This window comes from Zeus faber, assembly GCF_960531495.2.
Source record: "Zeus faber genome assembly, chromosome: 12".
NCBI classification, from domain to species: Eukaryota; Metazoa; Chordata; class Actinopteri; order Zeiformes; family Zeidae; genus Zeus; species Zeus faber.
Window position 1 is genome coordinate 4,274,038 of NC_137196.1, and position 144,179 is coordinate 4,418,216.

Genomic DNA, 144,179 nt, shown 5'->3' on the forward strand with positions numbered 1-144,179 from the left:
GTAAAGATTATTATGAATAGTATAAATTACAGAGCCAGGAATCTCTTCTCTTTTTTTATTTACATTTTTTATTAACCTGTGCTGTCAGCGTGGTAGGCATACAACACGGTGTACTTGTATGCTATTACATCTAGGACAGAGTTAATCTTCAAGTACAGTTTAACTTCTCAACCTGCAATGCGATTCTTTATTAATTCTTAAATCATCAAGAACTGCTGCAATAACTCTGTCCTGTGGACATAGGATGACAAGATTACAGTTTTGTTACAGTATACATAACCGCCACCAATCCCACCACCCAAGTGACATTTTCAGGGCCCTCCGGCACAGAGACACAGCCTTCTGTGTCTCTATGCTGGAGGGCCCTGAAAATGGGTTGTAAAAATGGGTTGTAGATGCCAGTTTATTGTAGAGAGAAGGCTAGGTGGAATTAGCCAGGAGCAGATAGAACATGTCATGACAGGCTCTTATCCTGAGTGTGTGTGAGGATAGGAGTTTTAACCTGCTGCTCATGCAGCTACCCTGACCCTCATGGTTGCTGTAGCTGCTTCCCCCCCAGTCCTCCGCGGACCCCTTGGTGCTGCTGCTGCTGCTGCCAGTCAGGAGAGGGTTGGTGCTGGGGCCCCCTGCTGGTGGCTCCAGGGCTTCTTTGGACGGCCCCTCTCTGTCCCTCCCCAGTGCCGGAGAATCCCTGTTCAAGTGCCACTGTGGCAGTTCTGCTTGCCACACGCCATCCAAGTGGCTTTTTCAGGGCCCTCCCGCACAGAGACACAGATGACGATGGGTTGTAGACATTGGTTTATTGTAGAGAGAAGGCTAGGTGGAATTAGCCAGGAGCAGATCGAACATGTCATGACAGGGCTCCTATCCTGAGTGTGTGTGTGAGGATAGGGGTTTTAACCTGTTGCTCATTAGACCAACGACCAAGCAATAGGTATGCAGGCACGCTGACCCAATCACCTGCATCCAGGTCAGGTGTGGCTGCTCAAACCATCCCATCTCCACACCACACCCCTCTTTGGAGAACTATTTTACCATGTTTGGGTGTATAAACAACTAATCACTACTCCAAGAGGGGGAGATTCACCACGGGTGAGACAATTAATCAAAGAACCAAACAACATTTACACAGAAAACATAAACATCGGATTATTTGTATTGTAACATTTGTATCGAAAAACAGCTAATCAGGTCCAGGAAAATAGGAACAGCAATCGGGCAGATAGGGCAAACTATCTGACAGTGAGAAGGCAAAGGCCAGATCCACAAAACAGAGCAGGAATCAAAAATACCAGGAGCATGGGAAACCGTGGAAAAACACTGGACTGCTTGATACATGTTACAAAGACAAACTGGCACAGAGAGAGGGTAACACAACGACTAAATACACAAGGGAGAGAAGGTAAACGAGGGACAGGTGAAACTAATCAGGGCTGGGAAGACAATCACACAGGTGGGAGACAACTAACCAGGAAGTTAAGACACTAGGGAGCAGGGCGGGACATCACAGTTTGCACATTAATTTATATCTCTTGTGGTTTTTCAGGTGAACTAGCCAAGGAAGAAAATAGGATGTAACATTTTGAATGAATCTACGGAGATATGGTTTAACGAAGAAATTGAGGGGAAAATTTGGTTATCAGGTATATGATACCAAAAAAGTGTCATTAAAAAGAATAGCTCATTCTTGGGGAAAAACAAAACCCAAAAGGTCTTTTAATTAAACTGTTGATTCACTCTTCAATTCCCTGAAGGACATTCTGGCAACGCCATGGGTCTCTGGTCTAGTCTAGTGCACTGACTGGAAACCACTGTAATAATTGTTGGAAACAGGCCCGTGCAGAGACATTAAGACGGGCAGGTGCTCAAAGTAAAATAAAAAAAAGGCCACATGTAACAAGATTTTAAAATGCCATTTCCAGCACAATCTATTGAAATTTAGCAATCCATATATATTGTCACAACCATGCCGCATGGCCCTGACAAAAGAGGGACACGGACACGACCCAAGCTTTAATGATTCTAATTTGCATTTCTATATTTCCTTTCTCTAAAGCCCTCTTTGCCAAATCACCCACCCTCTCATTCCCCCTCACCCCTACATGCGCTGATAATGGGCTTATCACAGTACCTCGAGGTGTGCCATTTACAACCTTGTACTGATTTGACGAGTCTGACCCAATCCGTACTTGAATTTTTCTTTCGAACAAAAAATCTTATCCAGTTAAAAACTCTCCCACCAACACTCATCTTGTGTAGCCCAATTAACCATCCTTCCATCCACATCGTGTTATAGGCCTTTTGTATGTCAAAACCACTGCAATAACTGACTCTTTATTTTCCCAGGCCTTATGACCGGTATTTCTTCCTTTACTAAAACCACTCTGTTAACTTGCCAGCATCCCTCTCTTCTAAAGCTCATATGATAATCTTTCTGTTATCATCCTTTCAAATATCTAAAATATATTTGATATAAGTGCTATTGGCCTGTAACAAGTGGGTTTAGACAGATCCTTGCCAGGTTTTCTTATCAGAATCAATACTGCTTCTTTCCATGCATTTGGTAATCATCCCTCCTTCCACACTCCAACCATAAAGGTACAGCAACTTCAAGAACACTCCTTCCCCTAGATGCTTGAGCAAAACATAACATATTTGATCTTCCCCTGTAGAGGTTGGTCTTGATTTGATCTTCCCCTGTAGAGGTTGGTCTTGATCTATTTATTGCTCGAACCATCTCTGCTAGTTTCTTCTTTCTTTTCTTCTGTTTCTAAATAAATAACATGTTTCTACCCTCCTGTCTAACACACATGGTTGCGGACTCATTGTTCTTTCCCTTCTCTCTCCACTGGCAAATTTTCTGAACTGTGTATCTTTGTGAATGACTTGGCCATGATCTCTGTCTTATCCCTTTTGAAGACTGCTCTTTCCTCCTCAGATGTCATAACTGGATATCCCCATTCCCTCCTCTCCCTTCCTCTTTATCATTCCCTATACCACTCTGACAGGTGCTGTTCTTCCTATTTTGTTGCAAAATAGCTTGACGTACCATTGTTCTCACAACTGCCTGTGCCTTCATATACGGAATCAAATGCTGCATGTTATTGGTTCTTTTAACTTGTCTGAATGCTCTATTCCTGTTTCTTATAGCTTGATGACATTCCTTTTTCCACTATGGTATCATTTTGTATGACGCCGCTTTGTAATTGTATCCGGTAATAAGCACAATTACAAAGCGGCGTCATACAATCTGCGGTGGGCGGTGAAGGACGCTTAACGGACGTACAGAGAGACTGTGGAGCTACAGATGGAGCAACGGGACACCAGACGCTTGTGGGAGGGGCCTCCCCAGCCAATGAACTCAACTCCTTTTATGAGCGGTTCGAGTCTGGCAACAGCACCGCTAGCTCGCCAGCTAATTGGAGTTACACCGCTGGGGATGAGCGCGCACTCTCAGTGTCCGAGCACAAGGTCAGGAGGGCTCTGATGCGGGTGAACACCAGGAAAGCTGCAGGCCCAGAGGGCATATCTGGGTGAGTACTGAAGACCTGTGCTAACCAGCTAGCCCCGGTGTTCACTACAATATTCAACATCTCCCTGGCTGAATCAGAGGTCCCGTCCTGCTTCAAGAGGTCCACTGTCGTTCATGTCCCGAAGATCGCCTCACCTGCCTGCCTGAATGACTACCGTCCGGTGGCCCTCACCTCGGTGGTCATGAAGTGTTTCGAGAGGCTGATTAAAGATTATATCTGCGCCTCCCTCCCCCGCACCTTGGACCCGTTGCAGTTTGCGTACCAGCAGAATTGATCCACGGATGACGCGGTCTCCCAGGTTCTGCACACCACGCTCACGCACCTGGATGGCCGGAAGGGGGCCTATGTGAGATTGCTGTTCATCGATTATAGTTCAGCTTTCAATACCATAGTTCCCAAAAGACTGGTTGTCAAGCTGAAGGAGCTCGGACTGAATACTCCGCTGTGTGCCTGGATCCTGGAGTTCCTCACAGCCCGGCCCCAGGTTGGTAGGGTGGGGAAGCACATGTCCAGCTCCCTCCCCCTGAACACAGGATGCCCCCAGGGCTGCGTCCTCAGCCCCCTACTGTACTCCCTGTACACACATGACTGTGTGGCCAGGTCCAGCTCCAACACCATCATCAAGTTTGGTGACAACACCGTTGTCGTGGGCCTGTTTACCGACTGCGATGAGAAGGCCTACCGCGAGGAGGTGGCTGGTCACCACCCCAACAACGTACTGTTCCAGCTGCTGCGGTCAGGCAAGCTCCTCCGCAGTCACACAGCGAGAGTTTTTTCCCGCAAGCCATAAGAACTGTAAATGCTGACCTCACCAGGCGTCCGCACTGGGCCACACACATAGGCTCCACTAACTTATTGTACTGTATGTAGCATACTGTACCGCATACTGTGTCACTGTTCTGAGTTGTTCGGTGGTACAGTATTGCTTCGCCGTACTGTTATATACTGTGCTGTATATCTCACACGCTACCTCACTTTATTCACATGCCACTTTAATGCACATATCTGTATATACATAATTAGCCTATCCCATATACATAAGTCTATCCCATATACAAAAGCCTATTCCCTTTATCTATTATATTTTATTTTATTTTATTCTATATATTTTTATTTTATTCTATAGTTTTTGACTTACTGCATTACGTTTTAGAAATCAGTTAGTTGGTCTAGTAGAAATTCTTAGGTAGCTACTTCAGTCTAGGACATATTGTGTGTAATCACCCGGCGCGTTGCATTGACATTTCACTGCATATATGTATGAAAGTATGTATATGTATGTGACGAATACATTTCTTAAATCTTGAATTTTCTATTAATCCTATTTTTACTCCTGGGTATAGATCAATCTGCTACCATAATATTTGCTGAGGTTACCTGGTTATTTAATTAATCTAGATCTCCAAAAATGTCAATCCTTGTCGTTGTTTCCTCACTCAACTCCTGGACCCACTTTAGGATTCCACCACCTAGTCTCATTTCACTCTCTCCCACCGATAATGAGACTGCGTAGTGATCACTTCCTACTGTTGTAGATGTCAAAACTTCCCAGTTACTAACTCCAGCCACTAATATAATATCTAATGCTGATCCAGTACCTGTTATTATGTTTACCCATGTTCCTCCATTATCATTCATACAGACTGTGGCAGATTCACCACCACACGCCACCCAAGTGGTGTGTTCAGGCACAGACAAAGGAAGGACACATTTGTGTCCTTCATGCAGTGGAGCCACTGCAGTGGGATGTGGTCCAAACAGAGGGTGAAAGCGTGTTCCAGGAGGTAACACTTTGTGGTGTGGTGTGTGGATGGGATGGTTTGAGCAGCCACACCTGACCTGGATCTAGGTGATTGGGTGTCAGGGTGGCTGAATACCTGTTGCTTATTGGTTGGGCTAACGAGCAGCAGGTTTAAACCCCCATCCACACACACACTCAAGAGCGGCGCCTTGTCATGACATGTTCCATCTGCTCCTGGCTCATTCCACCTAGCCTACTCTCGACAATAAACCGATGTCTACAACCCATCGTCGTCTGTGTCTCTGTGCCAGAGGGCCCTGGAAAAGCCACGTGGTTGCCGTGTGGCGGAGGGAACTGCCACACACTCCTTCTCCACTGTGATGTACCTCGACTCCCACTCTGAAGGCTTGCGGCTGAGGTACAGCACCAGCCACTTAGTCCCCTCCACCTTCTAGGACAATACCTCACCCAGCCCTCTGTCCGACATGTGGGTCTGCAGACAGAAAGGGAGAGAGAACTTAGGGTTTAACAGCACTGGCTTCCCACAGAGAGGTGACTTTACCTTCGCAAATGCCTGTTGGCACTTCTCTGTCCACTGTATTGGATTTGGAGCATCCTTTCGAGTTAGGTCGGACAAGGGGCTGGTTAGCTCTGAAATGCCGGGTACAAACCTCCTATTGTAGATGGCCAGACCCAAAACTGCTTCACCCTTCATGGTCTTGGGTCTCGGTGTGTTCGCGACCGCAGCGGTTTTATCAAGCTGGGGTCGGACCAGGCCTTCACCCAAGTGGTACCCCAGATACCTCACCCCTCTCCGTCCCACAGCACACTTCTTTGGGTTGGCGGTGAGGCCTGCCAGGGACTCAATGCCCCCTCGCACTGTGCCCACATACTGCATATGCCCCTCCCAAGTGTCGCTGTGAATGATTACGTCATCTAGGTAGGTATGCTACATGGGCACGCATTACGCGGTCCATGAGTATCTGAAAGGTGGCTGGGGAACCGAACAACCCGAACGGAAGTGTACGAAAGTGGTACAACAGGAACGGAGTGGAGAACGCCAACTTTTCCTTGGACTCCTGAGACAAGGGAATATGCCAACATGCCAGTAGCCCTTGGTTAAATCCATATTTACTTATATGCATTTTTGTACATTTTGTATATTTTAGCAATTTCTATATGCAATTTAATGGAAGTGATATTCCAAAAATGGCGACCGGCCTCCATAGCCCCCATAGCAACTTTCAAACTTCACATTCCCTATACTATCTGTCCCATTGTCCTCAAGGCTTTTTTTTTTATTGCATTATTAGACTTAAATAGTAATAAATCCAACACAGGGAATCATGTGTTCAATTCTTTAACTCTGCCAATTCTCCTCTCTTCTTTTGATTTTTTTTTTTTTTAAATCATTTTTCTTTTTACCAAAATGGAGCAAAATTCATCAAAGGTCACACATCAAATCAATCCATAAATTGAGCCTCGTGAAATTAAACTGTAAATTCTGTATCTAAAATCCTCAACTGTAAACTGTGAATTTATATAATATTTGATTCATTCATTTTCAATGTGACCGCGGAATTTAATCCGGAACGATTTCCGCAAGTACACGCGGAACCTTGTCGCCGTGGCCCATTTTCAGGCGGACGGAGTTCGGAGGAAACTCCTGATGGAGAAGTGCACCTTTTCCGCCTTGTTGTGGTAGCGGACGTAGACCAAATACCGGCTCGTGGGCGCAGTTTAACAACGGGAGCATTTGGCGGCGTATTAGCAAAACCGCCGAGACATCCCTGAGGTCGCCCCCCCCCCCCCGCCCATTTATTTGAACGCGGAGAACCGCGAAGAAGGCATATTCGACGATGGTAAGGAGGCACTAACATGCTAGCCTGGATGCTAACGCCGTCACCCGTCTGGGTGGCAGGGTCGACGACCCAACTAATCTACATAAAACACCCTTCGTGGATTTAACACCCGCGACATCACCGCCCTACCGTGTCTGGCTAGTTGCAGCTTTGCTGTGGCAGGTTGAGCTCCAGGGGAAACCACCAATTGGCACTTAAGTTACCTTTAGTAACTAAACAGGCCTCGCCTTCCGCTTTAGAATGTTTAGAATGTCGTTTCTCTTGCTATATCCTCAATACCTCTTGTTAAATGTTAAGTGATTTCAAGGAAGTCATTTCAAAACAAGAAAGCTGTCCCTCCTCCCTTCCAACATCCTCCATCTCGAGTATCTTGGTTCTGTGTTTTAATAAACTCATTAGGTGCCACTGGCGTCTTGAGCTGAAAGTAAAGGGAAGTTTATTTGTACAGCACGTTTCGTACACAATGGGAAAGGTTAAAATTTATGATTTTTAAGAATAAAGGCATAGAAAAAAATACAAAGCTCACTGATAATGTCAAAGCGTAATGTTGACTGGTATTCACATCGAATCTGATTTGACTGACAAAATTATTAGTTGGGTACAGAAGAAGAATCTTTATAGCACATGCTTGCACATATGCTTTGGATGGTGGCCGGTGAAATGAGGCCTCTGGGTTTAATCCATCCTGGCTTGTCCTTCCTCCAGGGGCACAGCCAGGAGCAGTGGGCAGTATTCGTGGACGCGCGTCCATCGCTGATCAGACAATCATGTGTGCATGTTTTTGGTGGGGGTCCTTACGGACTTTAGGTGGAGGAAACCCCATGTGAGCACAGGGAGAACATGCAAACTCCACATGCCCTGCACCACCGTGCCACACCATACAACCCTACTTTGTGGAATCTCTGAGAATCTCCTGCACATATTATATTATTTTTTTCTCACCCATGTCTCCTCTCCTCACAGTTTCTCGTGGTGCGCCGGACATCGACCTCTACCTGAACTTTACATGGTGGGTTGGGGGTTGGGGCGGGGTTGGGATTATCCCGTGAACCCCTTATCTCCTAATTTCTCCCGGCCCCATCCCCATCTCGACCCCGCCCCTCCTCCCCGATGAGGCTGTGAAGTTGGGAGACCTGTAACGGCACGGTTCTATGACATTAAATACAACAGCTGAGGCGGAGTGGCAGTCGCAATGTCATCCAACAGGAGCCAGAACCCCCACGGTCTGAAGCAGACTGGGCTGGACCAGATCTGGGATGACCTGAGGGCAGGAATACAGCAGGTCAGTGGCTCTTTAGAAGCATCGCCCGCCATCTATTACTGTCTTAGGGGCCCACTTTTGCTTCTAAAGGTGTGATAGGTTTGTTGTTGTAGCCCAGACATTGATTTTAGTTTCAGAGATTTTTCTGATGTCTGACGTGGTTAATGTTGATTAAGGTGTTTTCAATTCATTTGACATGTGTGGAATTTCACTTTTAAGTATAAGCCATACTACAAGATTGTAAAAATCGGCCCAAAATTGACTATTTTCTTGTAGTGTCCCCCTTGCTTTAGTATATTGAGAGTCGGATATTTATCTATAAAAATCCACCACCATCAAACATCAGTTTGAGTGGTCGCTATGTTTACTTTTGCGCTCCTTTTTTCCCTTCTCAAGATTCAAGATTCAAGATTTTTATTTGTCATATACATATACATACTTCCATACATATATGCAGTGAAATGTAATGCAACGCACCCGGTGATAGCACACACTATGTCCTAGGAAAAAATTAAAAAATAAAATAAAAAGTGGAAAATTCCTTTCTAATAGACCGACTAACTGACTCCTAAAACGTAATACAGTAAGTGGAATACTTATAGAATAAGATAAAAAATATATAGAATAAAATACAATAAAAATAAATTGAAATAAAATGGAATAGGTTGAAGGAATATGCCTATGTATATACAGATATGTGCATTTAAAGTGGCATGTGAATTAAAGTGGCATGTGAATGTGAATAGTGTGAGGTAGTGTTTGGGATAATACAGCACAGTATACAACAGTACGGCGCAGCAATACGGCATCACGAACAACCCTGAACAGTGATACAGTATGCGGTACAGTATGCTACATACAGTACAGTAGGTAGTGGAGCCTAGTGCATGGCTCAGTTAGGACCCCTGGTGAGGTCAGCGTTGACAGTTCTAATGGCGTGCGGGAAAAAACTCCGTCTCAGTCTCTCTGTTCTCGCTGTGTGACTGCGGAGGCGCTTGCCTGACCGCAGCAGCTGAAACAGTCCGTTGTTGGGGTGATGAGGATCCTTCATGATCCTACGGGCTCTGCTACTACACCTCCTGGTGTATACCTCCTGCAAGGGGGGAGGGTAGTTCCAGTGGTACGTTGAGCTGAACGCACCACCCTCTGCAGGGCCCGCCTGTCCTGGGCAGTACAGTTCCCAAACCAGGCAGTGATGTTGCCTGTCAGGATGCTCTCCACTGCTCCAGAGTAGAAGGACTTGAGGATCCTCACCGAGACCCGGAATTTCCTCAGCTGCCTGAGGTGGTAGAGACGCTGCCTCGCCTTTCTCACCAGAGTGTCTGTGTGAACAGTCCATGTTAAGTCCTCTGTGATGTGGACTCCCAGATATCTGAAGCTGCTCACCCTATCGACAGAAGTCCCATTAATCCACAGGGGCGCGTGCGTCCTCGATTGTGATCCACGCCTAAAGTCCACAATCAGCTCCTTGGTTTTGCTGACGTTCAGGTGTAGGCTGTTGTCCAGGGACCAGAGTGACAGGTCAGCCACCTCCTCGCGGTAGGCCTTCTCATCGCAGTCGGTGATCAGGCCCACGACCACGGTGTCGTCAGCAAACTTGATGATGGTGTTGGAGCTGGACCTGGCCACACAGTCATGTGTGTACAGGGAGTACAGTAGGGGGCTGAGGACGCAGCCCTGGGGGGATCCTATGTTCAGGGTGAGGGAGCTTGACATGTACTTCCCCACCTTGACCACCTGGGGGCGCCCTGTGAGGAACTCCAGGATCCAGGTGCACAGCGGACCATTCAATCCTAGCTCCATCAGCTTGACAGCCAGTCTGGTGGGAACTATGGTGTTGAAAGCTGAACTATAATCAATGAACAGCATTCTCACATAGGCCCCCTTCTGGCCATCCAGGTGCGTGAGCGTGGTGTGCAGTACCTGGGAGACCGCGTCATCCGTGGATCTGTTCTGCCGGTACGCGAACTGCAACGGGTCCAAGGTGCGGGGAAGGGAGGCGCAGATGTAATCCTTAATCAACCTCTCGAAACACTTCATGACCACCGAGGTGAGGGCCACCGGACGGTAGTCATTCAGGCAGGTTGGAGAGGCGATCTTCGGGACAGGAACGACGGTGGACCTCTTGAAGCAGGACGGGACCACTGATTCAGCCAGGGAGATGTTGAATATTGTGGTGAACACTGGAGCTAGCTGGTTAGCACAGGTCTTCAGTACTCGCCCAGATATGCCATCTGGGCCCGCAGCTTTCCTGGTGTTCACCCGCACCAGAACCCTCCTGACCTCGTGCACGGACACTGAGAGTGCGCGCTCATCCCCAGCGGTGTAACTCCAATTAGCCGGCGAGCTAGCGGTGCTGCTGCCAGACTCGAACCGCGCATTAAAGGAGTTCAGTTGGTTGGCCAGGGAGGCGTCCACACTCGTGGCTGGGGAGGAGCTGCTCTTGTAGTTTGTTATTGTTCGCAGCCCCTCCCACAAGCGTCTTGTGTCCCCCCGCTCCATCTGCAGCTCCACGGTGTCTCTGTACGTCCGTTTGGCGTCCCTCACCGCCCTCCGCAGATTGTACGACGCCGCCTTGTAATTGTCCATGTTACCAGTTACCAATTGTCCAATTGTCCATGTTTTGTTTATAACCGGTTGCTTTGATGTTGCTGATATGCAGCAGCAGCTGCACTGACGGCTATGCCTTAATTAGACAATCGAGTGTTGATTTGTAAAGAAAAACACTTGTTTCTCAATAAGTAACTTTTATTTGATAATAAATAAATAATAACAATTATAAATAATAAAAAAAAGAGAATATTTAAACAACACACCTAAACAGTTAAGAGCTTTATCAAAACTAGACTTTAGAATAATCAACAATAAGTTACTTATTACACTACTTTTAAGTAGTGTACTGTTGGAGAATTCTCAGTTCACACAGATGCACTTCCGAACCGTGATGCTGTACATTCTGTCCTTACTTCTACCGAAGAGGGTTTTACAGATGAGAGGTTGTCTGCCATTGGTTAGGTGTCATTCACAGGATTATGCCCCCCAATCATATCCCCCGGTGTTTCCCTCTTACAATGATTTAACAGTCAAACTCCAGTCACAGATACATTCTTACTGTGCTATAAAACAAACCACAATACTGTCAAGCCCCGTGGGGTTGTCCTTATCTCCCCACAAAGTTCAGTAAAGATGGAATGTGGTCTGGTCTTGTGACAATACAGTATTATAGTTAAAGAATAGCCTCTTCAATATGTCACCCACCACAGCAAAAGCTGCCATCTCACGCATTTCTAAAATCGCAAGGAGCAGCCAAATAAGTTGGAAAAAACCTTTCTTGAATGAAAATTACATTTTTCCAGATTCGTGTTCCTTTATGTTTTTTTTAATCTCAACATATTTTCCAAAACTGAGTTTGATTTATAAATAGTAGAAAAATGTAAAACCGTGGAGTTAAATATTCACGTTAGATTACATTGGGAAACGCAGTTCTCTTACTGAGACGCTAAACAACGCTGAACGACGCAGATCGATCCTTTAAAGCGACCGTTCAGGTGAAGATCATTCCTACATATTCCATGTGATGTGAAGTCACAATGTGAAACCATTTTAATAGAGTTCAGCCTTTAAAAATTACGTGTTTTATACACACACCGAGACAATGTTGCGGAGGGGTCATGTCACTGATGTCACAGTCACTTCCGTAAACAAGTCGAGGCTCCGGTTTCACTTGTTTGTGAAAACTCCGGTTGATTAGGAGAAGCGGGAGGAGGAAGATCTAAATCATATCGCGGACCTTAATCTGACAAGTGTGATAGATCCAAGTCATTTTAAGCAGCGCACACTGGACTTCATTTTCTGTGATGATAGTTCTCCGACAGTGACGCTGAATCTGATATTACTCCGAACTTGGAGAACATTTTAAACAGCGGATTTCAACCCGAATGTGACTATGAAACTGAATATTTCCAAGAACCACCGGAACCACCACTTTTATAAAACATGAATATTCTTACTGTTAAATAAAAGCTTTTTTCAAAACAAAATTACGTTCAACGTTCCTCTAAACACAAGAACAAAGCAGTGATTGGCCCATTCCGCAGTATGTTAAGTAGTTACAGTATGTGGCTTTGGCTACCCCATTTGCATTCTGGGAGCTAGGTGAATGAAGCTAAGTCTCGGCAAAACTTTAAAGGTGATTATCTCAGCAACACAGTTTGCAAGTTTGCCACAGTTTGGATAAATAATTCCAGCACGTGATTTGACCATAGTTGAGTAGGCTAGAGCAATAGTTTCAGTTGTAACTAATCTTCTCCATACATTAGTCCAGTTCAATTGTCCTTCAGAAGGATTATAGTGAAATACTTTTAGCCGTTTACCACTTTGCTTGATTTCAACAGAATGTGTCGTATCTCTATCAATAGGATTATATATTAGATTAGTCGTATTAGTATAGGTTGGAAAACTTGTAGCCCATGCTAAACATCTAGATTCTTCCCATGATGTTGATATACGTGACAGAGGGAATGGTGCTTGTACTGTGTGAGGCATTTTAGTACATACTGTATATCACGTGAATGATCCGCACCATACCCTTTAACTGAATGATTAAAAAACCTCCACCACATTTTTTGTTGAAATGAAAGTCCAGTGGAGTCAACATTTAACCATGGGTGGACTACGTTCGCTACAGAATGTTCATTTCTCACTTGGGGCTCTACTTCTGGATCTGGTGTGAGTGAGAGGGGTGGGGGAGTGGCTGTTTTTTAAGTCTCGCGTGGAACTGTGTTCCAGGGTTGGGTGATCAACAGGTGATGGAGATGAGAAAGATGATCACACAGACATGACCAATCTTTTCCGGTTGATGTGGCGTCATCTTTTTCAAGTACAGGTCTTTGCCACTGTAGTCGCAAATCGTGATCAATTGGATCGTGATCTCAGTTCACGTCCAATGATTCTCCGTCATTGTCGTTTATCTGGTCATCTGGAAGGTTTCGGACTTTCTTGCAATGAGATGCGTCTACCCACGTTGGTCATTCTGCCAGCTTAACTTCTGCTGGGGTAGTGAGGAGCATCTGGGACAGTCCCAGGAATCTTGCAGAGTTCCAGCTTTTCCTCCGGAAGTCGCGTATCACCACCCAGTGACCTGGTCGGAGGTCGTGTAATGTCCCTTCAAGTGGTAGAGCTGCTTTGACCTGGGACCACACAGACCTCAACACTAGGGTGCGAGACATACAATATGACACCATTTCTTGGTCCATGTTATGTAATTCATCCGTGGCTGTAACAGAGGGAGACGGACCTAATCGCATCGGCCTCCCGGTCAGCACTTCATGCGGAGACAGTCCAGTAACACTATGTGATTGTCCTAGCATTTCCATCATTACCAATGGCAGGCATGAAACCCAATCAAGTTTGGGTTCAGCCATAGTTTTTGCTAATTTATTTTTTATCGTTCCATTTGCTCTTTCTACAGCACCACCGCTTTGTGGATGGTAAGAGCAATGAAATTCAATCTGTATCCCCAGATTAGCAGAGAGTTCCTTCAACACTTGGTTGGCAAAGTGACTACTATTGTGCAAGCTTACCTTCACTGCGATCTCCCAGCATGGAATGATTTCTGTCAGTAGTGCTTTTGCCACGGCACGAGCATCATTGATTTTACACGGGAACACTTCAATCCATTTAGAAAATATGTCAATTATCACCAAACAATAGTTTTTACCACGACAGGGAGTCCGCTCGATAAAGTCCATCATGAGGTGCTTGAAGGGAGCATTCGTAGTAAGAGCTGGCGGTAGAATTTCCAAGAAACCCTGCGTTGTTCTGTGCACAAATAGCACATTTTTTACAAAAATTGTTCGCAAAAACTGTGAAGCCTGGGATTTCATAATGTTTACTTAAGTATCTATCCATCCCCCCTTTTGACACATGGTCCTTACCATGAGTCAAACAAGCAAAGTAATTAAAAAGCCGGTGGGCTAAAAATGCCTTGTTGATGACAGAGATCAGAGGAGAATGGGCAGACTGGTTCTAGACGATAGAAAGTAACTCAAATAACTACTTGTTACAACCAAGGTATGCAGAATACCATTTCTGAACGGACAACACATCGAACCTTGAAGCAGATGGGCTACAGCAGCAGAAGACCACACCGGGTGCCACTCCTGTCAGCTAAGAACAGGAAACTGGGGCTACAATTCGCACAGGCTCACCAAAAATGGACCAATAGAAGATTGGAAAAAACGTTGCCTGGTCTGATGAGTCTCTATTTCAGCTGTGACATTCAGATGGTAGGGTCAGAATTTGGTATAAACAACATGAAAGCATGTATCCTTCCTGCCTTATATCAACGGTTCAGGCTGGTGGTGGTGGTGTAATGGTGTGGGGGATATTTGTTTGGAAAACTTTAGGCCCCTGACTGCCAATTGAGCATGGTTTAAACGCCACAGCATACCTGAGTATTGTAGCTGACCATGTCCATCCCTTTAAGACCAGAGTGTACCTGTCTTGTGATGGCTACTTCCAGCAGGATAATGCACCATGTCACAAAGCTCAAATCATTTCAAACTGGTTTCTTGAACATGACAATGAGTCAACAGGTGATGGTGATTTACTCCAATGGCCTCCAGTCACCAGATCTCAATCCAATAGAGCACCTTTGGAATGTGGTGGAACGGGAGATTGGCATCATGGATGTGTAGCCGACAAATCTGCAGCAACTGCGTGATGCTATCATGTCAATATGGACCAAAATCTCTGAGGAATGTTTCCAACACCTTGTTGAATCTATGCCACGAGGAATTAAGGCAGTTCTGAAGGCAAAAGGTGGTCCAACCCGGTACTAGCAAGGTGTACCTAATAAAGTGGCTGGTGAGTGTACATACTTTCATATATACAGTACATGCAGTGAAATGTTATTGCAATGCACCCGGAGATTATGCAAAATAAGTTTGAAACTGAACACAATAGCTATCTAATTTCTAACTAACTAACTAACTAACTAACTAACTAACTAACTGAAACTAACTTATTCCGAAAACATAAAGCAGTTAGTTAATAGAACAATATAAAAAAAACAAGACTCAAAAAGGGAATACAGAGTGGGGGTACAAAATTGAAATAAAGGGAATGACTGAAGTAGCTGGAACGGTACATTGTTGGGGTGGTGAGGATCCTTCATGCTCCTGCGGGCTCTGCTACTACACCTCCTGGTGTATAAGTCCTGCAGGGAGGGGAGGGTAGTTCCAGTGGTATATTCGGCTGAAAGCACCACCCTCTGTAGGGCCCGCCTATCCTGAGCAGTACAGTTCCCAAACCGTCCTCGGTTGTAATCCTCTCCTAATGTCCACAATCAGCTCCTTATTTTTGCTGACGTTCAGGAGGAGGCTGTTGTCCTGGCACCAGAGAGACATGTCAGCCACCTCCTTGCGATAGGCCTTCTCATCGTCGTTAATGATCTGGCCCACCACAATGGTGTCGTCAGCAAACTTGATGATGGTGTTGGAGCTGGACCTTGTCACACAATCATGTGTGTACAGGGAGTACAGTAGAGGGCTGAGGACGCAGCCCTGGGGGGATACTGTGTTCAGGGGGAGGGAGTTGGACATGTGCCTCCCCACCCTAACCTCCTAGGGCCGGGCTGTGAGGATATCCAGGATCCAGGCACACATTGAAGGTATTGAAAGCTGAACTATAATCGATGAATAGCAGTCTCACATAGGCCCCCTTTCGGTCATCAAGGTGCATGAGCGTGGTGTGTAGTACCTGGGAGACCGCATCATCTGTGGATCTGTTCTGCTGGAACGTGAACTGCGGCGGGTCCAAGGTGCGGGGGAGGGAGGTGCAGATGTAATCCTTAATCAGCCTTTCATGACCACCGAGTTGAGGGCCACCGGATGGTGGTCATTCAGGCAGGCAGGAGAGGCGATCTTCGGGACAGGGATGACGGTGGACCCCTTGAAGCAGGACGGGACCACCGACTCAGCCAGGGAGGCGTTGAATATCGTAGTACCGGGGCTAGCTGATTAGCGCAGGGCTTCAGTACTCATCCAGATATGCCATCTGGGCCCGCAGCTTTCATGGTGTTCACCCGCATCAGAGCCCTCCTGACGTCATGCTCAGACAGAGCGTGCACGCTCATCCCCAGCGAGGTAACTCCAATTAGCCGGCTAGTGGTGGTGTTGCCAGCCTCAAACCGCGCATAAAAGGAGTTTAGTTTGTTGGTTAGGGAGGTGTCCACCCTCGTGGTGGAGGAGGGGCTGCTCTTGTAGTTCGTAATAGTCCTCTGCCACAAGTGTTTGGTGTCCCGCTGCTCCATCTGTAGCTCCATACGTCTGTTTGGCGTCCTTCACCGCTCCCCGCGTGTTGTATGACGCCCCTTTGTAATTGAACATATTTCCTGATACAGATGGCACAGATGGATTTATCGACCCACGGTTTCTGGTTCAGAAATATCCAAACTTTCACCGTGGTAACGATGCTGTCCACTAACTTAGCTATGAAGCTCACAGCTACTTCCGTAAACTCGCTGACATCACTCGAACTTGATTGGAACACGTCCCAGTCTACGTCAGTCAGAGCTTCCTGAAGCGCGGCCTCTGCTTGGTCCGACCACCGCTTTACTTCCCTCGTCACCACCAATTCACGGCTTGTAAACAGGCACCAGCGAAATTGTGGAGTGATCCGATTTCCCGAAAGCAGGGAGCGCGACGGTCTTGAAACCGTTCTTGTAAGGTGTGTAGCAGTGGTCCAAAGTTCTATCTCCCCTGATGGCACACGTGATGTGTTGATAGAAATTAGGCAGAACATTTTTAAGATTCGCCCAAGTGGCGTTTTCACGACCCTTCGGCACAGAGACACAGACGACGGGGGGTTGTTAACACTAGTTTATTGTAGAGAGAAGGCTTGTGGAATTAGCTTGGAGCAGATGGAACATGTCATGACAGGGCTCCTATCCTAAGTGCGTGTATGGATGGGGTTTTTAAGCCTGCCACTCGTTAGCCCAACCAACGAGCATCAGGTGTGGCTGCTCAAGCCATCCCATTCCACCACAATTATATCGGTCCGATAGTTCTGTGTCGGTGTCCTCTTCCGGTGGAATATAAACAGCTGTGATGATGTCCGTGCTGAATTCCCGGGGTAGGTAGAATGGACGGAATGAGATGGTCAGCTGTTCCAGGTTCGGCGAGCGTAAGCGGGAGAGAGTCTTGGTTTCGCAGCGCCTGTTTATCATGAGCCAGACACCTCCACCCTTGGATTTCCCCGCCTCCTCCAACCTGTCAGCACAGAACACGGAGAAAGACTTGGCTGGACGTATGGCGTGGTCCGGCACCAGCGGGTTCAGCCACGTCTCCGTCAGGCAGACGATGCAACATTTCCTTGTATCCCAGTTGAATGTAATTTTCGCTTGAAGGTCATCCATCTTGTTCTCCAGGGACTGGACATTGTTAAGGAGGATGCTTGGCAGAGGTGGACAGTAAAGGTTGCATCCTCATTCTAACCCGAATGCCGCCTCGTTTACCACGGTGCTTCCTCCGTGGGCCCACCCGTGGAACAGCGGCTCCATTGTTGTTGTTTCCTGGTTGGAAGAGTTGCCGCTTAAAATACCCACCGGCTGCTCTGGATCCGTGCATAAAAAGTCCCAAAGTTGTTCTTTTAGGGAAATTTTTATATCCACAAATGCATCCTGGTCATAGGAGATCACTGCCGATGAGTTTTTGGTGGGCATAGTGATATTAAATGGAAAAAACTAAAATGTGCATAATCGACACAGAGTGTCTGCACAGGCGACTGCAAGGGGTGGCGCCACAGTCGCGAATGTGTTCGAAAATGTGTTCGAAAAATACACGTAAGATGCTAAAAAGGCTATTGTCCTTTATGAGACATGAAACATCATTCAAACCATTGATTGTCTGCAATTTCTCTCACAGTACTTTTCACCAAATAAGCTCAGAAAAACTATAACTATTTTTGTCGGAGGTAGTAAAAGGAAAATTACTACCTGTGCTTGTGTTTTCTACATGTACTACAACGCCATCGGCTCTGTCTTAAACTCTTACATTATGCGACTGCGGCCACCATATTGGAGTAGTCGAGATCTGCTGGTGGGCGGTTGCAGTTTGCGTTGAGGGATGGCGGTTGCAGTTTGCGTTGAGGGATGCGGCACAGCGGACCAAAGCTCGCCCAACTCCAAATCAAATATTATGAAAGACTGTTCAGAGCCGGGCGAGCCTCAGTCGACTCTGTGAAGGGGCCCGCAATCCCCCAGCAGAACTACAGTTTTTTACCGGCGGATCTTGACCACCCCAATATGGCGATCATGTTGGACAATATTACCCACAAAAATACAAGGAGAAATGCTAACCTGCTTGTGATTTCGAAGTTAATTTCAACGCTCATTTTTATCAATTTTAAGTTTTCGGAATGGTGACACGCCTATTGTGTACTGTTATATATCGCAACAATATGATAATATAAGGCAGGCTTTTTTTAGTTATCACCTTATCCAACCCAGATGCTCTGCTCTTATAAAAAAAAATATATATTTTCAGAGCAGTTATTGCAGTAATACTTTTGTATGTGGTATTAGTAAGTAATAGTACCAGTAGTAGTAAGCCTTTGTGCTGTCCTGTTGTGACGACTTCTTTATTGTGACTGTTGTTTCCAATGAAAATCTCCACTAATGTGATCACTTAAGCATGATTCAATTAGTTGAATTTAAAACCTGTAATTGTTATATTTATATATCTTCATTGTTTTTGTACATATCATCATCATCTATTGTGTAGTTTTGCATCAAACTACAGTGTGGCATAATACATTACTGACACCTTCCTCTCCTATATCCCCTGTTAGGTTTACACCAGGCAAAGCATGGCCAAGTCACGTTACATGGAACTCTACACGTATCCTTTCCTATCTCAAGAGAAAGGAAGTTGCATATGTTCTAGAGATCTGAATGCAACGCCTGTTCATATTGAGGTCCATGTAGCAAACGTTTTATTTGTTGTGATGTCGTGGAGGCCAAGACGAAGGCGTGTTGTAGGATGAAGTGGAAAACTGTGTCAATGATCATCAAGATGAAAGTTCATCTGAGTCAAGGCCAAGGCCAAAACCAAAGCTTACTAAAGGATCGGTCCACTGTTTCTCACCCCAGGCCTCATCGAAATGTCAGCTGCAGCTTCTCCCTTTGCCTAAATGCAATCCAATGTTTATGCTTTCAAAAACTTGAATCTCTTTTGGAAGCTTAATTGGTCTCCTTTATGAAGCCATTGCACTATATTGCAGTACAGTGGCTTCACATTTAAATTCAATTAAAGATAAAAATTAAGATTACATTGCTTTAACCAGTCTAGTGTGCTCTTTCGAAGACGGTCAAGTCAGAATTTGCCATGATCTCCGCCTTCTTCTACTTTCTCCTCCCTCTCCTTACCTGTCCCATTAGTCCAACTCTATTCACCTGCGCACACAGCTGTGCCAGATCTGCAATCTAACCACTATATATGCCTCTCTCACCAGTCACCCATTGCCAGATTGTCTTCGATGCTTGCACCAGACTCTCCAGCGTTCTCCGGACTGATTCCCCGCCACCTACTCTGCCTTGCTCCGACCACGTATCCTGCCTGCCACTCCGCCTGTCTTCTGTCTGCACTCCTCGTTATCGAACCTGCCTGTCCCAGACGATGTATCCTGCCTGCCCCCTGCCTGTCTTCTGTACGCTCTACAAATAAAAGACATTACCAAATTTCCCTGCCTGTCTTTGTGCTGCAATTGGGTCCTAACCACACCCGTTACAGTACAATCTGGCCAACAATGGACCCAGCACACAACGCCGAGTTGCTGGCACGCCTGGGAAGGGTGGAGTCACAGCTGCAACACCAGGAGGCTGTCCGAGCCTCCACCTCAGCGGACGTTCGGCTAGCGGCAGCTAGCCAGGAGCAAGGGCTCGCCACGCTAGCTGCCCAGGTCCAGCAGCTCACCATCGCTCTCGGTCAGTTCATCCCGCCTCCTGCTTCCCGGGACCCACCTGCACCGGCCCAGCCTGGGTACTCCCTGGAGCCCCGGGTGGGGGTTCCAGAACGCTACGCCAGAGACGCAGACGGCTGTAGTCCGTTCATTACGAACTGTTCCATCCTCTTCGCTCTGCAGCCCCACACCTTCGCCTCCGAGGAAGCCAGGGTGGTGTTCACCTTAAATCACCTGACGGGCCGCGCTCTGCTGTGGGGAACGGCCGCGTGGGAATGACGCACACCAGCCTGCTCCTCCTTCCACGCCTTCGCCGCCGAGCTCCGCAAGGTGTTCGGGGTGACATCACGAGGTCCCGATGCTGCTGGTGGTCTTCTGGGTCTCAGTCAAGGGTCCCGCTCCGTGTTTGATTACGCGATCGACTTCCGCACCCAGTGTCGACTGAGCGAGTGGAACACGGCAGCCCAGATTGACACGTTCCTGATGGGATTAGCAGAGTACGTGAAGGATGAGCGAGTTTCCCACGACCTGCCCACCTCTCTCGATGGCATCATTGAGCTTGCTTCCCGTATCGACCGGCGCATCCAGGCCCGGCAGCGAGAGAGGCGTCAGAGGCAAGTGGAGCGTCGCCCAGCAACCCGTCTTCCAGGTTCCCCCGGGCCGCCAGCTCTTCCGGCCCGTCAACCCACGAGTGAGGCCTCTCCCATGCGGGTTGGCCAGTCCAGCCTCACCCCAGAGGAGAAGGAGAGACGCCGGGTGGGGAACTTTTGCCTCTACTGCGGTCTAGCTGGACACTACATTTCCGGGTGTCCGGTAAAAGGGCCGGGCTCGCCAGTGAGGGAGGAGGTCCTGGTGAGCCACACCTCCAAATCCCCCTCCAACCTGCCAGGCTCGGCTGCTCCTGCCCCAAGGCTCACATTCCCTCGCCATACTTTTTGACTCTGGTTCCGATGTTATCATCGATGATAACCTAGCACGGCAGCTGGGTGTTGGTCGAGTTCTCCTGCCTTCTCCGGTACCTGCCACTGCCCTGGATGGCCGCCTCCTGGGGACAGTCACCCATCAGACAGTGCCCATCCGCATGCTCCTGTCCAGCAACCACCACGAGACGATACAGTTCTGCATCCTGCACTCACCTCGTCACCCTCTCCTCCTGGGGTTCCCCTGGCTCCGGTGTCACAACCCACACCTCGACTGGACCACAGGGGCTATTCTGGGATGGAGTCCTGCGTGCCATCAGGTCTGCCTGAAACAAGCCGCCGCACCTCAGCCATCCACCAGATCCAGCTCCACACCCGACATGTTGGGGATCCCCGCCGAGTACCTCGACTTCAGGGAGGTCTTCAGCAAGGCCAAGGCGACATCCCTTCCCCCGCACAGGCCGTATGATATTGCCATCGACCTCCAGCCCGGCTCCACCCCCCCCAGAGGCCGCCTGTACTCCCTGTCCGCCCCGGAGAGAGAGGCCATGGACACCTATATTAACGATGCCCTGGCGGCGGGCATCATCCGTCCCTCCTCATCCCCGGCGGGGGCGGGCTTCTTCTTCGTGGAGAAGAAGGACAAGTCACTTCGCCCCTGTATTGACTATCGCGGTCTCAACGACATTACGGTCAAGAACCGCTATTCCCTGCCCCTCATCTCATCAGCCTTCGAACTCCTGGAGGGGGCCACGGTGTTCACCAAGCTCGACCTACGCAACGCCTACCATCTGGTCCGGGTTCGGAAGGGGACGAATGGAAGACGGCGTTCAACACTCCTTCCGGTCACTACGAATATCTGGTGATGCCCTTTGGTCTCACCAACGCCCCTGCCGTCTTCCAGGCTCTGGTCAATGACGTGCTCAGGGACATGCTCAACAAATTCGTCTTCGTGTACCTCGACGACATCCTGATCTTCTCCCGATCCCAAGCTGAGCACGTCCACCACATCCAGACGGTCCTGCAGCGCCTCCTGGATAACTCACTCTTTGTGAAGGCGGAGAAGTGTGAGTTTCACGTCCCGTTCGTCTCCTTCCTGGGTTACGTCGTAGGGAGGGGGACCATCCAGATGGACTCCACTAAGGTCTCCGCCGTCACCACCTGGCCAGCCCCGGACACCCGCAAACAACTCCAGCGCTTCCTCAGTTTTGCCAACTTCTATCGGAGGTTCATCCGAGGCTACAGCACGGTTGCTGCCCCCCCCCCCCCCCCCACAGCCCTAACTTCCTCTAAGGTGCCGTTTCGGTGGTCCGCCGCCGCCAACGACGCCTTCCTGGCCCTAAAGGCACGGTTCACTTCAGCCCCCATTCTGGTATTGCCTGACCCCGAACAGCAGTTCGTGGTTGAAGTGGACGCCTCCGACTTGGGAGTCGGAGCTGTTCTGTCCCAGAGAATCGCCTCCAACCAGAAGCTTCATCCCTGCGCCTTCTTCTCCAGGCGTTTAACCCCGGCCGTTTAACTACGACATCGGGAATAGGGAGCTTCTCGCCGTCAAATTGGCCCTGGAGGAGTGGCGACACTGGCTAGAGGGAACCCAGCTGCCGTTCCTGGTGTGGACTGACCACAAGAACCTGGAGTATATCCAGTCCGCCAGGAGACTGAACTCCCGTCAGGCCCGTTGGGCGCTCTTCCTAACAAGGTTCAATTTCTCCCTCTCCTATCGGCCGGGGTCACGCAATATCAAACCTGACGCCCTATCCCGGCAGTTCCAGGAGGAGGAGGAAGACGCTGCTGACCCTGACACCATTCTACTGTCCCCCGTCTAGTTGCCACACTCACCTGGGAGGAGGTGGAAGAGAAGGTCAGAGCCGCCGCCCAGGACCAACCTGGACCCAGTGCATGTCCGCCCGAGGTTCTCCAGTGAGCCCACAACTCCCGACCCACCTGCCACCCAGGGATCCAGCGGACGAAGGAGGTCGTCCAGCGTTGCTTCATTTGCCGCTGCCGCAGGTACCACCTTCCATGTGTCCAAAGTTAAGCCGGTCCGGGAGAGTGCTCTGGTCCCCTTGGCGCCTCCTCCTCCGTGCTTCATTGACGGGGGTCCTGCCTTGTCTGTCCGCCGTCTCCTACGTTCCCGCCGGCGTGGGAGAGGCCTGCAGTACCTGGTGGATTGGGAGGGTTGCGGCCCGGAGGAGAGGTCCTGGGTCCCTGCGAGGCACATTCTGGACCACACCCTCATCAGGAGGTTCCATCAGCGCCATCCTGACCAGCCCTCCAGACCGGGTCAACCCTCCCGACCGCAGACCCCACCACCTCTCTGGTCCGCGTCCTCCAGCGATGTGTCAGAGGCGGAGGATGTCGACCCTGGGGGTCCCTCCTCCGATGAGGACGTGGCCCATTTAGCGGAGGACGAGGAGATGGACGGGGTCTCCAACTACTCCGATGAGGATCACGTGGCCCATTTAGCGGAGGACGTGGAGATGGACGGGGTCTCCGACGAGTACTAGCCCTCCTCCGGACCCCCACTTCCCACCGTGCATGGACTTTTGGTGTTTTCTCTTTTTTTTTTCTCGTTCGTTTGGGACGTCAGGAGCCGTCCCTTGAGGGGGGGGGTTCTGTCATGATCTCCGCCTTCTTCTACTTTCCCCTCCCTCTCCTTACCTGTCCCATTAGCCCAACTCTATTCACCTGCGCACACAGCTGTTCCAGATCTGTAATCTAACCACTATATATGCCTCTCTCACCAGTCACCCATTGCCAGATTGTCTTCGATGCTTGCACCAGACTCTCCAGCGTTCTCCGGACTGATTCCCCGCCACCTACTCTGCCTTGCTCCGACCACGTATCCTGCCTGCCACTCCGCCTGTCTTCTGTCTGCACTTCTCGTTATCGAACCTTCCTGTCGCCGACGATGTATCCTGCCTGCCCCCTGCCTGTCTTCCGTCCGCTCTACAAATAAAAGACATTACCAAATTTCCCTGCCTGTCTTTGTGCTGCAATTGGGTCCTAACCACACCCGTTACAGAATTTATATGCTGTCAAAGTCCAAAACAAGGCAAAGTCCTCTAAAATGCGCATTTGGGACATACACGGGTGCCATATCCCAGGGTTTAATCATTGTCATATATACTTGTTTCTTTTTTTAACTTTCAGGGTTTCGATGTTTGTCAGGCGTGAATCTCTATCCCTGCATTGTTTAAATGCCTTGACCCTCATGCCCAAGACATGTCTATAACTATTGCACAAGCGTCCACCAGTCTAACCAGACACTGGGGCCAGGACTCCCACCCTCCAAGCCCTCCAAGAAGTCTCCTTCCCCCGGAGGGGCCCAGTTCGTCGGTCTGGAGCTGTACAAGAGGCTCAAGGAGTTTTTGAAGACCTACCTGATAAACCTACTTAAGGTAAGAAATACAGAGTACATTAAGACAGCGGTATATGATGCCAGATGGTTGATTTGAATTGAATGATTGATTGACTGCAGCATCTCTACATACTGTACATGCACATTTGTCGAAATCATGTGTCTGAATAATGAGACAGCGACAGGTATTTCTGATTTAACAAAACTATAAACTTCTTTATTTTGTTAGATATTTTAAAATAAATGTTAACATATAATAAACAAATTAGATGTATAACTTAACAGAAGTCTTCACAATTAACACAGCCTATAAATAACAAATGTAAACGAGCAATAAGTACACAAATTTAAAAACATTTAACTTGAACCAAAGAAAACATTTGTATTCACGCTTTTCCTGCACAAAATGAATAATTTAACAGGGTAGATCAATGAAATCACATGTGTCATACAGGCTTGGGCGTGCAAAATTTGAACCGTCCAATCGCGTCCCTCAGCAATAGATGATTCTATCGACAAGTGGGGGGGGGGGGGGGGGTGCGCTTGCTTAGAACGTAATGCGGCGTTGTCAAGCCCAGATCTACCACTTTTTTTTTTTTTTTTTTTCTCCAGTGTTTCGAATACATTGATTTATATGTGGCAGCCCGCCACAAGATCAACATTGACTGTGACATTGATTTTCAATTTTTTTTTACTATTTAAAATGGGTAAAATCTTATTTCATTTAAGAGCTGCAGGCAGCGCATTGATTCACTCAGTCCCTCCTTGCTCCCCTCTCTCTCTCAGAAAAACACACATTGACAACAGACCCGTTTATGAATAGCCTCTCCTATCCGTGCACACTCTGACTCAGCACATGATCATGCGTATGTAGCAGGATAGGGACCTATAAATAATATATATATTTTAGTTTGGCGCCACCAGATTTTTGCTAAAACCTGGAAAATGGTCGCACGGGCGGTGGTGGAGGTCCGTATATCTCAGGGGTACGTTCTAGATTCAGGAATTCTCACACGATATATCAGATAAATACACGACTACTTTTTAATCAAAAAATTAATGTTTATTTTTAATAATAGATTTTTAACAAGATATGTTAAAAAGGTAGAAAAACAAAGGTAACGTATATTTCAACCGAAACACATCTGGGAAATGATGGTTGTTATGAAAAGAGGGAGAGATTGACTGAGAGGGATTGTATGTAAATGCTATCTTAGGCCCAGCTACATATTCTAAACAGAATAATAAAATAAAGAAATTATCGCCGTCCCAAACCAACATCATTTCAATGTTTTACTGGAGTTCCGGGGCTCACCATTCATCTTGTCTTGATCACCGTATCGGCTCTGATGAGTCGTTCACCTTTGTTGCCGGATTGACTCTAGATTTCTGCAGGCTGTCTGGTCCAGAATGGCGAGGAGGGTCACGGATCTTTCCATGTGGTTGGGTCCTAGAACGGTGAAATGTGGCTCGCATGCTCTGCAGTAGTTACAGTCCTGCCAACCTGCACACATATTTTTACCAACTACGCAATTCTTAGTCAAAATATGCATGTACGAAATTCCAGCTGAGACTACGCAAATAATGTTTTATTTATATATATATATATACATTTACATTTACATTTAGTCATTTAGCAGATGCTTTTATCCAAAGCGACTTACAATTGTTCAAACACCGACAGACGCAGCCATCAGGAGCATTTAGGGGTTAAGTGTCTTGCTCAAGGACACTACAGCATGCTAGCAGGAGGAGCCTGGGATCGAACCAGCAACCTTTAGATCACTAGACCACCAGCTCTACCGCCTGAGCTGGGGGTCTATATATATATATATATATATATATATATAATTGTAATCTAATGACGGAAATCAATCAATCAATACAAAATAATAGCATACATTTATTGGGTATGTAAACGACATCCCACGTATTGGACCAGATGCTACGACCTGTGGTTCTGTTAAGCCTCCCTCTCCTCTCACTCAACATCCGCTGATACGCAGCGCACTGAGAGCAGCAGTACTTTATTATTCACCGAGGTGTAACGCTGCATTGCTAAGGTAACATGGGAGGTGGGATAGTTCTAATAAAGCACAAAAATATGACGGTATGATGTTAACATATAAATCGTGAGAGGCACTGATCGATTAGCTGTGACCGGAATTGGCCGGTTTTCAAGGCTAATCAGTGTCAGATTGATTTTTGATTCTGTGCCGGTCAAATTGACAGATACTGCGCTCATGTACTTGTACTTGTAAAAATGTTCCAATACTCAAACCCGATACCAACAGAATGTAACGTAGTTGCGTAGTTGACGCTCAAAAAAGAGCGCAAAACAATAAAAATGTCGGCTGTTCAAGTCGAGGCACTTCAAGATAAACAAAGAAGATTAGATAAATGATTTATTTATCTCCTGACAATATTCCAAAATTGTTCCAAAGTTTGACTCTTTTTGAGACTTGGTTCTTGACGAGTCACTCAGTAAAACCAGTTGTTTGATTTGATGTTGTTTGACTTTAATTTTAAGTTTGAACTGGGCATTTTTATGTTAGTTATATGTTGTGTACTACTAAAACTCAATAAGAGTTACAGGTTGCATTATACTGAAACTTGGTAACAGTCCCATATTCTATTTTATTGGAACTCCATGACAGTTTCATGTTCTATTATTGTTCCATAGCGAATAATGAACAATAATAAATAGTGTCAAAATCAGCAATCTCACTATTGTGGTAACTGAAAATTGCAGCGTTAGTCTGTATGTGCATCTGTCTTATCACGTGAGTGTGATCAGATCACAGGATGTATCCATCATCGACATACAGCAGATCGGAAATTGAAATCTGCAGGTCAGACTTAAAAAAAATCTGAAATAGGAATTGGCAAACATGCTCTAGTTGGTAAACATGTTTGGTAGCTTTACAAGATGATGCATTTCAAGGGGTATATCCTAATGAGATAAATTACTATATGTCACATAGTAATTTACTTAATATGCTTTAGGGTCATTTGGCGGCTCTTGAGATTTTTTCTTTTTTTGCATCATTTGAAAGTGGAGAAATATTTTTAAAGTTATGACTTGTTAATGACAAGGGTGTGGCAAACCGTGTTTCTGAGATAATCACCTCCAAAGTTTCACTTTCACCAGGTTCATTAATTCAGCTCCCAGAATGCAAATGGGCTGGCGGACAAACAAAGCCTCATGGCTACTTAACTGCTGAATGGGGATGGGGATGGTAGCTCAGGAGGTAGAGCTGGTGGTCTAGTGATCCAAAGGTTGCTGGTTCGATCCCAGGCTCCTCCTGCTAGCATGCTGTAGTGTCCTTGAGCAAGACACTTAACCCCTAATTGCTCCTGATGGCTGCGTCCGTCGGTGTTTGAATAATTGTAAGTCGCTTTGGATAAAAGCGTCTGCTAAATGACTAAATGTAAATGTAAATGTGAATGGGCCAATCACGAACAGCTAAACAATACAACTCATTTTGTTTTAAAAAAGCTTTTATTTAACAGTAAGAATATACATGTTTTATAAAAGTGGAATTATTTTGGAGTTTAAAAGTACAGACAACACAACAAAATGTAGAGTCTATCAATATTATGAGTCTCAGAAAATCTGAAATCTGAAAATCTGTCACCAACCTCAATGGACTTCATCACGTCATCAACTTCTTCCGTTATAACAACAGACGTATCGTCGGTCTCAACCGGTGGTTCTTGAAAATATTCTGTTTCATCGTCACATTGAGTTTGAAATCCGCTGTTTGAAATGTTCTCCCAGTCCGGAGTAACATCAGATTCAGCGTCGCTGTTGTTCTCCGCATCGCCATAGGGGAACTGACTATCATCGCGGAAAATTAAGTCCAGTACGCGCTGCTAACACTGACTTGGATCTATCGCACTGGTCAGATTAAGGTCCGAAATATGATTTAGAGCTTCCGCCACGCGCTTCGCGTAATCCATAACGATACAGAGAAGAAAGTTTTAACAGACAAGTGAGATCGAAACACCCCCGCGCTGCGCTTTAACCATCTGTTTACGGAAGTGACCTGGCTGCGTGACGCAAAGGGATTTTCTTCTTTGCAGTTTCATTAACAGTGGCTCCGTGTGTTAAGAGTAGTATGGTTTAAAGGTTGAATTCTATTAAAACGGTTTCACATTGTGACTTCATATCACGTGCGATTTCATTAAGAGGATATATTTAATTTATTCAACCTATTTTAGCATAGTAAGCAACTTTTATTATGCCCCTTAAGAAAGACTGGGTCGCAAGCCGAATGTAACATTTTGAAGCAATTAGAAGTTTTCTAGAACATTTTACTGTATATATTCCTCACCTCGCCTTTCCCCGCTTGCCACTCCACTAATATTTATTTTGCAAATCCGAACTCAAAAATACTGCTTTTGGATCAAAACATCCCACTGACTGTGTGGTACAATGTAGGCTATCAATTACTGGGGTAAACGGGGTGTTTTAAAGGTGCATTGATGGTATTGTAAACAAGGTCAGACTTGCTAGAAGCTGCTTCATTGTTGAAGTACGTAAAGGACTTATTATTGATGATTGCTTCCTTCATTGTAACATATAATGTAATGCTATTTAAAATTACTTTTAGGAGGATTTAAATGTATATTTAATACAACACAGTCAATTAATTCTATTATATAATTATAGGACCCAGAATCGCGATTGTGGCGCCTCCCCTTGCGGCTGCCTGCGCGAGCACCTTGTGTCGATTACGCACATTTTGGTATTTTTTAGTATTTATAGAGCTTATTGTGCGTAATCACCGGGTGTCATGACATTTCACAGCATATATGTATGAACGTATGTATATGTATGTGACAAATAATCTCTTGAACTTGAACTTGGAATAGGGATGAATGATCTTCACCTGGACGCTTGCTTTAAAGGAAATGATCGATCGGCAACCCCATTGGTTCACAGAACTAGCAACCTCGGGAGGGTGGCTCCTCCAACTGAAACAGCCCAACAGTATGACTCTGGGTCATTTCCCAAGACATAATTATTCTGGTTCCTTTAACATACTGTGTTTACTATCATTATTATTTTATTTTTTAAGCAGACTTATTATGCTCCTTTTCACCAAGTTTATATGGTCTCTTTGGTCCCCAAAACATTTTTTATTTATTTTTTTTATTTATTTTTGCTGCGAATACTACTCATGTTTGCGTTCAGTCCAACCTGTCTGAAAACAGGTTGTTTCAGTCGGAGGAGCCACCCTCCCGAGGCTGCTAGTTCTGTGAACCAATGGGGTTTGAGCACAAGTTCTGATGAGCGATGGACATTTGAAATTGGTCCCTGGGTGTGTCGCTGTATGCTGCCCACTGCTCCTGGCTGCCCCCTGGAGTAAGGACAATCCGGGATGGGTCAAAAGCAGAGAACCAGTTTCACCGGCCACCATTTGAAAAAAGCATGTGTGTGCTGGTCGCCGTCGCCGCATGAGTGCATGTATTATGGTGTGTGTGACAAATAAAGAATCTTCTTCTTCTGTTTCTTCTTCTTTTGTGAGCTATTGGCATTTGATCATGGCTTCCAGGTTTGGTTTTATTTACTTGGTAAACTTTCACTGATTTCACGTTATCAGTGCACCAAAATCAGTTTCTGAACAAATTTTCAGGTGAGAAATAAGCAATCCAGTTGTTGAATCTTCACTCATGTTTGATGTTTGATCTACAACAGGGGTGGGCAATTCATCTTTACAAGGGGCCACATGAGAAACCTGAGCTGTGTTGGAGGGCCGAACCAACAATCAAGGGAGAAGAAGCCATGTACATTCACTCTCAACTGTTTTAAAGTCTTGAAATAGCCTTGAAAACTCACCATGCAGTGCTTTTAACATGGATGAGTACCTTTGGAGGTGATCAGCTGATGGTGTGGCTTCCTTCAGTGTTGGCAACTGGGTGGGAATCTAGTCCTCCATTTGGCTTGAGAGAAGCTGCAACTTTCTCATGAAAGCCTTCGTTGCGCTGTACATTTCATCTACAGCAAAACCAAGGTCTGCCATCCAGTCTTCATCTGAAAGCTGTGGGATGGCATTTCCTGTCCTTACACAGAACTCATGAATCTCTCCTCTCAAGTCCCAGACACTTTTCAGGACTTTGCCTAGGCTGAGCCACCTGATAGCTGTGTGATAGCTTATTTCACGATGTTCACTCTCATTTTCCTCCAAAAGTGCAACAAACTGTCTGTAATTCAATGCTCTTGCCCTGATGAAGTTAACTATTTTAGTTACAACATCAACAACATGTGTAAAAGTTAAACAGCTATAAACTTTGTTCGTGGATGGACTAACCGTTACAGAGGAAATCGGAGACGAATACTTTAGGTTAATAAAGTATTTAATCTTTACAAGAGGATCCAAGGTTGTAGAAGAGGAGCACTTTCACTCTAACAACACAACAGAATGTTACAGAGGAAGTGCTTCATTCTCACTGGAGAGTTTAAGCTTTTTATACAGTCTTCTTGGAGTGGGAAACTGAGGAGCTACTGGGAAGGTCAGTAGATATTGCAACACCCCTGTGTAGATTCAATGATGGGGCAGTTTCGTTGAGACCGACTATCTGTTAAGGTTCCCTTCCTCTTTACGATACAGAAAGTGACTAGTTAACTTCCTTTTTACGACAGGAACTCTACTTAGCCTTGGAAGGACAAACTGAGTATACATACATCGTACAAGAGTTAACCTGAAAGGCACAGCAATAAAACGTGAACTCTTACTTACCATTTAGAAGGACAAAGAAGGTTTATTTCTGTCACTTTATCCTGCATTCTCTTCAAAAGTCCAACATTTTTCCCTGTCAGATTTGGACAACCATCCGTTGTCACACATGCCAGCTTGTCCCATTTCAGTCCCAACATGTCCAAACACCTCGGTGAACAAATCACTCCCAGTTGCTGTTCCTTTCAATGACTGCATGGCTGCCAGCTCCTCCATGATTCTAAAGTCTGTAGTTATCCCACGTAAGAAGATGAGTAGCTGCGCAGTGTCACGTACATCGCAGCTCTCATCCAAAGCCAAAATAGTCAAAGTTGACCGCTCTGTTCTTCAGCTGAAGCTCCAGATTTCCCGCGATGTCCTCAACCCTGCTCGTTACAGTGCGTCAGGAGAGGGGCACGTTCTCAAACGCTCCCTTTTTCTCTGGGCATATTTGTGCCTCAGAGTCCAACAAACACTCCTTAATAAACTCTCCATCAGAAAACAGTTTACTTTTTCAAGCGATTTTGTGGGATATGACATAACTTGTCTTGACAGCGGCATCTCTGGGTGTGCAAAGTTTAGTAAAAGGTCCTTGTTAGTTTTGCAGCTTAGCCAGCAAAGAATCCGACTACCTTGTACGCTCTTGATCAGACAAATTCTTGTATTTCTCCTCGTGTTTGGTCAAATAGTGATGATTCAAATTGTAATCCTTGAACACAGCGACCTGTGTGCCACAAACTAAGCAGACGGCTTTACCTTTGACTTCTGTAAATAAATATTTAGCAGTCCATGACTTGTTGAAAACACAGCATTCAATTATCAATTTTTCTTTTTTTGGCGTGAGCTGACATTCTGAGGGCTAGCTGGCCAGCATCACTTGTAGCTGTTCACCCACGTATGTGCGCCCTTGGGTAAAAAAATAAATAAAAAATGCACGCTTTTCAAAATAATAGCAACACGGTTGTTTTGCGTGCACAGCATATATACTTCTTCATTTATCTTCTAATTTATGATTGACCTCATGCGGGCCCGGCAGGGACAACCAAAGGGCCGGATTTGGCCCCCCGGGCCTTAAAATGCCCAGGTCTGATCTACAAGCTCTCATTTAAAAGCTTGTTGCGACTTTCACTGCGGTGTCCGGACTGGTGTAGAGCTTGGAGCAGCTTGGGCCTTTTCATTCTATTACGGAAACATCGGAAAATAAAAAATACATCTGCATCTTACTTTGAGAAACGCGGAGAAGATCGCGCCGCAGCCTAGAGTACAGTCAGTGGACACAGTGGTCTCTGCCACCAACAGAGCATTTCCCATGATTAGTGCTTAGCTTCAATGTTAGCAGATCATGGATGGAGTTACTTAAATCGGGCGCAGTTCTAATTCTACTGAAATGACTTATAATACTGCAATGACGTATATTATGGCAGCAATGCTGATTGGTTCATTTTAGGGCATCTCTTCTGAAACAGTTAGCTCACAAAAAACTGACTATTGTCGTATTTCAGTTTGTGTGTTAGTTGACCCATCAGAGACCAAAATTTATGTGCACATGCACTGAATAAGTGAATTTTGCATAATAGGTCCCGTTTAACATACTAAAAATGCTCATATACTAACTTGGAGTACTTTGTAATATGCTGATGAACACTCAAATGTCTCCCTCCCTTGTTTTCAGGATGGGGAGGACCTGATGGGCGAGGGGGTGCTGAAGTTCTACACCCGGCAGTGGGAGGATTACCGCTTCTCCAGCAAGGTCCTAAACGGGATCTGCGCCTACCTCAACCGCCACTGGGTGCGGCGGGAGTGCGATGAGGGACGCAAGGGGATCTACGAAATCTACTCAGTAGGACCTCCACTTCCGTGCTTTTTTGATCGACCATCTTGAAATATTATAATGTGTGCTATTTGTGAGCAACAATGTTGAATCCCTTTTTTCAGGTCTCTATAATACCTTTGTTTGACGCAGCATATGTTTATTCCTCAGGATTGAAAGCCAGATCTCCAATTTAGCATGCCATTTCCCACTGCAAGACATCGATTCCAGTCACCATTAGACATAATTCTGACATATAACAGATTTTTGCAACTTGTATTCTTCTTCAAACAGTAATTGGCAAAAAGAGGCATGTTACTATCCAAGCTGCCACATCCACTCACCATGAAGTTGCTGTGCCTCTTTGAGACTGAGAGACAGCAGCCAGTTTAGTCCTTGTTTGACATGGGCGTGGTATTCAGTTGCTAACCACAACCCCTTTTTCTGTTTGGAGAAAAACATCTGGGACAGTGAGAGAAATTCACTGGAGATGGACTCCATCATACAATGGACCCAAGAATAGAATTCTTTATGTCGACAAATGCCGTGAAATTAAGCAAAAAGGCTGGACCGTTCACAGTATTAAATATTTCCTTTCCGATCTCAACTCTTATTGTCCTGTCTTTTTTTGTGTGTCCTTGCAGCTGGCTCTAGTAACATGGAGGGAATGTCTTTTTAGGCCCTTAAATAAACAGGTGAGTCAGGTCCACCAGAGGCAGCAGTCCACTCAAAACAAAGTATTGATAGTGGTTCTATTTAAGCAATCTTTCTTTTTCAGTAGTATATTGCCCTGTAAGAACCGATAAACGTAATAACATTATTTTTAATAAAACCTAGTAATATAATAACTGGCTGAAAATGTAATAAAACTGCGGAGAGAATTACTGAATAACCTTTTGCGCATATTGTAATAACTGTAAATACATTACCACCAAGTAAATTATGTTTGCCTTCATGTGTAATAATTTCACAACATTATAGAATGACTAAATAAATGATGAATAAACAAGGTCATTGTTTCAAGTAGGGATGGGCATAAGTCAACTAATAAATTTGTCGACTCGGGCAGTGACTTCAACTTCTGAGAAACTATTCACGATTAAAAAGTGTAGCACACATCATGAGAAACTCTGCCCAGACTGTAATAGGTGTAGCACACAGAAGAACGTGTTTGTATGAGAGAGTGATGCCGACGAGACGGAGCGAAGTGTGCTGTTATTTAACCAAATTTGATTTAGTCTGACCACGATTCTACTACTGGGATGCTGAGTCATTTGCAGTTTTAGCCAATTTTGTTTTGTCATCTCTGGTAAGACTTGTTTCTATTTGGTCACTGTAACACTTGGCCTCTATGGAAAATTGCACATGTTGTAGTTATATTATTTTTTTTAATGGTCATTTTATTTTAGGTGCGGTTAAAGGTCAATGTTTGGGGGGGCGGGTGATGACGTCACGGCTAGACGACCAATCGACTGAAATTCTTGTTAGTTGTTGATCACTAAAACAAAGATATTGCCTATCCTTAGTTTCAAGGTAGAGTGTAATAAAACAATAAAATCCCTATTGCATTATCCACTGGTTATTATTAGTTTGCATACATTTTTTTCATTCATTACATAATCTGTACTTACAAGCTCACTTAATTTCCTTTTGGATTTACAAATGGGATTTGTGATCAATTAAGTAAATTTTTTGTTGCATCTTCAGGTCACTAACGCTGTGTTGAAGCTGATTGAAAAGGAGCGTAACGGAGAGACCATCAACACCAGACTTATCAGCGGAGTGATCCAGTCCTACGGTTTGTTAATGGGTTGGACTGTTAAGAACCTTTGCCGTGTGTTGAGGAATCGTTTCAAGATTCAAGAAGTTTATTTGTCACACACATATAAATAGTTCCATACATATATGCAGTGAAATGTCAATGCAACACACCCGGTGATTATGCACAATATGTTCTAGACTGAACACAAGAGCTACCTAATTTCTACCTGACTAACTAACTGAAACTGATTCCTAGAACGTAATGCAGTAACTAAATAGAATAATATAAAATTAAATTGAATGAAATAACTCAAGAAAGTAGTACAGAGTGGGGATACAAAATATAACTAAAGGGAATAGGCTTATGTATATGGGATAGGCTATTATGTATATACAGATATGTGCAGTAAAGTGGCATGTGAATAAAGTGATCTAGTGTGTGTGGAGACATACAGTACAGTATACAACAGTACGGCGCAGCAATACAGTAACACCGAACAGAACTGAAATACAGCACAGTGTACACTAACCCAGAACAGTGAGACAGTATGCAGTAGAGTATGCTACATACAGTACAGTGAGGCAGTGGGGCCTATGTGTGTGTCTCAGTGAGGACCCCTGGTGAGTTCAGCGTTGACAGTTCTTGTGGGTTGCGGTAAGAAACTGTCTCAGTCTCTCTGTTCTTGCTGTGTGACTGCGGAGGCGCTTGCCTGACTGCAGCAGCTGGAACAGTCCATTGTTGTGGTGGTGAGGATCCTTCATGATCCTGCGGGCTCTGCTACTACACCACCTGGTGTAAGTCCTGCAGGGAGGGGAGGTTAGTTTGAGTGGTACGTTCAGTCATAACCACCCTCTGCAGGGCCTGCCTGTCCTGAACAGTACAAGTCCCAAACCAGGCAGTGATGTTGCCTGTCAGGATGCTGCCTGAGGTGGTAAAGACGCTGCATCGCCTTTCTCACCAGAGTGTCTGTGTGTAAAGTCCATGTTAAGTCCTCAGTGATGTGGACTCCCCGGTACTTGAAGCTGCTCACCCTGTCGACAAAAGTCCCATTAAGCCAGCACCGCATGCGTCCTCAGTTTTAATCCTCTCCTAAAGTCCACAATCAACTCCTTAGTTTTGCTGACCTTCAGGCGGAGTCTGTTGACCTGGCACCAGAGTGACAGGTCAGCCACTTCCTCGCTGTATGCTTTTTTATCGCCGTCGTTGATCAGGCCCACCACGACGGTGTCGTCAGAAAACTTGATGATGGTGTTGAAGCTGTACAGGGAGTACAGTAGGGGGCTGAGGACACAGCTCTGGGGAGATCCTGTACTCAGGGTGAGGGAGCTGGACATGTGCCTCCCCATCCTAACCACCTGGGGCTGGGCTGAGAGGAAGTCCAGGATTCAGGCACACAGCAGAGTGTTCAGCCCTAGCTCACGCAGCTTGACAGCCAGTCTGGTGGAGACTATGGTATTAAAAGCTGAACTATAATCGATGAACAGCAATCTCACATAGGCCCCCTTCCGTTCATCAAGGTGTGTGAGCATGGTGTGCAGTTCCTGGGAGACATCCGTGGATCTGTTCTGCCCGTACGAAAACTGCAGCGGGGCCAAGGTGTGGGAGAGGGAGGCGCCCTCCTGACGTCATGCTCAGACAATGAGAGTGCGCGCTCATCCCCAGCGATGTAACTCCATTTAGCTGGTGAGCTAGCGGTGGTGTTGCCAGATTCAAACTGCGCATAAAAGGAGTTCAGTTTGTTGGTAAGGGAGGCGTCCACCCTCGTGGCTGGGGAGGGGCTGCTCTTGTAGTTCGTAATAGTCCGCAGCCCCTGCCACAAGCGTCTGGTGTCCCGCTGCTCCATCTGTAGCTCTATCGTGTCCTTGTACGTCTGTTTGGCGTCCTTCACCGCCCTCCGCATGTTGTACGACGCCCCTTTTGTAATTCATATTTCCAGATACAAGACCATCGTCGTAAGCGGCCGTGCGAGCATTCAGAGCGGCACAGATGGATTTATCGACCAATGATTTCTGGTTCAGATACAGTATATCCAAACTTTCACCGTGGTAACGATGCTGCCCGCTAACATAGCTATGAAGCTCACAGCTACTTCCGTAAACTCTCTGACGTCACTCAAACTTGATTGAAACATGTCTCAGTTGACGTCAGTCAGAGCTTCCTGAAGCGCGGCCTCTGATTGGTCCGACCACCGCTTTACTTCCCTCGTCACTACCAATTCACGTCTTGTAAACAGGAACCAGCGAAATCGCGGAGTGATCTGATTTCCCGAAAGCAGGGAGCGAGACGGTCTTGAAACCGTTCTTGTAAGGTGTGTAGCAGTGGTCCAAAGTTCTATCTCCCCTGGTGGCACACGTGATGTGTTGAAATTAGGCAGAACTTTTTTAAGGTTCGCCCTGTTAAAGTCCCCAGCCACCACCACAGCTGTGTCGGGATGTTCATTCTGAAGTCCACACAACACATCATATAGGTCCGATAGTGCTGTGTTGGTGGCCGCTTGCAGTGAAATATAAACGGCTGTGATGATGACCGTGCTGAATTCCCAGGGGAGGTAGAATTGACGGCATGAGATGGTCAGCTGTTCCAGGTTCGGCGAGCAGGAGCGGGAGCGAGCTCTTGGTATTGTTGGGGTTACACCAGCGGCTGTTTATCATGAGGCCGACGCCTTCACCATTGGATTTGCCCGACTCCTGCGACCTGTCGGCCCGGAACACGGAAAAGCGACTCGGCTGGACGTAATGGCGTGCTCCGGCACCAGCGGGTTCAACAATGTCTCCGGTCAGGCAGAGGACGCAACAGTTTCTGGTATCCCGCTGGAATTGTATCCTCGCTCGAAGGTCATCCATCTTATTCTCCATGGACTGGACATGAAGGAAGAAGGAATAAGGATGCAAGATGCAAGAAGGATGCCTGGCAGAGGTGGACGGTAAATTTGCGTCCTCTTTCTGACACCGAATGCCGCCTTGTCAACCATGGTGCTTCCTCCGTGGGCCCACGCCATGGAACAGTGGCTCTGTTGTTTGCTGTTGTTTGTTGAGAGAAAATCTCTGGTGTGGCCACTCTAGATTTGAGGATAAAAAGTCCCAAAGTTGTTCTTTCAGTGAAATACAGTGGTACCGTCGACTTATGACTGTAATTCGTTCTATAAGAAGTATTTAATATCCGCGAGTGCATCGTGGCCGTAGGAGATCACTGCCGATGAGTTTTTGGCGGACATGGTGATAAAAAACTGAAAGAAATACTAAAATGTCCGTAGTCGTCACGGAGTGCCCAAGCAGGTGGCCGCAAGGGGTGGCGCCATGATCGTGATCGTGATCGTGATCACGATCACAATCACATCACCACGATCGGTCGTTTCGTTTCCCCTTTTCAAGCTAGCCTGGTTCCATCAGTCTTGTAAGGTCTTTACAGTCCCTATCTCAATAGAGACGGGCCTTTTGCAGCGAGCATTTGATTTTAATTTATCCATCCATTCAACACCTTTAGCCGATCCACAATCGACATCAGTGATGATCTCTTTAACTTTATTTTTTACATTATTTGACAACTTACTATAAAGGGGACCATAATGTAAAACCCACTTTTTCAGTGCGTGTGCACATACATTGGGTCTCTCTTTGGCCAACTAACACACAAACTGTAAAATAAGACAACCCAGTCAGTTTTTTGTAAGCTGTCTGTTCCAGAAAACATGTCATAAAACGAACCCTTCAGTTTTGCTGCCCATCATCACAGTAATTTACGTCACTTCAGTAGAATTAGAATCACCCTCCATCTGAGAGTTCCTCCACCTATGCCTGGGGTGCCGCCGGCCCCGGCATCATCGACGCTAACAGCTAATCTGGGGAAGTGCTCTGCTGTTGGCTGCTGCGACCACCACAAATCTTTTAAAGAGAAAGAGGAATTCATTCCAACTGTCTGTGAAAAAACTGCAGGTGAGGGAAATGTAAGTTGTCGACATCCAGTTCGTCCCGCTAATTTTGGCCCCCTTACGGGTGCAATATGACACGTGTTGAAGTTCCAGACGTTGCCATGTTAGTTGTTTTTGTGTCAGGTTTTACAGTTTTATGTTGATTGTTTAAGTTGCTGTCTCCTCTTCTTTCAAACTTTTAAATTAGGCCTTGTAGATCTAATATGAGTGACGATTCTGCAACTGGATTGCTTACTTCTCATCTCAAATTTCTTGAGGAACAGATTTTGGTGTACTAATAAGGTGAAATTGGTGAAAGTTGACCAAATAAATAAAATGGATCCTGGAGTGAAGCTCAAACCCCATTTGCTCACAAAAAAATGTTTTCGGGACCTCAAAGGCCATATATCAACTTGGTGAAAAGGAGCATAATAGATCCTCTTTAAGAACACAAAGTATGGATATACAAATCTGTATTGATATAACATCTGAAAGATCTGGAAAAGTTACAATACAGTCACAGGGTTTGCCATCAGATGATCTAGGTAGCTGGCAGCGTCCTTGTAGTATATCAGTCGTTGTGAACACCGATCTGCATGGCAGTAATCACAAGCTTTGAAGCCTCATGCCTCTGGTCCTCCATGACAGTGATGAGTGGCAAAATAACAATGAAAATAGGAATCTTGTTTGAGAACGTGTTCTTGGTAACCAACGGGGCAAGCTGATGAATCAAGCTCTATCTGAATCCAGTCGGTAGAACAGCGAAAACCTCTTTTCCTCTGATAAAAACAGTGCACATTTTTGTTTGTGTTTTATTGCTGTTATAACATCTATTTCTGCTATAAGTAAAGCTATGGCTGCATCTGCACAATTGTCTTCAGGAGCTGCCATTGTTGTTGTTCTGAAATGTGGCTTGCTCTGTACTACGTTATCAACTAACCTCTCCTAGAACAACGACAGCCCCCATTGGTCCATCACACAGCTGGACGGGCTGAGAGGAACCACCGACGACCAACACCAGACCATGCGCTGTATGGGCATGGTCTGGTCATGGCTAATTTCATACCTCAGCTGTTTGACAAAGTGTGGAAATACTTTGTTAAGAGGCTAATGGAAGAATTTGTCCAGTAGTTTTGAGATACATTTTCCTTCTGTTGATTTCTGTATAGTGGAGCTGGGTTTGAATGAAGACGATGCCTTTTCCAAAGGCCCAACTCTGTCTGTGTACAAGGAGTATTTCGAGACTCAGTTCCTGGCTGACACGGAGCGCTTCTACACCAGAGAAAGCACAGAGTTCCTCCAACAGAACCCTGTCACCGAGTGCATGAAGAAGGTGAGTGTTTGTCTGCTAGTTCTGGAGATTTTTAGATTTCTGTAGACTGAGCTGTAAGCACTGTGTCATTTAAAAGTTGTCTGACACGAATATTAATACTAGAGGTTGGTGCCGACTCTTTAAAATACTTTGCACTGTTTCAATACCTGAAATACTTATATCTAATCTAACTAACATCATGTGCTGTTTCAAAATAAAAGCTGCCTAGCTTACAAAAAACAACACTCAATACTGTTATGCCTGACAGTTATGAAGTTTTGTTTCATTTTGGGCAATCTGCTTTCTTAAAATATGTTTGTCTGCTAAGTAGGGTATTACTATTATCAAGAAAAACGGTATTTGGAAATGCTGACTTTCATTATGAAATGAAGCACTGTTGGCTATTATACAATTCCTTAAAATAATAATTGTATGTTTTCGTATATATTTCCAAAAAATAGATTTAGTAATTGTACATAAGTAATTTAACCCCTCTTAGTAATTTATTTAATACTTTAATACTGCATCTTGGGTTTTGGTACCAGGCGGAAGGCCGCCTTCTAGAAGAACAGCGCCGTGTGCAAGTTTACCTCCACGAGTCCACTCAGGGCGAGCTGGCCAGGAAGTGTGAGCAGGTCCTCATTGAAAAGCACTTGGAGATTTTTCACACAGAGTTCCAGAATTTACTGGATGCCGACAAGAACTATGGTAAGGGTAAAGTGCAGAAAAGAGCATTAATGGGTGGCTGGGTGGGGTCATGTTGAAATGTAGTTAATGGATTAAAATTTGTTACGTAATCCACAGGATTTCCTAGAAAGACTCACACAGATTTCCATTTGATTACTTATTTACTTGCTTACCAAATTTCATGTTTATGCCAAATTTGGACCAAAGTAATTAAATTCAGACCCAATTCCATTAAGTTGCTTTTATATTGAAAAAACATATCATATAATGTAATCAATAATATTTTATGAGTACTCATATTCGCAAAAATGTTCCAATACTTAAACCCGATACCAACGTTATGTAACGTAGTTGCGTCAGACAGCAAAATAGATAAAATGTCGGCTGTTTGGAGGTACTTAGAGATAAATGACGAAGATTAGATAAATTATTTATTTATCCCCTGACAATGTTCCAAAATTGTGCAGACTGCATATCTATCACTGTCACAGTGGAGCTCTGCTACTGATGATTGACTTTTTTTTTCAACAGCTTGGTTCTTGACGAATCACTCAGTAAAATGAGCAGTTTGATTTAATTCACTTGGTTTAACGCATGGTGAGTGATGGAGGACTTCCAGTGAACGAGAGTGAGAAAAATCTGACATTTTTTTTTATCTGTTTATCTCTTTTGTAATGATTGCAATTTTTTTGTAAAAGTACCATATTAATATAATATAAATGTATATTTGCAAGAGAGTAAGACTTTAATTTGAAGTTTGAACTGGACATTTCTATGTTAGTTATATGTTGTATACTACTAAAACTCAGTGAGAGTTACAGGTTGCATTATACTGAAACTTGGTAACAGTCCCATATTCTATTGTATTGGAACTCAGTGACCGTTTCATGTTCTATTATTGTTCCGTAGTGAATAATGAACAATAATTTCTGAAAATTGCAGTTGTAGTCCGTATGGGCAGCTGTCTTATCCCGTGAGTGTGATCAGGTCACGGGATGTATTTGCCATCGATGCAGAGCAGATTGGAAATCGGAATCTGCAGGTCAGACTTAAAAAAAATCTCAAATATGAATAGGCTAAGAAAATTGCAATCAGTGCATCTCTAGTTGGTAAACATGTTCAATAAGCTTGTAGCTTGAATGTTATTCTCCCTTGTAAGTCGCTTTGGATAAAAGCGTCTGCTAAATGACTAAATGTAAATGTAAATAACTTTATGAGATGATGCATTTCAGGGGGTATATCCTAATGAGATAAATTACGATATATAGTTAGTCGTAGTAGCTTGCATACAATGTGATTAGCCTTATTACGATACGGCTACTGTGTGAATAACCGATGGAGTAATTTAGCTGCAGTAACTCAAACGCCACGGACTAATGCGGCACTCAAAACATTTTCCCAAGGTTGGCAGGTTTGAGGACGCCTTCTGTGACCGATTATAGTTTTCGGGATTTTGTATAAAGCAGCACAAGTGACAGTTTACAGAGTTTCCTTTAAATGCAGCATCAGCTCAAGTTGTCTGTCTGTGTCGCAAGTGGCTGGATGCGAATTAGTTCTGAGAGACGGAGCTTGGACTAATATAACTTTGGATGATGACTTGGCTTGGGCAGAAAGACAATTAAATTGGCGATCGACTCCATCGATTGCTAAATGACAATAACAGACAATTAATTTTTTTTTATCCGCCAGGAAAAATCTGAGCATTGAAACAGTTTACCATGTAAGTGCAGTTTACCGTGTTCTGAAACTGATCGCGGAGAGGGTGAAAAGGGGTGAAGGGAGTTCTGTCCCTCTCGTCCGCTCCGCTCAGAGCTGTTTTGAGCCCCTTTCACACATAGTTACTGGTAAATTAGTTAGCAGTAACAGGTAATCTTTCCGGCATCGCTAGAGAGTTTCGCTATTCACACATGCAGCTACATTCTGGATCATTCCCATCTTGTAACAGTCCAGCAGAAGTCACCCAGTGCGGTCCCGGTCCGAACCCCCCGTGCCGGAGAGCGACAAATGGAGCAGCAGCCCTCGCAGCTCATTCATTTGTGCACACAAAGAGGATGTGGATGTACAGACGTGGACAAATTTGTTGGTACTCTTGCAGCTCATTGAAACAATGCTTCATTCCTCCTGAAAAGTGATGAAATTAAAAGCAATTTTCTCATGTATACCTGCATGCCTTTGGTATTTCAGAGTAAAGCAAAGAAACTGTGAAATGAGATAAATTATTGCTAAAGGGATCAATTATTTTCTAAAATGGCCTGGACAAAAATGATGGGAGCCTTAACCTAATATTTTGTTGCACAATCTTTAGAGGCAATCAAGCAATTTCTGTAGCTCTCAGTGAGACTTCTGCACCTGTCGACAGATAGTTTGGCCCACTCTTCCTGAGCAAACTGCTCTAGCTGTCTCAGGTTTGAACGGTGCCTTCTCCAGACTGCATGTTTCAGCTCTTTCCATAGATGATTCAGATCAGGGCTCATAGAAGGCCACTTCAGAATAGTCCAATGTTTTGTTCTTATCCTTTTTTGGGTGCTTTTAGCTGTGTGTTTTGGGTCATGATCCTGTTGGAGGACCCATGACCTGCTACTGAGACGGCTTTCTGACACTGGGCAGTATGTTTCGCTCCAGAATGCCTTGATAGTCATGAGATTTCATTGCACCCTGCAGAGATTCAAGGCACCCCTTGCCAGACAGCAAAGCAGCCCCAAAACCTAACTGAGCCTCCTCCATGTTTCACAGTAGGTATGGTTCATTTTTTCGTCTGTGATAATAGAGCTGATGTGACTTGCCAAAAAGCTCTAGTTTTGACTCATCTGTCCAAAGGACATTCTTCCAGAAGCATTGTGGCTTGTCTATATGCATTTTAGCAAATTCCAATCAGGCTTTTTTATGTTTTTCTTTCAAAAGTGGCATCCTCCTGGGTTTTCTTCCTTGGAGCCCACTATCACTCAAAAAGTGACGGATGGTGCGATCAGACACTGATGTACCTTGACCTTGCAGTTCAGCTTGTACCTCTTTGGAAGTTGTCCTTGGCTCTTTTTCCACCATTTGCACTCTCCTTCTGTTCAATCTGGGGTTGATTTTCCTCTTGCGGCCACAGCCAGGGGAGGTTGGCTACAGTCCCATGGACCTTAAACCTTAAATATTTGCAACTGTAGTAACAGGAACATCAAGCTGCTTGGAGATGGTCTTAAAGCTTACCTTTAACATGCAACGGGGGGATTCACTTTCATTGCACCGCAGGGTTTTGTGAGACCCACCTGTCTATACGGCCAACGTCCGCAGTAGAATAGAGGTATCGGAGAAATGGAGTGGAGTTTATTTCTCCTCCAGACAGCAGTGCGCCGGTGCTCCCGGCTTCCATGCCTGTTTTCCTGTGTTTATATTTTAGATCTATTCATTTAACTTTGTTATGAAACAAAGTATGAAACAAAATGTTTACATACGATTTGGTTTGATTCAGGACTGTCCTGTTCCGTCCCATTACAAAAAAATAACTTTGTGTTCCCACTGTCCCCTTTTGCTTTCTGTTGCTATAGGACTTAATTGAGTAAAAACTAGATGTTTATGTGTAAATACTTTTACTGTAAATGAATAAATCCTGCACTTGTGTAATGGGGAAACCCCATTTTCCCCATCACATTATGTTCTCAGCGCGCGCATAGAACGTACCTGACTGTTTGGTTCACCTCTCAATGCTCAGTCATGTTTTAAACATTCTCCCAAGTATCCGGAAGATGGGGAGAATACTGCTGATTTGCCCCTCTTTATCCGGTTTAAAGAACGATATAGAAAGATAGAACATTTTACCCCAATATGAATGTTGTGCTGAACCTTTCTCTGTACATGATCCTTATCTAGATGTAGAAGACCTTGCCATTTATGAACCTATAAATCCATAAACTCCAACTCAGAAACTGCAGATTTTCTTTTTTTTTTTTTCTCTCTCGGCTGTCTTCTATTGGTTCGTAAAAACAAGTTTGAATACATACTTCTGACTAGGCTATGATTTAAAAATTCAAATCTCACTCAAGAATACAAAGTAAAAAACGGTTTAATAAATGTTAAATGAGTGTTGCACCTCGCAGCTTTCTCGACGCAGAAGACCAGGTTCAGTCTCAGTCTTGCGTCAGTGAGAGAATTTTTCAGGTCGTCCAACTCACGGACCAAATCGGGGTGTGTTGCTGCACATCGTTGTTGAAGTTGTCCCGATTATCGCTTCCTTTTATTTTTTAGACCTGGGCAGAATGTACAACCTGGTATCTCGCATCGCAGACGGCCTGGGGGAGCTCAAGAAGCTTCTGGAGACACACATCTACAACCAGGGTCTGGCTGCCATCGAGAAATGCGGCGACTCTGCCCTGAATGTGAGAAGTTCAGCTCTCGAGTTGGGGACGGGCAAGAAAACCGCCAAATAATTTACTCTGGTTTGGATTTAATTTGCTCTGGTTTCTGTTTTCGATTTTTGCGTTATAGAAAAACAAAAAAAATGCTACATTAGTTATTACAACATAAGTGCTTTGATTATGACATGTTTTGCCAGGAAGATAAAGATTTGGTGCAAGGACCCCTTGTGTGATGTACATATCCACATATACTGTATAACTGTTGGCTTGTTCTTTGTGACTTCCTTTGTTGGTTTAACTTTAAAAATTTGCCTGCTAATTAGACTATATAAATACATATAGACGGACAACTGGTAGCCAATAAAGAACAAAAAGCACAATGAGCTATAACTTTTTTAAATGAATTATGTGCGCAAACTTTGCCTAGATTAGTGCCCTAATCGAAACACGGTTGATTCAGGGACAAATTATTTTCTATGAATTTCTCTATGAATTACACTGCCTACTGATCTCTTACCTTTTTTTGTGTTTTCGCCCTTGTCCTCCTATTAGGACCCCAAGATGTACGTCCAGACCATCCTCGACGTCCACAGAAAGTACAATGCCTTAGTCATGTCGGCCTTCAACAATAACACTGGCTTTGTTGCGGCTCTGGATAAGGTTAGCCTGTGCCGCACTTCTCATTGGATGAACCTGGTTCTGAGTGGATACACTGCAGTCCAACAAGGGAAAAAAAAAATCTATTGAAAAATACCACTCAGATTATGCATTCTAGCCATTCTAAAGCTGTTTTCACACATGTACTCGGTACAATGTCTGCATAATCAGGTCTGGACATTGCCCGGATTTACCCTATCACACATGGAGCTCACAACCGGAGGTTGTCCGTGTCAGACACGTTTACACTACCTGGAAATATTCCATTTGGTTCAGGCGAGGGGCGGAGCCTGGGTAGAGCGTAGAGGAGACAGGACATGACGCAATGACGCTGCAGAGTTTTACAGCACACCCAAGGTGGTGGACGAGGCTGCGGACTTGTCGTTTTTTGCGTTGATACTCTACTTTGTATTTGAACAAAGTAATATAATCGAAAGAGCGGGAAGGAATATACTGTATAAAAGAAAGCAGAAACAAGTACGAAACTGCTATTCCCCGTGCACAAAGATCGCAAGAAGGTAAATACAGTAACTGCCGCATGATAGAGATGTCATCAACATGCCCACTCGCTTGCTGTGAATTTTACGGACAATCGCCTGCTCTGTTCACACATACCGCTCAATCAGACATTACACAGACTTTGTACTGCGGCTGGGTAAAGTCCGGGTAATGTCTGGTCCAAATTTACACATCCAGCTCCTCTGGGTAATGTCTGGATAATTTCAGGGTTGCAGTGCATGTGTGAAAGCAGTATAACATGCCTCTATAACCCTCCTGTTCTCGACAGACTGTTTGAGTGCGTGTCGCTTTTTATTTCACCTTTATTTAGCGCTCAGGGATACATTGGGGGATGAAGCCTAATTTTGAATGATTTTCGAGATCACATTAGGCAGAAAAAATAAATCAATAAAACAACACAAATTACAAAATAAAAACTATATAAAATAAAAAAAGTCAAGAAGACAACAAGAGCACAAACATCAACATTGTTTTAATTGGTTAAAATGATTAATTCCTAGTTAAATTACAATTACATTCTAAAACAATGAGATTTGTAAGCATATTTTTAATGTTACGTAATGGTATCAAGGAATCAATATTGAAAGTGCATTGTAGGTTATTCCAGTCTGAGTCTGGCGCAAAGCAGTCTTTCGAAATTCAGAATAGACCCGCCGAACATCTAATGTAAACCAATTCTAAGAGCAGGTTTGATGAGCTCCTACATTGAGGTGTAATAGTGAAGTAATGTAAACTGGTAATTTTTTAGGAGCGTTTTGTAAATGAATATACTGTATACTAGTGTTGATCTTGCAAAGAGAGAGGGCCGTCCAACTTTTCCATAGAGAGTACAATGATGGGTGCTATAGGCATCACCAGTAATAAATCTAAGAGCAGAGTGATATGTAGCTTCTAAGGGTTTAACAGTGGTAACAGCAACATGTCTATATTATATCACCATAATCCAAGACAGAAATAAATAGTCTCAACAGTTAAACTGCTAAACTGCTAAACATGGGAAAGCAGGTTCTATTGTGACAAAGAAAGCCACGTTTTGGCTGCAGATTTTCAGCCAGTTTATCAATATGAACTCTAAAAGTGAGTTTATCATCAATCCAGATGTCTTAGTATTTATAGTGTGGGACTCTTGCAATAGCTGTACCCAGTAAAGTGCTGATATGAAGTTTGTTAAACAAATATTAAATGATGGAGTTATGTCAGTGATAAAAGTAGCCCATATTTCCTTAAATTAATCAACATTGTTTTTGGATATTTCCAATAGTTAATTCATTGAGATGTATTATATTATTAAATGTAACCATTGGGATGTGGTGAGATTATCTCTGTTTTTCCATTTGAGTCATATTATTTTCAAGGCGATCAAAATGTGTTGGTGGTGTTTAAGTGGTGGGTCAACTGAGGAGAGGTCACCGAGGAGACATATAGTTTGGAGACTGGAATGCTGTGATCCAGAAGGGCCGATAGCTTCTTGGTGATGTTGGTCTAGAATTCTAGGATAGGTGGGCAGAGCCAGAAGGCATGAAAGTAGTGATCTCTGGTATTAAGGGAACAGTGGGAGCAAACGTCTCTGTCCAAAAAAACCCATTTTGAACATTTTGTGTTTCGTAATATGAGCTCTGTGCAGAATCTTATATTGTCATCTGTTTTTAATAAAAGTTTGTATATTCTGGAAAAGAGAATTCTTAAATGACCGATATGAGTGAGATGTTCAATCATTGGAGGTGGTAGGATGTTGTTCATCAATTTGATTAAAATTTTTAGAGACCGCTGTAATTGAAGGAATTGAAGGAAGCCGTGGCCACCGATATTATACCTTAAGGTTAAGGTTGGGAAGGGTATAAGCAAATTGTTTTCAAAAATGTGTTCCAGATGAGTAATTCCTTGTCTTTTCCAAGACCTGAAGATCATTGGTCTGTTTTTTACCAGAAAGTCTGGGTTGTGCCAGATTGGCATGAAATTATTTGGAGACAGAGTGGGACCGCTGAGTTTGAGGCATCTCCACCAGGCTGACAGTTGTTCCGATGAATGGGTTTTTAAAGAATTATGTTTCCTTGTTGATTCAGTAAGGAATGGGAGATCAGATAATGATAACTAATGACATTCTGTTTGTTCAGTGTTTCGCCATCCATGGCCCAATTGTTGCTATGGTTAATTTATTTTACTTTTTTTCTACTTCTTTGCTTTTTTTAACTGGGCTTGTTTGTCAATGACTGAGTTGAAGGTATTTATAAAATGATCCGGTGCCTGCTCATTTAAATTTCTAAATTTCTATGTTTTGTTTTGTTTTGTTTTGTTTTGTTTTTTTGTCTTTTTTTTCTCAGTTTTGAGCCCTTTGGTGACAATATTGAAAGTCGGTGGGTAGTCGGTGGTTGTCCTAAGAGCTTATTATCTCTCCCTGGCACCACATTGTCATTCTAAAATATCTATTGGTCTCTTTTATAGTACAGAAGTTACCATGACTTGGACTCCAGTTCCTAAATGCTACTTATTTAATTAATTCTTGTCAGTTAAACCTGCCAAAAGGTCATATGTTGCACACTTCTTTGGTTGTAAGTATTTCTGCCTAGCTTAAAAACCCCACAAACAACAAGAGATATAACTTAAATATAATTTATAGATATAATTTATCCTTACTTTGCACATCTTTTTATTTTGTTGTAGTGAATAAGTACACTATGACACAGAGTATTGGAATTTCGATACCCGGCACCAAATGTCGATCGCATTTTTAATTTTCGAGGCCAGATGCCTCGAGGATGTATTTTTCACTTGACCCCCCCCCCCCCCCCACACACACACACACACACACACACACACTCACACACACACATACACACATATCCCTAATGTCTGCGCTTCCCTGCACAGGCCTGCGGTCGCTTCATTAACAACAACACAGTAACCAAGATGGTTCAGTCATCCAGCAAGTCTCCAGAGCTGCTCGCCAGATACTGCGACTCTCTGCTCAAGAAGAGGTTGGTCAAAATCAAACTTTTCCCTCCGACTACAAATACTGAAACAATGTTTGATTAAATCTTTCTTTTCTTTTGCAAAAATCATGTTTTTGATAGACGTTACATAATGTTATTTAGTGCATGCTTTTTTCCAAAGCGACTTTCAAAGTATTAGAATATGAAATATGTTAGTTTGAAATATAAAATATAAAAGAAATATAAAATTTTAAAATATTATATCATAATATAATATTGAAGTACGAAATATAAACATTTTTGGCGAATAAAAAAAAGAATACAATCCTTATTTTATGTTTCTTGAATAGCAGTTGAAAAAATGTCTCAAAACACTGATATTATAAAGTTCCAATTTAGAATTTTTTTCTGCCGTCCCGTGATACAACATTAACTGTCACGTTGATAATATGCTTTAAAAAATAATGTTTATATGGTTGCCGTGGTTGTCCTTACTCAAACTTGGATTACGTTGCTTAAACTACCCAAATTTGCCCTAAAACTATTGAATCATTCAAATTTCTGCATAATGAAAGATGTGTTTGACTGCTATGCTTGAAACACTTTGGTTGTCCACGTTTTCGAAAGAGCAGTGTTTTCACACAACCATAAACAACAAATATCTTATCTTATGATTATCAGTATTACTATCCTTTTTTTTCCCTCCACTTAAAGCTCCAGGCATCCAAATGTACCCACATGACATACTTTGGACACTCAAAATAGCCCAAAGAAAGTGTCTTGCTGATAATAGGATGCTAATTATAATGCGAATATTACCAAGATTATAGCTGAAAACAGATTCTAACAGTGATATTGTCAAAAATTCTGATATATAAAAAAATCGCAGTATGTCATCTAGGGCTGCCCTTTGAAAGTCTTTGAGTTGAATTATTAGTTGGGGACCCGTCAGTCGACTGGGATTCTTAAAGTTGAGCAGTCGTTTTTTTTTGTTTTCTGTCGGTCAGTGCACATTTCTCTGATTGCGGAGAACCATGCATGAACCATGTTCCCCCAAATAACACAACTGAAAACAATGTGGGGAAACAGCATTTATGAATTGGCCACGACTCGTAGGGATGGGTATCGTTACTGCTTATCGAACCAGTACTTTTAACGGTACTCTCATCGGTTATTTTTTAAATTATTATTTTTTTATTTATTAATTTTTTTAAACCTGTGCTGTCAGCATGCTTGGCATACAACACTGTACGCCATTGCTAGGACAGAGGACAGAGTTAGTCTGGAAGCGGATATTCTCAACCTGCAATGCCTGCAAGCACAGCTTTTTGTTACACAGAACCGCCACCAATCCCCCTCTTTGGAGAACAATCTTACCATGTTTTGGTCTATGAACAATTAATCATCATTACAGCTCCAAGAGGGGGGAATCACCATCGGTGAGATAGCATAGAACCAAACAGCATGTACATTGAAATTGACAAAACAGTTGAATTCAGAGCTAATTAAGTCCAGCAAAATTGGCACAGCAATTCAGCATGTGACCTCTTCCTGTGATAGCTGTGGAAGTAAATGAGGGAGAAAAGGCAGAGGATGTAATCAGGAGGGTGTTTGGAGGTGTGTTCAAAGCAGGTGCTGCTGGTGTGTGTGTGCCTGTGATGAGTCCGCTTGTGTGTGTGTCATACACGGGACTTAAAATTATGATTTCAAATAAAACACAGTATTTCTATTTGCTTTGTTTGGAGAAATGGGGAACGCAGAGGCGCCTTGGAGAAAATATGCACCGGTAGTGATGTGTCGGTCGCGAATAAGTAGACTCACAAAGCCGACTTGTATTATTATTATAATTCTTTATTATTGGTGCTTTCTATCTGAAAGTACCCAAGAGTAAGTATTAGCACTTGCTCAAAAAAATGTATTGGTGCGTTCTCTAATTTTTATTAATAATAATAATAATAATATTATTATTATTATTATTACTAAGATAGTTTTAGGTCGATTTTTTTCAACGGTTTTGGATGGTTTGTGCTTGACTAATGATGGTGCTTTTGAGCACTCAGCATAAATATTGCATTTTATATTTTGCTGATGTTGGCATTAACTACTGTATGACAAAGGAAACCAGTATCCATAGTACTCTCACATCCCCACATAGAGTTCAATTCAGCAGAACTTTGTATTCGATTTCTCTTTTTTTTCTTCTTAATCTTTGTTTCCACAGCTCAAAAAACCCAGAGGAGGCAGAACTTGAAGATACGCTTAATCAAGTGGTGAGTACATTTTTTACATGGTGCAGTATTTCACTGACGCAATTAAGAGCTTAGTAGGAGGGGAGAGTATAATCTATCACAAAACCATGGAGCTACTTCCCCAACTGATTGGTTATCTTCTTAACTGCCACCACTGACTAGCTCCTTCAGCTGTTTTAGGCAAATCCTCAAAGACCTCAAATGCCAAATTCCACAACAGGAATGAGGTAGTTGATTTGTCTAGAAACCCTCTTAAACTCCACCTCTATTGGTCTGAGGTGTGCCGGCCCTTGCTTTAGCCACTATATCTGTATACAGTAAGCGTAATCTCTTCCTCTGAATAAATGTGCTTTTTTGCACTCTCTCCGAATTCAGTACCACGTAGGTACCAAGGTAGTGGGCTCAATTATCTGTGGAACCTGGAGTTTCGTGTCAATATCGCCACTTCCTGTCCTTAATCTGTTTTCCCAAGTTACAATTTTGATCCTGCCCTGTGACATTCTATGAAAAATGGGCCTTCTTGCCTAACTTTGGCCTATTTACAGTTTTCCTGTTTACTGAAGTTGTCCACCACAAAGTAGGGTTTGGTTCATGTCTTGGTGTCATGTCGCTTCAACAGTGTGCATGACACTACCTGAAGGACTGGTGAGTACAATGTCTTTTTAAAGCAAATTCTAATCGGATGCCGCATCTGCTCCATCCCTTTCGTTCAGATGGTGATGTTCAAGTACATAGAAGATAAAGACGTCTTCCAGAAGTTCTATGCTAAAATGCTCGCCAAGCGGCTAGTTCACCAGAACAGTGCTAGCGACGACGCTGAGGCTAGTATGATCTCCAAACTCAAGGTACAAACATAGGCCTCTCTCAAATAAGTTGCTTGAATATACAGTATGATATGTCTGCCAATTGCAGCCCATTAGACCGGTTTCCAGTTAGAAAGGGTGTCCTACCTTTCTATCTCTGCTCTGCCTTATGTTCGTCCCCCTTTTTGTTCCCAACAGCAAGCATGCGGCTTTGAGTACACGTCCAAACTGCAGCGCATGTTCCAGGACATTGGCGTCAGCAAAGACCTCAACGAGCAATTCAAGAAGCACCTCATCAATTCGGAACCCTTAGACCGTATGTGCTAGACTTGATCTTTTTCTTTCTTTTTTTTCCAAGAAAATCTATTTTTTTTGGATGCCAGTACCAGACCTTCCAACCTGCACACATTTTGTGTAACAGTGCAATTCTTGGTCAAAATATGCAGGTACGAAATGCCAGCTGAAACTACGCAAAAAATTATATATACATATAATTGTAATTTAATTACAGAAAACAATAAATCAATGAATACAAAACAATACCCTGCATGTTTTATGTATTCAAACTATATCCCTCGGATTGGACCAGATACTACGACCTGTGCTTCTGTAACCCCTCCCCTCCCTCTCCTCTTACTCACTCAACATCCACTGATATGCAGTGGTACTTTATTATTACATTACATTTACATTTAGTCATTTAGCAGACGCTTTTATCCAAAGCGACTTACAATTGTTCAAACACCGACGGACGCAGCCATCAGGAGCAATTAGGGGTTAAGTGTCTTGCTCAAGGACACTACAGCATGCTATCAGGAGGAGCCTGGGATCGAACCAGCGACCTTTGGAATACTAGACCACCAGCTCTACCTCCTGAGCTACCATCCCCACATTATTATCCACTGATGCTGCATTGCTGAGGTACAATGGGAAGTGGGGGAGTATTAAGCACAAAAATGTGACTATAATGTTAACATATAAAGCATTGGTAATTGAGATGCACCAATTGATCGGCCGCTTTTTTGTTTGATCGGCCAGGACCAGTGACCGGCCGATCAGTATATTGTACAGATATATTTTCATATTCTGTGCCAGTTAAATTTACACGGCCGATACTGTGCTTATGTACTTGTAAAAATGAAACGATACTCAAACCCGATACCAACGTAATGTAACGTAGTTGTGTAGTTGACACTCAAAAAAGAGTGAAAGAATGACGGCTGTTTATTGGATAAATATTCATCACCTGACAATATTCCAAAATTGTGCAGACTGTATATTTATCTCTCTCTGCAGTGGAGCAGTTGCTCTTGTTATTCATAGTGCACAAGCTCGGACCATGATGAAAAGTTTGATTCTTTTTTGAGTTAAAAGTTGCATGATACTGAAACTTGGTGGCCGTCCCATATTCTATTTTATTGGAAATCATTGACCATTCATGTTCTATTGTCGTTCCATATTGAAAAATTAACAACAATAAACATACTGTGTCAAAAATATTGTGGTAACAATAGTGAGATCACAATTTAAAATTGCAGCAGTAGTCCGTATGTGCAGCTGTCCCATCACGTGAGTGTGATCAGATGACATGATGTATTTGTCATTGATTGATAGCAGATATACCCAATGAGAGCAAATGATAAGAAAATTTGATTTCTCCAAACACGGATATTACCTCAAAATGATTGGACGACAATGCAAAAGTTATTTAATAGTCATTGTTCTATTATGAACATAGAATTGAATGAATACACCATTATGGTACTCAAAATATTTTGCCAAGGTTGGCAGGTCTGCAGTACGCTAAATTCAACTGCAAGCGGGAAGTTGAAGAGATTTGTGTTTTTCACAGTAGATTTCAGCATTCAGGTTCTGAGTTCTGGTTCCTGGCCTTTCCAGCAGTCATGTACCTTCCCTCTCCCCTCTGAGGTATGATGCTTTTTCTGGTGTTAAATTCTCAATAAAGAACAATGTTGACCTTGCTATAAATGGACACATTTCTGCATTGTTGATGTGAATTTAGAACTATTGGATTAACCTCTTTTTCAAGGGCTGTCTGGAAAGTAGAACATATTGAAAGCAGAGCTTCTGTTTATATCCGTGCTCCCCAGAACTGACCAACTCTTCACTTCTCTCTCTCTCTCTCTCTCTCTCTCTCTTTCTCCATCCAGCTGGAGCGCAGCTACCAGCGATTCACGGCGTTCTACGCGAGCCGCCACAGTGGCCGGAAGCTGACGTGGCTGTACCATCTGTCTAAAGGAGAGCTGGTGACCAACTGTTTCAAAAACAGATACACGTTGCAGGTATATCGGTCCAAACCCAACTTTATTTTCCTTTTATCTGTCCGTTTAACTGTAGTGCCATTCTCTTTGTATGGGAGGGGGATAATAGTGCGTGTAACTGATAAGTACGGTAATTTTAGGGGCCTTTTTCGACCTCTTGTGCAGACCAAACAATCAAACCATGGTTCTGCTGAAAAGACGAGGCTCCGTCCTGTTCCAAGTGAACCACGGTCTGCTTCATCATTACATGTGAGAACATACAGTAGGAACCACTTCAAGAGGGCAGCTGGACCATGACAGGGACCAGGCAGATCCATGGCTGGTCTGTGGCTGGTCCCTGGCTGAATCCAGGAGGGACCCGGCAGGGAACTCCCCGGGATCTTGCTTGTAATGATATCCCTCTCGATGAGGTAATGGACGCACCTGGGAACGCCCCCAAGCAACATTTCTGGAAAAGCAGTTGCAATGCTTTTTTTGTCCACCGGGAGGAGCAGTGACAATGTCACAATGTCGATATTGGCCTCCACAATTAATTTATCGTGGCCGGGGACTATTCTTTTCAAATTGTCCACTATCTGCGCCTGGATTCACAAAAGATATTGCGCTAATGACATGACAGCGCAAACACGCACATTAGGTTTGGCTGCTAGGTGAAATTTGTGCTTGTTTTGCATCTGATTGCAATTATCCATGTGGAAAAGTAAATAATCAGCCGAATCTGAGTCAGATGGAGCCCGTGAGCGGGAGCTGGCTGCACCGCTGCAGGCGGGGCGGGGGAGCACGCACACACACGTACTTATTTATTTATTTATTTATTTTCCCCCGTTAAATTTGGAGAAAGTAAATACATATAAAGAATAAAAACACACTGTTTTCATGAGTTTTATTTGGAGAAATTAGAAACGAGCACGTACAGCAGAGCTGAGATGTGTATTGGAGTCTCCATTTATGCGTTGATACGCACAGAAATGCAAGTGCACAGGCGGTTATTGCGCGTGTAGATTTGGAAAGATCTGAACACACCAGACGCACATTAAATGAACGACAAATGACACCCATTTTATCTTTAAGATAAAATGGGTGTTTCTGCATGCATCTTGGTGGGACGATGTGCAAAGCGTTGAGCAATAGTGTAACAAATTCTATACACCGCGTTCTAAATTATTATGCAAATTGGATTTAAGTGTCCTAAACATCTAAACTTTTGTTTTTCAATTAAACTCATGGATGGTATTGTGTCTCAGGGCTCTTTGGATCACTGAAATCAATCTCAGACACCTGTGATAATTAGTTTGTAAGGTGAGCCCAATTAAAGCAAAACTGGTTTCAACCAATATGGGAAAGAAAAAGGATCTCTCTGCTGCCGAAAAGCGTCAAATAGTGCAATGCCTTGAGGTATGAAAACATTCAATATTTCGAATGCACCATCTCATGCTGCAAAGAATACTACTGTGTCATTGGCTGCTATGGACATAAAAAGGAGAGAAACTCATGGTGTGGCCCCCATCCTCCCCTGACCTCAACCTTATTGAAAACCTTTGGAGCATCCTCAAGCAAAAGATCTATGAGGGTGGGAGGCAGTTTGCATCAAAACAGCAGCTCTGGGAGGCTATTCTGACATCCTGCAAAGAAATTCAATCAGAAACTCTCCAAAAACTCACAAGTTCAATGGATGCAAGAATTGTGAAGGTGATATCAAAGAAGGGGTCCTATATTAACATGTAACTTGGCCTGTTGGGATGTTTTTGATTGAAATAGCTTTTCATTTCAGTAAATATGACCTCCTAATGCTGCAAATTAAACATATGACCATTTTCAGTTCTTTACAACCTATGAAATGCTTTGAAACTCTGTTGTGCATTTTTTGTTTTTGAAAAAAATACAGTTATCATTGGGAGGTTTGTTCAGTAACATTCAAATTATACCCTAACGGTTGATGACTTGAAAATTATACTGACTGTCATTTGCATCGACTATATAGGAAAATCAGAGAAAAATATCATTTGCATAATAATTTGGAATGCGGTGTAAATACATTTACATAATAGGCAACATTGTTTACAATAGTAATAATAATTATAACAATCACATGATGAAATTACACATGCATTATTATTTTTATCATCATTATTATTATTATTATTATTATTATTATTATTATTATTGTACATTTCCTCACATTCCTCAGTGCTTTTGAGGTGGGTGGGAGGGAGGACAAGATGATTGTGGCTGTCAAATCTCCCTTCTTGATGAAAAAATTAATACTACACTATATTTTAAGTTTTATTCTTAGACACATTTTTCACCACAGTTAATGTCGTCCGCAGTTCTTAGCAATATTATATATATATATATGGAAAAAGCATTATAAAATGCTTAATTGCAAAATGGATGACTTGATGAACAGTAACTTCATCTCAGAATGGTGATTGTCTCTTCCCTTTTTCATAAGGGCCTATATTAAAATACAATATGTATTAAAATAATTTATAACAATAGTCAAACTATGAATAGGTTGAAAAACATTAATATGTGGTGATATGATGCAGATGTTATATTTTTACGACATTCCGCAGCATACGGACTCTCCACTACCGCAAGCCGACACTTGAAGTGAAGCGCAGCAGTGCGTGGCGCGTCCGCTTGTGCTTCTGCATCTGTGTGTACGGGCTGTTACGCCACTGCTTTACACTTGCCTGTTTTATGAATTATCGGTCTTAAATTAATATAAAACTTTTGGGACATTTTGGGGCTTCATCCTGTTTGACCTGTTATTTTTTTGTTACTGCATTATGCTGTTAATAGGCTACAAACTCAACATGTCCCAGATCCCCTTTATATTAAAACATCATGACATACTGGTTGTTCAAAGACTTTGTTTTTTCAATCAAAATGGCAAACACTAGAACCTATAAATCAACACACTTGGCCACTTTAAAAAGAAGGACAACTGCTGTTTACATCATCTACCACTAGTCACTTTAATGTATCAAGTATTGCATTGCATACCTGTTTTTTGTCTTATGTGTTAGTAATACATTGCTGTGGTTGTCCTACAACAATGTGTATCTTACCATTCAGTATGACACTGCATTGTTGTGGCCCACAAATATTTAAGATGTCCACTATCAAGTTGAATATCACTATTATTATTCTCTATATTATACTTTATCTTTCTTTTAGGTAAGTCAATTTATATTATTTATATTACACCACTTCTTTGCATTTTCTATTTTTCAAATATTGTTTTTCAATACTGTTTTATTTTTATCACTACTATGCCTGTATTTTACTTATTTTGTAAAGTTGAGTTGGCTCTGAGACTAAGAATCTCATTACTGGTAATGATGCTTGCATTGTTGTTAAGTATTTGACAATAAACTTGAAACTATAATTATGTATACCTAGTTGGAGTGCTGCCATGACAACAAAAGCTATTGAACTTTATAATTTAAAAAAATGTAACCCAAAAAGCTTATATTTTGTAATTAAAAGCTGTGCAACATGTAGATTAGATCTCAGAATCACAAGGACCTGTTCTTATTCATATGCAAAGAAAAAAAAAAAGCTGTAAAGGTAAACTCTGGTCAGGGTTCAAATATCTCAGGTCCACTGAAAATTTGCTCTGAAATGTGAACATGATTTTGTGAAGTTAGCGCCATCCCATGGTGACAAACTGCAATTGAATGAATGGGTGGGTTTACAGTTGAAAATAAACACGCCCAGTAGGGAGACATTACAAGGAGGGGGACTCCCAGGCGACTGGGAGCCGCATGGTTATCGCCTGGAAACTGACTGGGAATTGGTTGCCATCCGGCTGTCAGCCGACAGGCTTCCAGCTGGGACAGCCTTCTTTAAGTGGCTCTCACTGTAATCTGAATTAATATAGAACCTAATATAGCAAACCAAAATAAAGTGCATTGTGGGTTGAAAACATGTTGACACTTGAATCAGAATAGTCTTTATTACCAAGTAAGTTTACACAAACAAGGAATTTGTCTTGGTGTTCGGTGCTTACATGAAACATAAATGTAAAACAATAAGTAAAATATTAGTAATATGTTTAAGAATATGTAAAGTAAGTCTGTTTTGTTTTTTAATAAAGCTGTACAGTTTGTGCAGGAATGTGCAAATGTTCACGGATAAAAGTCCAGAAGTATGAGGAATGTGTGTTAATGTAACGCATTGACGTACCCATTCAGTTTAAGGCGTATTGGGGAGGGGGCCTTGTTGATGAGGTCATTTGCAGAGGGGAAGAAACTGTTGTTGTGGCGAGAGGTTTTGGCCTTGTTGGACCGCAGCCTCCACAGCCAGAGGGAAGAGTTTCAAACAGTTTGTGTCCAGGGTGGGAGGGGTCAGCCATAATTTTATCTGCACGCCTCAGGGTCCTGGAGGCATACAGGTCCTGGGGAGAAGGCAGATTGCAGCTTATGACCTCAGCAGAGCGAATGACACGCTGCAGTCTGCCCTTGTCCTTGGTGGTTGCAGCTGCTTCCAGATGGTGATGGAGGAGGTGAGAACGGACTCAATGATGGAGGTGTAGAAGTGCACCATCATCCTCTCTGGCAGGTTGAACTTCCTCAGCTGCCGCAGGAGGTACGTCCTCTGCTGGACTTTCTTGACGATGGAGCTGATTTTCAGCTCCAACTTGAGGTCCTGGGAGATGATAGTTCCCAGGAAGCGACAGGACTCCACAGAGTCGACTGGGGAGTCATACAGGGTGATGGGGGTGAGTGGGGCAGCATTCTTCCTGAAGTCCAAAACCATCTCCACTGTCTTCACAGTGTTGAGCTCCAGGTTGTTCTGGCTGCACCAAGTCACCAGATGGTCAAGCTCCCACCTGTAGGCGGACTCATCCCCATTGGCGGACTCATTGCGCTTCCATTGTTCTTATTTGGTTGGAACTCCAAATCATAATTACGAAAGCTAGGATATTCGCAATATTCTACTGTCGCTCCATTGTCCATGACAAAGTGATTTTCCCTCATTCATGTTTTCTTTTCATTTTCTGCATTACGCGTTGAAATTATCCATCCTCACTTCCCCAGTGGCATTACAAGGCTTCATGTTAAAACGGAGGTATATGGCACTACATAAGTTGATAAGGGATGCAGATTTCACACACTACTGGAGACAACAGAGTTTTTTATGAATGTAAGGCCAAGCTCTTCTACGGACACAGGGGACCCCACCCACAGAATAGACTGCGATCATGAGTTAAGATCCCAGACAATGGATATGAATGCGCAGCTATATCATTGCATAAAGACTGAAAAAGACTGTCAGCGCGCTTGATCAGCACTAACATGTGAAGTGAATAAGATTGATCATCTTGTTCCAATGGCACCTGTCAAGGGGTGAGATACAGACATGGACAACATTTTTGGTACACTTACAGCTCATTGAAACAATGCTTCATTCCTCCTGAAAAGTGATGAAATAAAAATCCATTTTCTCATGTGTACCTGCATGCCTTTGGTATGTCATAGAGTAAAGCAAAGAAACTGTGAAAAGAGATAAATGATTGATAAAGAGATCAATTTTATTCTAAAATGACCTGGATAGATTTGTTGGTAGCCCTTAGAAAAGATTATAAAAAAATTGAATTATAGTGATATTTCAAACTAACTGTTTTCTTTAATTGGTATCACACGTCTTCAATCTTATAATCAGTCATTGAACCAACCTCCCCCTTTGCTGCATCTGGCATGGGGTGCCCCGAATCTGTGCAGTGCACAATGAAATCTCATGACAACAAGGCATTCTAGAGTGAAACGTACTGCCAAGTGTCAGACAGCTCTGTCTCAGTCGCAGGTCGGCCCTCCAACAGGATAGTGACCCAACACACACAGCTAAAAGCACCCAAGAATGAATAAGAATAAATCATTGGACTATTCTAATGTGGCCTTCTATGACCCCTGATGTGAATCCCATCAAACATCTATGGAAAGAGAAATATAACTCTGAAAGACTGACTTGACTTGGGATGTACACCAGCTTCACCAATAGGGTTTGTGATGTGTGTATGAATCTTTGGAATGAACGACTCAACCGTTTCCCACGGCCTAGTTTTAAAGAATGTATTAATATCAAATTCAGTACTTGCAATTGAGAATAATGCATTCAGAATTGCAATTTTTATCTGGCACCTTAAAATGTAGATATCGAAGCACATTTTTGGTTATTTCAAGATGTATTTTCCGTGTTAATGTGGTAAATACCGGCAACTAGTAGAATAACAGCAGGTTGTATTTGACCAGACAAGGGGTTTTTTTTGTTTTGTATTTTTCAATGCTGGCCATGGTAAGAATGTGTTTTTTCACCTTTATTGTGGTGTGCTCAGGCGTCGACGTTCCAAATGGCCATCTTGCTGCAGTACAACACTGAGGACATCTACACAGTCCAACAGCTGACCGACAGCACACAGATCAAAAAAGTAAGCTGTTGCATGCACAAAGTCCAGTAGAATAGCATATTTTCTGAATTACTTTTTTAACTGGCATATAACATAACGTTACCATTTCCAGTTGAGCAATTGAATAAATATGTCCTCTCACTAAGTCAGTTATTGGAGTGTTGTTCACAATGCTAAAAATAAATGATGGATATGAATATAAGCTTCTGGTTGATCTGAGAGTGTGTGTCGACAACAGTCTAATTTCTCAAGAAATTTGGAAAATGAGGGTCATTTTTCACAGGCTTGATCCTTTTGTCTGTTTTCACCAGTTTTCAGCCAGTGTTAGTCTTGAAATTGTGTCGATATACATGCAACATTCTCCGTACAGTTGAGTTCGCCATTTGGTGCAAGAATATGACGATCAATGGAAACAAGGCCAACTCTCACAGTTTAAATGTAACTAATTGCAAAATCTGTACAACTTTCATGCATTAAAATACTGGTTGTAAATTAAGTGCCTTGAAAGGCTCAGTAGAGGAACCCGCTATGTGTTTGTCATCGCCTAAATTACTGCTTTCGAGATGCTGGATGGTGTATTCCCTTTAACAAATATAAATATGACTAGTTTACATCCGGTGTCTCCTCACTCCTCAACAGGAACATGGACCACCTAATGTGACCTCTCGCAATCGATGATTGGGACGATTGGGACAAACACAATGTGGATTTAGATCTATAGTCGGTCTGTTTAGACGTCTGTGATGACAACCTTTCTGTTCTTTGATTTAAGGAAATCTTGGTGCAAGTTCTCCAGATCCTGTTGAAGTCTAAACTTTTGGTATGTTAAGAAACAAGGAATTATTGTATATCAGGGTTCTTTGAAGTATACATAATTTATCTCTAACATTTGTGGTTTGTATGTGATCATTTCTGTGAGTTTCTGTAATTTCTTAGCACTTTTTCCACAAAAAAAGACATTTTTCTTCTATCCAGCAGCTGGCCTACTGAGGGCTTTCTATGTCTGTCTGTTCCCGTGTAATGTATTTTTCTTGCCTATTAGCTGTAAATATGGCACTTTTCCATTGCCTGTGTATGTTGTGGTCCAAGGTGCTGGAGGACGAGAACACCAACGTGGACGAGGTGGAGTTCAAATCGGACACCTCCGTTAAACTCTTACTGGGTTACAAGAAGTAAGTCCAACCCAACCTCAGGCCTTGCATTCCTTACCTCGGTATGAACTTGAAACTCCATTGACTGCCGCTCACTTTGACAACAAAGGTTTCTCAAATCTCCATTGACTTTGATGCACAACAATAACATTGCTGTTTAATTTGTTGACTTTTTGAAAATAATTTAAATGCGCAAAAGAGCTGACCAGCTTGCATCTATGTATTAAAGTGGTATTAAAGAGTATCACTTCCCTCTCAGTAAGAAACTCAGAGTGAACATAAACGTGCCGATGAAGACGGAGCAAAAACAGGAACAGGAAACCACCCACAAGAACATCGAGGAAGACAGAAAGTTGCTTATACAGGTGAAGTCAGATTGTCAACTCGTTCTGTCGCAGTTGTAGCTGGCAGCTGTTTTCTTTCGGCCGTGGAAAGAATCAAAAGAATGGATGAGAAATATACTTTTTTTCCCCCTTTTGGGACCAGGCGGCCATCGTGAGGATTATGAAGATGAGAAAGGTGTTTAAGCACCAGCAGCTTCTGGCGGAGGTCCTCAACCAGTTGTCCTGTCGGTTCAGACCCAGAGTCCCCATCATTAAGGTGTCCTTACCCACTGAACTCATGACTGAGGATCGTAAAAATATCACAGCTAAATTTATGTGTGTATAAAGTCCCATGGTAATCTAACTGGTTGTGTCCGTTTTCCGGCTGTGCTCTAGAAATGCATCGACATCCTGATTGAGAAGGAATACCTGGAGAGAGTGGATGGTGAGAAAGACACCTACAGCTACCTGGCTTAGCCCCGCCCCCTTTACACCTTACTGTGAAAAAATAAATAAATAATCAAAGACGCCTTCAAGGGCCGTCAATTCCGCAGACACATTTGGGATAGAGGAGTGGCCTTCGCTGCTGGATGAACTTGGACATCCTTTTCTTCTTTTTCTTTTCTTTAAAAAAAACAAAAAACACAAACTCGGCCTTGGGACCCGACCTCCACATGGACATTAAATACCTGTAATTAATACGGACGGAAGTGACTTGCTGTCAGATCCCCACACACTGTCATTAGCCTTAAATTTGAGATTTACAAAATACACCCTAGTCGAAAATAAAAATGAATAAACCTTACTTTGAACTTTGGGAGGTTTGCATGCTACTGCTTACCTGTGGCTCTTTTTTTGTTGGGGGGGGTCAAGACATCACTGGAAGTTGTTCGCTTGCTCCCAATGCAGTGCCTCGCATTCGGTTGATAATCGATGAAATAGCACAAGTGACCTCACAACAAAACAAAATTTTGGTGACCGTCTGGAATGTCATACAAGCCGGTGCGTCAGTTTGTAACCGCAGCTTCCAGGCGTAGGTGGCGTCGAGGAAGATCTGGCCCAGATCTCACTCGAATATGCCTCGGTTTGACACGAAAAAGGACATTACTAATGTTATCTGTAAATAAATCCTGCAATCCTGATCAAGCGGTATTTGTAATTCATTCACTTGCTGTTTTGTCAAGCCCATCTGCATCTCTATAGGATTGGCTTAATGCAAATTTCCTGAAACAATTGGTTACACTGTATGCACCGACGTCTGGTCAGAAATGGCAACCTGTGCAGGACTCAACCCCAATTTTTAAAAGTGGTTGTCAGGCTGGCAACCAGGCATCAGCTTTTGGTTGCCAAAACTGAAAAAATGTTTTTTGTTAACCTATATTTTGAGTAATTAACATACTATGCAGTTACAGTGCATCCGGAAAGTATTCACATCCCTTCACTTTCCCCACATTTTGTTATGTAACAGCCTTATTCCAAAATGGATTAAATTCATTTATTTCCTCATCAATCTACACACAACACCCCATAATGACAAAGCGACAAAGGTTTTTTAAAAATGTTTGCATATGGATTAAAAATAAAAAAACATATTGCATGTACGTACAGTATGTATTCACACCCTTTACTCAGTACTTTGTTGAAGCACATTTGGCAGCGATGACAGCCTCCAGTCTTCTCTGGAATGATGCTACAAGCTTGGCACACATGTATTTGGGGTATTTCTCCCATTCTTCTCTGCAGATCACGTCAAGCTCTGTCAGGGTAGATGGGGAGCGTTGCTGCACAGCTGTGATGTTCAAATCGGGTTCAAGTCTGGGCTCTGGCTGGGCCACTCAACATTCACAGACTTGTCCCGAAGCCACTCCTTCATTGTCTTGGCTGTATGTACTTTGCTCCGTTCATCTTTCCCTCAATCCTGATTAGTCTCCCAGTTCCTGCCGCTGAAAAACCTCCCCACAGCATGATGCTGCCACCACCATGCTTCACCGTAGGGATGGTATTAGCCAGGTGATGAGAGGTGCCTGGTTTCCTCCAAACTTGACGCTTGGCATTCAGGCCAAAGAGTTCAATCTTGGTTTCATCAGACCAGAGAATCTTGTTTCCCATGGTCTGAGAGTCCTTTAGGTGCCTTCTGGCAAACTCCAAGCAGGCTGTCATGTGCCTTTTACTGAGTAGAGGCTTCCGTGGCCACTCTACCATAACCGCCTGATTGGTGGAGTGCTGCAGAGATGGTTGTCCTTCTGGAAGGTTCTCCCATCTCCACAGAGGAACACTGGAGCTCTGTCAGAGTGACCATCAGGCTCTTGGTCACCTCCCTGACCAAGGCCCTTCTCCCTCGATTGCTCAGTTTGGCTGGGCGGCCAGCTCTAGGTAGAGTGCTGGTGGTTCCAAACTTCTTCCATTTACGAATGATGGAAGAGTGCTCTTCGGGACCATCAATCCTGCAGAAAGGTTTTTGTACCCTTCCCCAGATCTTTGCCTCGATACAATCCTGTCTCGGAGGTCCACAGACAATTCCTTTGACTTCATGGCTTGGTTTCTGCTCTGACATGCACTGTCAACAGTGGGACCTTATAGAGAGGTGTGTGGCTTTCCAAATCATGTCCAATCAATTGAATTTACTACAAGTGGACTCCAATCAAGTTGTAGAAATATCTCAAGGATGATCAGTGGAAACAGGATGCTCCTGAGCTCAATTTTGAGTTTCATAGCAAAGAGTGTGAATACATATGTACATGTGATATTTGTTTTTTATTTTTAATACATTTGCAAAAATTTCTAAAAAACCTTTTTTGCTTTGTCATTATGGGGTATTGTGTGTAGATTGATGAGAGAAAATGAAGTAATTTAATCAATTTTGGAATAAGGTTGTAACATAACAAAATGTGGGGAAAGTGAAGGGGTGTGAATACTTTCCAGATGCACTGTATGTCAGCTTAATATTGAAAGTGTGACATTAGAGAATGTTTAAATGCTTTATTATTGTAACTGGACAAAATTATTTGTAGTTTGTGTTTCATCTAATATTTTACAGAATTTGAATCTTCAGGGGTGAAGAAACACAAGTCAAGTCAGGACTAACTCCTCTGGTCACACTTGGCCTGATCATAATTCACCTGTCTCTCTCTGTCTTCTCTCTTACACCCACATGTACAGTATATGCTCACCACACGGACAATAAGGATCTCAACAGTCCTGTTTGTCTCTGCATTGTTAACATTGGTAAATTCTAATTAGCATCTTTCTATTTAAAAGTAGCTCTCCACCAGATGTGGTCCGAGCGAGGCTCATGGTTAATGCTGTCTCTCTACAAAGATAAGGCCTGGTTATTGTATTATAACGGCTCTATGTTGGTAAATTTCACCAAATCGTCACGTACTAAAGACTTCCTGTATTTTTTTATCTTTTATTTTAGTTAGTTGTGGAAGTACACTATCATTCTAATTAGTTGTAATTTTTTTCTAATGTTAAGTTTTAATTTTTTATTTAAGTTAATTTAAATGTTTTTTTGAAACCTGTTTTTAGTTTAGATTTAGTTAACTGTACAATGATGCAAACACATGTACATATGAAAAAAGATCGTTTCCCACAGGACTGAAATATACGTGTGGTGGTACCCGACGGTTTTCCGAGTTTCCATGAACGCATCACTTCCCACACGCGTTTGTTTTCCAAGCCTGTGACAGAAGCATCTCTTCCTGTAAGCGACAATCATCGAAAGGGAAGTTGTTAATGAGTGCTTCCCTGACTAATAACCTTGCTCTAAAGCCGTCCACTGTGATTGACTCTTCTGCTGACAGCGCTGTCAGTAGCCCAGCAGGAGACGATCCGTGGTGCACTGGACTTTTACAACTGAACTACTGTATGAGCAGAACGTACACTTTTCCTTTTCTGACTGGAAATCGGATGTTTTCACATCACAGGTAGAACATGAGACTCATGTAGGCTGTTGACCCTCTGGAGTCCCTGCTGAATTCCTAGAAGCGGATTTTGGTGTGGTCTGATATTTATCTTAATATAATCAACTTAACAATCTTACTCCAAAATGGTTGATATATAAAGGAAAATCACAGCTACATTAATATGTCACCAATAGTTTGGTCACTATCATTATGCAACTGGAACTAAAACACAAAAGATATAAAAAGTATGTTTTTGTATATTGTGTTGCCGCCAGAAATGTTGTCATAGCACACACTAGAATATATTGACAAACTGTTTTGTCAATACAAATGTTGTTCTTCAATGTCTTGGGTATATAATAAAGTCAAATAGTTGATCAAATCTGATGTCTAAATAGGTAAAAACAAGGTGTTATCACAACTGCTCACAACTTTATTTCAGTTGACCCAGGATGTGAAATAAGCCATTAGTTAGTGACCTTAAAATTCATCAGGCCATTAGAGGGGTCGATCTGCAGCAAGCTGGGCCCTCTCTCTGTCAGACCCTCGGACAAAGGAACGAGGCTGTAGGCTTGTGGGAGTGGGGAAATAAGAAATGTAAGTTTTGAAAGATTTTTGAAAACATCACACCAGCTATATACAAGAACTCCAAAAAATGGTTTTAGGTGATAGGTGAGAAGAGCAACTCTAGAACCAACAATCACGTTCCAAGTCGAATGAAAATTAGAATTCATGATCACAATATATATATATATATATATATATATATATATATATATATATATAGAAGTAGGAGCATACGGTCTTGGCCTGCTAGCTGGTGTAGGTGCAAGATGATTTTCTGTGGCAGCTTGTAGAGGTGCGCTCATACTGTAAAAAATAATTTAAAATGGTTTAAGAAAATTTGATGTTTACATGAGACATATCTCTACAGACTGCATACATCACAGGGAAGGGGAATGCCACATATTACATACAGCTCATCAGCTTATGGACTGCATGCAACACACACACACACACAGTGCAAATTCATTGGAAACAACTTTGTCTAGGAAGACTGCGTGGCTGTGGTGTGGCAACTTGGAGCGGGGGTGTGTTTGTCAATGTAACCATAAGTAAAACAAAGAGGTTGTAAGACAGGCTAAGTGGATAGGAGAGCAGAGCTGCATAAAGGCGGCGTGCTACTGTTTTCAGCTATCGCCTGGACGTGCTGTACAATGCTAAGCTGGTTAGCAAAAGAAAAATCCCATCACTTTACCCTGTAGCTACCGCCGGTAACGTTAGCGAACTTGACAATGTTATCGTCGCGGCAAACAGGATTCCATGAAACGGTCTCTAGCTAGCTACTCATCCACCTAGTACTCTGGCTAGTTAGCGAACAGGTGTACAAGACGCAGAAATAGTTTCAACGTTAGCTTGTGCTTTTAAAAAAGATGTTACTTACTCATCGTCAGGCATTGGGTCCTCAGCTGGGTCAATTCTCGATTCAAAATGCTGTCTTTCTTCCTCAGTATCAGGACATATCAGTTTATAAAATCCGTGCACACGTCACACTGGCGCGGGGCTGCGACCGTGTCACAGCGGGGCACATACAGTATATAATATTGCTGATGTGCGGTCCTAATGTGGATAACCTTTTCATCACAACAAATTAAACCTCACTTGTGTAAATTAAATCTCATTTCCGCAGGAAAACAAATATCACGCACATGAATAGCACATACCTAGGAAGGTGTTTTGAACTCCCCGTTATATTTCTCTTGTATTTGTGTTATTTCAGTTGGACACTCAAGTGCAGCTCAGATACATCTCTGGTTTCTAGTGCCTGTCCCTCTGTATAATCTCTGCAAATTTATAAACAATGAATGCTTATCTCACAAACTAATCCAACTGCGTTCATAAATAGAATCCAAACGCTAAAGAAATGAAAAGCAAGGGGTTGAAAACGAAAGCAAAGATTCACTTTAACCCCGAGCCTGTTTGGGCTGAGCCCTGATGTCTTTGCATCTTAGCAACGCCCCTGGTTCTGGCAACCGTTACGGTTGAGCCCTGTTGCTACGCGAGACTGGATTTGTTCACGATTTATTCTCTTGCAATAAACCCATATTTTCAGACATTTTTTTTAAATATTTATTTTATTGGAAGAGCAATCCAAGACGGACAGTATACAAGTGGTGGAGTACTTTACCTCACTTTTTTAAAATTTTCTTTCACAAGCAGCCCACCCCAACTCCAATTGCCCCAGCCCCGACCCTGGAAAAGATAAAAACAAACAAATTAAAAAAAAGAAAAAAAGCCACTACAAACAAAAACAAGAGTAAAAATAAAAGTAATATTAACAATACCAATGCCAGTAAAAGATAGAAATGTTGACAGCCTTCATAGAGTACATTGTGTTTCACTATACATTGGGGTAAAATAAAATAAAACCCCAATTCCCCGCCAGCTCCTAGGCCTCGATTCCCCGCCTGTTCCTGTCCCTGCCTGTTTGTGAGTCCCTGCCTGCCTGTTCCTGATCCCCCTTCCGTTGCCTGTTCTTGATTCCCTGTCAAGTCAAGTCACACTTTATTTTTAAAGCACGTTTAATACCAGGACAACACAATGCGCTTTACAAAGAAATATAATCAAAGAAAGAATATAGTTGTCAGCCGGTCATTTCAAAAGAATGCCCCTGAAACAAAAGCAAAAGCAACAAAAGCAACTACAAGCAAAGTAGCAGCAGCAGCAGCAGCAGCAACAATACCAGCAGCAGCTACAACAACAGCAGCAGCAACAGAAACAGCAGCAACAGCAACCGCAGCAGCAGCAGAAACAACAACAACAGAAACAACAGCAGAAAATGTCTGTGCAATCATAAGAGTCAATACTGAATAAACCAAAAGTCCTAATCAAAAATCAGGTATAGTTAGGGAAATGATTCAACGGTGCTTTAATTAGCGTCCGTAAATAACTGGTCAAGTTTTTTATTCAAACCTTGGGAGGGAGATACTTTTGACACACTCTCTGAAAACACACCCTTCTCATGATCCTTTCGCTGTAATCTCAATACAGCAATAACAACAGCAGCAGAAACACCACCAGCAGCAGCAACAGAAACAATGAAAATAGCAGCAACAACTGAAACAGCAACAGCAGCAACAACAGAAACTACAGCAACAACAGAAACAGCAGCACTAACCTGTAATCTCACAACATAGAAAACACACACACAAAACAACAGCAACAATAACAACACCAGCAGCAACAGAAACAGCAGCAGAAAATGTCTGTGCAATCATAAGAGTCAGTATGGAATAAACAGATCTCACAGCATCCAGAGCACACACGCAAATCTCACAACATAGACACACACACACACACACACAGACGCACAACAACAACGAAAACAACTACAGCAGTAGTAGCAACAACAGCAGCAACAACAGCAACAGCAGAACCAACAGCAACAACAAAAACAGCTGCAACAGCAACCACAGCAGCAGAAACAGCAGAAACAGCAGCAACAACAGAAACAACAGCAACAAAAGAAACAGCAGCAACAAACAGTAGCAAAAATGTCTGTGCAATCATTAGTAAATGTACAGGAAGATGTTATCACCTGCTGGGCATTGCTGCCTGTCACACCTCCTCCGGTGCCCATGGGTCAGCTGCAGGGTCATCAGCCAGAAATCACCATTCACCAACGTTTCGCTCCTTTAATTCTGGAACGTCTACTGGTGGTGGAGCAGTGACAGGGACGTCTCCCTGTCACCCCCTGCAGCTGATAGTTGTTCTCCCCTGCGGCTGTTGTCTGGGGTTAGGTGTTCTTTCCCAAACACCTATCCTTCCTCCTCAGCCAGAGCCAAAAGCTCCCTTTCTCAGCCTCCTCTGCTAGGTCCTTTGTTGCCCTCTTTAGCCTCCCTCCGGTCACTCCTGCGTCCCTCAAGAGGCGTGTGGTTGACAACCCCAAAAACCCTCGGCATCCGACCTCCACTGGGTAGATGGTAGCCTTCCAGCCAGCCTCCCGGCACTCAGCAGCCAGCTCTGAGTACTTGGCCTTCTTACGTTCAAAGGCGGCCTCAATCCCCTCCTCCAGTTGTACTGTGAGCTCGATGAGGTGCATAGATCTTGCCTTGGTTGACCACACGACTATGTCTGGTCGGAGAGATGTGGTGGTGATCTCTGTGGGGAACCGGAGCTGCCTGTCGAGGTCAACCCTCATGTTCCACTCCTGGTCGGGGGAGAAGGCCCTTGATGTTTCTGTTGGCCTGGTGTTTCTCCTTACCCCTCCTTCGGAGACAAAGCTGGTGTGGTCCTCTGCTGATGGTGGTTCTTTGTTACCCTGTCGACACACCTCCAGCACTTCGGCTAGCTTTCTCAGGACCTGGTCGTGGCGCCATCTTTAGCGCCCCTGTGAAAGCGCGATCTTACAGCCTGATAAGATGTGCTGGAGGCTTGCGTTGGGGGCATTGCAGAGTGAGCAGCATTCTTCGTTCCCAAACCACTGGTGAAGGTTCCGAGCACAGGGAAGCGTGTCGTAGGTTGAGCGAATGAGGAAGCTGAGTCTTGCCTGTGGAATGTTCCACAGGTCTGACCAACTGATGTTCCGGTTAACAACTCCCTCCCAGGTTGTCCTGCTTCCTTGTCGGCCCTGCGACACAGCCTTGATCTTGTAGCGATCTTGCTCCATCCTCATCACTTCTGCCACCACCATCTCCTTCCTCTCCTTACAGTTGACCTTGGATCAGAAGCGTGGCACCTCTCCCCATCCTAGCCCTGCTCTTCCTGTCTGGACTCTGCCCACTATCTCCCGGTGTTGCAGCCGACCGACAGCTTGGTCAACCTCGGTTTGGGCATAAGAACAGTCAGTGCGGAATAAACAGATCTCACAGCATACAGAGCACACACACAAATCTCACAACATAGAGAACACACACACACACACACACACACACACACACACACACACACACACACACACACACACACACAGAAGTCGGTCATAGACTGTAGTGAGCAGCAAGGGTTTTAAGCTGCTTTTAAAAGTGTTCAGTAGGGAGGCCCCTCTCAGGTCCCTCGGCAGGGTGTTCCATTTACTTGGGGCATAGATACAGAAGGCAGCCTCCCCTGCTTTAGAGTTGGTACGAGGGATGGTTAAAAGACCACTGCATGTTGACCTGAGAGTTCTTGCTGGTTCGTGTATAATTAGCATTTCTTTTATATACTGAGGTGCAAGGCCATTTATAGCTTTATATACAAGTAGCAGAATCTTAAAATCAATTCTAGTTTTAACAGGGAGCCAATGTAGAGATCTAAGAACAGGTGTGATGTGGTTCAACTTTTTTGTTCCAGTGAGAACGCGTGCAGCTGCATTTGGATTAACTGTAGCTGCTGCACAGCTGATTTCGGGAGGCCGGTGAATAGGCCACTACAGTAGTCCGATCTACTCGTTATGAATGCATGGATACATTTTTTAGAGTCTGGTTTTGACCGGAAGCCTCTTAATTTTGAAATGTGTTTTAGATGGTAGAAGGCTGATTTTGTGATGGCTCTTAAAATTTATATCATCGCCTATGATTACACCCAGATTTTTGGCTTCATTCTTGCTCTCCAGGGACAGAGAACTGAGATGAGCTGCAATTTTCTGTCTTTAGGCCTTTGCATCAACGATGAGTGTTTCTGTTTTATCTTTGTTCAGTTGTAAAAAGTTCTGTGACATCCATGCATCAATATCATGAATACACTGAGTGGGGGAGTGTATGGGGAGTAGCTCATCAGGAGATAGGGATATGTACAGTTGTGAATCATCTGCATAATTATGGTATTTTTTTTGTGTTTCTTTACAATATGTGCAAGTGGGAGCATATAGACGTTAAACAATAATGGGCCAAGAATCAAACCTTGGGGCACTCCACATATAATATCCACTTTGTTCGACTCAAAATCTCCAATGGACACAAAAAACTGCCTGACCTGTAGGTAGGTTCTGAACCAGTTTAGAACCAGGCAAGCTAGGCCGACCCATTTTTGTAATCTCGCTAATGAAATCTGACGGTCTACAGTGTCAAAGGCAGTACTGAGATCCAGGAGCATAAGAACATATTATTATTATTAGAATCAGTGTTTATGTGCAGATCATTGAGAACTTTAGTAAGTGCTGTTTCTGTGCTATGGTCGAAAGCCAGATTGATAGATGTCTAAAAGGCTGTTTGAGGTTAGATAGTTAAGCCGAAGGTAAACTGTTTTTTCAAGTATTTTGCTGAGGAATGGCAGGTTGGAAATGGCCTATAGTTGGCAATAACTGTTGCATCGAGATTGCTGTTCTTCAGGAGTGGTTTAATGGCAGCTGTTTTAAATGTTGCAGGAAATATACCTGATCGAAGAGAGCTGTTTATAATTTCTAGTCCCTCATGTGCCAGGCAGTTAAGACAGTTTTAAAAAATGTGCTAGGGAGGTGGAGGACCTTAGCTGACCAACAATATCGTCCAGTCTTTTTATGTCTAAAGAGACAAAATGAGACATGGCAGCAGTAATATTACTGGAGAACTGGAGGGTAGGTTCATTTCTAGATGTTGAGGCAATAATAATCTGTCTGATATCTATAATTTTGTTTCCGAAGAATGTAGCGAACTTCACATTTTTTCAGTGGATAGCATCTTTGACGGGATTGTAGATGGTGGAGTAAGTCGATCAACAGTGGAGAAGAGCACTGTACTATCGTTGATATTTTCATGAATGATTTTAGAGAAGAATGACTGTCTGGCCTTTTTAATTTCTATGTTGTATTGATTGAGTCTATCCTTGTAAATTTCATGACGAACCTGAAGATTTGTCTTTCCTCATTTTTGTTCTGCCTGGCGACCACTCCATTTCTCCAGGGGGCTTTTTGTTTTTCTATGTTTTTAGTTTTAACAAGTGCAATGTTATCAATGATATTTAGTATTCTTGAGTTGAAGTTGTTCACAGGATCCTCAGTTGATGATGCCATGAACAGTGGTAACTCATTTACATTTCTCTTAAAGGTTTTAATGGAATTATTGTTAATGATACGTTTTTTAATTGTTCGGGTACCCCTCTGTTGTACAGGAGGAGCAGACACGTCAAAGAATATGCAACGGTGATCTGAAATAGCAACATCCAAGACACAGGATACAGTAATATTAGTCCTTTTGATATGACCAAGTCCAGAGTATGCCCCTTATTGTGGGTGTGTCCAGAAACGTGCTGAGTGAGGTGAAATACCTCCAATAGGCTAATGAAGTGTTGAGTATCCGGGTCTATTTGATTGTCAACATGAATATTAAAATCACCTGAGATAATTACACAATCACAATCATCAATTCATCAAGAAGGCCACATTTAGATTTTGGTGGCCGATTGACAGTGATGATTATAATCGGGGCACTGCAATTTATAGATATAGCAAGGTGTTCAAAAGATGTGAATTCTTAGAGGAGGATTTCTTTGCAGGTATAGATATCAGAGAAGAAAGCAGCTATTCCACCGCTTCTCCTGTCAGCTCTAGTGGTTTGGATGAATTTGAAATTAGGAGATGCTGTCTCAATGAGTGCAACTGTGCCATTTCTGGCCAGCCAGGTCTCAGTCAGTAGAAAGAAATTCAGGTTATGGGTATTTATAAGCTCATTCACTGGGTGATTCTCTGGGTGCATGGCTTTGCGGGGGCTGATAGTTAAAGTCAGAACCGGTAGTAAATTGTTAAGATTCCTGTATGTTACAGGGAAGTTACATGATTTCGGTCTATGGTTTATAATTTCAGGAATTTGTAAAGCAGAGTGACAGTCATCAATTTCAGTGGAGTGGATCAGACTCACTAAACATCAGCAGTGAACAGAGGATTTCAACGTAAATTCCAAGTTCAAGGCGAGGAAATATGATCCGTGAAAGTTTGGATGGACTTCATAATGTCTGAAGATGTTTGGACAGTTTAAGAAGGAGCCAAAGTTCTCCTAAAACGGTATGTTGAGGGAGCAGCAGTCTATGTTAAGTCATGTGTGTAGCTGAAGGACACGCGTAAATTTTATGTCTCCAAAGCTGGGACACGGCAGCGGGCTGGAGACGATGAACCGGCGGGCCGAGTGTAGAAGACTGTCAATAAGATTCGTAAGGTCCTCTTCAAGCGTCTCCGATTGTTTGTTCCTGGGATCGTTGGTTCCGACGTGGATGAGAACAGTGGAGGCAGACTGGTTTTGATCCAGTGGCTGTGGAATTCTGGAGACTATATCCTGGACACAGACGCAGGCAGGACGCAGGACGAGGCCGGCGACGGTAGCGAGAGAGATTCTCTGTCTGTCTACACATTAAACCCTTGTACCTACTCCCAAAACCATGTGTGTCCTGCGTTTGGGTTCACCTGATCATATCCTTAACAGTACGATCGGACCAAATATGAACTCAGTGGACCTGGTTTTCATGGCATTTAGGGGGTTTCTCACCCGGGGCCAACCCCTAGACTCTCATGCTAGCTGTAGGCCTGCTGGTCGCCAGCATGCCCTCCAAGCACCCCGGACTGCTCGCTACCCGCCCCTACTCCCGGCAATCCAATGCGGGGGGATGCAGATCCGAGCAGTCCCCTTTCTGGGGCTTGCGCCTCACCTTTTTTTTCTAGGGCCCCTCAGAAGGGCACGGTCCCAAGGTTCCCCGAGGCCGCCCACGTTCCTCGCCATCCAGAGCTTCCGTGTCTCCGCTGTCCGGTGCTCCCGTGTCTCCGCGGCCCAGTACTACTGTGTCTCCGCAGCCCGGCACTCCCGTGTCTCCGTTGCCCGGCACCCCCGTGTCTCCATTACCCAGTGCCACAGAGTCTCCGCTGCCCTGCTGGCCTTTCTCCTGCCAGGACTTGTGTCTAAGGAGGTGTTTGAAGGGGAGGAGCCCGCTTTCCTCCAGCTACTTGCAAGCTCCTGGAAACAGGATCCTGAGTTTTGCCAGATGTTAGCCTTCAACCGGTGGGAATGATATGCCCTTCCTTCTCTGCCTCCCCTTTCTCCAGAGTCTATCATTTCAGTCTCCTCTCCCTAGGTCCAGTGCGTTCTAGTTCCGGAGCAGCCAGCCACCTCTCCCGATGCTCAGACCGTTCCAGTCCCCGAGCCTCCCGCCGCCTCTCCCGAGGCCCAGCCTGTTCCAGTCCCTGAGGCAAATGCTGCCTCTCCCGAGGCTCAGGCTGTTCCAGTTCCTGAGCCGCTGGCCGCCTCTCCCGAGGCTCCGTCCTTCCAGTTCCCGAGCCGCCGGCCACCTCTCCCGAGGCTCTCTCCGTTCCAGTTCCCGAGCCGCCGGCTGCCCCTTCCGAGGCCCAGCCCGTTCCAGTCCCCGAGCCAACGGCTGCCTCTCCATAGGTCCAGCCCGTTCCAGTCCCCGAGCAATGGCCGCCTCTCCATAGGTTTAGCCGTTCCAGTCCCCGAGCCGTCGGCTGCCTGTCCCGAGGTCCAGCCCGTTCCAGACCCCAAGCCGCCGGCTGCCTCTCCCGAGGCTCAGTCCGTTCCAGTCCCCAAGCCAAAGGCCGCCTCTCCATAGGTCCAGCCTGTTCCAGTCCCCGAGCTGCCGGTTGCCTCTCCTGAGGTCCAGCCCATTCGTTGATTGCCTCTCCCGAGGTCCAGCCCATTCCAGTCCCGGAGTCGTCAGCTGCCTTTCCCGAGGTCCAGCCCGTCCAGTCCCCGAGCTGTCGCCTGCCTCTCCCGAGGCAGAGCCCGTACCAGTCCCCGAGCCGTCAGGTGCCTCTCCAGAGGTCCAGCCAGTTCCAGTCCCCGAGCCGTCGGCTATCTCTCCCGAGGTCCAGCCCGTTCCAGTCCACGAGCCAACGGCTGCCTCTCCCTAGGTCCAGCCCATTCTTTTGAATGGTTAAACATGCGTAGAAGTAATGGGGCAAGTCTAGGTAAGAATGTTTTATAGAATTCAATGAGGAACCCGTCGGGGCCGGGGGCTTTGTTATTAGGAAACTGAGAAATAGCCGTTTTAATCTCATCCAACGTTATATCAAGTGATATATCAAGTCTGAATGATTCATCGAGTGTGGGAAGTTGGCTGTTGTCTAGGAATTGGTTCATTATCTGGGGATCAGTTCTTTTACATTTGGATTGGTATAGCTCCTCATAGAATTTTGTGAAACATTTATTTATCTCAACCAGATTTGTTGTAGATTTACCTTTTCTGTCCCTTATTTTATGGATGGAACGAGTGGCTTGTGTGTGTCGCAGCTGCCTTGCAAGTAAGCTATGGGGTTTATCACCCAACACAAAATATTTTTGTTGTGTCGAAGCAAGCAGTGAGTCTACTCTTTGTGGCAGGATAGTATTGTATTCATGCTTTAAGTTAGTGATTGACCCAAGAGTAGCATCATCAGGATTGTTCTTAAATGACTGTTTGTGAGTTGAAAGGTCTTGTTCGATATCTTTTAGTCTACTACTCTTCCTTTTCATTTTATTAGAGGCAAAAGCTATGATGAAGCTATGAAGACACTTAACCCCTAATTGCTCCTGATGGCTGCGTCCGTCGGTGTTTGAATAATTGTATGTCGCTTTGGATAAAAGCGTCTGTTTAATGTAATGTAATGTGACCTCTGATCACCGTCTTTAGAGATTCCCATAAAATGGAATCATTAACATCTCCAGTGTCTTTCTCAATGATAAAGAGGGAAATCTGTTCTTGCAAGAACATAGTGAACTTCTCATCATATAAAAGTGTAGGATCAAAGCACCATTGGCAGCCTCCCGCTCTGGGCTCAGTTCCATGGATAGTATTGAGTGATCAGATATGATAATTGGATGATAGCAATGGGATTGTTGGAAAGATTTCGCAGACTGTTTATCTAAAAGAGGGTCTAGGATGCAGTTAATGTCTCCCCAAATTAGAATGTTCATCTCTGAGATATTGGAGATCACATTAAAGCCCTTCTGGAAGAAAGAAGGGTCATCAAAGTTGGGGGCATCCAAGTTCACTAAGGTTATAGGTACAGAATTTAAAACGCCAGCTACTATAAGGAACCTACCCCTGGGATCGCTGATTGTGGAAGAGTGGATAAAAGGAACATTTTTCCTAATCAAAATAGCCACCCCATGCGCTTTAGTGCTAAATGGTGATTGATCTGATTGGTCAACCCAGCTTACCTTGAGTCTCCTTTTAGCGTGCATTTCTTGTAAAAACATTGTCTGCCGATGAAGATTCCAGGTGAGCAAATACTTTGGCCCTCTTCATTACATGACCCAATCTTCTCACGTTCCAGCTCACAAACTTAGAACCTCTTCCATACACTGAAGATGTTGATGTATTATGTGTTGTCATATAGCCTTGTTAAACAAAGAAAACGTACATTATACAGTTCTTATATCAGCTGGTGCAAAAAGAAAAATAAATATAATGCCCCTGAGAGCCTTCATTCCCAACCATGATGGCTTATCATTCAAGGATTATTCAGAGGGACGTCGCAGCGTAGATATAAGCTTGCGGGACTCCTGTTGACTGAACGGCCGTTTCTTACTCCCATTCTCGTGCGTGATGAACAACCTGGCTTGGTAATGAAGAGCAGGTTTAAGACCAGCAGTTTTAGAGCAGCTATTACCCAGGACCTCGACCAGGAGTTCAGAAAACAATTTAGATGGCCGGCGACCTTCGATTGACACAGGTGTGCTTATGATGCGTATATTATTCCCTCGGCTCTGACCGTTCAGGTCTACAGCCTTAGCCTTCAGGTTAGCATTGTCTTTGGCTAGCGCTGAGCAGATCGCCTCCATGTCGTTAATGCGTTCACTGACTGTGGTGGCGTTTGATAGGATAGGATTCACTGCTCTTGGTTTTCTACTTTAGAGTGGATTGTGTCCAGCTATGTCTCGAGGGTCGAGAATGCAGCTCTGAATTCAGATGACGGGTCCGCACTGTGTTCCTCTAGCATAGTAGCTATGGCGTCCATGTCGGCACCATTTTCAGACATTTAATCATAATTTTTCCCCCCACTGTGAAAATTACATTGCGGAACTATGTAGAAGTGGAACTAAACTCAACCATCATTTTTTAAGCTGCACGTCATTTGCCTGCTTGCTGCAGATCAGGCAACGAGGAAAGCATCTGTTGCAGTGGTAATCTAACCAGCATCTTTATTTTCTAGCCGGCTCCCAGGAAGGCGTTTATCCTGGAAGTTAGCTAGACTAGAGGAGAGGAAATAAGCTTCACTTCATCTTTAACCGATTGTGGAGTTGTGATACAGGGCCCTGAAGATGTATTTGGGTGGTACACCATACAACTGGACAGTCTGCCACAGTGATTCTCGGTGGATGCTGTCGAAAGCTTTCTTAAAATCGATGTAGTTGATCATGAGGGGTGTCTGGAATTCTTGGCTCTGTTCAATGATGTTGCGAAGAGAGAAGATCTGTTCGGAGCAGGACCTTCCCTTCCGAAAGCCAGCTTGTTCTTCCCTCAAGAAATTATCCACCTCTTCTTTTAGACGTTGGAGCAGTACACTGCAGAATACCTTGCCATAAACAGCAGTGTGATGCCTCGCCAGTTGTTGCAGTCCGCGAGGTGTCCTTTCTTAGGCAGCTTCACAATGACCCCACGTCTCATATCGGCAGGAACTTCTTCTGCATGCCAAATCATGTTGAACAAGCGGGTGAGGCTCTCCACAACGACCTCCTGGCCGTGCTTCAACAACTTGTCCGCTACCTCATCGAGCCCAGGTGCCTTGTTGTTCTTGAGGCTCTTGATTGCTCTGGCAACCTCTGTCCAGGGTTATCTCCTCTGAAGTAACATTCAGGGTTGCAGCTGATGGTTCCCGGTCAAAACTGAAGGGTGTAGAAGGCGTTGGCTGGTTAAGAACCTCGCTGAAGTGTTCCACCCACCTAGCCTCCTGTTCTTCGTCGCTCAGAAGTGCCGTGCCATTCTTGCTCCTGATTGGCACACCGGAGCTGCTCCTAGAGCTGGTTAGCTTCCGCACGATCCTGTACAGTGATTTTGTGTTGTTCTTCTCCGCTGCCTCTTGTGCCTCTCTTGCTTTCTCGTCTAGCCACCTTCTTTTGTCGCTTCTGCAGTTCTTCTTCACTTCCCTGTCCAGGCGCCTGTACTCCTCATCTTCCATCCTCCAACTCCGGAGCCTCCTCTTCTGTTCCCTTTTTATCTTGGCCATCTTCCTTTCATCAATCAATTTCCATGTCTTGTCTGTTATCCATCTTTCTTTGGCACGGGAGAACAGGCTCCACTGCTCCTCAATGGTTGTTGGATGTTGTGGTACCTCAAGCTTCTTTCTCAACTCCTCATGGTAGCTTTGTGATATGTTGGTGTTCTTCAGCTTGTAAGGTCTCTTGGGCTGCACCTTTTGCACCTTCTTCAGCTTCAGCCTGATTATACCCACCACAAGGAAGTGATTTGATCTTGTGATATTCTGATGTTATCTGGGGAAAGGGCGACCCTAGTAGTAACTCTAAATGCGATGTTGTTTGTACTATCGAACTTGCTGTAGTTTTGGTTTGATGACACATGCGGAAGTGAGCCGCCACATGCTTTCTTTTTTGATTCGGTTGGATGGAAAACACGTTTGTCTTTTTACAGTGCTTCCATGCAACTAATGCTTTTGCTGCGCAGCTGGAGAGGATGATGCTGACTCCATGGGTATGGTGATCTTGCTTCCCAGGGTAAAGAACGGTTGCTCCATCAATCATGAGGCGCCCTACGCTCCCTCCCTCCAATGGTTTCCACATTCCCAACACAATCCTGGGAGTAGTTGACCACTCCGCTGGTCATCTTTGACAGCACTTGGCTCATGGGTTCGCTGTGGTCCTTGGGGTTAGCAAAGTTGGTGGCACAGCAGATCTTGGCATTCTAAAACTTGTCTGGGTTGACGTTGATGATTCTCTGGGCCCCCATGGCCTTGCAGCCCATGACGGCAGCCAATCCCACAGCTCCAGGCCAAACATGGTGCAAGTTGACCCTGGTTCTACCTGCGGTGGGTGAACGTTGTTTGTTTCCTGTCGACTATGGTCTTGACCGACCAAAACACCAGTCTTTCTTTGAAAGAATATTTAGACTTAGGATATGGTAGTGAAACATTAATTCTCCTCATGTACACCCTGAAACTCTGTTGCATAGCACCATATGAGACCACTATGTTAAGAGGTTGGCCCTGCTGGTTATTGCAGCCATCTAGTGGATACAATTCTCTGCTGTTGGACAATCAATCATTTTCCAATTTTCAGTGCAAACATGTTGCTATTATTTGTTTACTATGGAGCCTTTTGGGGAGAGAACACTACCACCATCACACAAGTTGGTCTTTGGCCTTTTGCAGAAGCGACACTCTCTGCACTGGGACATAGAAAGGTATCACCTTGTCTCCTTAAAGACGGGCGATTGGTGTTTTTATTTATCTAGAAATGACAACCTGGCATAAACAGTGAAAAATAGGGGTGCAGTTGGACATCACACATAGCGGTAAACAAAAAAAAAGTCACTGCAGTGTTGCATTGCAGTTTGCAAAAAGAAGCACAATACTGCAGTCCGTCTCTTCACCCACTTTGAACTCGGTGGCACCAGGCCCCACGCTTTCCACAATCCCGGCATCCTCCCGCCAGGGAAGTTTTCCTGCTTCCCCTTCAAAAGCTGGTACAGGTCTAAGCGGCACAGGCCACCCCATGCTAGGTCCTCATAAACTACCAGCTAAATCACCCGCTTTTGATGATTTCCAGGAAGGTTTTTCTGAATATGGCAAAGCACTGACTGCAGTGTCTCGAGTTTTGTATTCACAAGTCAAGAACACTGCCCCAGACTGCCCCACACCCGTGTTGGTCAGTCCCGGAGACTGGGTCCACATCAAGGACCACAAACGGAAGTGGCCCGAGCCAAGGTGGACTGGACCTTGGGAGGTAGTGTTGGCTACCTCACATGCAGTAAAGGTCAAAGGTAAAACTGCTGCTCTCTGGCACCACCTCTCCCACTGCGCCCCTGCCACCGTACCCTCAAGAACTCTCTCAGAAACGAGGATCCAGCTGAAAGACACAAGCATTCAGTAATTAACCATGTGGAAATTGTTTTTCTTGTTTGCCCTAGTGGAAGTCCTTGACCCTACACAGTATACATATTCTTACCAAGTGGGACCCCGATTATCGTATGACTAGTATGACAAAGGTCACAGAGTGGGGCCGAACGAAAGAAACAGATCCCATCATTCAGGCCTATGAAGGACAAACCCTGGCATTCAAGGTTGATTTCTGTTTCACAATAAAGTGTGATTCCACAGGGCAGGAGCAGTACCAGTGGAATGAGAAATATGTGTGCTCCTCGAACCCTAGACTAATGAGTGACTGGTGGCTGGACTATGTTAAAGGTACCCATATTGATTGCGGGGCATGGAGTTTGGATGCTTATAAACACAGGAACCAGTAGGAGGAATTGCTACTCCGCTCACTGAGCGTAGAACTAAACGAAAATGCAGGAATAGATGATCACATCACTGGTTGGTTCGACTTTATGTTTTCCAAATAAAAATACCTCATTTTATCCTGCTTAATCAAGGTTGCTATCATTGCTGCTTTGTTAATTGTATGTGGATGTTGTTGTATACCACGCATTCGTACTCTTGTGGAAAAATGCATTATGACTGCATTGGGAAAACCAGAAATACAAGCGTACATGCCATTGAGACAGGAGGAATGTGGCGACACCCATGTTGATGAAGGTACTGTATGGACCCCCTTCCCCAGCACCAGGACCCCGACATCCTCGTCCACGATGACTGCATCTAGTTGACCAGGGTTCAAGAGAGAAAGATGAAAACGGCAAAGTCAGCACACCTCGCATGAGGTTAAGAGCTATAAAAGCTGCGAGATCCAGTATCACACCCAGGGAGACACTGCTCCTAAGAAATTAGTCTGCGCTAGTTTGCTCTTTTATTGTAAATGGTCCAGGTGGTGAGTGAATGCCGTCCGCACGTTCAATAATATGGATGTTGGCAGGTTTTCCTGCTGAGACAAATCTGGTTTTCCCTGCCAATCCCTCCAGGAGCCATACACTGTGCACATCATGCTATGCAGAATTGTTTCATTGTATTATACATATTTTGTTGTGGACACCTGACGGTGTCCAAGGAGGGAATTGTGAGTAAATATATATATATACTCTATATAACATTACAGATTGAACTAATCCTCGACAGCAAAACTATATGTGTGTATACTACAGTATACATTACGTTAATGTATTTATATACATTACTATTATTCGTATTATGGGTAATTATGAAATACAGCTTCAATGATCAGTCAGAGCCAAAATTAAAACACGTATAAAGACACTGGGTGTAACTACGCAAACCAATTCTAAACCGGCACTGAAACGGTTAATCTGGCCCACACACACACACACACACACAGCGGGGAGTCTGGAACTGGATACTCGGGGAGGAGAAATAACAAAGGAGGGACAAAGGGGGGTGTGTCGTTTCTAACAAAAGAATGAGCGGGGAAAAGTTTTAGCAGACTCCTGTGTGAAATGTCTGCTAGATGAGATACGCAGCTTAGGACTCACTATGTCGACGTATAACGTATTAGCAAGTTCCACTTTCATTGCATCATTCTGGATTTAGTTTTTGAACACAACACCTCAGACCTGCACGTGCTGCGTCACACCATCTCCCTGTTGCTTTCCGTTCCTATGGGACTTAATTTAGTAAAGACTGGATGTTTTTGTGTAAATACTTTACTTGTAAATAATAAATCCTGCACTTTTGTAATGAGGAGACTCCATTTCCCGACTATACTTTAATATTACGCTTTTTATTAATATTTGTTATCGATAATGATTATTTATTTTTCATTCATATATATATTTTTAAGTTTGAGTTTCGTTTTTTGATTAGCTGTTGACATTTATTCAGCTGATACATTTTTATTTAAATAAGTGCACTGCAGAGACTATATATATATATATATATATATATATATATACACACACACACACACACACACACACACACACACACACACTCGCCGGCCACTTTATTAGGTACACCTGTTCAATTGCTTGTTAACACAAATAGCTAATCAGCAACATGGCAGCAACTCATTGCATTTAGGCATGTAGGCATGGTGAGGATGGCTTTCTGAAGTTCAAACCGAGCATCAGAATGGGGAAGTAAGGTAATTTAAGTGACTTTGAACGTGTCATGGCTGTTAGTGCCAGACGTGCTGGTCTGAGTATTTCAGAAACTGCTGACCTACTGGGATTTTCACGCACAACCATCTCCAGGGAGAATGGTCCGAAAAAAAGAGAAAATATCCAGTGAGCGGCAGTTGTGTGAACGAAAATGCCTTGTTGATGTCAGAGGTCAGAGGAGAATGTGCAGCCGAATGCCCTATGACTGCAGTCGGGCTCTTTTCGTGTCTCCTCTTCCTGGATCACCCTTCAGTGACTCATACCTCGCAACCTATCAGGATGTCTTCCCTCAAGCTCATTTATGGCCATAGGAAATGACTCAGAAAATACTCCAATTTAGCACTCTCCCTACCTGAAATCCTAAAATGGCGGACCTTGTTACAGACATTAGGACTTCACATTACATTACATAAAATATTACTTTGTCACTCTTTTCCCCACAAAATCATTTAACACAATACAGTTTGCCCTTTCTATCATTTCAACCATGAAATCACTTTTCTATCAGATTATTATATACATAGATCATAGCCATTAAATCATTATCTCTTAACTACGAATGCTCCATTATTTTATTTTCTCCCTCGAAAGGCTCTGTGCCATGTTATCTGCAGCCATATCTTTGAAGCGTTCAGCCGACAGTTCTCTTTCCGGACTTCTCATGGCTGTTCTTCTCATACATTTCATCAAGTCAGTTGTAACACAACACAATAGAATTTTCTATAATTTTTAGATCATTAAATTATGATTCTGGCTATTACATTGTCACACACATAGATCAGTCATTAAATCATTATGCATTAATGCATTAACCATGAATCTTATTTAGTCATTTCATTCTAAATCATAAATCACTGTAATCATTGCATTCCCCCATGGATCATTCTAATCTAATCGCATCCTACCATGAATCACTTGTTATGTAATAATTGCATTTCAAATCATGCAAAATTATAGAAAGATTATTAGAACATCACTACTGAAAATCATCATGCTTTAGTATGTTTACTCATCAAGCTTTTGATACTGTAACTCCCAGTCTAAGAGGCTAGATTGAGGACAATCTCCTCCATGCTCTGACCTCTTTGGTGGTTTCAGGTCACATTCTCTCCTCTTCTTCATTATTTACTTTCTTTACCTCAAGCCCATTTGGCGTCGTAATTTCTTCAACTCTAAACGGGCGCTTATTATGTGAAGACCATGAGGCATATGGTGTGCCAGGGTGGTGGAAGCCCATCGTTCCAACACCCTACAGGATTGACTCCACATTATGTAATCAGCGGACTCCCAGCTGATTGGGTTTCAGGAATAACACCCTCCCCTTGGTGGTCAGATCTACTCCGGGTAGATATGCCAGACAGCGGGACCACCTTTCAAAATATTTACATCTTTTGTCATTAACAAAAGAAAAAAAACCTGGACATGTGGGGATGAATCAGAAAACCATTTATTCAGATCACATATTACAACAGCAATTCACCTATTGGCCAAATAGCCAATGTTAAATGTGAATTTTTAGTATACGCAGGTTTAACATTAACTTAAGCATTACCCCATTGTTATGTTACATTGAAAATAACATAATTACACTTTTGGTTCCTATGATGTCTGTTGCCTAAATTGGTATTATTGAGCTACCCTTCCAGTGGTAAGCCACTGGCCCTGGACTCAGTTCTCTGTCCCTTGTCATCACATTATCCCTTACTTTTAGTGACATTCTAAAAGGCCGAAAAGTCCCTTACTTACTGAGGGACATCCTAAAAGGCTTAATATGAAAATGGCTTAATCAGCCAAAAGAATATTTAACTTTGATTACTTGGTGTCTGAAATGATGTCGTATTGGTGCGTAGCAGTTTTTCTTATTACATGCTTACTGCTTTAAAGTTCATACTGAATGTTAGTGTCGGTGACTACACGTGCCATTTGAAAGCATGTTTGCCTTGTAAAAAATGCATACATGATTGGACCCTTCTACATAACCATATGATATATGAAAAAATAGAGCCTGACGTGATGAGGGACGATTAATCGGTCAAATTGCCACTAGCAGACGGGGACACCCCGCTTGGGCTCATATGCCGTTGTCCTGGTAACCATCTTGATGCAATCTATGATCGGACAGACGCTCAGGCACAGCGTGCAACCGGTACAGCTGTCATTCACCATAGGAAGATGGGTCTCTGGATCGAACTTTATGGCCTAGAGAGAGAGAGAAAGAAATTAACTAATTAACAAAATAAAATAAAAAAAACACCAAGATAGAAATAACAACAAATGTTTCCACCTCTAAATGCATACAATCAATTCCTCTTAATCAGCAAGACACGAAGTTCCATTTACACACCAAACCTTTCTAAAGTATGGGAGAAATTTACTAGTACATTTAAAAGAAATATGTTCATTATATTCTACCATTAGATAAGAAAGAACATTCGTTATCTTGCCCATATGCTATATGAATGAAGTAAGTGTGTGTGAAACAGGGGTCAGCAAAGACATGAATAAGTGCTTTGTTGACCGTGAGCCACATGACATGGGAAGGTCTGTTAATGCAAACATCCCCTCTAAAATATGGCCTGGACTAGCGTCGGGAGGTTTGTTATTGTAACTGACGTCAAAGACTGCAGACAACTGGGTTCTTTGCACTATTGACTGTGTAGGAGTAAGGAAGGGATTCTTATTGAGAATAAACAGATGTACATTCCGGACCAACAGAAAGGGGTTAAAAGAAGGAGTCCGTGAGCGGCTCGGGAGTTCTTTGCCAAACCAACTCAGATTCTGTTGTCACTTCTTGCAAGTGATAATAAAGTCTTATATCTTCAGACCTCGACTCTCTCGAACCTCTCTTCTTCAGTTTAAGTGTTAGATGCGTTTTTTTCCACTACAAAAGCCTTCAATATTACTGACGAGCTGGTTGTAGGCATATTCTGTCCACAGAGACCATACCCCTATACATTAGCCATGGGTTTGTAGGCCCAATTTTGCCTGCCCAAACAATAAATTAAGCAGAACAGATTTTGCTTCTTTACTGCAATAGTACAAAGGCTCTAAAATATAAAGCTCCACAGAGAATGATTCCCCCAATCTCTTACACAGTTCATTAAGCAGTTCAGAAACATGATCACATTGAATATAAGCAACAGTTTCAGCTTGATCACAGAATGGACACCCAACTCCAACATTTGGATCTATCCTTACCAAGAATGTTTTTGTGGCCAGAGTCCTGTGTAGGATTCTCCACTGTAAGTCCCCAGTTCTTTTTGTAGTGGAGGCTTGTATAGCACACTCCACCTAAGACCTGCCATATTCTGCCCTTTCTGCCAATGATGCTCCTCAACACTCAACAGGTCTCTTATGTGATTTTTACTACTACCATATTCCCCGTAATGTTCTCCAGGCTACCCATGCTTGAAGTGCTCAGAGTCAGCAGCTTCCCACTCTCATCAATCCAATCATCTGTAACAAAAGAAGACAGACAAAGATGGAAAAAATGGGAGATTCTACTCCCTCGATGGGTTGAAAAAGACCACCACTTCTTCAGAGAGAGCTTTTGTGTCCCTGCTGCATTTCTTACTGATCTCTTTTAAATCTCTTCAAATTCCTCAGAGAAGTTATGCCCGTCTGTTGGGCAAACTCCATGGTGGTCTTCAAACAAGTAGTTGACATCCTACTGCAAGTGTCCAAGTTTTGAAATCCCACTCATCATGTTTCCTTGTTGTTGCAGAGTGCAGAGATTGCAATGGAATAAGTGGGGAGTAAAAAATGGTCTCCTCCCATATCCATGGTCCAGGCTCCATGCCTCTTTCTCTTAGAGTCTTTAATAACCTCCATTCCTTCAGTATGGAGGAATAAAAAGGTGAATGTCCCGTAAGCTTCTGTCTCTTAAGTCCTCTATCTCTGTCAGAAAAAGGTGATAGTCCAGTCCCAGCCCACCAGCTCCTCTAAGTAGCACTCTTGCTGAGCAGTCTGAAGTCTAAAAGCAGTTCTCCTGCTCTCAAGAACCATCAGCCCGTGCTCCCTCCTGTAAGGGCAGATATAGTTCCACTGATTTTACCCAGTGGTGACCAGACCAAAAAACTCCACCAGCTTCCTCTATAGAGTCCACAGGAGCCCAGCAGGTGGGTTCAGAACAGCCAAACGATGCCAGATTGTTGAAACTGCTAAATTGTTACTGATCAAATTGTTGTACAGTGATCGGGTGATCACTGTACGACAATTTGGACAGTAACTACTTCCACTTAGAAATCCTGGATTCCAGTTTTTGTAGCAGTCCATCCCAGTTCTTCCTGACCCTACCCTCCAGGCCTATACTGTATACAGCCCTAAAAACTAAAGCCCATCTCTATCCCACCGTAGCCCACCTGGTAACTGAGGCACTTCCTCCCTCATCCATGAACCACAATGTAAAACCTCACTCTTATTCCAGTTCACTGTAGCCGAGGCTGCTCTTTCATAAATTGTTAGCCTGTTTGCTAATTCCTGTATATTGTTTTTATCCTTGACCATCACTGACAGGTCATCTGCATATGCAGAACGTTTATCTGGGGTACCAAATTCTAATCCTTCTGGACTTATTCCCTGCAGCTTATTCCGTAGCAGTACCAGAAAAGGGTCAATAGCTAGAGTATAGAGCTGCCCCGATAGAGGACATCCTTATCTGATGCCAGACAAGTTACAGGTTATGCCAGACAGGTTACTTGTCTACTCAGTCCCCCGCCCACCTTGACTAGACATGAGGCTCCAGTGTATAGCAACCTAACCCCAGCAATAAAATGTTCCCCACAGCCAAATGCAGAAAACGTTTTAAAAAGGCACCTGTGGTCCACTCTATACAGTATACAGTATGTTTGCTCTTTTTCAATGATTGACCCCAGACAGCTCTTAAGTCTATTTGCTAGGCTTTTAGAGAAAATCTTAAAATCAGCACATAATAGGGCAACAGGTCTCCAGTTTTTCAAATCACCCTTTTTTGGTAAAAGACTGAGTACTGCATGTCGACAACTGAGTGGCAGTTCTCCTGAATTCATGCATTCACATAAAAAAAAAAAAATCGAACCAGTGGTTACCAAAGGTTTCCCAAAATGTTTGAAAAAAGTCCACCGACAGCCCATTCACCCCTGGAGCTTTTCCTGAAGGCATGTGGAAAACTGCTTTACTCAGCTCATTGAAGGTAATGGGAGGGTCCAAAATCAGTCTTTTCTACATGAGTGTTTTTGCAGATCCATAAGAAAGTGTCAGTACATATGGAGTCACACAAATCAGCAGAAAATCAATTCTCATAATATTTAGCTGCTTCAACCCTCAACTCGTTCACCACACATGTTAAAGGCCCATTATGCAATCTCAAACAGTATATTTGTTTGGTTTCACACTGCTTTTTCTCCAGCCCAAAAAAGAAAGAGCTTGGAGCATCCATCTCCCTCAGCATAGAAAACCTGGACCTTACCAGTGTCCCCTTTGCTCGCTCCTGTAGGTATGTAGCTAAATCTCTTCAGAGTACAGAGATGTTTTTATTTGTTTCCATGTTATTGGTACCAATCATTTCATTTTCAAGTTCCTTTACGCTATTCTCCAATTGCTTTATGCTATTCTCCAACTGCTTTCAGCTTTGGAAAAAACTGTATATTGCTAAACAAAATTCCTATGACCATTACTTGCATCCCACTACCAGCTCAGTGATTCAAAACCACTCCTTCTATACCTCCACTTGAACCAGAACTCCTCAAAACTCGAGCAAAACTTGGCATCTTGCAGGAGCTTTACATTGAACTTCCAATAAGCAGATCTCTGAGGTGATGACCGGTGGTCAATTGCAATATGGTGATAAAAGAAACTAACAGATGAATTCGCGGATTTAACCAGCCTATTGCAGTTGGATCCCTTTATATAAAAAGAATCTAACCACGCTGAAGTTACTCTATCTCCTAAGACTTAAGACCATGTGTATTGATTTGTGTTGGGATTTTTAATCCTCCATATATCAAACAAATAGGCAGCGTTGACCATATATATATATATATATATATATCTGTATGTAGTGGCTATATGTTAATAAAGACAAAGTCTCTGCCCCTAATGCCCTTACAACTAATTAATCTACCTTCACACTCTACATTTTTTGACACAATATTTACATCCAACCACGGCAAAACAAAATGGCCAGCCCTGCACTAAAAACTGCCATGTCTCAACACATGGACATTCCCCAATCCACCAAATACTCCAAATCACTATGAGTTTCCTGTAAAAACAGGATTTTTATAATTTTATGTTTTATGAATTCTCCAAGCACAGCTCTTTTCCCTGGTCTCTGCTGCCATTAATATTAAGTGTGCCTATTCTTAACATATTCATAAATAAAGGCAAAAGGAGAGACAAGATAAGAACAGAACCCAGAAGCCAAAACAACAAAAACAAATTAGTAAATACACCCATTAAGAATCATTAAGACTTTTGCACACAACAGTGGCCCATTTACTTAATCTATATTTATGCCAAGGGAAAATCCCTGTGAGCTTTTGTGTCCCTGCTGCATTTCTTACTGATCTTAAAAATTATGTGTATCAGTGACATCAATATTTTTCTTATTTTTGGTTTTAGCAAGACAATCATCCAACTCCTCTACAGAATCAACTTCAGCATCCTTTTGACCAGCTCAAATTTTTTTGATACCCCAGAGCACTCTGATAGGAAAAAATCAGAGTCAGAGTGTCCCAGTGCAGCTCGGGGGCTGGCGTGATAGGCACAGCTTACTGTGGTGTAACAGTGATCCAAAGTATTCTCCTCTCTGTTGGGGCATTTAATAAACTGTCCATATTTGGGGAGTTCATGGCTGAGGTTTCCTTTGTTTAAGTCGCCTAGGACAATAATTAGGGAGTTCGGGTTTGTCTGTTCCACACACCATATCTGGTTGGCGAGCATGCGTTGTGCGTCTCGCACATGGCTTTTGGTGGTATGTAAACACCGAGCAGTAAGAATGAAACAAACTCAAGGGGAGAATAGAAGGGTTTGAAGTTAATGAAGAAAGATTGATGAATATGCGCATAACACCCTGCCCAGCTCCGCTAAGGGTCTCTCCCCATTCCAGTGTTCCAGCGGCTATCAGCCGCCTCTGTTTCCCGAGCAGGAATGCGAGGCCAGCGTCCTATCTGCTCAGGCCTTCAACCGCCGCTGACAATGCACCTGGCGGCAGGCGCGGGGCACCAGAACAGAAGGTCTGGCTCTCTACACGGGACTTACCCCTCCAGGTTGAATCCAGAAAGCTGGCCCCGCGCTTTGTGAGCCCTTTCCCCATTTCTAAGGTCATCCACCCAGCAGCTGTTCGCCTGCATCTTCCCTGGTCTGTTTGCATTCATCCTACCTTTCATGTCTCTCGACTCAAGCCAGTTAAGGAAAGTCTACTCCTGAGTCAGTGAGCCTAACAACTTTATTAACTAGCAATTCCTTTTTAAGAAAGGCTACCACTGCCTTATTCATTCTAGTGCCATGACTTACATTTTCACACCCTACCTGCTCTCCCATTCCTTTAAGAAGGCTTCCACTGTAACGCTGCTGTTCGGTACACATTGCAATCCATGTCAGAGCGTGATTTGCTTCAATCGACCTGATTGACAGTGCCATACCAGTGCGGCTTTACCTGGCCTGGCACCACGCCAAGCCCTGGCGCATTACACCAACACTGATTAAACCACTTATACCACAAAAATATAAATACTGAACTTCCAACCTGTAAAAATGTGATTAAAAGTAGAAAAAACAGTAAATAGATTACATCAGAGAAAGGAAAAGCATCAAACCTCAAACCAACATCTCTCACCGGAAATGGAGAAAGAGGAACGAGGTGGCGTAGTCCTGTAAATGACAAGCTGACCAATCATATACAACCTCTCATCGGTACAAAGACCTCTTCAACAGAAGCAGAGGGAGACTGATCAGATCACTGCTTTGAAGCATAACGGTATCTTGTTCTTTATTCTGCAGAATAAATATTTTCAATGCTCTCAGTATGTTTTCCTCTAGCAGACAGATTAATCTCATCAGCCACGAAGGCCGAATTCTCCAACACCAGCTCTGCCCTGATCGACTGCCCCATGTCAGCTTTTCTTGCAACAAGCTCTGATCGTATAATTACAAAATTGCTTTCTACTTGTGCCATCGGGTTGTGAAGTCCGTCGCAAACAACCAAAGAGCTTCTCAAAGTTTTATGGCAATGATATCCGTACTGTTAGCGTTACCATTCAACGGATTCAGCTTTTCACTTTCATCCGGGGCTACGTAAGTTACCTGGTATCCAGAGTCGTTGCAGGTCATGTAACACTTTCCACAGTTGATACACATCTCCTCATCTATCAGAGCCACGACCTGTGAGGGTATTTCGCAATTTAGTTGTTTTGTATTTCATGACATGCACATCCTAGTGGTACATTTGGGTCAAAAGCACTTTTGTGTCACAGCAGAACCTGACTGGAGTGGCTCAATTCAGGTTCTCTCTTTCAGGATAATGAAAATGTTAAGTTCACAGAGACCTGAATGAACCTACTTGATAACTATTCTGTAATGGGCAGTCCAAGTGGTTACACTATCAGGAGCAAATATTTGAGTATCCTGAATTATTTACTCACAGAAAAATCTATTAACAAAAAATCAAGGTGTCAAACTTTTCTGTTTGACATCTCAGATGTTTTTCAGAAAAAAAGGCCAAAGCGCCAGAAACAAAGAATCAATTACATTTTTTAGAAATATGATAGAGATACAACATTTCAACTTCATATAATTGATGCAATGAGGGTATTTTCTTATAAAATGAGACTTGAATTGTCCAAATTGTCACATAAAAACACAAAAGTCGGCCAAAATAAACCACTATTACCTGTTCCTGGTTGTTGAGATCCTGATAAGCTCCAATGTGGCACAATGCTCTGGCTATCACGTCCTAAACACACACACACACACACACACACACACACACACACACACACACACACAGTTTTCTATGAAACTATTCTAGCCATGTAAATTCTGTAGCTGTCTCATATGGTTGGGCGTGTCACAACCTTGACAGCGGGGACAGGTTTCTTAGGCGTATTGACTCTAGCGACGTTGGTTTCCCTGGTGACAGTTGGGACAACATTCTTTAGCTTCTTTTTAAAGTTGGCGATCTCGTCTGTCTTTTCCTGGAGGTAAGGGCCGAAGCTGGGCAGGCTCTATACCAAACACACACACACAGACACACAGACACACACACACACACACACACACACACACACACACACACACACTTTGTTGGAAATCAAATGGTATTACCATGAGCGGCTTTTCAACCAAGGTCCAGGAACCAAATGAGGAACCTTCTGAAAGGGGGACCTCAGCAGTGACGGTTAGTGGCCTTGACAATGTTATTGTAGTGTTAAACCAAGTTGTTCAGTACTACAAACTCCACCTCTATGGTTTCTCATCCACAAATCGGTATTGCAATGTTACGAGTAACAATTTGGGCAATGTCATTGAATATTATGTGGCTCCGTGTTGGAGATATTAAATAGTTGACTAGTATCTATTCCGATTGTTAATAGTATCTATTGCAATGTTACTAGTTTCTAAAAATCTAATACTAGTACCTATTCATTAGGGATTAGTAGCATTCAATGTCATTAATGGAAACATTTTTGGTTTTACATTTCTGTTTTACCCATAGGATTCAATGACAAAATTGTCCAAATTGTTACTAGTAACATTGCAATAGGTACTAGTAACTGTTGGAATAGCAACTAGTAACTTAATTACGTATAATATAAATCAAAAGACATGTATGTTAGGGTTAATGTCGATGTGTTGGGGTGTATCCTCCTTCTCAAATCTGAGTCACAAGACTCAAATTGGCTTGTGTGACTATGTGTCTATGTGTGTGTGTAAAGCTACCTTGGGTCCCTTGAAAGGCGCTATATAACTTAAAGCCAGTATTATTATTATTATGATTGTTATTATTAATAATAATAATTATTATTATAAAAATTATAATTATAATAAATACTAGTAACTTCTAAAAAGTGACTAGTTCGTCCTAAGGATTAAATGGCTTGCCACAGCTATGTAGCTACCTTTCCCACCAGATCCCCCACTCTGGGGACCGGTTTCCCTCTCTGATGTCGCTCAGTGGGAGGAGACTGGCCATCCCACTCCCTACACTCCTCCAGACTCTTGAGGTACAGCAGTGTCTTCAGCCCTGGACACAAAGGGATGGGAAAAAAAATCATCCTCTTAGGGATGGTAATATTTACAGATTCACATCGGTGCACTGGCATAAAAGTTGACGATGCGTTTGCTCGATTTAAAAAAATGTGGGCCAGATACAATTTGGGATGAAATTGCGATGCATCATTTGTAACATCTTTGCATCCACAAAATCCAATTTATGTATATATAATTATATGATCATTATTAAAAATGAGATGCTTACTGAGTTGCAGTACTAGAGAAACAAATATGTGAAGTAAAAATGGGACTTTTATAGTTAATTTATAATTTGCTGTTTGCTTAAGAAAGAACCAAAAAAATAAAATCAAACTCTCTGTACCACTAAATTGCAAAGTATCATGATATTTGCACCGCGTTGAATCGCATTGTATCACGTTGAATCGCATGGTATTAAATCAAATCGTGTCGAATCGCACTGCATCACAATTAGGGGTGCAACGGATCTCAAAACTCACAGTTCAAGTTCAAGTTCAGATCGTATCAGTAGCAAAAGGAAAATAGAAAAAAAAGAAAGGGTGACAAATATAACTTTGCTTTCCATTTTTTCTGTAAAACCAGTGTTTCCGTTATCCGGTATTTGCCGGTGTTTGACCAGGAAAAGTCCGGCATATTTTAATCTCTACGGTCATAATGTCCTGTGAAAATAATTCCCTTTAAGCACAATTTGAATTGGTGCTTGGTGATAAAACAATGACAATAACATTGAAATTTTTTTTTTTCCTTTTACTCGATCATTTTGATGAAAAATTCCACAGATCTGTTCATTTCTGAGTTTGGCAAGTTTCAACGGAAAGCCAATCAGTTTGGACGATCTCAAGCCAACCTTTCACCTCTAACTAATCACGTTTTTCGATATAGTAATAAAACCCCACCTGCAGGTTGCTCTTGTAAACACAGCACAGTAAACGCAGTGTGTTTTATTTTGAATATTCAATAAAAAATATTATTAATCTACATGCCTTCATGATTTCATTCTTTATATAGCTTGTTATATATTTAGGCAATTATGGCCAAGTATATTCAATAGTTAATTGTTAAATCAAAGTGCAATAAGAGGCACACATGATACCTCATTCCTTTAAACAGTAACTGAATTCCAACAAGAAACCAGTATCATGTTCAATTTCTCACAATTATAACAAACTAAATTTCATGGAAATCGGTTCATAATCAAGCGAGTTACAGTCAATTTTGTAGAGAAGACTGCATCTCTCAGTACACATCGTATTTGTTTACTAGCGGCTCTTGACAGCTCCAATATGGCGGACACGCAGACACATAGAGGCAACATACAGCAGCTCATTCCCGACATGTCATTAGTAGCAATGTATTGTGCAATATCCATGCAATATATTGAAATTACACTGTTGTAACATTGCAGCCTCCATAATAACTTATAACTTATAATAACTGAAAGTACATTGTAATAATTAATTTATAAGTTATAAGTAATTCATAAGTCAATTACATATTATATTTTACGCTATATACTTTTACCAGTAATTTATTGTATTCTTTTTTCCGACTGTTAAGATTTATTTTGTATTCTTATTGTCTGAAGGGAGACGCATCAGTCCTAATCAATGAAATTCCTCGTATATAAAAATGTACTTGGCGGAATAAATTCTGATTCTGAACACGGACAGTTGCATACCTACACAGTAGTCCTCAACCACCGTGAAGTCCTGGTTCTGAACCGCGCTACACACCTGGAGACCGACAGGGAGACATAGCGCTAAACAGATTGCGATCTTTCAACTCTTTCCACCCGTCAAAATGGAGTACAGAGAACAAAAACTGTGTTTTTTTTTAATAAACTTGTTATTTTCCCATTTGGTTTTTAGACCTTCAGGACGTAAACAATTAGACAGATATGGCTGAAACTTTGGTTGTTTGGGTTTAAAAACATTTCCATTTTAGTTCTTCTAGAGGTCTCCAAGGTCGCCAAGCACAAGTAACATAGTCAAGTGTATCATAGCAGTGATACTAGTATAGTTACCTGTAACACAGAGGCACCAGCATGGAGGAACTGCAGTCCAGTCTCTGCTGAGTCAATGCCCCCGGTGGCCAGAACAGGAAAACCAGGGAGAGCCCGGGCGATAGCCGAGACTGCTCTGAGCGCTATAGGTCTGATAGCGTTCCCTGGATAGATATCCAATATAGTTGTCATTGTTGGTGAAGTAATGAATGGCGGTGGAAGCATTGCCAAACGGAAAATAGAGATGCAATTTTGCAACTAAAAGTCCCATATTAGGGACACTATGGCAACCTGTGATAAACAAAGCAGATTCTCACCAACATTAGGCTGACAGCTAGTATCAAGAGTGAAAGGGAATGTAGTGATTGATCAAACTTACATTTTGAGGTGGAGGATTTTTCTACATAGATATCGCACACACTCAGTGGACTTGTCAAAAGGTTGCATTCTTTTAATGGCTGACATTGGATGCATGAACTGAACTCAGGTGCTGAACTCCCACTTTTTGTGTTTTATGTGAATGCGTGCGTACTAACCAGACACCCCTCCGTACGTGGTGCGTTGGCCCTGTCCTACGCCTGGCCAAGGGGAACCATTGGCCTTCAGTCCCATCATGCCTGAGACTGTGTTGGTGGCCGTGACTCCGTCCGCTCCTCCTATCGGTGGTACACGGCGAGACAAGAGGTGAAACACCAGCGGCAAACAGAGAATTCGGTGTGAGCCTGTTCTGAGAGCTTGAGATATCAGCAGCCGTCAAGATAAAGACTGACTGACGTTGACAAAATATGTCTTGTTCGCCAGAAGTCCTCCTTCACTCACTGTGCGCTATACACCAACTGAACCAAATGAACGAAGAGTCTGAAAATGGAAGACTCTTTTCACTGAGTTCCTCGTCAAGAACCAAATCTCAAAAAAGAGGAAGGGACTCTGAAGTCACTTTCGGAGTCAGACTTTTTCTGATGAACCCAGAGTTGCTATTCCGGCTGGAACTGATGAATCAGATTAATTATTGCAACCTTGCAACTTTGATCTTGCTAAAAGCAAATTTCCATTACTTATTTATTTTAATGGAATTTGCAAATGTTTCAAGGAACACCTGGTGAGATCTTACGGCACACTAGTGTGGTTGAAAAAATCTGTGTTTGGCAAGCCGTTTTAACATTTAATGCTTCGGATGAACTAGTCACTTTTAAAAGTTACTCGTCCTTACATTTTAGTTACTATTTGCTATTCCGACAGTGACTACTAACTATTTTACTAGTCAAAATGTATTAGGTGCTAGTACTTGTTTATTAGATTCTAGTAACTTTTCCAATTATTAATAGTATCTATTGCAATGTTACTAGTAACAATTTGGAAAATGTTGTCATTGAATCCTATGGGGCTCCGTGTTTGAGATATCAAATATATTCCTCCGACTAGTATCTATTTCAATTTTACAAATTGCTATTAACTGAGTATTAGTACTTGTTCATTAGTGACTAGCGCCATTTCCAGCTGTTACTCGTAACATTTTTTGTTTTAGCAGTAACAATGTACATTTTTAACTGTCATGAGAAATTACTAGTAAAAATCTAAATGTTACCAGTGACAACAGGAAAAGTCTAGGCAGTTGTCACAAATGAATAAGTATTAGCACTTAATTAATAGTGAGTATAAAAATGTAAACAGATACCAGTAAATAATTGGAATTATTCGTTTATAATAATAATAAGTCAGAGGCTTATATCTCAATATATCTCAAACATGGAGCAGATGGTTGACAAACCATCTGCTCCATGTTTGCTGCCATTTTGTCATTGGCAGCTGTCTTCCAATTTTGTCATTGGAAGACAGCTGCCAATGACAAAATTGTCCAAATAGTTGTTACTAGTAACATTAAGTAAAATATAAGTACTAATGACATCTAAATAGTTACTTCATCCTTTGGATCAAATGTTAAAACAAACTTATTGTACCTTTAAAGGACTTGATTTACCTTTTGAAAGGTTAGAAGGGCATTTACCTTCGTAAGCGGCCGTGGCAATATCAACGATGTCGGTGACATTTGGCGTCAGCTTGGCGAAGAAGGGGATGGAAACAGCCGCGCGCACCCAACGACAGATGTTACGCACCATCTCTGGGTCCTGACACACACATTACAAACCAAAGTTTGGGTTTATAATATGCTATTGAGCCTCTCATGTTCTATTCTATTATGAATATGAATATGTATCGCCCAGCCCCAGTGTTCACATCACAAGTTCAACCATAAACATCGTACCTGTCCGCAGGCCAGTCCCATGCCTCTCTCCCCCATCCCGTGAGGACAAGAGAGATTCAGTTCCAGAGCGTCGGCTCCTGATGCCTAGGACGAGATCAGAATCAGAATCAGTTTGTTCAGCCGAGTACATTTATTACATTTTTATTTATATTACGTGGAATCGCCTGCGCAAGCGCCTCATGTTGATTACACATTTTAGTATTTTTAGAGCTTATTGTGCGTAATCACAGGGTGTCATGGCATTTCACTACATATATGTATGACTGCATGTATATGTATGTGACAAATAATCTCTTGAACTTGAACAGTCAATCAGCAACAGGCAGTTTTTTTTTAAAGGGACCCATTATGCTATTTTTTAATAAAAATATTTAATTATTTTTAATGATATTAACATTTGTAAAAAGTAGCATAATGGTCCATAGGTCTCTGAGGTCCCCAAAACAGGTCTTTACATTTTTTTTTGCTGAAAGTACCACTCTGATTATGCATTTGAGCCATTGTGACATGCCTCTACATCATGGTGTTCCAAAACGGGCTGTTCCAGTGTGCGTAGCTATAATTGTAAATGAGCAGCCAAGCCCCTAGTTGTGAGCCAATGGGGTTTGAGCACAAGTCCCGGGTTCCATGAGCCAGTGGGGTTCGAGAAATATTCTCATTCTTGTTGTTGAATCTTCACTCAAATTAGATCTACTGGGCCTAATTTAAAAGTTAGTTACGACCTTCATCGCCGGGCTCCAGGCCTGTGGGAGACACTGACACCGCGACGCAGTGGCACTCTCGGATGCAGGGATTTTAATGTGTAAAGGTAGCTTCCTCAATTCCTGTATTGATAAGTAATAGAAAAAGAATGGTGAATCTGCTAAGATACAGGAAGCACCCAACCGATTCAGCAAATTTAACAAATTTAGCATCCATTCCTCATCAGCCAGTCTGCCCCAAAAATTGGGCATCTAATGCTTTTAACTCACCAAGTTAGATTTATTAAATGTTAGGTCTTTGGCAGGAAAAACATTTTTAATTAATGATTTTATTATCAAGCCAAACCTTGATTTTATGTTTATAACTGAAGGTTGGTTAGACCAAGATAAAAATGCAGCTGTTCTTATCGAGTCAACTCCTCCCAACTTCCGTTTTATGAGTGAAGCTAGACTGCATAAGGAGGTGGAGTTGCCATTCTGTTTAATGATTCCCCCAAAGATAGCAGATATCTTATGGAAATTTTGCTTCATTTGAATGTGTGAATTCCTCCTCTTTAGCTATGTTCCTCAATATTGCAGGCCACCTAAATACTGTGCAACCTTCTTCGATGACCTTACTGAACTGCTGTCTATGATCTGTATTGATTTTGACTGTATGGTTATTGTGGGTGATTTTAACATCCATGTTGACAACCCCCAAGACAAATGGACCAAAGAACTGTGTTATGTTGTTGATAACTATGTACTGACTCAACATGTGACAGAGACCACACACAACAAGGGCCACACTCTTGACTTAATCATCTCCAAGGGTCTGAACATTTCTAAAGTCGTGATGACTGATGTCGCTCTCTGATCATTCCTGTGTTTCCTTTGAGAGTACCGTCACCATGCACACAAATGTTCAAACAGAGGTAATCACAAAACGGTATATCACTGAAAACACCGGTAAAATATTATAATATTATCTGTGCACTCCAACACGATGTTTGGGGTGTTTGGGTTCAGTTTCGAAGGTAGCTACCATGAAGGCTTACCTGTGTTTGGTGAAACTTATAATACCCGACTAATATAAAAAGCGAATGCAAAACTTCAGTCTCTATTCACATTGGCTAGAATTTTTCTTTTAAATAACTCACCCAGACAATTCTTTTGAATGAAAATAAGTAACAGTTTAGTGACTGCTTTTAATATGTACAAATAATAACTACCATTTTAATTGAAAAAGAACAAAACAAACATTAATAACACAAATCAGACCGCTTTTAGATGGAAAAACAAACAGTACACACAAAACTTAAATCCCTTCTCTTTACACCTATTTCCCCAATATCAAACAGGTCAATTCAACTACGTAGCCCGACATTAACCAAAACCGTGGGCCCACACACACACCCACTCACTCACTCACTCGCACACACGTGTAGACTGTGCATGGCTTGGGTGCGGTGCTGCCGGTAAAAAGTCGTCGACAGAGGGGTAAAAACAAGTCCAACTCACAAGTCCATAGTAAACCCTGTCCAACAGGTTGTGGTTCGAAAAAATAAAACAGCGGCGGAGGTGAAACCCTCGTTAGGAATCACTTGAAAAATTGATCTAGCGATTCACCGACGTTAGTTTAGCCGACACTAACACTACACATTCACCTTAATACACTGCCATTAAGCCAGAAATGTACGTGGTCTAATGCTAAACTTCCTCCGGTTTCTTCAATCATTCACCTCTCCATCCTCTCCATCCTCTCCATCCTCTCGTCTCTCTCACGTTCTCTCCCTGATTCCTTCGCTTCCTCCGTCCGCCCGCACACGTCTCTCTTACCGGCAAGTGAGCGCGGGGTGACGTCACTTCCGTAAACTGAGCCGAGGCGTTGAACCGCGCTAACGTTGATCAATCGTCTCCACTTCGCTCCCCCCACACCCCCAACTCTCATTTCCCCACCTCCGGCCAATTACCGCAGGGGGCACTGACGGGTACCTCCAGTCACCGATCAAACAATATTGCTTAGAACTGTTTATTTTAACTACTTATTCACCTATTTACATTCTACCCTATTTATGGTTAAATTGTCTTACTCTTTAATTTAACCATTTTTCTATCTTTATTAAACGAAATGAATTTCAGTTTGATTGCCTTTTAACTTTTAGGAACTAACTTATTTTAATCCATTTAATTTACACCTGGCAACATCTAAAATATTATATATAACCCTGGATATATAATTATTATACAGTCAGGCTTTCTCTTCTCTCATGTCTCAGTCAATGAGCTTGCACTCTTAAAAAAAAACAATCTAGACACCTCACTAATGAACAATTATAGACCTCCAATTTTAAGTAAAATCAATGAAAAAGCTCCATCCATCTAAACACAGACAGTGGCAGAAGTTCAGTCTTTACTGGATCTCAGTGCTGCATTTGACACGGTTGACCAAAACATATCACTAGACCGACTGGTAAACTGGGTGGGACTTTCTGGCAGAGTACTAAACTGGTTAAAATCCTACTTAAAGGACAGGGACTACTTTGTGTCTGTAGGTAATTACACATCTGAGTGGACAAAAATGACATGCAGAGTTCCCCATGGCTCCATTCTGGTGCCTCTTCTGCTGGCTCAGATAATGGAAAACAATAAAATATGTTACCATTATTATCCAGACAACAGATACATTTATAGAACCATATCACCAGGGGACTATGATCCAGTTCATTCACTGAGCAAGTGCAGAGTAAATCGACGATTGGATGTGGCAGAAATACATTTTTTTGGGGGCCAAGGAAGAACGACTAAAAGTCAGCGCTCAGCTTAAATCGCTTATGTTAAAAAGCACAAACAAAGCCAGAAATCTTGGTGGAGTCATGGACTCGGACCCAAATTTAAACAGCCACATTAAAACAATTACAAAGTCTTGACAAATTACAAATTACAAAGCCTTGACATGGTAAAACACTATTCTGGGAACGGCTGAAGGAAAGGATCTCCAGACTGGTACTCTGGGACTAGGATATGGCCTTGACAGGGAAAAACGCTATTCTTGGAAAAGTCTATATAGTTGTTAGCAAAGAAAAGATTTCCAGACCAGTTCTCTGAGGCTAGGATATCGCCTCAACAAGGTAAATCGCTATTCGGGGAATAGGCAAAGGAAAATATCTCCAGACCGCTTCTCAGGGGCTAGGATATCACCTTAACAAGGTAAAACACTATTTGGGGAATAGGTGCAATTCGGGGAATAGGCAAAATAATTGTAAACAAAGAGTGAAAAAAGGTTTCTTTGATTCATTTCTTGCACTGCACTATAACTTTTATGCATTCTATGAATTCTCTTTTTTTACTTTATTCATTCTATGTCATTTTATAATATGTTTCTTTGCACTTTGTCTTAATGCTTTTTATTTTTTTATGTAAAGCACTTTGAATTGCCTTGTTGTTGAAATGTGCTAGATCCAGTTTCACTTGTCTTTAAAAACTTTCGTCTCCATGTTGTTATGGATTACGGACCTTAATCTGACCAGTGCGATAGATCCAATTCAGTGTAAGCAGCGCATACTGGACTTCATTTTCTGCGATGATAGTTCTCTGACAGTGATGCAGAAAATGAGAGCAATGCTGAAACTGATACTGGCATTATCCCAGAATTGGAGGACATTTCAAACAGTGAATTTCAACCTGAATGTGACGATGAAATGCAATATTTTCAAAAACCACTGGAGGAGACCGACGACACGCCCATTGTTACAACTGAAGAAGTTGATGATGTGAGGAAGTCTGTTGAGGTTGGTGATGCAGATTATGAACAAGTAGTAATGCACATGATTCTCAAGTTTACCTGCAAATGCAGCCAGGGGCGAAAAGAAAATGAAAAGAAGCCCCAAACAAGCTCTCAGAGTGTAGCAGGGGTAGGGTAGGGGTTAGCCCACATAACAACTCCCAGAACTTTGAAGATATTTTGCATTAATAAAAACTAAAACTAAAAGTAAAAAAATTGAAGGTGATTATCTCAGAATCACAGTTTGCCACACCCTTGTCATTAACAAGCCATAGCTTTAAAACTTTGCATTACTTGAACAAGTGACAACTTCTTTTGAAGCTCTGATTCTTCACTTCCAAATGATGCAAAAAAAAAAGTCAAAAGCCACCTCTCATTTGCGGTAAGTCACGAATATACAAAAATAGCCAAGGATAAACAAATATATAAAAATCTACAGAATCCAAAATGCGATTGTATGTGGACAAGTTAAGTGAAAAGGCTATGGCTGGGGCTAAGTGGCAGTGTGGTTGCTAGTTTTTTTTAGGTTGGATATACTTTACAAGACAAATAAATATGAATCCAATAATTACGTAAATGTTTTGTTTTATCATTGTTTAACGTCAACATAATAATAATACAAAATAATATCTGTTCTATGCCTGTCGTGTCATTAGTGTGACGTTTCTCACCTCCGCCATCTTGGCTAGTTCCATCCAGTCCGACTTGTTGAAACCACACATTATGCTGGAGATCACCACCTGCGGGTGAGATTTCACATTTCAAGTGAGGGGACAGTCTATTAAGCAAGAAATTTAAACTAGTGTGGATTTAGTGAGAATTGTGTGAATCTTTGAATGATGTTGAAATTGAAATAATGATGAAATAAGAGGAAATAAGTCCTTCTTTCGGCTGCTCCTGTTAGGGGTCGCCTCAGCGGATCATCTGCCTCCAATACCTTCTGTTCTGTGCATCTTCCTCCCCTACACCAACTGCCTGCATGTTCTCCCTCACCACTTCCATAAACCTTCTCTTTGGCTTTCCTCTTTTCCTCTTGCCTGGCAGCTCCATCCACAGCATCCTTCTCCCAGTGTAACTCATTGGGAGAAGGATACTACACACGTGTCCAAACCATCTCAATTTCGCCTCTCATTTTTTCTCTCAACTGTCCATCCTGAGCTGTCCCTCTAATGTACTCATTCTTAATCCTGTCCATCCTTGTCACTCCCAATGAAAATTTCAACATCCTCAATTCTGCCACCTCCAGTTCAGGCACCTGCCTTTTTGTCAGTGCCACGGCCTCTAAACCGTACAACATGGCTGGTCTCACTACCATCCTGTAGACATTCCCCTTCACTCTTGGTGGAACCCTTCTGTCACAGATCACTCCGGACACTCTTCTCCACTCACTCCACCCTGCCTGTACTCTCTTCTTCACCTCTCTCCCACACTCTCCGCTGCTTTGGATGGTCAACCCCAAGTACTTGAACTCATCCACCTTCTCCCCACTCCTTGCATTCCCCTCCCATTGAGGCACATGCATTCTATCTTACTTCTGCTCCCTTTCATTCCTCTTCTCTCTAATGCATGCCTCCATTTGTCCAGGCTCTCCTCAACTTGCTCCCTACTCTCGCTACAGATCACAATGTCATCCGCGAACATCATAGTCCACGGAGACTCCTGCCTGATTTCATCTGTTAACCTGTCCATCACCATTGCAAACAAGAAAGGGCTCAGAGATGATACTTGATGCAATCCCACCTCCACTTTGAATGCCTTCATCACGCCTACTGCACACCTTACTACTGTCTGACTGCCCTAATACATATCCTGTACCACTCTTAGATACTTCTCTGCCACCCCCGACTTCCTCATGCAATACCACTCTTCCTCTCTCGGCACCCTATCATATGCTTTCTCTAAATCCACCCTGTGGGCCCACCACCTGCAGGGATAGGCGTTGGGGTTGGGTGCAATGCCAGCCGGGCAGCGGGCAAAGGCGGGGGCCCGGGCCTGCTGATCCTTGGAATTGCAGACCAGTTCTAGGGACGTGGAATGTCACCTCTCTGGCGGGGAAGGAGCTGGAGCTGGTGCGGGAGGTGGAGCGGAACCAACTAGATATAGTTGGGCACACCTCTCCGCACAGCACTGGCTCTGGAACCAAACTCCTGGAGAGGGGCTGGACTCTCTCCTTTTCCGGAGTTGCCCAGGGTGAGAGGCGCTGGGTGGGTGTGGGGATACTCACGAGCCCCTGGCCGAGTGCCGCTGTGTTAGAGTTCTCCCCAGTGAACGAGAGGGTCGCCTCTATGCCACTACAAGTTGCTAAGGGGAAAGCTCTGACTGTTGTGTGTGCTTATGCACCGAACACCAGTTCAGCGTATTCGGCCTTCTTGGAGTCTCTGGGTGGCGTTCTGGAAGGGGCTCCGCCTAGGGACTCTATAGTTCTACTGGGAGACTTGAACGCTCACGTGGGCAATGATGGAGAAACCTGGAAGGGGGTGATTGGGGGGAATGGCTTGCATGATCTGAATCCGAGTGGTGCTTTGTTATTGGACTTCTGTGCTAGTCATGGATTGGCCATAATGAACACCATGTTCGAGCATAGGTTGGCTCATAAGTGTACGTGGTACCGGACCACCTTAGGTCAAAGATCGAGGATCGACTTTGTAGTCGTGTCATCAGATCTGGGCCGTATGTCTTGGACACTCGGGTGAAGAGAGGAGCAGAGCTGTCAACTGATCACCACCTGGTGGTGAGTTGGATCAGATGGCGGGGGAGGCTGCCAGACAGACCTGGTAAACCCAAACGTGTAGTGAGGGTGAACTGGGAACGCCTGGTGGATGCCCCTGTCCGTGAGGTCTTCAACTCCCACCTCAGGAAGAACTTTTCGCGTATCGAGGTTCAAGGTTGGGGACATGGAAACCGAATGGATCATGTTCAAAACCTCCATTGCAGAGGCGGCTGCTAGGAGCTGTGGTCGGAAGGCAGTGCCTGTTGCGGTAACCCAAGAACCCGTTGGTGGACACCGTTGGTGAAAGGAAGCCGTTAAGCTGAAGAAGGAGGCCTTTTGGGCTTGGTTGGCCCAGGGGTCTCCCAAGGCAGCAGACAGGTACTGGCAGGCTAGAAGGGCTGCGGCTTCGGCGGTCACTGAAGCAAAAACCCGGGTGTGGGAGGAGTTCAGGGAGGAGGACTTTCAGTTGGCCTCAAGGAAGTTCTGGCAAACTGTTCGGCAACTCAGAAAGGGAAAGCAGGAGTTGGCTAAGGCTGTGTTCAGCCGGGGAGGAGAACTGCTGACCCGGACTGGGAATATTGTCGGGCGGTGGAAAGAGCACTTTGAGGAACTCCTGAACCCGACCAATTTGTCCTCAGGGGAAGAGGTAGAGTCTGAAGACTCGGGGGAAGTCTCGTCCATATGCCTGGCAGAGGTCTCTGAGGCAGTTGAAAGCTCCTCGGGGGCAAGGCGCCAGGGGTGGATGAGATTTGCCCTGAGATGCTGAAGGCTCTGGACATTGTTGCGCTGTTTTGGTTGACACGCCTCTTCAGTGTCACGTGGATATAGGGTACAGTAACTGTGGAGTGGCAGACTTTAAAAAGGGGGACCGGAGGGTGTGCTCCAATTATAAGGGTATCACACTACTCAGCCTCCCCGGGAAAGTTTACTCCAGGGTGCTGGAAAGGAGGCTCCAGCCGATTGTCGAACCTCAGATTCAAGAGGAATAATGCGGATTCTGTCCTGGATGTGGAGCAGTGGACCAGCTCTTTACTCTTGCAGGGTTGCAAGGGGGGTCGTGGGAGATGCGCCCATGTGTTTTGTGGACCTGGAGAAGACTTTCGACCATGTCCCTCGGGGGATCCTGTGGGGGGTACTGAGGGAGTATGGGGTACCGGGGCCTTTGGTATGAGCCATCCGGGCCTTGTACAACCAAAGTGAGAGCTGTGTTCATATTCTCGGCACAAGGTCAAACACATTCTCAGTGGGTGTTGGACTCCGCCAAGGTTGCCCCTTGTCCCCGATTCTGTTTGTGATATTCATGGACAGGATCTCAAGGCGCAGTCGAGGTGAGGAGAGTGTCCGGTTTGGGAACATCAGAACTGCATCTCTGCTTTTTCAGATGATGTGGTTTTGTTGGCTTCATCAGACTGTGAACTCCAGCATGCACTGGGGCGGTTTGCAGCCGAATGTGAAGCGGTTGGGATGAGAGTCAGCACCTCCATGTCTGAGGCTATGGTTCTCTGCTGGAAAACGGTGGATTGCTCCCTCCGGGTTGGGAGTGAGTTGCTGTCCCAAGTGAAGGAGTATATCTCGAGATCTTGTTCATGAGTGAGGGGAAAATGGAGCGTGAGATGGACAGAGGATCGGTGCAGCGTCAGCAGTGATGCGAAGGTTGTACCGGACCGTTGTGGTGAAGAGGGAGCTGAGCCGGAAGGCAAAGCTCTCAATTTACCAGTCCATCTACCTCCCAACCCTCACCTATGGTCATGAGCTCTGGGTAGTGACCGAAAGAACGAGATCACGAATACAATCGGCCGAAATGAGTTTCCTCCGTAGGGTGGCTGGGCTCAGCCATAGAGATAGGGGGAGCAGCTCGGACATCAAGAGGGAGCTCTGAGTAGAGCCGCTGCTCCTTTGCATCCAAAGCCCTCCTTTGGAGGTTTTCCGAGCACGTCCAACTGGAGGGAGACTACGGGGTAGACCCAGAACACGCTGGAGGGATTACATATCCCAGCTGGCCTGGGAACGCCTCGGGGTCCCCCAGGAGGAACTGGAAAACGTTGTCGGGGAGAAGGGGGCCTGGAGCTCCTTGCTCAGCCTGCTGCCACCGCGACCCTACAGCTCTGTACGTCTCCCTTATTCTTGAAGATGGGTACGATTACACTTCTTCTCCACTCCTCCGGCATCCTCTCCCTTTCCAGGATGGTGTTAAACAGTCTCGTTAGGAACGCCACTGCCTTCTCACCTAAACATTTCCGTGCTTCCCCAGGTATGCCATGTGGGCCAACTGCCTTTCCACTCTTCCTCTTCTTTAATGCTATTCTCACCTCATCCTTGCTAATTTGCTGCACTTCTTGATCCACTATCCCCACATCATCCACTGATGTACTCCAAGGTACTCCTTCCACCTTCTCAACACACTCTCCTCACTAGTCAGCACATTTCCATCATTATCCTTCATCACCCTAACCTGTTGTACATCCCTGTACATCCAGCTTGGTCCCTTTGTCTAGCCAATCGGTACAAGTCCTTTTCTCCTTCCTTACTGTCCAACCTCTCATACAACTCATCGTATGCCTTTTCCTTTGCCACTTCTCTCTTCACCTTGCGCTGCATCAGCTTGTACTCCTGTCTACTTTCTTCATCTCTCTGACTATCCCATTTCTTCTTCGCCAACCTCTTCTGCTCTATGCTCTCCTGTACTTCCTCATTCCACCACCAAGATTCCTTGTCTTCCTTCTTCTTCCCGCATGATACACTGAGTACCTTCATGGCCGTCTCCCTCACCACTTCTGCAGTTGTTTCCCAGTCATCTGGTAACCATTCATTCCCATCTATTGCCTGCCTTACCTCTTCCCTAAATTGCATGCAACACTCCTCCTTTTTCAACTTAGACCATTTTATCTTTGGCTCTTCCTTCACTCTCTTCCTCTTCTTGGCCTCCAGAGTCATCCTACAGACCACCATCCAATGCTGCCTAGCAACACACCCCCTACCACCACTTTGCAGTCACTAATCTCTTTCAGATTGCACCTCCTGCATAAGATGTAGTCCACCTGTGTGCACCTTCCTCCACTCTTGTATGTCACCCTGTGTTCCTCCCTCTTCTTGAAATATGTATTCACAACAGCCAATTCCATCCTTTTGGCGAATTCCACCACCACCTGTCCTTCCACATTCCTCTCCTTGACACCATACTTACCCATCACCTTCTCGTCACCTATGTCTCTGATCCCTTTGCCAACATGCCCATTGAGATCTGCTCCAACGACCGCTCTCTCCTTCTTGGGGACGCTCTCCACCACTACATCCAACTCACTAAAGAATTCTTCTTTCTCTTCCACCTCACACCCAACTTGGGGAGCATATGCACTGACCACATTCATTATCACCCCATTCAGCTTCATGCTCATTACTCTGTCCGACATTCTCGTCACCTCCAAAACGCTCTTGACATATTCTTCCCCTAAGACTATTCCTACCCCATTTCTCCTGCCATCCACTCCATGGTAGTTATGATCAGTCACCTTACTGCTCTGCTGTACTATAGGGGCCGCTGTACCTTATTAAGCTGTAAGGAAACCATCAGAAACAGTCTGCTGCAGCTTAAGCTGTAAGGAAACCATCAGAAACAGTCTGTTGCAGCTTATGATTAACATTGCCAGGTAGGACCTTCAATTCCATTTCTGAGAGACGACTTTTTAATTTAATCTAAATTGATATTTTTTTATTTGTTATTGTTTGAGAGTCTAGGCTCTACTGCTCATCTCTCCTGGCGAGGTGTAGAGCAAACATAGGCATGCATAATGAGCTACCATGAAATAAGTCCTTCTAAACTAAAAGAAATGTGAATGCAGTCTACTAAGGAAGAAACCAAAGCTAGTGTAGATTTAACGTGATTTATGTGAATCTTTGAAAATTGGAAAATTGGGGGGAAAAAAAGAATTATAAATAAAAGAAAAGGTATATGAGAAAACAAATGGTTGCAACAGAGTTGGAACATTAATATATTGACCCTGGCTCAACTTAGGAGTATTCTGAAAGCCAGGGTAGAACAGTGGAGAAATGCACTCTCACGTTGTCCGGGAAGTCATTCTTTAGCTCTGCCACCGACTGGCACCAGTAGGCAGCCGTCTTTTCACTGATGAGCTCAATGTTGAGGAAGGAGCCCTGGCCAGGGCCGAAGATGTGGCCTGACGTCGTGCCACGCACTATACGGGGAGACACATTGGTCACCAGGTCCTGGATGCAGCAGGGCCAACAGTAAGAGAAGGGAAAAAAAGACAAAAAACAGTCTCCATTATTTTTGTATGTATCTGTGTTAGAGGTCTGCCGGCTGGCAAAGTATCAGGGTTTGGTGCTGTTCATGTTTGTTTTCTAAAAAGTGAATAACACTTTGTTTCAAATACACAAATTGTACAACTTCACACAATTCTTATTGATGGCAAACCTCAGGGCATTAAATAGTCCTGGGGGTAAACTAACCTAATCTTTAAAACATTCAAGATAATTCTTATTTAGGTAATTTATTTTGTCTGAAGGTGTTCACCAACTTACTGAGCCTGAGCTGTAGAGTTTAATTGATGGGTTGTTACGAACCAGATTAAATGAACGGTCACCTTACTGCTCTGCTGTGCTATAGTGGCCGCTGTACCTTATTAAGCTGTAAGGAAACTATCAGAAACAGTCTGTTGCAGCTTATGATTATTATTGCCATGTAGGATCTTCAATTCCATTTCAACTTTTAAATTTAATTTTAAATGATCTTTTTTTATTCATTATCGTTTGAGTTTGGGAGTCTAGGCTCTACTGCTCATCACTCCTGGCGAGGTGTACAGCAAACATAGGCATGCTTAATGAGCTACAAATATTGGAGTGATGAGCTTGAACCGCCCCATTGGAGTAGAGCCTAACAGGTAACAAGCAAAATAGGAAGCAAAACAGGTAGGGCAAGAGGGAATGGCTGCTTAAATAGTTCGGCCCATTAAGGGTGTGGAAGCATGTGGCGTCGTCGAGTTGTCTGACAGAACTAGCTCCGGAACCAGAGAACTAGAGCTATGCCTCATTGATAAACAACACCAACCACAACCATAGGACAGAAGCTTTGCCTTTTTTTATGCTGTTCTTTCTTGGTTGTGCGCCGAGAAATAACCTTTGTTTAGCTCTCATTGTACATGTAAATGGTGGTTCGACCAATAACAGCGCAGTTATTTTTTTCTACAGACATTAGTCAATGATGATTGTTACTAGGAGTCCACAATTTACTCTGCGTGCCATTGTGCAAGCACGCACCTTGTCCAAGCCAAATGTCTTGGTGAGAGCGAAGCCCCAGCCTTGCTCAAAGGCTCTCCTGATCATAGCCGTGCTGGTGGTGGGCGGGGCGGACGCCAGGCCAAAGGGATTGGGGAACTTTATCCCACAGACCTCCAGGCTGATGTCCACCTTGTCGATGGCACTGTAGAACAGCGGCAGCTTGGGAACCAGGTCCACCGTCTGTCCGTGCAGGGACTGGCGGAAGCAAAGTGGACACGAGGCGACGTGGACAGGAGAGGAGAGGGAAATTAGGAGAGAAAAGAGACTCAATGGTAGTGATGAAATGATTCTTAATGACTGACATCGAAATTATACTATGTTTTTTGTTCATGGATGAAGAGTCAAGTTTGCATCACTTTGCACCGACAGTGCCAAGACTGTCAACTGTTTACCTGAATGTATCTATGGATATGCCATGAGGCCTGTTTGCCATCATTGACAGATTCCACGGTGGTGTTAGCGAGGCTGGCAATGTCTCCTCCAGCAAACACCCAGGGCTCGCTGGTCTGCATGGTGTCAGTGTTCACCTGTGGGGTGCCCCAGCGGTTCATCTTAATAGGAGCCATGGCCTTGGTCACTGTGTATGCACACAATCACAAGTCGCATAGGCCAGATTGGAGTTAAGTAGAAAAAAATGAAATGAAGCAAAACACAATGGCTTTACAATGTGATTTGGCTGCAAAGATCAGAATGTACCTGCAAACATAGTGGCATTCATCATTTTATTCCTCATCTGAATATGTTGTTTGGTACATAATTAATTCAGACCCAAAATTCACTTTTCCACTATGATAATGGAACAATTTAGGCCCAGGACCTTCTGAAATGGGAACCCTCGCATTTTTCTCAAAGAGTTCTTGTTTTCTTTGTCACCGCACCTAGCAACCATGAAGATTAGGCAAAATCAGGAGGGGGTCACGCGTTATTCAGTACTACAAACACCAGCTCAATGGTTCTCATTCCAACAAAAAGTATGACCTCTGGGACGTATCTTGGGACAAGGAACATCCGAGTGGAACCAAATTCTGAGCCAAGTTTCTTCCGTGGCAAAGGGTCTGAGTTCCTAAGTCCTAAGTTCCTGGTTCCTGAAATGCCTGATCCATGAACTGAGAACAGTGAATGGCATGGAAGGTGTCTTTGACCCCTTCGATGCACATGCTGTAAAAAGAAGCTGATGATTGGACTGACCAACTGGCTGTCAGCTCGCTAGTCGGTTCTTAATTTTAAACCTTGTGGGTCGTAGAGAGTGGAGCCGAAGGCGCTGATGATGTAATCAGCCTTAAGCCTGACGGTCTGTTCCTCGTCCTCCAGCCAGTCACCGTCAACCGTCTGCTCCGTGCGGCAGAACTGCAGCCCAGCCACGCATCCGTTCTTCAGGATCACCTCGCGGGGTGAGAGGAAAGGCAGGAACTCACACTTCTCCTCCTTTGCCAGCTCCATCTGACAAAAATGGAGGGGGGGTGGGCTTAACTGTCCACCACTTCATACAAATAAATAGCACCATCACGTGACAATTACCTCCTCAGGAACGGCCCGGATGTTGGTGAAGCCCTTCCTGAAGCAGACAAAAACCCTCTTGGCACCGCAGCGCAGGGCAGAGGTGGCACAGTCAAACGCTGTGTCCCCAGCGCCCAAAACTATCACCACCCCGTGGAGCTCTGGCAGCGCTGGACGGCAGCTGATCATTCCTACAGGCAGTGGAGGAGGAAGAGGATGAAGGAGAGGTTGTCACACTTACTTGACGAGGGCTCCATTGTCATTCCCTTTACTGTATATCCATCCGAGTAAGTCAAACATGTACAAGTCTTAAGTCTTAATCTTCTCAGGTCAAGTCCAAATGAGAATTAAGCAAGTCAAGTCAAGTCCCTGCTAAAGTAAAGTGGCCCGACATTCCAATAATCTAGCCCAGTTATCACATTTAATGCAGTACCCAATTCTGCCAGCATTTTGGGTGTATGTAATGGGTGAAGTTTAAACCCTCATGTGGTACAGATCAAAATCATTGCATGGCATGATGTTTTATCAAACAATAAGAAAGAACAACAATCTCTTTCATACTCACATTCTAAGTTTAACGGAAAAAAATATCTAGGATTGAAAGAAAAATCAAAATTTTATTCAAAAATATCTAGTCCTTTGTAGTCATCAGTTTCAAGTCTATGTCCCAGGTTATGAATACCAAGTCATCACGTCTTTTATTCATGATAGTCAAGCAAGTCACAAGTAGTCAAATATGGTACTTGAGTCTGATTCGAGTCAAGTCTTGTGACCCAGGTTCTCCGCCTCTGATTAACAACACATTCTTGCCAACATTAGCTTCCTAGCTCTTGTCAATCATCATGAGTGAAAATGAACACAGCAACTACTCAAGGGAAAGTTTTGAGTCTGAGGATTTGGATGTTTAGTTTGCTGACTCTCCCAATAGAGTTCTGAGAAACAAGAAACTGCTCCAAAAAAAGCCTGAAACAAAGGTATGATTATCATACCTTTGTTTCGGGTGTATAGGCATAATATAGGCATAATAAAGTTTAAACCAACATCTAGCTGGAATGAGAAAACCCACAACCATTATTCTATGAAAAATGTTTACAACAACAAAAGCCAAAGGTTTTCTAGCTACGGCACGATCACAGAAATTGTCTATAGAATAAAAACACACATTTTGACAATAATGACTTTATGCTATAGAACTCACAATCTGCTATCGGGTCCATATTGTGATCTTGAATTTGTTGGAGTTTATGCGCATGTGTGTGCTGTACTTATACCTGGCTTGCTGGCTGCTGCCACCATGGGTAGAAAGTCTTTGGAGGTAAAGAAGCCTTGTTCTATAGTTAAACCCTGGAAGATAGTAGCTCTGTTGGCTTGGGGGAGACCTGAAAAAGAGTAATGGCAATAATAATGGGTTGGATCAATAATTCCATAGATGGGTAAGTAAAATCAATCACAGGCATCAGGACAAGATACATACATATGCTCACTCCAAAAGATGGAGTTTCTAGAAAAGTGTTGGTAAGCGATAGATTGGCGCTGGTCAAACCCAAGATTAAAGATTTAGAATTAAGTTCAACATATTGGATTTATATTTACATTTAAAATTTCGATTTAGATATATCATTTAGATTTTCATATAACTCGTAAATCTATATATGCAATATGCATTGTAGTGCATTTTTGTGGGGTGTTATTTTGCTAGTTCCGTGGAAAACGGTGCAATGTTTGGGCAAAATCTGGAAAAGGTGAAGCACATTTTTGAACAGTGGAATTTACAAACGGTACCCCATAGTTAGCTGACTATCTCATGTAAAATAAAACCTCTCTGCCTCTCTGATTTTTTTTTCTTTTATGTCAAAAAAGTAACTTTTAAAGAGAATAACAGACTTTTGGATATTGGATATTGACCAAGATAGCTGGATATTGACGCAGGGTAATTGAAAATGTAAATGCATGTAGGTGGAGGATTTTCTACTCTAGAATCGAGGAGTAAAGTAGTCCAATAAAGTGGACCCTATAATAATTGCTACGTGCCTCTTGCACAATTTTCTGCTTATTTGCTTCAATAATAAATTGCTTGGTCATAGCGGACGCATGTAATTGAGGACCAAATACAAATACATGAAAATATTCTTTGACTGTTGTGTTGTTGTGGCACTGACCGATCCCGATGAAGACGACCTTGAATCCCTCCTCTCTCAGTGACGACAGAGTAAGACCGCCAGCGCCCAGACCCTTTTCACACACCACCTGCAAACACACATTTCAAAACACATATTCAATTCAGTTAATATATTAGAATATGGGCGTGTGTGTGTGTGTGTGTGTGTGTGTGTGTGTGAGCGTGTGTGTGTGTGTGTGTGATTTCTCCCTCACCTTGACTCCAAGGTCCTTCATGAGTTGGATCTCAAACTGTACCACCTCTCCGGGCAGACGGAACTGGGGGATCTCTGACAAGCTGCAGGGGAGGTGAACAAGGTACCAGTTAGATATACCAGTAAGTCTATGATATCTAAGACTTTTAAACAAATAATTGATTGCTAATGGTTTACTATCACAAGGAGGCATTAGAAGGCCCTGTGTTTTAACTGATGTCATCTCAAGGGTGATGATTTGTTCTGTAAAATTCTGTGTGTAGCCATAGATGGATCCCCTGTACAATATATACTCAAATCAATGTATGTCCTATGTCTAATGTCTAATTTGCACTTTTAACATGAAACACCCTACATGCAAACTCACCGCTCAAAAAACGAGAACAGCAACAGTCATGATGTCACGCCATCTGGTGCATTGGTCTAAACAGGCTATTTTTTACAATATTATATTTAAGTACATTGAAATTAAACAACGTATTTGGTATGATTTGTTGTTTGTATTATATTGATAATAATGTAAAGCCGTGAGGATAGTGGAGAACCACATAGTATAGAATGAGTATCATAATGAGACCTATATCGTAAACGGTATTTTTGAAGTATGTATTGATTTTGCGTAAAATAATATATCGTTTGTGCTTTTGGAAGAATACAAGTAACCCTAACGCCAAGGGAACGGTCTGTGTGACCTCTGTAACCAGGGCAGGGCCAGCTCTGGATTACAGGAGGCCAAACAGGCCAAACAAAATGTTTCTTTTGTGTATATATACTTTATGTATACTACTATATGAAGAAGAAGAAAGAAACAGTGTCAACCTATATCAGTGGTTCTCAAACTACCCCCTCTAAGATATTTCTTCAGCTGACCAGCCACCTTAGAAATTACATGCTGTGATTCAGTATCAATAAATTGGAGATTTGTGCGATTTTGACAATTGGATGAATGCACTATTTTATGAAAATGGCTCAGAAAACCCACTTATCTTCATTCTACCTTGACATCCCATACATTATCTGAGTAGTCTAGGTGTCTAGATTCTGGGTCTAGAGTTTCATTAGTCTATGATTATCCTAGAGCTCACAATAGGTAATCTTATTCAGTAAGATCAAGTAAAAAAAAAAAAATGCTGTCATCACATTGAAATGGTTACGATGAGGCCATATTTCAACACACGTGAATTGCAATTTGGGCTCTTTGGATTCACAAGGGTCTCAGCTTGTAGTCATACCCGATTTCTACAATTCCATGACTGTTTAGGTACCACAGTGTGCATAAATAGTGAAAAGAAAAAAAGGCGAGGGAGCATGCTGTGATCTTGCTAGAAGACAGAAGTGAGTACAGATCCAACATCCTGGCGCTCAGCTGCACGAATTAAAACAGACAATCTGCTCCAGCTCAGACAAATAACATAGCGAATTGCAAAATATATATCAAGGATTATATTGATTATTTTTATAATGAGTACGTGATGGAAGGGGACCAAGACCGGAACAATCCCACCAAGAGGAAAAAGGCAGACTCAGCTACCGATACCGATGATCTTATATCCAGAGCTTTAGAGGTTAGTGTTTTGAATGAGATTAACAAGAAGCTGGACATGCTTGGTCCAATACTCCAAGATATTTCCGAGATCAAAGCCAGCCTTGATTTTCTGCACCTCACTGTTGACGAGATCCAAAAAGACAACGCGGATCTAAAAAATTCCGCGAAGCGTCTTACAACAGAGATGGAGTTTGGAAAAAAAATTGTAATAATAATAAAAGAGACTATCCTGGATATCCAATCCAGAAGTATGCAGGACAACCTCATCTTTTCTGGGATCCCAGAGAACAACACAGGGTCCCCAGAAAATATGGTGAAAGACTTCCTCCACACCTCCCTGAAACTCGCCACAGACACTGTGAAGCAGATCACCTGCCACCGGGTTCAATGACTGGGACACCGCGTGGGGAACCGTCCCCACTCCATCATTGCCATGTTTGAACACTTCAAGCACAAGGGGCTGGTTAAAAGCAAAGGACGGGAGCTGAAAGGAACTTCGCTGGGTATGACGATCAATTCCTCTGAGAGATCAATGACCGACGGAAGGTGCTGTACCCCATCCTGAAGGAGAACCGGCAGAAGGGTTAATGGGTTTTTGATAAACCATATATAGACGGTCTGTTATTCCAAGACTCCTCCATCACACCCTGGTTATTGTGTTAATTCTGATATGCGAGATGTAGGAATTAGCACCCCATCTATGTCAGGATTGAAAATATTGCTCACTCTTTCATTATCTCACCTTCCTAATCCCTCACTCCCTACTTCTCTCATCACTCTCACTCTCTATCCTCTCTCTCACTATATGTCTGACTCTGCACTGTTCTGTTTATCTTTGTCTATTTGTCATTTGTTTGTGTAGACATCTATCCCTACAAACTTCCTGCAATACTAGGACAGTGAAAAGGAATGTTAAGTAGAAAAACTCAAACTTGTCTATGGGAAAACATTGGCATGGTAGTATAGCTATTGCTTTGTTGCTGCATGGGAAAACTACAAATCCACATCCATCACCCCCTAACTAACCTCAATGACACCCATTAAATTTGTTAGTTGGAATGTGAGAGATTTGGGCTCACCAGCTAAGCGTAGCAAAAGTCACCTCACCAGGATGAACCCCAGCTTCTGTCTACTCTAAGAAATTCACCTCACTGCATTCAGCACCTCAAACTCAAAGCTAAAGCTGCATCGTACATCTCAAAAGAAAGAGGTGTTTCTATATTGATCAATAAAAGTATCCCATATCAGAATAAAATCACAATATCAGACAAAGAAGGGCATTACATAATGAATAACGGAATGTTCATCAAATTAACCATAGCTAATATTTATGGCCCCAATGAGGATGATCCAAATATATTTTCAAAGCTCTTCGAAATCTCTGACTCAATTATTATACTGGGAGGGGACTTCAACACAGTACCTGATCCAAGTTTAGACTGTTCACAAACCAGAAATAATCACAAGTCCTGGCATTGAGTGATATTTTTCTTGGCGATTGTTAGCGATCAAATACTCCACATAATAGAGAATACACATATTATTCAACGCCCCACAAAGCTTGTCGAGAACTGAATTTTCTTTACAAATAACTCTGTAATGTCCAAAATCACAAATCCTGAAATCCACCCTAATGTTATCTCCAATCACGGGCCGATTAGTTTCAACCTCATAAATGAAACCAACCCGAACCCCCCCTGGAAGGTGACAGTTTAACACCTCACTTTAGACAGATCAAGAATTTAACCTTTTTTTTTTCCAGAGAATAAACTTCCTTCATTGAAATGAATGACTCTCTAGAAATAATACCATCCTTACTCTGGGAAATGGCAAAGGCAGTTCTGAGAGGTAGTATTATGTCATTCTCCATTCTGTAAGTGAAGAATGGACATGATCAAATCTTTGAATGATGTTTTACATGTTTTATAAAGGACAATAGCCTTTTGTATGTTACGTAACTTTTAAAACACATTGTCTCTGGGTTTTTTAATGAGTCTCTCAGAGTTTATATGAAGAGACTTTTCTTTCTATTGTAGTATTGCAAAACCAGATCACATTCCATCCCTACTCAACCTTGTGTGGAGATAAGGATAACCCCAGGGGACTTGAAAGAGCATTGTGTGTTTGTTTTATGGCATAGTAAGATTGTATCTGTGACGGGAGTTTCACTGTTAAATCACCATTTGAGGGTTACACCCGGGGATATGATTAGGGGCACAGTCTTGTAAATGACACCTGACCAATGGCACACAACCTCTGATCAGACTGATCAGAACCCTGCTTTGAAGCATCACTGTATCTTTCTCTTTATTCTGTAAAATAATATCTTTAATACTCTCAGTTTTGTTTTCCTGTAGCAGGCAACTTAAACTCACCAACCATGCAGGAGAATTTCTCGAACAATCCGCAAGAAAAACAAAGGACAAAAATGCAAAAATAAACTAGAACAACGATAAGAAGACTTGCACTCCCAAGAAACCCAGTCACCCACTGAGAAAATCCGAAATGAGATCCGGACAATTACATCTCAACTTGATAATATTATCCATAAAAAGACACAATTCCAAAGAGTGAATTATTTTGAATTCAATGACAAATCAGGTAAATTTCTTGCCAATCAATGAAATGGGATAGAGAAAAAACACCTATTACAGCCACCAAATATCAACAGGGTAGGATTACACACCAAGACATCAATAACATATTCAGAGACTTTTATAATAACCTATATCACTCAGATAATATATCAAATATTTCAAACATTAACTCATTCCTTGATGATATCCACCTCCCTTAACTATCCACAGAGCAGGCTACCACATTAGATCAACCACTTACTCTAGAACAGGGGTCTCAGACTTTCGGCCCAACGGCCAACTGCGGCCCCCGGAACGATATTTTGTGGCCCCCTGCCTGAAATCAAAGCTTGATGTTAGAGCGGCCCGCACGTTTTTTATTTTTTAACACTTATGGGCTACCATATCTCAGGCACGTGACAACACAAATTAGCAATGTAACATGTTTCGGGACTGTTACCGAGTGGAGGGAAAATATATCCTGTCACCCAGTGCTATACGTTTTTTGTCACCCAGCCCCAGTCATGTATTTTTTAAAACCTCCCGTGAAGAGAAAGGTTGGCGATGAGCACAGACAATTTCAGGAGAAATGGGAGACGGAATATTTTTTTGTTGAACAGAGGCTTCCCAACGTGTCTAATATGCGCGGATAAAGTTGCGGTGCACAAGGAGTATAACATCAGACGTCATTACTCAACTAGACATGCTGAGGAGTATGCAAAATACCTGGGAGATGAGCGAGAGGACCGGGTCGCCAAACTTAAGACATGTCTACTGAGGCAACAAGATTTTTTCAAGAAAGCAAGCAAAGAAGAGTGATGCGGCTGTCAGAGCTATCTACGTGGTGAGTGAGATGATTGCCAAGGCAGGAAAGCCGTTCACAGACGGCGAGTTCATCAAACAGTGCATGTTACAGGCTTCAAGTATAGTCTGCCCGGAAAAAAAGGGTCAGTTTGGCAACATTAGCATTTCAGCTAACACAGTGGCAGAGCGCATTACTGACATGTCAGGTAACATTTGCGATCAACTGCGTGAGAAAGCTAAACATTTCCATTCATACTGAGTCGCTCTTGATGAGAGTACAGACGTCAACAGACACTGCGCAGCTCGCAATATATGTCCGCTGTGTTGATAATTTTGAAGCTATGGAGGAGTTGCTCACAATGATTCCAATGCATGGCCAGACCACCGGTCAGGAGATATTCCAACAGCTGTGTGATTCCATTGTTGATGCTGGCTTACTATGGAAGCGTTTTGCTGAAATAACAACTGACGGAGCGCCATCAATGACAGGGAGGAAAAATGGACTGGTGGCACATGTTCAAAGAAAACTGGAAGTGTCACGACCAGAACTGGGAGAGACCCAAACGCACGACACAGGGAGACGGAAGGCAGGCAAAGGATGTTTATTAGCCTGGACAGTGGAGCTAGCCGGGGGGACCCGGTTGGGTAGGGATGGAGCAGGGCAGGGCAGGGATGATGATGACCAGGAAATGGGGCCCAGGATCCGGGTGGAGAGACGGGGAACCAGGCTGGATGGAGATGGACGGGCAACCTTGGTCGACGAGCGGAGACAGGCAGGTAAACCGGGCTGGCTGGGTTTGGAGAGACGGACTGGGTCGATGAGAAGAGACAAGCAGGTAAAAGGAAGACGAGACATAAACTAGGAACTAGAAATATGCACTTGGAACTTGGAAGGGAGCCAATAGCGCTAAAACTCGGGTAAGCTAGTTGAAGGTCTGGCAAATAATGACTGGGAAGCTGGGACTCAATACTGTGCAGGTAATTGATCCCAGGTGTGTGCAATCGGGCTTGAGTAGGGAGCTGCAGATGGGGCAAGGGCGGCCTCTAGTGGCGCTGGGAGGTCGTGGGCCTAACAGGAAGAGGAAGGCGTGGAAGAGGCTATTGCTCTGCACTGCATTATCCATTAGCAGGCCCTCTGCAGCAAATGCCTGAATTTTGATAATGCGATGTCTGACGTTGTGAAATTCATTAACCATATCCGATCCAGGGGTTTAAAGCACCGGCAGTTCCGCGCCTTTTTGGAGGAAATAGAGTCAGCATATGAGGAAGTGCTCTACTTCACCGAGGTACGTTGGCTTAGCAGGGGGAAGGTCTTGAAGAGGTTTTTTGAGTTAAGAGCAGAAGTGAAAGCCTTCATGGAGAAGGATGGGATGACTGTTCCTGTACTAAGTGATCCCTTTCTTGTTGACCTCAGACAAGAGCTGAATGTACTGAACAACAAGTTACAAGGCCAGGGCCAACTTGTCAGTGCTGCATATGACAATGTCAGAGCATTCTCCACAAAACTTGTGTTATTGAAAGCCCGGCTTTCCCAGACAAACCTCTGCCATTTTCCAGCATGCAAGGCACTCATGAATTCAGGCACAACATTCAGTGGTGAGAAGTATGCACATACCATTGGAAAGCTACAGGAAGAATTTGATCACAGGTTTGCAGACTTCAAGACACAGAGCCACTTTTCAAATTTTTGCTGACCCCTTCTCCTTCGATGTGGAAGATGCCCCCCCTGTGCTTCAGAAGGAGCTCATTGACCTGCAGTGCAATTCTGAACTCAAAGCCAAGTTCAGGGAGGTGAGTGGAAAAACAGACAAGCTTGGACAATCTTTGAGAGAATTGCCCCCCACCTTCCCTGAGCTTTCCAAGATGTTCAAGCGGATCATGTGCATTTTTTGCAGCACCCATCTGTGTGAAAAGCTCTTCTCCACAATGAACTTTAATAAGTCAAAGTTCAGGTCCAAACTTAAAGATGAGCATCTTAAAGCCATACTGAGGGTCTCAGTTGCTTCCTCCCTCAAGCCAAATGAGGCTCAGCTGTGTGAGAGGAAGGGCTGCCAAGTCTCTGGCAGCAAGGTGTAGGAGAGAGTAAGAGAAGCCTATGTTCTGATTTGTTATTTGTAAAGATTGAGAAGATTTGATCAGTTGTACTTTTTTTTTTAAATACTTGAAAATCTTTTTTTTTGTGGAATTCTTGATGCGGCCTAGCCTCACCCAGACTCTACCTCCAGTGGCCCTTATGTAAGTTGAGTTTGAGACCCCTGCTCTAGAAGAACTCAGAAAAGCTATCCTCTCTATGTCCAATAATAAACCACCCGGATCAGATAGCTGCCCAGTGGAATTCTTTAAACACTTGTGGCCACGTATATCCCCATTATTCATCAGAATGGTAACAGAGATTAAGTCAACCTCCACCATGCCTCTGCACATGAATACTGCTCTCATTTCGGTTCAAACCAGGGTGTGTAATCCTACCCTGTGGATATTTGATGGCTGTAATAAGTGTTTTCTCTCTATCGCATTTCATTGATTGGCAAGAAATTTACCTGATTTGTCATTGAATTCAAAATAATTCACTCTTGTTCGTTGCATGAGGAATTGTGTATTGCTGCCTCACAGCAAGAAGGTCCTGGGTTCGATTCCCGCCTGAGGCGCTGTTTGCACCCTGCTGCGCGTTATCTCCCAAATAGGAGCCTTTCTGTGTGGAGTTTGCCATGCTCACATGGGGTTTCCTCCACCTGCCATCAGTAAGGACCCCCACCAAAAACATGCACACACACATCATCGTCTGACCAGCGATGGACACTTGGTACCAGGTCCCTGGGCGCGTCGATGAATGCTGCCAACTGCTCCTAGCTACCCCCCCGGAGGAAGGACAAGCCAGGATGGGTTAAATGCAGAGGCCACATTTCACCGGCCACCATCCAAAGCATGTGTGTGTATGCAAGTGTTGTAGTGTGGTGTCTTGCGTGACAATTAAAGATTCTTCTTCTTCTTGAAGCAGAGCATGACCACCGACTCGGCCAGGGAGGCGTTGAATATCCTGATGAGAACCAGGGCTAGCTGGTTAGCACAGGTCTTTAGTACTCGCCCAGATATGCCATCTGGGCCCATAGCTTTCCTGGTGTTCACACGCATCAGAGCCTCCTGACGTCATTCTCATTCAGTGCGCGCTCATCCCCAGTGGTGTAACTCAAATTAGCCGGTGAGCTAGCGGTGTCGTTGCCAGCCTCAAACCGCGCATAAAGAAGTTCAGTTTGTTGGCCAGGGTGGCGTCCACACTTGTGGCTGGGGAGCGGGTGCTCTTGTATTTAGTAATAGTCTGCAGCCTCTACCACAAGCGTCTGGTGTCCCATTACTCCATCTGTAGCTCCACTGTGTCCCTGTATGTTCGTTTAGCGACCTTCACCGGCCTCCACAGTTTGTATGACGCCGCTTTGTAATTGTTCATATTGCCAGATGCAAGACCGTCGTTGTAAATGGCTGTGCGAGTATTCAGAGCATCCGGGAGGGATTTATCGACCCACGTTTTCTGGTTAGGAAATATCTTGAACTTTAACTGTGAAGACGATGCTGTCCACTTACGTGAGGGTTAGGGTTTGGAAGCTCATAGCTACTTCCATCAAATCGCTGACGTCACTTAAACTTGATTGGAACATGTCCCAGTCAACCTCACTCAGAGCGTCCTGAATCGCGGCCTCTGATTGGTTCGACCACTGCTGTCCGTCCCTCGTACCAGTCCGTCATTACCGTTCCACGTACGATTCTAGGCTTGTAAACAGGAAGCAACGAAATGGCGGTGTGGTCTGATTTCCTGAAAGCAGGGACCTAGACGGTCTTGTATCCGTTCTTGTACGGTGTGTAGCAGTAGTCCAAAGTTTTCTCCCCTGGTGGCAAATGTGATGTGTTGGTGGTAAGTAGGCAGAACTTTTTTAAGGTTCACCCTGTTAAAGTCCCCAGCCGCTTCGGGTTGTGTATTTTGAAGTCAGCACCACACATCATATAGGTCCGATAGTTCTGTGATGGTGTCCGTAGTGGAATATTAACGGCTGTGATAATGACTGTGCTGAATTCCCGGTGTAGGTAGAATGGACGGCATGAGATGGTCAGCCATTCCAGGTTTGGCGAGCATGAGCGGTAGAGAGTCTTGATGTTGTTGGGGTTACACTAGCTGCTATTGATCATGAGTCAGTCACCTCCAGCCAAGTCTCCATCAGGCAGAGAAGGCAACAGTTTCTAATGTCCCTTTGGAATGTAATCCTCGCCCGAAGGTCATCCATCTTATTTTCCAGGGACTGGACATTGGGTTGGTGTGGGGGCGTGGTTGGCACCTTACGCCTGGTGGTTTCTGGCATGCCGCGACCTGCGGGGCTGCAGAGAGCTCCGCCAGCCCCTGGGGGGCTGCTTGCTGTTGTGGGTGTGGGTTGGGGTGGGGGGGCGGTTGTCATCCTTTGACCGCCATTTGCAGGGTGCTGACATCCGGGCGCCCTGCACTGAGCACACTCGGCAATGTGAATGGGCGTTTGGGGCTCGTGGCTGGGTGGGGCTGTTGTTCGTCTGTGGTGGGGAGGGCCTCACCCTTGCTCAGGACAGGCGGGGTGTCGACCTGTCAGCGCAGGACCTGGCTCCGGGCCTGCGGTCCGTGCCTGGTGCCCATGGCCCGGGTTCTGCGCCTGCGGTTGCATATTGTGCTAGCACATGGGGGTAGGTTGTATGTAGGCGCCTCGGGGGTGCAGGGTCTCCTCACGCTCTCTGGGACTGGTTTAAGCTCCTTGGGCCACGCGTGGGGGTTGCTCCGTGGGCTTCCCGCTTCTCTGGGGGCTGGGGGATCTTCTATGGCTGCAGGGTGGGGTGCTCGGAACTTTCCTGCGGCTGTGGGGTGCCTGTACAGCTGCAGGACTCAGGGGTGGCTTCGGGGCCTTTTCCACTGCTCGGAGGCACTAAAATATAATACCAACCTTGTACACCAGATCCAATTGGGACAACTCCTGTACACTCACCGTTGGATACCACACACACACACACACACACACACACACACACACACACACACACACACACACACACACACACACACACACACACACACACACACACACACACACACACACACACACACACACACACACACACACACTCCCGCAATTTTAAACCCACACAGGCGGTCTCATCACAGGCACACACACATCCCCAGCAACTGCTTTGATCACACCCCAACACCCTCCTGGTTACATCCCTCTTCTTTACTTCCTCATTTACTGCCATTACTTTGACAGGAAGAGGCCACATTCTCAATTGCTGTTCCAGTTTTCCTGGATTTAATTAACTCTGTTTTCTCGATACATGTCATCTGATGTTTATGTTTTTCTGTGTACATGTTGTTTTTTGGTTCTATGTTTATTTGTCTCACCCGTGATGATTCTCCCCCTCTTGGAGTAGTGATTAGTGGGATAAAACCCAAACATGGTAAAATAGTTCACCAAAGAGGGGGATTGGTGGCAGTTCTATCTAACAAAAAACTGTGCTCTTGTCATCCTACAGGTCGTCCACAGGACAGAGTTATTGCAACAGTTCTTGACGATTTAAGAATTAATAAAGAGTTGCATTGCATGTTGAGAAGTTGACCTCCAATTGCAGACTCTGTCCTAGATGCAATGGCATGCAAATACTCTGTGTTGCATGCCCAGCATGCTGACAGCACAGGTAAAAAAATAAAAATAATAAAAATAAATAAATAAATCAATAAATAAATAGGGCGAATATAAGACCTTTTCACAAAATGGTCTGTTCAGGACTCTGAAGCTAACATAACCTATGTAGCTGACATCTCAAGCATGGGTGTAAAGGTGAGATTCTTATGGTTCTAATGAGCCTAATTTCATTCAGATATCTTGATGATTGATCTTGATTGAGGTCAAGGGATCTGTTTGAAAATAGTCATGTCATTTACTTAAGTGAAAAAGGTCACCGACTTTGGAGCTATGTTACGCCTGCTTCTCAGCGATCTAGCATGACATGGGTTACAGCCTTTTTGCTAATACTGGAAGTTTAAACTCAGCTTCAAAACTGAGGTTGCGAGAGCTCGTCAAACAATTACTGCGGTCCGTCGACCACCCCTCTACCAAATTTCCCTGCCTGCTTGCTCATGCTGAGCTCTACCTCAGCCCTCCGATGTACTTTTGCTTCTCAAAGATGGTGACGTCGTCATATCCGAGGCGGGCCAGAAAGGAAGCGCAGCTGATGGAAGCGGGGCCACAGCCGATCAGAGCTATGGGGGCGTGGTAGGACTCTGGCATCTCATTGGCCGGCGGCAGCTCAGGGTTCCTGATCTGAGGGATGCCCATCTTACTGAAAACCTGATGGGAAAACAACATGAATATGCAACAAAAAGGTAAGAAAAGACAAACAGATACCTCACCAGGCATGGACACAGAATGAATTTGACTATAATGATGATGATTATGATGTGCCTATTCAGTATCAGTATCATCAGCATCAGTGCATTCCTTGTTCCATGCACTGTAAGGGATAAAGTACAGCTAGCTGCATATTATATTACACGGCTACGCATCAAATTAATGCATACATTGACATGGAAAATTGATTTGAAATGGTTTTATTACTAGTTTATCTAGTTTAGTTGAGTAAGTGTGTCTGCTAAGAATAATACCCCACAGCAATGTAGCTAATGCAGCGACAAAGTAGCGAGCTATTCGCCGGAAATAAATAAATACATTAATCTTGAAATTAGACATTCGGAACGTTGGGGAAATTTACATTGAAGTCCTCCATTTTAGTTTCTATATCTCTTGAAAAGATGTACCAACAAGCAAGCGTTGGCACCAACTGTAGGAGGAGCCATACGAGGGACCTGACACCAGCCCATAAGTGACCATTAACAGATCAACGATCATTATTATTTATTTAGTTTATGACGGAACGCTGAGCGCTGCTATTGAACAAATCAGAATGGGCTTGAGTATTCCACAAAGCCATGTAATAACTGATTATAATCGAGAGACGCATGTTGGATACCTCCATGGCAAACTGTTGCAGCCCCCCTATGTTAATGGGCCCTTCCTCGGAGGCGTACAGGTTGCAGCCCCCGACGCACAGCTCCGAGGTGGGACAAACCATTCCACAGGTCAGCCCCAGGGGGTTGTCCGTTAGGATGGCTCTTGCCGCACCGTAGTAGTTCTGGAAAACAGCCAAGCACACAGTGTGTATACTCACACAACAAATAGTGATAAAGTTCAGCCATAACTAGAGCGTGTGTGTGTGTGTGTGTGTGTGTGTGTGTGTGTGTGTGTGTGTGTGTGTGTGTGTGTGTGTGTGTGTGTGTGTGTGTGTGTGTGTGTGTGTGTGTGTGTGTGTGTGTGTGTGTGTGTGTGCACGCGCGCGCAAATACCTTGTTGGAGATACTAGTAATAAAGAACTTGATATCCAGGTTAGTCGGGCAACTCTTCTGACAAGGTGCGTCGGCACATTTTAGACACCTGTATGTAATGGAAGTTTTTAAAAAACAATTTAGTATATATTCCGTTTTACGACCATATTTTACCAGCTAGTAGATACAGTATATCATTTTTTCTTAGTGCAATTCAAATTTTAACGCATAGCTTAATATGTAACGTAACCCTTACCCTGACCTCATGCATAATCAGATCATATTTATCTTAATAAGTAGCGCAATGAATTTTGGTGAACAATTTGGAAATAAATGTAGTAATTTAAGTGTACTATTCAGAGGGATATTGTGTTTGACTCAGTCTCTGTCTCTCTTTCTCTCTGACCTCAGGGCCTCACGTAGCGCTCCTCGCTCGCTTAGCGTTGTGTGTTTAATGTCATCAAAGTTGTTCTCCAGCTTGACGCACGACTTCAGAAGTAAGGACGTGGAGATCAGGGGTGAGAACAGAGAGGAAGTTGCTCAAATGTTAAATTTGTTTTACTCGTTTAGTTCATTTAAGTCAGCCATGAAAGAGTGTCTTTTGAGTGTGTGTATGCGTGTCGTACATCGCAACTTTTCTCGGGATTCCTCTTCCAGTGTTTCTTTTCTTTCTTCTTGGTTGCCGTGGAAATGATCTGGGCGTGTGTCTTCACCCGGGGGTTTAGAGCCAGGATGCTCTGTGCGAAAGATAAGATGAGATAAGATAAGAGACGGGGTCAAAGTTTGGTTATCAGTTTATTATTGTTATTCCAGTGTAAATTCGAATTCAGTGTCGTTCCATATATGTGACCCACAGCATACTTAAGGGTCATTTGGCGGCATTCGAGATTTTTTTTTTTTTCGCATCATTTGAAAGTGGAGAATCAGAGCTTCAAACAAGGTGTCACTTGTGCAAATCAAGCAAATATTTTTAAAGCTATGACTTGTTTATGACAAGGGCGTGGCAAACTGTGATTCTGAGATAATCACCTTCAAAGTTTTACCCACACCAGGTTCAATCAGCCAGGACTCAGAATGCAAATGGGGTTGGCGGACAAATAAAGCCTCATGGCTACTTAACATACTGCTGAATGGGCCAATCACGAACAGCTCAACAACACAACAAATTTTGTTTCTAAAAAAGCTTTTATTTAACAGTAAGAATACACATGTTTTATAAAAGTGGAATTATTTTGGAGTTTAAAAGTACGGACAGTCTCAGAAAATCTGAAATCTGAAAATCTGCCACCAACCTCAAGACTTCATAACGCCATCAACTTCTTCCGTTGTGACAACGGACGTATCGTCGATCTCAACTGGTGGTTCTTGAAAATATTGCGTTTCATCGTCACATTAAGTTTGTAATCCGCTGTTTGAAATGTTCTCCAAGTCTGGAGTAATATCAGATTCAGGGTTGCTGTCATTCTCCGTGTCGGCGTCAGAACTGACTCTCATTGCGGAAAATTAAGTCCAGTACGCGCTGCTAACACTGACTTGGATCTATCGCACTGGTCAGATTAAGGTCCGAAATATGATTCAGAGTTTACGCTTCGCGTAATCCATAACGATACGGAGGAGAACGTTTTCACAGACAAGTGAGACCGAAGCACCCCCGTGCTGCGCGTTACCCATCTGTTTACGGAAGTGACGTAGGTGCGTGACGCAAAGGGTTTTTCTTCTATGCCGTTTCACAACAGTGGCTCTGTGTGTGTAAAAGTAGTACGAAATAAAGTTTGAATTCTGTCAAAACGGTTTCACGTTGTGACTTCATATCACATGGAATATGGATGAATGATCTTCACCTGGACGCTCGCTATAAAGGAAACGATCGATCTGCATCGTTCAGCGTTGTTTAGCGTCTCGGTAAGTGAACTGCGTTTCTCCATGTAATCTAACGGGAATATTTAACTCCACCGTTTATCATTTTTCCACTATTTATAAATCAAACCTGGTTTTGAAAATACGTTGAGAGATTAAAAAAAACCCCACAAAGGAACACGAATCTGAAAAAATCGAATTTTCCTACAAGAAAGTTATTTATATTTATATACAAGTTTATATACAAGTTCAATTTATTTGGCTGCTCCTGGCGATTTAATAAATGCGCAAGATGGCAGCTTTTGCTGTGGTGGGACACATAGAGTATATACAGTATATAGACAGACAGACATACATAGATAGATAGATAGGTAGATACTTTATTCTCCAGAGAAAAGTGCAGTGCCCTGTAATAGCTTACATAAAAAAATATATAGGATACAAAATTAAATGACAATCATAATAAAGCTATGGAATACACATTCAATTAAAATTTAATTAAAATGGCAATATATGGAAAAGGTGTAAATTTACAACGATTTTCGTTGTAAATTTACACCTTTGAGAGTTGAGAGTACACAATAAAAATGAGAATATACGCCAAGCCTTAATGATGAGCATCAAAATAAATATAACCTTATAATATAACAGAAAAAAAACATAAAAAATTAAGAAAAATGTAAATAAATTGGAAAAATTAGGTTATGAATTAAAGCTGGCAGTGAAACAGAAAGCTGAACCAAAGATGAAGAAAAAAATGGTAATGTTAAATAAATCTAATGACAAAACATAGTATATAAACCTGAAATACATTCATACACACACACACACACACACACACACATATACATATATATATATATATATACACACACGCACACACTCACACTCACACTCCTGTGCTAGCAAAATAACTGATGGTATGGAACATTCCAGGAGGTGAGGTTGTTTGTCAGGGGTTAGATAATGATTACTTTGTAGGAACCCAACATTTAGTAGAAAATGCGGCATGAAATAAAAGAAAATTCGAGACACTTGATAATGTTTCCATTTTCAACTTTTGTACGTTGGACTTATCGTAAAAAAAGGAGAAATATCCCAATTTGGATTCAATGTTGCGTTGAATTGGTGCTCTTCAGGAGATGTTGGTATACATTAACCCCCTTACCACCGCCGTTGCACGTGGGGTTAATTTACAGCGTGTCAACAAGGGAGATGGACTTTCAACAATGAACTAGCTTAATCTTTTACTTGGCCACTAATCAGTAACCATTTGGGAGAATATTGAAATCAAAACAAAATTAAAGAAAATGATGACGATTTTAACTCAGCATCTCAATTTGGTTTACATTTACCTGTAATAGATTTGGGCCGATTTACGATTAAATCAGCTATCGACGATCGCGATTGACATTGAGGACAGACTTTTTTTTTGTTTTTGTCTTTTTAATCAATGATCGATCATCATTGATTAATCGATTTAAACAACACCCCCCCCCACACACACACACACGTGCCTGCCGCTCTATATGTAAAATCTTGTGATAATAATATAGCAATATATAATATAATCTCATCGAGAATGATGTACATTTATTTTGTTTCCTTAGTTTCTCACATTTATGGAAAGTGAACATGAACCTAACTCAGAGAATTAGACTGGAATTTATTACGTTCTTTAGGTTCTATGCGCACATGAACCCCGCCGTCGTACACCATATATTGGGGCAGGGATCGGCGATTGGAATTTTTTCGCCATCAACCAAGCCTAACCTGTAACTTTCTTAGGCAAATGCCAAGTCTTGGGCCAAGTCTAAGCATAAAGATTGGTATATTTCAGATTGCAAGATTATTATGATTAAGCTATGATTGCTAACAGTGTAACTGTTACCATCCCATCATCATTCCACCAGAAAATTAAAATACAACTGCCAACTAGGTATTTTTGTGTGGGGAGGGAGGGTTGACTTTTTGTCTATATAACCCAGATTCAGATTCGTGGATCAATAGTAATGTCATTCTTGTGTGTCGGGAACCGAGATAGCCCCGGGCTAAATGCGTGTGAGCACAGTGCATGGGTGCAGGGGCGATAGATAGATAGATAGATAGATAAGCGGAACACACAAAAAAGTTACCTCGATGTCGGGCAGATCTCTGCTCAACATGATGCTTTTCTGGGGTGACTTGGTAAAACGCTCTGTCAGGCCCGAGAGAAGGTTCTGGATCAGAGGTCCAAAGCGCTGTCCAGGACGGCTCTGCTGCCAGTTGGAGTGGACGGGAGGAGTCTCTCTCTCTCTCTCTCTCTCTCTCTCTCTCTCTCTCTCTCTCTCTCTCTCTCTCTCTCTCTCTCTCTCTCTCTCTCTCTCTCTCTCTCTCTCTCTCTCTCTCTCTCTCTCTCTCTCTCTCTCTCTCTCTCTCTCTCTCTCTCTCTCTCTCTCTCTCTCTCTCTCTCTCTCTCTCTCTCTCTCTCTCTCTCTCTCTCTCTCTCTCTCTCTCTCTCTCTCTCTCTCTCTCTCTCTCTGGGGGTGTGAGCCAGTGGAGTGTGTGACTTTCTAACTTTTCTTCTGTCTTTATTTATGTTTTGAATTCATTTTGGTGACGGGTATTGGTTTTTATTAGTTGTTGTGTACATACAACGGGTGGCCACTGCTTTCCCTTGTTCAGTGGCGGAGTGTGTGCTGGCCGTGGTGGAGGTTGTCGCTAAATCCACGTCCGTGTCGCCTCTCTCAACCGTAGTGAAAAAGGTGACCCACTGTTTATAAGTGGTGAGATTCCGATCAGGGAACTGTCAAGACATGGAGAAGTAGTAAAAATGTAGTCTGGATGCAAAGCACCTGAGCTTAAACATGTATTGTCTTACAGGAGACAGGTTCAAATGATCCTCAATAAGAAAAATGAGGATCTAAACATGTGTTTGTTTTAAAATGACAGTCGATGATTTTGTCTACGATTTTGTCTAGCCTGTCCAGGAAAAGCCTCTGTGTCTGGGGAGAAGAACAAATCAAGCAGCAGGGACAGACGGAGGGTCTTTGGGTCTTTGGGACCCAGATTGAGGATAGTGTGGGGGAGGTGTGAGCACCCACATTCGTCTTGGGTCTAGTTAATTGGGCCCAGGATCAGGGGTGCTGTACGCCTGTTGCTCATCAGAGCAATCAATGAGCACAGGTTAAATCACCCATCCAACCACACACACACAGGAGACACAACACCATTGCATTTGTCTCTGTGTTGGAGGGCCCTGAAAAAGCCACTGGGTGACCCACCTGTGATAGGTGGGACTGCCATAGATGCCTTCCTCTTATAAAACGATTTGGGGTCGCCTTAACTGGTGAGATACTTTTTCATCAAAGTCTGCCTTTCACTTCTTGGCCGATCTTTGCGTTCTTGCCGGGAAAAGACCGGCCCCGCCACCAAACACTGGAGGCGATGTATAGAAGAACACCTACTGTACATAACGCAAATACACAGAATGTCTGTTTATTATAAAATGCCAGTTGAAAAAAATATGGAATGTTTTGACAAAATAATCGTACAGATTACCACTTAAAATTGACATCTAGGTTTAGGGTTGCATGTGTCTGCTTTCAGGGTTGTGTGTGAGTGTGTTCAGGATCAGTTGTATAAGACCATGTGTAGCAACGGTCATTGTTGTAAACAGTCACCACGTCGACCCTCACTGATAACCTCCATTCAGGCAAGTCCTGACTTACGTCAGTAACAAACAACAACCAACCAAAGTCAAAGGAAATTAACGGCACAGTATAAATATATACTCATCTAAATGTGTGCATGTGTGTCTACACAGATTTGTATGTGTGTATACTGTACATTTATAGTCTTACTTTTGATATACACTACTCACAAAAAGGTTTTCGAGTGAAATTTCAGGATGAACCTAAAATGCACTATAACCTTTACAGGTGAACTTAATTTGACCTTCTCTAAACTTTTGAATGCACATGTCCAACTGTTCAATGTTTCAGTACTTTTTGCACAACTTGCTGTTCTCTAACAAGGAGCTGAACGGCCAAATTCACAACAGGTGTTTGATCCATGAATCGACCAATACATTTCCTGGTTCAATTTGAATTGGTATTTAAACAGTCCTCTTCATCATGCTGTTCACATTTTGACATCATGAGACCAAGACGACCCCTAACAATTGATCAACAGTGCCTCGCCATCGCCACACTGATGACCGCTTCATTGTGAACAGTGCCCTGTGGAAGCGGATGATGAATGCCACTTGGGTGCCACTCAGGTGAGAGGCACCCAAGTGTCACGTCAGACCATTCAAAACCATTTACATCAGCGTGGTCTGCGTGGTAGACGACCTGCAAGGGTACCTGACCACACCACCGGGCACAGGCATCTTCGTCAGGCATGGGCCAGGGAGCATTGACGCTGGACGAGGGACCAGTGGCCTCAGCACTGTTCTCTGATGAAAGTAAATTCACGTTGAACAGAAATGATGGCCGCCAACAATGTTGGAGACGTCAAGGAGAGCGCAATGCATCAGTCACTGTTGTCACCAGACAAGCCTTTGGTGGTGGTGGTGGTACAGTGTGGGCAGGTGTGTCTAGTCAATACAGAACTGCCCTACACTTTGTGAATGGTACAGTGACAAGCCCATACTGGCACGGTGGCGCAGTGCATTGCACTGTTGCCTCACAGCAAGAAGGTCCTGGGTTCGATTCCCGCCTGGGGCGCTGTTGGCACCGTGCTCCGGCGGGTTATCTCCCAAATAGGAGCCTTTCTGTGTGGAGTTTGCATGTTCTCCCCGTGTTCACATGGGGTTTCCTCCACATCACGTCAGTAAGGACCCCCCCAAAAACATGCACCCATCATCGTCTGACCAGCGATGGACACTCATCACCTGGTCCCCGGGCGCGTCCACGTATGCTGCCCACTGCTCCTGGCTGTGCCCCCGGAGGAAGGACAAGCCAGGATGGGTCAAAAGCAGAGAATCCATTTCACCGGCCACCATCAAAGCGTGTGTGTGTGTGCAAGCATGTGTTGTAGTGTGGTGTGTTGTGGTGGTGGTGTGCGTGATGAATAAAGACTGTTTCTTCTCTTCTTTCTTCTTCTACCTGAATAACATCATTAATCCAGTCATTGTGCCCCTGCATGAACAACACAGGCCTCATTTCATCTTCCTGGATGACAATGCTCCAGCTCATCAAATGGAGTGGCCGGCACTTCAGACCTGAATCCCAAAGAAAACCTATGGGATCAGCTGAGTCGCCGTGTAGAGGCTCGTAACTCTGTACCCCAGAACCTCAATGACCTGAGGGCCGCCCTTCAAGAAGAGTGGGTTGCCATGCCTCAACAGACAATAAGTCAACTTGTGAACAGCATGAGACGTCGTTGTCAAGCTATAATTGATGCTCAAGGGCACATGACAAGTTATTGAGACAGACATTTTTTGTTGTAGTGTACCCACCACTGTTGTTGGCTTTTGTTTCAATAAATTGTTTGAGATGAGGAAATCACCATTGCATGCTTCTACTGAAATGCCCTACTTTTATGATATATCACTGTAGCGTGAGCTTTTTACATTTTCCATAAATTTCACCCGAAAGCCAAATATCCCTAACTTTTTGTGAGTAGTGTATATATACACAAAATCCAAAAAAATGTGGATAAACATTTTTTGGGCATAATTTGAAACAAAGCATACAGTCAATGTAATATATATTTAAAAAAAAATAAAGAAACTGAATGAGTAGTGGTAAGGCCAGATAAAACATGTATATATGTACAGTATACACATACAGTACATACCCACATACTGTACATATATACAAAACAAAAAAAAATCTGACCTAAAAGGAAGCCTTTCATTTTGAATATCAGAGGTTCTTAGGAAGCAGTCTCTGGCATTACAAAATGAGATCCAAAAACTTTCAAGTACTTTAAGCACATTTTCAAGAATAAATATTAAAATCTAGATAAACACAATACATTTTCGATGTGATCTTTATTAATTGAATTATATCATCTTGGTCTCATTGTCACACACACTAACACCAGATGGGTGAAGTGAATAACATTGATCATTGGATTAGAGTCAACTTTATTGCCATTGCACAAAGTACAAGTACTGAGACAACAAAATGCAGTTTAGCCTCTAACCAGATGCACAAAAGAAGGAGTGAAGTGCAGCGTACGTATATGAAATACACACACACACATATATATATATATATATATATATATATATATATATATATATATATATATATATATATATATATATATATATATATATATATATATATATATATATATATATATATATATATATATATATATATATATATATATATATATATATATATATATATATATATATATATATATATATATATATATATATATATATACACACACACACACACCCACACGAATGGAGAGTTAACAGTAGTGGGTATGGATATACTAAATATGTACAGTATGAACAGAATACATATTAATGCACTAAAATATATAGAGTGAGCAGTATTAACAGATATGGATGCACCAAAGTATATACATTAAGAGTGATATTAACAGAGTGGGTATGAATTGGCTACAATATATACAGTATTAACAGATCGACATTAGTATAGTCGGTTGAATAAATATCAACAGAAGCCCTCCCACAAACCAATAAACAGTAGTGTGTAAGGTTAAGGTGCAATGTGCAAGAGTTCAGTCACTGGAGTACAGTTTGTGTTTGTAAGGGGGTGGGTGGGTAATCTGGAGTTGGGGCGGGTCACTGATTTGAAGAGGGGGCTGTGGGTTAGAGTTCAGCAGGATGATAGCTGGGGGGGAGAAGTTGTCCCTGAACCTGCTGGTCCTGGAACAGAAGTTCCTGTAGCACCTCCTAGAGGGGAGGAGGGCAAAAAGCTTGTGGCTGGGGTTGAGAGGTGTCTCTGGCGATGCTGCGCGCCCTCCACAGGCACCACTTGTGCTGGAGAGCCTCAATTGCGGGTAGTGGAGTGCAGGTGATGCATTGGGCAGTTTTCACCACTCTGCAGTGCTCTCCAGTCTGCAGCAGTACAGTTGCCATACCAGACAGAGGCAGTTGGTAAGAATGCTCTCGATGGAGCAGCGGTAAATGTTAACCAGGATCTGTGGAGACAGGTGGGCTTTCCTCAGTCTCATCAGGAAGGAGAGCCACTGGGAAGCCTCTTTGAGGAGGGTTGAGGTGTTGAGGGCCCAAGAGATGTGGACACCCAGAAACCTGAAGCTGGTTACACGCTCGACCTCTATCCCGTTGATATGGATCATTGGTGTGTGCCTCTTTTCATCTTCCTAAATTCCACTATGAGCTCTTTGGTTTTCTTGATGTTAAAGGCCAGGTTGTTGCCGGCACATCATGCCGCCATGTGCTGGACCTCTTCCCTCTAGGCTGTTTCATCGTTGTTGCTGAGGCCAACCACCGTTGTGTTGCAAACTTGATAACTGTGGTGGAGCCATGTACAGGAGTGCAGTCGTGGGTGAAGAGGGAGTAGAGGACTCAGTACACAGCCCTGTGGGACACCAGTGTTCAGGTTAGGGGTTGAGGATATGAGGTTGCCTAATCTAACTTGCTGGTGTCTGTTGGTTAAGATGTCCAGTATCCAGTTGCTAATGGAGGGGTTGATATTGAGGTCACCTAGCTGAGCTGAAGTCGATGAACAGCATACACATAGGTGGTGTTATCCAGGTGGTAGAGGGTGGAGAAGGTGGAGTGTACTGCTGTGGAGAAGGCATCCTCCGTGTACCTGTTCTGGTGGTAGGCAAATAGGAGGGGGTCCAGTGTGGGAGGTAGGCAGAATTTGAGGTGAGCCATGACCAGGCTCTAGAAGCACTTCATGATGGTGGGTGAGTGCAACAGGGCAGAAGTCGTTTAGGCTTGCTGCAGAGCTGTTTTTTGGTACCGGTGCGATGGTGGTGGATTTGAGCACATGGGGACAGCTGCTTGGTCCAGTGACGGGTTGAAGATGTCAGTCAGGGACTGGGTTTTGCTCCTCAGGGCCGGGTGTGGGGGTTGCGGCACTGGCTTCCAGCTTCTCTTGTGGCTGCGGGGCAGGGTGCTCAGGGTTTTCCTGCGGCAGTAGTGTTTCTGTGCGTCTTCGGGGGCCTTTCTGCTGCTTGGAGGTGCCATGACATAATACTGACCTTATACACCAGAACCAATTGGGTAAGTCCTGTACACTCACCGGTGGACACTTCTCTCACACACATGCGGTGTCATCAGACGCACTCACGCCACCGGCACCTGCTTTGAATGCAGCCCAGCACCCTCCTGTTTGCATCCCTCTTTTCTTCTTCATTTACTGCCATAACTGATAGGAAGATGCCACCTGCCCAATTGCTGTTCCAGTTTTACTGGACCTAAATAACTCTGTTTTTCTGTGTACATGTTTGTTTCTGATTTTCCATCTACATGTTTTTTGGTTCTATGTTTATTTGTCTCACACGTAGTTATTCTCCCCCTCTCGGGATAATGATTAGTTGTTTATAGACCCAAACACAGTAAAATAGGGATTAGCTCCCTGGCCCAGGGATTAGTGGCGGTTCTGTCCAACAAAACCTGCTCAGGTCATCCACAGGAAAACGTTATTGCAGCAGTTCTTGATGATTTAAGAATTAATAAAGCGTTGCATTACAGGTTTTGAACTTGAACTCAACTTGCAGACTCTGTCCTAAATGCCATAGTATGCAAATACTCTGTTGTATGCCTAGGATGCTGACAGCAAGGGTTTAAAAAACAAAAACCTCCAGCCCTTCAAAGATCAGAGCTTAAACAGTATCTGAAGGTGTTCTGTTAGGGAGTCAAGCGATTGTGCTGGGTGAACCCCTTAATAAGCCACTTCTTCAGAGGGTAAGCTGCGTCTCCGATAAGATGGATGGGTACCTCCACACCATCTACGGTCATGGATTTCTGTGCAGAAAAATATCAGGCAGATAGATTTGTTTTAGGTTAGATTGTTACCTACTATATTGAAGTGTTGAGAGAAATACTTTATGGCTGAGCTTGTGTATTGGATTACAATAGATTGTACAAGTGTAACTTATAAAGTGGCCTCTGAGTGTATATAGCCATATCACAAGATGAGTTTTTGCATGTCAGTGAAAATGCAGAGATGGACCACAGCCTAGGAAATGGAACACAGTAATTGATTGACACATAACTCACGGGGAAACAAGGAATCATCTTGCTCTTCATATGGATGATAGGAGGGTTACTAAGCACTCTTGCATCATGTGTTTGACCAGGTCACCCCACGTATATACTGTATCTGTGAAGCTGAACAAAAGAAGCCACCATGAGCAAACCACATTCCAGCAGTTAAAATTTACCTACAAATATAATAGAGCTAATATTTGATACGAATTATATAAATAATAATAATTCTTACCAGATTCTTGTGATCTACAACCCTGTGGCAGATTCGCCACCAAGTAGAATGTTCAGGGACCTCCGGCACAGAAACAGACGACGGGGTGTTGATACCACCAGTTTATTGTAGCGATGCGGCTAGATGGAATTAGCCACGAGCAGATGGAACATATCATGACACAGGGCTCCCATCCTGACTGAGTGTGTGGATGGGGTTTTTAAACCTGATGCTCGTTAGCCCAACCAATGAGCATCAGGTGTGGCTGCTTAAGCCACCCCATACCCCCAACACCAAACTGAGGCCAGGAAGAATTCTTGGCCGAAGCCTACTCCAGCCCGCCACAAAGCAGAGAACAAAAAAACAAACAAAAAAAACCCGCTTTAAACAGACTCTGACCTAGGGTTACTATACCTTAAATAAATAAAACACCGGACTCTGAAACAGGGTTCCCATACCTCATACAAACAAATGTCCAAAAAAAATCAACAGGTCCCCCACCTGAGTTCCCCAGAGCAGCAGGGTCAACCGGCCTCCTTCCACCATGGCGCCGACAGACTGCCCCCTCCTTCCTTCTGGAGCGTGGGGCCTCAGGGTGCCGCGCTGCTGGTGACGGCATGGCTGGACTTGGTTGCTGCAGGGGGCTCCTTGGAGAGGTGGCCTGTCTTCTGGGCTGCTGGATAGTCCCGACGATGCCTGCTGGGCGGAGAAGCTAACTGCCAGCGCTTACCTGTGGTGGTTGATGCGCTGCTTCTCCCCCAGTGGTCCGCCGGACCCCCTAGGTGCTGCTGCTGCCAGTCGGGAGAGGGTTGGTGCTGGGGTCACCTGTTGGACTGCTGGTGGCTCCAGGGCATCTTCAGACGGCCCTTCTGTGTCCCTTCCCTGTGCCGGCGCCCCACATTGGGCACCGCAGTGGCAGTTTCGCCACCACACACAACCCAAATGCCATATTCAGGGCCCTCCCGCAAAGAGACACAGACAACAGGGGGTTGTAGTGACGAGGCTAGGTGGAATTAGCCAGGAGCAGCTGGAACATATCATGACACAGGGCTCCCATCTTGACTGAGTGTGTGGATGGGGCTTTTAAATCTTGATGCTCGTTAGCCGAACCAACGAGCATCAGGTGTGGCTACTTAAGACACCCCATCCACCACAAACCCCTTGCAGCACAATGCAGTGAAGCGCTTGAATAGGCTGACCTAAAGGGCAGATGTATCTTCGAGAACAAGGCCGCACACAGTGGACTGTCCAACACTGAAGTCAGCTTATTATTCTGTATTCACTCGATGTGCATACCACAACAGAACAATGGCCAGTCTTGCCATCGTGAAATTGTCTGTTTCAGTGCAGGTTTCACCAGACGTAACACAAACTCAAATGTACACTGGGACATGCAGAAATTACGTCTGTACTGCACATCGTCAAAGTTCGAGAGGGACCTGGGGGCAGACAAAATATGGTAGACTTCCCCCATAGACAAACACGGTCGACAGAAAACACATCACGTCAGCAGCGGAAGTTGGTGTGAACATCTGGCACGGTGGCGCAGTGCATTGCACTACTGCCTCACAGCAAGAAGGTCCTGGGTTTGATTCCCGCCTGGGGCGCTGTTGGCACCGTGCTCCGGCGGGTTATCTCCTGAATAGGAGCCTTTCTGTGTGGAGTTTGCATGTTCTCCCCGTGCTCACATGGGGTTTCCTCCACCTCACGTCAGTAAGGACCCCCACCAAAAACATGCACCCATCATTGTCTGACCAGCAATGGACATTTATCACCTGGTCCCCGGGCGCGTCTACATATGCTGCCCACTGCTCCTGGCTGTGCCCCCGGAGGAAGGACAAGCCAGGATGGGTCAAAAGCAGAGGATCCATTTCACCGGCCACCATCAAAAAAGCATGTGTGTGTGTGTGTGTGCAAGCATGTGTTATAGTGTGGTGGGTTGTGTGATAAATAAAGACTGTTTCTTCTCTCTTTCTTCTTTCATCTGCATTGCGCATGTCCATAGTCCACTTGTGGAAAAGAAGACGATGACTTTACAGCGGTAAGTTAGTCTTTTGAAAAGTTTGCTTTTCATAATGTAGCCTAATGTAGGCTAGGCTATGTTAAGTTATTTTAAAATAACAATCTAGAATGACCCAAAATAATAATAATGATAATAAATACTGCTGCTGGGAGCAATGCATGGGGGCCAGGTCAGTCGCAACAATTGCACCAATGGCAATAATGATGCAAATGGGGTGCAGATTCATACACTACACATATAGTATATAACAAATTGGATGATGATGTCACAATGCGCTCTGCTCCATGACTTCCAGTTGCTCCGCTCCACTACTTAGGGCTCCTTCCGCTCATTCAGAAAAATGTTGCATTTTTTTCCTTCCAATAGATATGATCCAATCAAACTTGGACCACAGCATGTCTGGGCGGTCCAAAATTTAATTAATTAGTTTAGTGTCAGTGGGTTTCAAGATTTATGAGCATCAGTCATACCAATTACTCTTCTAGCCGGAGAATGGCTAGAAGAGTAATAATAAATATAGCTGCAGGCAGAAATACATGGGATCCATTAAATTTGTTTTAGGTAAGTGTTACAGTTTTCCAGGTTCTGTGAAACGCAGCACAAGTTACAAAAGTTACAAACTAAGTGGACTTACATATGGACCAATCAACATGGCGTTCAGTTTAGATATCCCTGAAGAATGTTGTTTTAAGAATTACGATCGTTCCTGGATGGCCTATGTAGTGGATGGGATGGTTTGAGTAGCCACACCTAAGGCTTGTTGGTTGGGCTAAAGAGCATCAGGTTTAAAAACCCCATTCACACTCTCATTCAGGATAGGAGCCCTGTCATGACATGTTCTAGCTGCTCCTGGCTAATTCCACCTAGGCTCATCTCTACAATAAACTGGCGTTATCAACCCCCCGTCGTCTGTCTCTGTGCCGGAGGGCCCTGAACACGCCACTTGGGTGGCATGTGGTGGCGAATCTGGCACCTGAGTAGGGACTCTCTGGCACAGGGAAGGGACACAGATTGGCTGTCCGAAGACACCCTGGAGCCACCAGCAGTTCAACAGGTGAACCCAGCACCGACCCTCTCCCGACTGGCAGCAGCAGCAGCACCTAGGGGATCCGGTGGAGCACCGGGGGAGAAGCAGCGCTGAAACCACCACAGGTAACCGCTGGCAGCTAGCTTCTCCGCCCAGCAGGCATCGCCGGGACCATCCAGCAGCCCAGCAGCCAGACCAACCCTCTCTCGACTGGCAGCAGCAGCACCTGGGGGGTCTGTCCTAGGAAAAATTTATTTCTAATAGACCAACTAACTGACTCCTAAAACGTAATACAGTAAGTCGAATACTTATAGAATAAAATAAAAATATATAGAATAAAATAAAATACAATAAAAATAAAATGAAATAAAATGGAATAGATAGAGGGAATATGCTTATGTATATGGAATAGGCAATTATGTATATACAGATATGTGCATGAAAGTGGCATGTGAATAAAGTGAGGTAGTGTTTGGGAAAATACAGCACAGTATACAACTGTACGGCGTAGCAATACGGCATCACGAACAACCCTGAACAGTGACACAGTATGCGGTACAGTATGCTACATATAGTACAGTAGGTAGTGGAGCCTATGTGTATGGCTCAGTGAGGACCCTGGTGAGGTCAGCATTGACAGTTCTAATGGCTTGCGGGAAAAAACTCAGTCTCAGTCTCTCTGTTCTCGCTGTGTGACTGCGGAGGCGCTTGCCTGACCGCAGCAGCTGGAACAGTCCGTTGTTGGTGTGGTGAGGATCCTTCATGATCCTGCGGGCTCTGCTACTACACCTCCTGGTGTATAACTCCTGCAAGGGGGGGAGGGTAGTTCCAGTGGTACGTTCAGCTGAACGCACCACCCTCTGCAGGGCCCGCCTGTCCTGAGCAGTACAGCTCCCAAACCAGGCAGTGATGTTGCCTGTCAGGATGCTCTCCACTTTTACTGATTTTACTGCACAAATGAAATATATCACTGTTTGATCAAGAACAATATCCAAATATTTGTAACCATCCACTAGGTCAATGTCTGAATATATAAACCGCAGCCCCTCTTCCTCTTGTCTTACTTTGCGTAAGAAGAATCCTACTCGAGATTCTTGTTCTAACTTGTACGAGTTGGCAGTGGCTTGAGTACCGTTTGGTGATTGATTTTCTTCTGTTTGTTTGGGAGCAAACAATTATGGCATCTAGATCGGCACTGGTCCTGAGTGCCTAGGAAGGCACCATGCCAAGGCGGCACTCCTGGAGGATGTCGCAGCATTCCCAGCCCACCTGCCTCCAGCTTCCCCGAGCCACGGCCAGGAAACGATCGGCGGGCTGGCGCAAGGAGAACTCAGATGAAGGGGCTATGTCGAAGGAGGAGCCTGTGTCATGAAAAAACACTTAACAAATTAAGAGAGATTACAAAAACCAAGGAATTCACTTCAAAAATACCTTTATTACAACTTTAAACAAGTAGTATGAAGGCCGAGCAATTCTGCAGAAGAGCTGCCTTTTCCAACAATGTCACACACTTTTATACCTTTGCACACAACTATTCTTGGTGTCTCCCTTTCAGGAGCCGTCTGAGGAATCTTGTTTTTGTATTGCTCACTACAAACAGAGCTTCAATTCTCCCTTCTTTGGCCATTAGTCTATTTTAACGGTAGCTGACCGTATGTTTAGAGGCCCTGGGCCCCAGCAGTTGTCTCCTCAGCTGTCTCTGCTGCCACATTTGTTTCCTTCATGACAGTTTGAACATAAATAATAGGCATGCAGATCTAAACTTACACCATAAAGGCAGGTTTTTCCAACCATATATTCCCCCCTTTGGTGCTTAACAGGGCACCACAAAAACAATTGCCAAGCATGTGAGTAAACATCACCTAGGACAAGTTCCCAGGGGTCACTTAGCCTACAGCGTTTCACTTGCAGGGGTACATACAGTATGACTATAAGTATCACAGAAAGGCTCATATTTTGTTATCAGAATAAACTGTAAATACACATAACACTCATATATTGTTCATGATGGAAAATTATGCAAAAAACACCTATTGTTACGAATACATTCAGGTGAACCCAAACGCAGGACACAAAATGGTTTTGTGAGTAGGTGCAAGGTTTAAATGAGGAGACAGGCAAAGGATCAGGGTCCAGGGACAGACAGGGAATCAGGAACAGCAAACAGGCAGGGGATCAGGAACAGGCCGGGTATGAGAAACAGGAACAAGCAAGGAGTCAGGACCCAGGAGCAGGCAGGAAGTCAGGACCAGGAACAGGCAGGGAGGGAGTCAGGACCAGGAATCAGGATCCTAGACAGGACTGAGCGTTCAAGAGACACACGCAAGAACACATGCAACGATTTGACCCCGACAGAGTGAATGGGGACCCGGTTAATTACCTTTGGAGTGACGGAGTGAGGAAGGTGAAGACAGGTGGTGAGATTACTGACTAGGGACAGGTGTGCAGTGGCAGGGATGTGACACTAGACATAGACAGACTGCGTCGCGGTGAGGCCTAAACACTGATAGCTGCGTCTGGACTGTCTGTGGGAATTCACAGTGTGTGCTGATATGTGATTACAAAGATTTACAAGGACATATGAGGCTGTATTCTTCATTATGTGTGTGCATAAAAGTTTCTGTGATTATATAGATTTAGATATATTGTTACACACACAAGTTTTTATGGTCATGGTTACACAACATAGCAAAGAAATGTATAAAATTCCCATCATAATCCTTTGTATGATGAAGGGTAGCCCTCCATTAAATTTTGTTCACCACTCTTCGGAGGGCAGAATGGCACAGAGGGCCTTCATCACAAACCCATTTGGAGTCACAAAGCAGTTGCTAGGGGGAAACGAAGCGGCCACCTCGTCTGTCCCAAAGAGGAGATTGACCACCATCTCCGAAACACCTACAGTGATGCTGCATGGGAGGAAGACCTAGGTCCCTATAGACCTTTGATAGACCCCCCAGGACCCACCACCGACTTCAACAGCAAGGAGCCCAGTTTGAAGGAGGTTCAGGAGGTCGTCAAGGCAGCCAGAGCCAGTTCTGCTCCGGGACCAAGTGGAGTGCCCTACAAAGTGTACAAGAGGTGTCCCAGACTCCTTCACCAGCTGTGGAAGATCCAGAGGGTTTCTGGGGGAGGGGAAAGGTAGCCCGACAATGGAGATTTGCAGAAGGTGTCTGGATTCCCAAGGAGGAGAATGCTAAGAACTTTGAGCAGTTCAGAACCATCTC

General features: G+C 43.7%; 2 protein-coding genes across 8 annotated transcripts; one reads left to right on the plus strand and one right to left on the minus strand.

Moving 5' to 3' along the window:
* Positions 1–6,951: 6,951 nt before the first annotated feature.
* LOC307237950 (cullin-1-like) lies at positions 6,952–63,630 on the plus strand. 7 transcript variants are annotated; one of them, XM_080010761.1, is made up of 24 exons: positions 6,952–7,136; positions 8,100–8,418; positions 19,249–19,298; positions 24,502–24,679; positions 33,034–33,201; positions 33,816–33,866; positions 34,879–34,969; positions 40,010–40,173; positions 40,698–40,860; positions 45,070–45,200; positions 45,732–45,839; positions 49,224–49,330; positions 51,507–51,555; positions 52,248–52,379; positions 52,536–52,653; positions 54,190–54,266; positions 54,509–54,640; positions 59,108–59,215; positions 60,963–61,055; positions 61,807–61,854; positions 62,124–62,206; positions 62,445–62,550; positions 62,672–62,785; positions 62,905–63,630. In XM_080010761.1, exons 2-24 carry the CDS (start codon positions 8,329–8,331, stop codon positions 62,983–62,985), a joined length of 2,442 nt encoding a protein of 813 aa, XP_079866887.1. In that variant the 5' UTR covers positions 6,952–7,136; positions 8,100–8,328; the 3' UTR covers positions 62,986–63,630. The 7 variants fall into 7 exon arrangements, with proteins under 7 accessions (XP_079866887.1, XP_079866891.1, XP_079866890.1 ...); XM_080010765.1 differs by lacking the exon at positions 59,108–59,215; XM_080010764.1 differs by lacking the exons at positions 6,952–7,136; positions 8,100–8,418 and adding an exon at positions 10,345–10,447.
* A 21,947-nt stretch (positions 63,631–85,577) lies between these two features.
* Positions 85,578–130,696, minus strand: dpydb (dihydropyrimidine dehydrogenase b; the record flags this gene model as incomplete). Its single annotated transcript, XM_080010646.1, has 25 exons — positions 85,578–85,733; positions 91,818–91,895; positions 92,404–92,466; positions 92,588–92,737; positions 93,632–93,756; positions 95,443–95,497; positions 95,788–95,930; positions 96,303–96,422; positions 97,772–97,892; positions 98,030–98,113; positions 103,165–103,233; positions 109,263–109,427; positions 110,478–110,693; positions 110,891–111,075; positions 111,728–111,938; positions 112,017–112,186; positions 113,267–113,374; positions 114,155–114,242; positions 114,369–114,450; positions 125,447–125,643; positions 126,323–126,484; positions 126,696–126,783; positions 127,081–127,163; positions 127,301–127,411; positions 130,667–130,696. 25 exons carry the CDS (start codon positions 130,694–130,696, stop codon positions 85,578–85,580), a joined length of 3,060 nt encoding a protein of 1,019 aa, XP_079866772.1.
* Between the last annotated feature and the right edge of the window lie 13,483 nt (positions 130,697–144,179).

Coding starts and splice junctions, on each gene's coding strand:
- LOC307237950 (XM_080010760.1), top strand. CDS start 23,178: ATGTCCGCCCGAGGTTCTCCAGTGAGCCCACAACTCCCGACCCACCTG. Junction 24,121..24,501: donor CTCTGCCTTGCTCCGACCAC/GTATCCTGCCTG, acceptor CTCATGCCCAAG/ACATGTCTATAACTATTGCA. Junction 33,867..34,878: donor TTAGGCCCTTAAATAAACAG/GTGAGTCAGGTC, acceptor TTGCATCTTCAG/GTCACTAACGCTGTGTTGAA.